Here is a 144,179-nt window from a genome sequence, read left to right as displayed (position 1 = left end):
GATTTCTGGCTGCTGGTTTTCTTTCCCGACCTGCAGACTCTTGCTATGTGTCCTGCTTTTCCACACTGTCTGCACACTTGGTCCTTGAACCAACAATCCTTCTGGTCGTGTCTTGTTCTGCCGCAGCGATAACACTTCACTGCTCCATATGACATTTCATTGGTGCCATATTCTTGCGGTCTCCATTGTATCTCTGCAGCGCCCCGTGCGGCTGCTTCGTGTGATACTGCCATGCTGAAAGCCTTGTCCAGTGTAAGATCCTTTTCTGATAGAAGCCGTTTCTGGGTTCCTTCACTTTGAAGCCCACACACAAACTTGTCCCTTAACGTATCTGCTAGTCCCATTCCAAACTGGCAGTGTTTCGATAGCTTGCGCAGTTCCGTTAAATACTCAGCATTACTTTCGTCTTTATGCTGGTTCCTTTTGTGAAACTTAAATCTTTCTGCTATCAGCAGCGGTGTGGGGTTTAAGTGGTCCTGTAGGATTGCCACTATGCTTTCGAAATCCTTATCCACTGGCTTCTCTGGGGTTACTAGGTTTCACAGTAAGCCATATGCTTTTGCACCCATGGAATTCAACAATACCAGTGCTTTCCTGGCATCTGGCACTTCATTCGCCTTGCAGTACACTTCAATGCGTTCCACATATGTCGCCCAATCTTCGACTTCATTGTCGAACGCTGTGACACTGCCACTCTTCGGCATCCCTGGGTGTGGTTAGACTGGCTAAAATGGCGTCTCCCGCGCTCTCCCTTCTTCTCCGCTGGCTCAAAATGGCGTCTCCCACGCTTCCCTTTCTTCCCGCGCTCGCCCTTCTTCTCCGCTGCAGCTTCAAAAATGGCATCTCCCGCGCTCTCCCTTCTTCTCCGCTGCGGCTCAAATGGCGTCTCCCGCGCTTCCTTTCTTCCCCCGCAGACGCTGCTCAGCCCTTGAGCACTGGCTGCGCTCTGGGCGTTTTCCTGCACGCCTCTCTCTTGGACGCCGCTCGGTCTTGAACCCCAGTTGTGCTTTACCCTCTCTCTCTTTTTGTTTTAAGTCGACGCCGCTCGGTCTTCAACCCCCGGCTGCGCCCTGTGCGCTTTACCCTCTCTCTTACCCCGTCAACACTGCTCGGCCTTTTCTGTGCCGTCGGTCGGCTCCAGCCGCCGCTGTCCGGGAAGGGTCTGCGCCGTACCTGTTGCCAGCCTGTTGCTGGATCGTCGTGACTGGAGAACCAAGCCCAGCTCTCAACAGCCTCCCCTGCGATGCTCACTCTCTGCTGGATGACTGGGCGGTTGCTTGTGGTCGACGCCCATGCTTTTGGCCTCGACTTTCTTCCACTGTCCTCCAGGAGCGATTCCCTGGGAGGAAATGCAGAGTTGCAGGTAGGTTCGAATCGGCCTCGTCGCCACTGTTAAATCCGTGAATCTTAAGGTATGGTGTTCTTCAATAAATAGACGGAGACTGCAGATTAACAATCAACAGGTGTTTACTGGATGAGGGTAGTCTAAAAATAACAGTACAGGTCCCTACTCAGGGTTTATATACAGGTGTGGTCACTGCCGGTACTACAGTATACAGGAGCTGTAAAAGTAGTTCTCTCTTAAAGGTACATACACTACACTAGGATACTTAAGGAAGTGGCCCTAGAAATAGTTGATGCTTTGCTGATCATCTTCCAGCATTCGATGGAATCTGGAACAGTACCCATTGGTTTGGAGGGTAGCTAATGTTACCCCACTATTCAAAAAAGGTGGTAGAGAGAAAACGGGGAATTACAGACCGGTAAGCCTGACATCGGTAGTGGGGAAAATGCTAGAGTCCGTTATAAAAGATGTAATAGCAGAGCACTTGGAAAACAGTGACAGAATCGGACAAAGTCAACATGGATTTACAAAAGGTAAATCGTGCTTGACTAATCTACTGGAATTTTTTGAGGATGTAACTGGTAAAATAGATAAGGGAGAACCAGTGGATGTGGTGTATTTGGACTTTCAGAAGGCTTTCGATAAGGTCCCGCATAAGAGATTAGCGTGTAAAGTTAAGGCACATGGGATTGGGGGCAAGGTATTGACTTGGATAGAGAACTGGTTGGCAGACAGAAAGCAAAGAGTTGGAATAAACGGGTCTTTTTCCGACTGGCAAGCAGTGACTAGTGGGGTACCGCAGGGATCGGTCCTTGGGCCCCAGCTATTCACAATATATATTAATGATGATCTAGACAAGGGAACCAGATGTAATATCTCCAAATTTGCAGACGACACAAAGCTGGGTGGACGTGTGTGCTGTGAGGAGGATGCCGAGAAACTCCAGGATGATTTGGACAGGTTGGGTGATTGGGCAAAAGCATGGCAGATGCAATATAACGTGGATAAATGCGAGGTTATCCACTTTGGTGGCAAAAACAGGAAGGCAGATTATTATCTGAATGGCAATAGATTGGGAGAAGGGGAAGTGCAACGAGACCTGGCTGTCCTTGTGCACCAGTCACTGAAGGTAAGCATGCAGGTGCAGCAGGCGGTTAAGAAGGCAAATGGCATGTTGGCCTTCGTAGCGAGAGGGTTTGAGTACAGGACCAAAGATGTCTTGCTGCAGTTGTACAGGGCCTTGGTGAGACCACATCTTGAGTATTGTGTGCAGTTTTGGTCGCCTTCTCTGAGGAAGGATGTTCTTGCCATGGAAGGAGTTCAGCGAAGATTCACCAGGCTGATACCTGGGATGGCAGGAATGACGTATGAGGAGAGATTGGGTCGATTGGGCTTGTACTCGCTGGAGTTTAGAAGAATGAGAGGCGATCTCATTGAAACTTATAAAATTCTGACAGGACTGGACAGACTAGATGCAGGAAGGATGTGCCCGATGGTCGGGGAGTCCAGAACCAGGGGTCACAGTCTAAGGATAAGGGGTAGGCCATTTAGGACAGAAATGAGGAAGAATTTCTTCACCCAGAGAGTGGTGAACCTGTGGAATTCTCTACCACAGAAGGCAGTAGAGGCCAATACATTAAATATATTCAAGAAGGAGTTGGATATATTTCTTAAGGCTAAAGGGATCAAGGGGTATGGGGAGAAAGCAGGGACCGGGTACTGAATTTGGATGATCAGCCATAATTGCATTGAATGGCGGAGCAGGCTCGAGCGGCCGAATGGCCTACTCCTGCTCCTATCTTCTATGTTTCTATGTTTCTATGAATAAAACAATACATGCCAACAGCCAACAAAAGAAAGAACATGGCCCACGTTTTATACATTTTAAACTGGTTTCAAGGCAATCCGGAACCAGTTAAAGGCCAATTAAAGTTAGATGGGCCATCCCCGACACTCGTTAAAGTTAGATGGGCCATCCCCAAAGCTTGTTAAAGATTTAAAACATATTAAAAATAACAAGCCCGCCAAATTTGACAAAGGAACCAGAGATTTGGCGGTCAGATAAGCCAGGCCTCAAACCAGTATAATTGAGGCCTGCTTGATCTGTTCAGTTCAGTGAGATCAGAGCAAGCGTTCACGTGCAGTTCGGCAGAGATCAGAGCACACAAGTTCAGTACATGAGAGAAAGTACGGTTCAGAAAAAAAGATATCATCGTTACCGTACTTAGTCGGAGAATCGGAGACTTGAAGAAAGAAGAAGGAAGAGGAGATCGCGGTAACCAAAGGCCTCAAGAAACCAACAACTACCAATATTACCACCAACCAGGTACTCACCCGATACATCCAACTACGCAGCTAACCGCATCAGCGGACAAACCCAAACCGAAGACCCAACGCAGGTGCAGTCTTCTACCACGTCCAGGGTACGGCAGGCCCCAACCACCACAACTAAGGAGAACCCCGAAATCGCGAACCTCTACAATCTGTCAAGAAAGTCGTTTGGTGAGCATTTCTTGGTCCTCTGGATTTCAACCTAGTTAGGATAGTGGGGTTGGGAGGGTAAGGGATTTTGTCTATTGTAATTCTCCCTCGCGTATTCCGAGTGTTCCCCACCCTTTTAGAGTATAAGATTTATTGTATTGTATATTTTCCTGTCTCAAAATAAAGATCTCAATTCTTCTGACCAACCCAGGTGTCTGTTGCAATTTCATTACGACCCCCAAATAAGTCCAAAGTCTAGAACCAAAGGAGTGAAAGCGATTTGAACCACTCAGGGAGTCAGAGGTAAAGCTGACCACACACACCACCCCTTAAGGTAATGAATTAATCCTTCTCACTCCAGCAATGGTTGCAAAGCAGGTAGCTTCCCAAGCATTGGTGTGGGGTGCAGCTTGATGATGTAATTGTTGTCAACAACATCAGGAATTTATATAGCATCTTTAACGTGGAAAAAAACACCCCAATGTGCTTTATAGAGGTGCAATCAAAAATGTAATTGTGCTTTCAAAGTATATGCATATAATTCATTTGTAGGAATAAACAATTTAAGGAATTTTGCCAATAATACTACAAATTTGTGTCTCATAGAGTGGGGCATGATGTTTGCCAGTCTGCAGCTATTTTTGGAGACTTGGTGACTGTAAGATTCTGTTTTCAAATAGCAGGGAACAGTGTCACAATCAGCATTCTCTACAAACAAAATACACAGGCACCATGGCAGTAGTTGCACACTGTTGCTTAGCAACTCAACATCTAACAGTAAGCAGTGATAAAATTAAAGTTTTTTTTCAAACCATGGTAGGTGAGAAAAACAGTATTACACTGAGTTGTCTGTTGTGCTGTAATTATATCTGTCTTGATAAAAAGTTGTTTAATTAATTTCAGTTATATAATACTGAGAATGATTCAGATGGTTCTCATAGGAATTAAAAATGTTATGGAAATTTCCATGTACAATGAAGAAAATTCTATACATCTGGAGATTTTTTTTCATGCAATTGTATTATTTTTCCACATGAAATAAAAAATAATCCATGATTAGCTAAGTTATTAAATCAATTATTTCATATTGGAAAATTCCATCCTTTTACTACATAAGACTATTCTTCTGACTCAACTTTTATGCTACAGGCTCATTCCAGGGAGCCACAGGGGATTTTTTGGCAGATCAACCAATTTGCTGTGCTCTCCTTTATAAGGTTAATGCCCTCTCTTGCCAGGGCAGCTCAATTTATACAATTTGATGGTACTCCCACACTGATCACTGACAGGCCCATCAAACTTTTCACAATTGCTGGATTCCCCAGGGTTATTGGCGCTATTGATTGCATAAATGTGGCATTGTGTGCCTCAAATATAAACCCCCTTTATATTTATATGAATGGCATAGGCTTCCATTCCCTAAATCTGTAGCTAATTTCTGTGGACGCGATTTCACAACATTGTGAGAGATTTTGTCAGTCCAGTGTCTCAGCTTAATTTGAACAGCAGAAGCAAAGGGTAGGATGGCTACTGGGTGTAAAGATACCTGCTACTCCCATGATTCATAATGCTTCTGTAGAACCACCAGTGCTGCAGAGGAGCTGTACAATGATGCATACAATCAGGCAAGGATAAGAATTGAGCGGACCATTGGGATCTGGTGTTTGGATAGGTCCTGGGGTGCCTTGCAACATGTGACCAGTGCCATCACATCAATTGCGGTAGCATTTTGTGTGCTTTGCAATCAGGAAAGGGCCGCTGGTCTCAGAGGATGACAGAAAGCCTGATGACGATACTGCTGATGCTATAAACCAACGCACGTAGAACAGGAAGCAGGTGCAGTGGCAATGACTGCTAGACACTTGAAAGACTCATTCAGCACAGTTTCACAGATGAATAGATAGCTAGCTATAACTTGGAAGTCTTAGACCATCAAAGATCTGCTGCCTCTCACCAAACTCTCAATAGTCTATGTAAAATCTTTGCTTCATACAAAAGAACAAAATGCCAAGCAGCTTTAAAGACCTCACTCAGTTAAACGCACTGGTTGTTCTCTTATAAGAGTCAGTTTTGAGTTTTGGGCGACTGACCAGCAGAGTGTGCTGGCTGATCACCCGTACCCTCAACGAAGAGGCGACCGTGGCTTTGATGTACTGGTCTCATTAACATCGGGCCAGTGAGTTGTGGGGTGCCAAATGGATGTCCCAGTGCAGCTTACCGAATTGAGGCCTGTCAATATTGGCCGTCAGCAAGGTCAACAGATGGTCTCAATCTTAATAATAAAGAAGTCCGTGAGCATCTCACACTTGTATGAAGTGCTTATGGATTTCCTTATCACTAAGATTTCTTTATCACTTGTTGTAAAGGGAGGACAGGAAGGCAGTGAAATCAGACAAGAGAATTCAGATAGAGATTGAAATCACAGAGGAAGTGGAGCTTGAAGGAAGTAGGGAGGTCTGGGTGGTGAGGGATCAAGGAATTGGTCAGAGATGGCCTTGTCTGTGATTGAGATGATGGGAATTGTGAGGCCATACGAGATGGCAAGGTCAGGGGGGTAGTCATGAATATGGGTAGGAGAGTTTATATGGCAGGAAAGACAGGAAGGTAGTGAAATCAGAGAAGAGAATTCAGATGGAGATTGAAATCACAGAGAATGGGGTGGGGATGCTAAGGAAGGAAAGGAGGGAGGATAATTCAGTAAGAAGCATGGAGTGGGGGTTGGATGGGCAGTAGACAACTAGGATTTTAAAGGAGAGACGAGATGGCTGAAACACAGTGAGGTGCTTGAAGGAGGAGAGAGTACCAGAGGAGTAGCAGGAGAAACAAAGGTGTGATTTGGTGATAAAGGCCACACCACTGCCACAACAGGTTGGATGGGGCAGATGTGGAAAGTATACCCAAGCAGGGAGGCTTCAGTAAGGAGTGAGGTGTCGTTACCTGTGAGCCAAGTTTCCATCAAAGCCATGATGTCAATGCAACCATCAATAAAAAGGTTGTGGATGGCAAGTGTCTTGTTCACAAGTAAATGGACATTCTGGAGGGGCAGTGATTGTTGATCTGCTTCGGAGTCCGAGGGGGCAGTGGTGGAGATGGTAAGGAGATATGGTGATGCTGAAAGGAGGTGGGGAGGGAAAGATGTGTTTGGTGGTGGGATCACGCTGGAGGTGGCAGAAATGGCGGAGGATGATCTGTTGAATGTGGAGGCTGGTGGGGTGAAAGGTGAGGAGAAGGGGAACCCTATCGTGGTTCTGGGAGGGAAGGGAAGGGGTGAGAGCAGAAGTGTGGGAAATGGAACAGATGTGGTCGAGGGTCATGTCAACCACGATAGAGGGGAATCCTTGGTTGAGGAAAAAGGAAGACATATCGGAAGCACTAGTATGGAAGAACAGATGCAGCGGAGATGAAGAAACTGGGAGAATGGAATAGAGTCCTTACAGGAAGCGGGGTGGGAGGAAGTGTAGTCCAGGTAGCTGTGGGAGTCAGTGGACTTGTAGTGGATGTTTGTCAATAGCCTATTTCCAGAAATGGAGATAGCAAAGTCGAGGAAGGGAAGGGAAGAGTCGCAGATGGACCATGTGAAGGTGAGGGAAGGGTGGAAATTGGAAGCAAGGTGAATGAAATGTTCTAGTTCAGGGCGAAAGCAGGAAATGGCACCAATGCAGTCATCAAGGTACCGGAAAAAGAGGTGAGGGAGGGGACCTGAGTAGGACTGGAACAAAGAATGTTACACATATCCCACGAAAAGGCAGGCATAGCTAGGGCCCATGCAGGTTCCCATAGCAACACCTTTAATTTGGAGGAAGTGAATGGAGTTAAAGGAGAAGTCATTCAATGTGAGAACAAGTTCAGCCAGTCAGAGGAGGGTGGTGGTGGATGGGGATTGGTTGGGCCTCTATTCAAGGAAGAATCGGAGTGCCCTCAGGCCGTCCTGGTGGGGGATGGAGGTGTAGAGGGATTGGACATCATAGTGAAAAGGAGACAGTTGGGGCCAGGAAACTGGAATCTGTTAAAGTGGCAGAGGGCGGTGGAAGAGTCGCAAATGTAGATGGGAAGAGACTGGACAAGGGGAGAAAAAATAGAGTCGAGATAGGAAGAAATCAGTTCAGTCGGGCAAGAACAGGCTGAAATGATGGGTCTACAAGGGCAGTTCTGTTTGTGGATCTTGGGAAGGAGATAGAAGCGGGCTGTGCGGGGTTGGGGGACTATGAGGTTGGCGGCCATGGAGGGAAGATCTCCAGAGGAGATGGGGTCAGTGACAGTCTTGGAAACGATTGCTTGATGTTTGATAGTGGGTTCATGGTCCAGGGGAGATGGAGGAGGTGTCAGAGATTTGGCGTTCAGCCTCCGCACGGTAGAGGTCAGTTCGCCAAACAACAACAGCACCACTCTTATCAGCAAGTTTAATAATAATGTTAGGGTTGGATCGGAGAGAACGGAGTGCTACAAGTTCAGAGGGAGATAGGTTGGAGTGAGTGAGGGGAGCAGAGAAATTGAGATGGCCATTGTCACGCCGGCAGTTAGCAATGAAAAGATCTAGAGAGGATAAGAGACCAGAGGGAGGGGTCCAGGTGATGTGTAGACTGATGCAAAAATATTGCCTATTCTGCAATCCACAATTGAGCTCAGAGGCAGAAACTTTCAGGAAATGCCCAGGTTTACTAGGAATAGGATCAGCTATTAATTAGTTACTGTGACTAACTGGAGTTTTGCAGGTGAATAATTGCCTATAATAGCTTGGGTGGGGGGTTATTAATATATACATAAAGTATAAACCATTATTTTATTTTAATTTCATCATATTTTTATTCCTTATTATTTATTCCCTTAAGTCTCTTCTTGTTTAGGTCTCCTGCCCAACCTTTCAATGAGAAGAATTAAGCAACCTGATCCATGGTATCTCTCAATCTCACTCTATCAACTGATTAGGAGATGCCAGTTGATGCACCTTTGATTTTTCTTCTTACTTTGAAGGGAATTGCTTCACAACTATCCACTGCAACTCACCCAAATGGAGTAGGCTGTGATTGGGAACTTTTCTTCACTACCAATCACCTCCTTAAATTCCTCTCCCCTGCTCTGCCAGTATCATCTCCAACAACAAGTGCAAGGAGCTCATGGACTTCTTTGTCTCTAAGATTGAGATCATCTGTTCAGCTGCCTCTGCTGCTTCCCCTTGCCCACAGGGTCAAATCGCCCCAGGGTCCCCCGTTGACTTAGCCCTGAGCTTGCATCTTTCTCTACTTTCTCTCCTATCTCCCCTCATGATCTCTTTGAGCTCATCTTGTTTATGACACCCACCTCCTGCACCCTTGACCCCATTCCCACTAAACTGCTGACCACCCAACTTCCCCTTCTGGACATCATGTTAACGGACATTGTAAATGGTTCCCTCTCCTTGGGTACAGTGTCCCTCCCATTGAAAACCACCATCATCACTCGCTCCTCAAAAAACCCACCTTTTTCTATCATCCCATCTCCAACCTCGCTTTCCTCTCCAAATCCAAGAACACTGCATTCCTCTAACTCTGGCTTACTGTGCATCTTCCACTCCTTTTATCCCACCATTAGTGGCCGAATAGGCCCCAAGCTCAGGAATTCCCTCCCTAAATCTCTCTGCCTCCCCACCTCCCTCTTCTCCATTAAGACCCACCTTAAAAGCCACCACCTTGACCAAGCTTTTGCGTCACCTCTCCTAATATCTCCTTCTTGGCTCAGTGTTGTTTTTTGTTTAATTATGACTTTGTGAAACACCGTGGGCTGATTTCTATATTAAAGATGCTATATAAATGCAAGTTGTTGTTGTTGGTTCTCAGGAAACAGATAGCATTAAATTAGGAATTAAGTATTAGAGCCAATTTTACCTCAGCCCACTCGGCAGGTGGTGGTGGGCCTAAAATTGCACTAACTGCCCTGTTCCTGCTCCAATCCTGTTGCTGTCATTTTTCCCAAAGCCTTTATAAGTGCGGTGCAGGTACCTGTCTGAATTAGGTAGGAGCCTCATAGCTACATACAAATCAGAGTCCTATGACATACACCAGGACCCTGATGTATGTTCAAGGGATAGTTGTAGTGGGTGGTGAAGCAAAAAAGGTAAGCACAGAATTATTTTTGTCGGGCCAGAAGGAACAGGAATGCTGCTCTGGACTCCATCAGAATACTGTGAGCCGTTGTTAGTCTGGGTTCCCCCCCCCGCCCCCCAGCTCTGCTATTGGTCCCCTCCTCTTACCTGCCTGCTGACTGACCTGGTCTCCGGACCGCCCAATATTACACTGATCTGTGATGGTGAGCTGCAGCAAGATATCCGGGTAATGAGATCTGCCCCTCAAAATGGCTCGGGCCATCCATTCCAGGCCTGGGAGTTAAAATCCACTCCATGGAGTCATCAGTTTCAATTGACTTGCAGGCAGCAAAGGCATAGCTCAGAAAATTAATAATTTCATATTCCACAGCAAAAGAGCATTTGAATACACTATTGTGGAACCACAATTGTTTGTGCTACATTATCTGCATTCTCAATTATCTGTGAATGTTTTCACAGGTAATGGGGGATCTGTCAGAGTTGGCAGCTGATTCAAAGCTTTTCTATGCACTTGCCTGTGACTTCAGTCCCCAGACCCATCACAAAGCCAACTCAGCTGGCCAAAATCTTGTTAAGAATGCCAACCAGTCCCCCCCAGATACTTCCAGCATTCCCATCATCAAAATCTGAAGTACGATCTCAGCGGAACTGCCAACTTTAAAATCAAGACAGAACCTAGCTGTTTTAATACACTCTTCACTGAAAAAAGAGAATGTTTAAATAGGCAAGCTCTGTATTGGCACAGAAATCAGCGCAATGAAGATTGCCAATGAGATTGATGGAAGCCATTGCGTACCAGCCCACTTCGGTAGCTGGGAGCCATGGTTGGCATCGGAGGAGCATTTTTGGCTAGCTGACCATAATAGTCCTGGCAGCTGAAATAATGCACAAGTGTGTGAGGGAGTTTTGTGCTGTAGATCAGTAGATTGATCAGCCTGTTGTAGCACCAGCTGTTCTGCTAGCTGAAAGCTCCCGTATGCACCCGTTTGCTACTCCAGGAATGAGGGAAGTGAATACAACTGATGTATATTAAACATGCACTCTAACCACTGGAACATTAAACTCACCATAAACGTACAGTCACAGTACCTCTAAGTATCTGAGAGCATCCAAAATTTGCTATATGAGGCTTGAAAGTGCCTTTGGGCCATCACTTAGTCTTTAATAGGCAATATTTTGCCTTAATCGATTTTGTTTTAAGAGTTTTTTTTCTCCTGATTAAATGTTAGGAAAAAATTTTGTATATGGCAATAAGTTCTCTATAAAGGGTTTTCTGTTATATGATTTCTTTTGTATATTTAACTTTCATAGTTTACCTTTTTCATTCTGCCTATACCAGTAGTCTTGTCATATTTTTCTATGTGGGGAACTACTGTGAATATTGACACACTCCTGGGATCCCTGCAAATATCAGCATATTCCCAGGGATGCTCTGTAAATACTGACATGCTCACAAGGATTCCCTCTGCTAACTTTCAAAAGACAGTGTCAGCTACCCAAAGCGAACCAGTGTTAATATTGCAGCAAATACTTCTTTTATAGTATAGAGCAACAGAAATAATATGCTAGTAAGTCAGAAAATATGGAGAAATATAGTAATGTGATAAGTTTGTGGAGCCCCTGAGATTCCTATGTGACCCCCCAGTATCCAGCTTCCCCAATTTCAAAACATGACCAAGAGAAAGGCCTAGTAAGTGTAATAATTCTAATGGTTTTATTATGATCCTACAATATGTTTAAAATAAAATGATGTATTCCTTCTGGCCCTTACCTTTATTACTGCTTATGTTACCTTCTTTCAAGATTCCTCCAGTGACTACATTGGTAAATGCACCATCTAGTGTGGAACTGAGCTGTTAGGATGACACAAGTCCTGACTTGTGCTCCTGGACTGTCTTTGATCAGCAGTTTTAAGGATTAGAGGAATAGAGACACACAACCCCTCAACTGATGAATCAGGACTGCTCCATGTTAAGCATCCCTTTTATATATTCATTCATGGGATGTAGGCGTCACTGGGAAGGCCAGCATTTATCGCCCATTCCTAGTTACCCTTGGGTGGTGGTGCGCCGCCTTCTTGAACCACTGCAGTCTGCATGGTGAAGGTACTCCCACAGTGCTGTTAGGTAGGGAGTTCCAGGATTTTGACCCAGCGACCACGAAGGAACGGCGATATATGTCCAAGTCAGGATGATGTATGACTTGGAAGGGAACTTGGAGGTGGTGGTGTTCCCACGCGTCTTGTCCTTCTGTTGAAGAAGCCTTGGCGAGTTACTTCAGTGCATCTTCTAGATGGTACACAGCCATGGTGTGCCATTGGTGGAGGGAGTGAATGCTTAAGGTGGTGGATGGGGTGCCAATCCAGCAAACTGCTTTGTCCTGGATGGTGTCGAGCTTCTTGAATGTTATTGGAGCTTAGAGCAAGCTCTGAGGGAAGCAAGGACACAGAATGTACTCTGGGTGGGGAACTTCAATGTTGACCACCAAGGGTCCCTCAGGAGTACCACCACTGACCAAATTGGCTGAACTATGAAGGACAATGCAGTCAGACTGGACCTGCATCAAGTGGGGAAGGAACCTATATGAAAGACTAAACTACTTGACCTCATTCTCTTCAACCTGTCCATGATGGTATTGGTAGGAGTGACCACTGCACTGTCCTTGTGAAGATAAAGTCTCCTCTAAGGACAGATCTGGCAGACTAAAACTGAGCTTCCATGAGGTGCTGTGGGGCATTAGCAGAAGCAGATTGTACACCACTACAATCTGTAATCTCCTGGGCTGGCACATCCCTCACTTCTCCATCACCGTCAAGCCAGGAGACCAATCCTGGTTCAATGTAATGTAGAAGGGCATGCCAAGAGCAGCACCAAACATATATTAGAATGAAGCGCTAACCTAGTGAAACTACTGCACAGGGCTACCTGCACGCTAAACACTAAAAACAGCAGTCTATAGGTGGACCTAAGTGGTCCCACAACCAACAGTTCAGAGAAAAGCTTGGTAGTCCTACCATAACCAGTTGAGAATGGCGGTGGACAACCGGACGACTAACAGGAAGAGAAGGCTTCATGAACACGCCATCCTCAAACATGGTAAAGCCCACATATAAGGGAAAGAGACAATGCTAACGTGTTTGCAAGTGTGTACAGCCAGAAGCGCCAAGTAAATAATCATACTCGTCAAGTAGATGAGCGGTTGATGGCAAATGCAGCTCAACACCTAGGGTACTTAAGGAAGTGGCCCTAGAAATAATAGATGCATTGCTAGAGTCATAGAGTCATAGAGTTATACAGCACGGATAGAGGCCCTTCGGCCCATCGTGTCCGCGCCGGCCATCAAGCCCTGTCTAATCTAATCCCATATTCCAGCATTTGGTCCGTAGCCTTGTATGCTGTGGCATTTCAAGTGCTCATCCAAATGCTTCTTAAATGTTGTGAGGGTTCCTGCCTCCACAACCCTTTCAGGCAGTGAGTTCCAGACTCCAACCACCCTCTGGGTGAAAAAGTTCTTTCTCAAATCCCCTCTAAACCTCCCGCCCTTTACCTTGAATCTATGTCCCCTAGTTATTGACCCCTCTACTAAGGGAAAAAGCTCCTCAGCATCCATCCTATCTATGCCCCTCATAATTTTGTACACCTCAATCATGTCCCCCCTCAGCCTCCTCTGCTCCAAGGAAAACAAACCCAATCTGCCCAGTCTCTCTTCATAGCTGAAGCGCTCCAGCCCTGGTAACATCCTGGTGAACCTCCTCTGCACCCTCTCCAACGCGATCACATCCTTCCTGTAGTGTGGCGACCAGAACTGCACACAGTATTCCAGCTGTGGCCTAACCAGTGTTTTATACAGCTCCATCATAACCTCCTTGCTCTTATATTCAATGCCTCGGCTAATGAAGGCAAGTATCCCATATGCCTTTTTTACCACCTTATCCACCTGTTCCGCCGCCTTCAGGGATCTGTGTACTTGCACACCCAGATCCCTCTGACCCTCCGTCTTGCCTAGGGTCTTACCATTCATTGTGCATTCCCTTGCCTTGTTAGTCCCCCCAAAGTGCATCACCTCGCACTTTTCCGGGTTAAATTCCATTTGCCACTGTTCCGCCCATCTGACCAACCCATCTATATCGTCCTGCAGACTGAGGCTACCCTCCTCGCTATTTACCACCCTACCAATTTTTGTATCATCCGCGAACTTACTGATCATACCTTTTACATTCATATCCAAGTCATTAATGTAGACCACAAACAGCAAGGGACCCAGCACCGATCCCTGTGGTACCCCACTGGCCACAGGCTTCCAGTCACAAAAACAACCTTCGACCATCACCCTCTGCCGTCTGCCACTAAGCCAGTTTTGTATCCAATGTGCCAAGGCACCCTGGATTCCATGGGCTCTTACCTTCTTGACCAGTCTCCTGTGCGGGACTTTATTGAAGGCCTTACTGAAATCCATGTATACCACATCCACTGCGTTACCCTCATCCACACACCTAGTCACCCCCTCAAAAAATTCAATCAAATTAGTCAGACATGATCTTCCCTTGACAAAGCCATGTTGACTATCCCTGATTAATCCTTGCCTCTCCAAGTGGAGACAAATTTTGTCCCTCAGAATTTTTTCCAATAATTTTCCTACCACTGATGTTAGGCTCACTGGCCTGTAGTTCCCCGGTTTTTCCCTACTTCCCTTCTTGAATAATGGTACTACATTAGCGGTTCTCCAGTCCTCTGGCACATCCCCTGTGGCCAGAGAGGTCCTGAATATATGTGTTAGAGCCCCCGCAATCTCTTCCTTTGCCTCACACAGCAGCCTGGGATACATTTCATCCGGGCCTGGGGATTTATCCATTTTTAGGCCAGCTAAAACCGCCAATACCTCCTCCCTCTCGATGTTAATATGTTCGAGCATATCACAGTCCCCCCGCCCTATTTCTATGTCTACATCGTCCTTCTCCATAGTGAAAACAGATGCAAAAAATTCATTTAGAACCCCTCCTACATCTTCCGGCTCCACACACAGATTGCCACTTTTGTCCCTAATGGGCCCTATTTTTTCCCTAGTTATCCTCTTACCCTTAATATACTTATAAAACATCTTAGGATTTTCCTTTATTTTGCTCGCCAGTGTTATTTCATGGCCCCTCCTTGATCTCCTAATTTCTTTTTTAAGTATCCCCCTGCACTTTTTGTACTCCTCTAGGGCTTCCTCCATCTTTAGACTTTTGTATCTGCCAAAAGCCCTCCTTTCTTTCCTAATCCATTCTCGTATATCCCCTGACATCCAAGGTTCCCTGTGGTTTTTGGAACCACCCTTGACCTTTACGGGAACATGTTGCCATTGTATGATCTCAATCTCCCTTCTGAAAGCCTCCCATTGCTCCGATGCGGATTTTCCTACAAGTAGCTGATCCCAGTCCATTTTGGCCAGATCCTGCCTTATCCTATTAAAATCGGCCTTCCCCCAATTTAGAACCTTTATTTCCGGCCCATCCATGTCCTTTTCCATGACCACCTTAAATCTTACCATATTATGGTCACTGTCACCAAAGTGCTCACCTACTAGCACTTTTTCCACTTGGCCAGCCACATTCCCTAGAATTAGGTCCAGTACCACCCCCTCTCTTGTAGGACTTTCTACATGCTGGCTCAAAAAGCTCTCCTGGATGCACTTTAAGAATTCTACACCCTCTGAGCCTTTCACACTCTGACTATCCCAGTTAATATTGGGGAAGTTGAAATCCCCCATTATTATTACCCTATTATTTGCACATTTCTCTGAGATTTGCCTACATATCTGTTCCTCTATCTCCCCCTGACTGTTTGGAGGCCTATAGTACACTCCCAGCAAAGTGCTTGTCCCCTTTTTGTTTTTAAGCTCCACCCATATGGCCTCATTAGAGGAACCTGCTAATATATCATCCCTCCTTACTGCAGTAATTGACTCCTTAATTAATATTGCGACACCCCCTCCTCTTATACCTCCCCCTCTGTCTCGCCTGAAGATTCTGTACCCCGGAATATTGAGCTGCCAGTCTTGCCCCTCCCTCAACCATGTCTCCGTGATAGCAACAATATCATACTCCCATGTGTTTATCAACACCTTCAGTTCATCCACCTTATTTGCAAGACTCCTTGCATTAAAAAAGATGCCATCCAGCCTTGCCCTTATATATTTGCCCTGTCTACCAAGCTGACTTGTTTTTTTCTCTATAATTGGCAGCACACCCCCCCCTATTTCAGCTCCCCTCTGTATCCCATCCCCCTGCCAAGTTAGTTTAAACCCCCCCCAACAGTGCTAGCAAACCTCCCCGCAAGGATATTTGTCCCGCTCTGGTTCAGGTGCAACCCGTCCGACTTGTACAAGTCCCACCTTTCCCAGAAGCAGGCCCAGTGATCCAGGAAAGTAAAACCCTCCCCCCTACACCAACTCCTTAGCCACGCATTCATCTGCTCTATCCTCCCATTCCTATACTCACTAGCACGTGGCACTGGGAGTAATCCAGAGATTACAACCTTTGAGGTCCTGCTCTTTAATCTGTTACCTAGCTCCCTAAATTCTTGATGCAGGACCTCATCTCCCTTCCTTCCTATGTCGTTGGTCCCAATGTGGACCACGACCTCTGCCTGCTCACCCTCCCCCTTAAGAATGCCCTGCAGCCGCTCAGTGACATCCCTGACTCTGGCCCCAGGGAGGCAACAAACCATCCTGGAGTCACGTTTGCGGCCACAGAAACACCTATCTGTTCCCCTTACGATAGAATCCCCTACCACTATTGCTCTCCCACTCTTTTTCCTCCCTTCCTGAGCAGCAGAAGCTTCCCTGGTGCCAGGAAGCTGGCTGCTGCTGCCTTCCCTTGGTAAGTCATCCCCCTCAACAGTATCCAACTTGGTATACTTGTTTGAAAGGGGGATGTCCGCAGGGGTTCCCTGCACTACCTGCCTGCCTTTGTTGCTCCGCCTGATGGTCACCCCCTGTGCAGCCCTACCCTGAGGCGTGAACAACTCGCTAAACGTGCTATCCACGAACCTCTCAGCATCGCGCATGCTCCAAAATTCATCCACCCGCAGCTCGAGCGCCGTAATACGGTCTACAAGCAGCTGCAGCTGGATGCATTTCCCGCACACATGGTCGTCAGGGACACTGGCAGCGTCCCTGACTTCCCACATGGAGCAAGAGGAGCAGAACACGGGTCTGAACTCTCCTGCCATGACTTACTCCTTTAATTAATTTAAAAATTTGTTCAATACCCCAGTTACAGGTATACTCTAGGGCGCTTTATTTACCAACTGTCCCCACTACACCAGAGACCCTAGAAATTTAACACCACAGAAGTCAAGCTTGTATTGAAAAGAGAGAAATACTCACCAACCAATCACTTACCTGCTCCCTGGTGACATCACACTCTGATTACTTTTTACCTCTCTCCCCGCTGCTGAGTTGGTATGCCTCGCTGCTCTCCGGTTTTTATACCGGGCTCCGACTCACTGCTCCCGCTGGTCCCGACTGGTCTCGGGCCTCGCTGCTCTCCGGTTTTTATACCGGGCTCCGACTCACTGCTCCCGCTGGTCCCGACTGGTCTCGGGCCTCGCTGCTCTCCGGTTTTTATACCGGGCTCCGACTCACTGCTCCCGCTGGTCCCGACTGGTCTCGGGCCTCGCTGCTCTCCGGTTTTTATACCGGGCTCCGACTCACTGCTCCCGCTGGTCCCGACTGGTCTCGGGCCTCGCTGCTCTCCGGTTTTTATACCGGGCTTCGACTCACTGCTCCCGCTGGTCCCGACTGGGCTCGGGCCTCGCTGCTCTCCGGTTTTTATACCGGGCTCCAACTCACTGCTCCCGCTGGTCCCGACTGGGCTCGGGCCTCGCTGCTCTCCGGTTTTTATACCGGGCTCCGACTCACTGCTCCCGCTGGTCCCGACTGGTCTCGGGCCTCGCTGCTCTCCGGTTTTTACACCGGGCTCCGACTCACTGCTCCCGCTGGTCCCGACTGGTCTCGGGCCTCGCTGCTCTCCGGTTTTTACACCGGGCTCTGACTCACTGCTCCCGCTGGTCCTGACTGGTCTCGGGCCTCGCTGCTCTCCGGTTTTTATACCGGGCTCCGACTCACTGCTCCCGCTGGTCCCGACTGGTCTCGGGCCTCGCTGCTCTCCGGTTTTCATACCGGGCTCCGACTCACTGCTCCCGCTGGTCCCGACTGGTCTCGGGCCTCGCTGCTCTCCGGTTTTCATACCGGGCTCCGACTCACTGCTCCCGCTGGTCCCGACTGGTCTCGGGCCTCGCTGCTCTCCGGTTTTTATACCGGGCTCCGACTCACTGCTCCCGCTGGTCCCGACTGGTCATCTTCCAAAATTCTATAGACTCTGGAACAGTTCCCATGGATTGGAGGGTAGCTAATATAACCCCACTATTCAAAAAAGGTGGTAGAGAGAAAACGGGGAATTATACACCAGTAAGCCTGACATCGGTAGTGGGGAAAATGCTAGAGTCCATTATAAAAGATGTAATAGCAGAGCACTTGGAAACAGTGACAGGATTGGACAAAGTCAACATGGATTTACAAAAGGTAAATCGTGCTTGACTAATCCACTGGAATTTTTTGAGGATGTAATTGGTAGAATAGATAAGGGAGAACCAGTGGATGTGGTGTATTTGGACTTTCAGAAGGCTTTTGATAAGGTCCCGCATAAGAGATTAGCGTGTAAAGTTAAAGCACATGGGATTGGGGGTAAGGTACTGACTTGGATAGAGAACTGGTTGGCAGACAGGAAGCAAAGAGTTGGAATAAACTGCTCTTTTTCCGAGTGGCAGGCAGTGACTAGTGCGGTACCGCAGGGATCGGTGCTAGGACCCCAGCTATTCACAATATATATTAATGATCTAGACGAGGGAACTAGATGTAATATCTCCAAGTTTGCAGATGACACAAAGCTGGGTGGGCATGTGTGCTGTGAGGAGGATGTCGAGAAACTCCAGTATGATTTGGACAGGTTGGGTGATTAGGCAGATGCATGGCAGATGCAATATAATGTGGATAAATGCGAGGCTATCCACTTTGGTGGCAAAAACAGGAAGGCAGATTATTATCTGAACGGAAATAGATTGGGAGAAGGGGAAATGCAACGAGACCTGGGTGTCCTTGTGCACCAGTCGCTGAAGGTAAGCATGCAGGTGCAGCAGGCGGTTAAGAAGGCAAATGGTATGTTGGCCTTCATAGCGAGAGGATTTGAGTACAGGAGCAAGGATGTCTTGCTGCAGTTGTACAGGGCCTTGGTGAGACCACACCTTGAGTATTGTGTGCAGTTTTGGTTGCCTTATCTGAGGAAGAATGTTCTTGCCATGCAGGGAGTGCAGCGAAGATTCACCAGACTGATACCTGGGATGGCAGGAATGACGTATGAAGAGAGATTGGGTCGATTAGGCTTATATTCACTGGAGTTTAGAAGAATGAGAGGGGATCTCATTGAAACTTATAAAATTCTAACAGGACTAGACAGACTAGTTGCAGGAAGGATGTTCCCGATGGCAGGGGAGTCCAGAACCAGGGGTCACAGTCTAAAGATAAGGGGTAAGCCATTTAGGATGGAGATGAGGAGGAATTTCTTCACCCAGAGAGTGGTAAACTTGTGGAATTCTCTACCAGAGAAGGCAGTTGAGGCCAATTCTTTAAATATATTCAAGAAGGAGTTGGATATATTTCTTAAGGCTAAAGGCATCAAGGGATATGGGGAGAAAGCAGGGACAGGGTACTGAATTTGGATGATCAGCCATGATCTCATTAAATGACAGAGCAGGCTCGAGGGGCCGAATGGCCTACTCCTGCTCCTATCTTCTATGTTTCTATGTAACACAGCGAAATGTGGAATAGTACATTTTAGGAAAAGTAACTATGAAAGGAAGTATGCACTAAATTAACAGAATAGAGGAGCAAAAAGATATGGGGTGCCGATATATAGATCTTTAAATGTGAGAGCACTAGTAGAAAAGGCAATGTAAAAAGAAAATGGGACATTTAATACCAAAGGAAAAAAATAATGTAGAATTTGGAGAAGACAGGATAAGGTCACATTTGGAAAATCCGGTACAGTTCTGGGCATTCCATTATCTATCTATATATATAAACGAGTCGTTCTGTCTGTCTGTCTATCTGTCTTTCTGTCCTTCTGTCTGTCTGTCCTCGGGTGTGCATCTGTCCGGCTATGCGCTCGAAAGTTATAGAGCCTACCTACGCGCGCGTTACCTCCAAAGAAAGCTTACGGTTCCGGGACGGTCGTAAGTGTATTTACTTTTCGGTCGGATGAAAATTGTTCGTGCCTTATGCAAAAAACCTTCAAAATTAAACTCATTATCTGCTACTTAGCATTGATTGACTGACATCAAGGTTCGACCAATCCTGTGCCGTCACGATTGACCAATCCTACAGTACGGTCCCCTGATGGTTGGCCAATCGGTGTGTGTGTGTGGGCGGGACTAATCGTTTTCATCTCAGGGATGTGGCAGCCATTGTTTCACTGCTTCCAGCTCAAACTACTTTGATCATCCAGCTTTGAAAAAGTTAGTATCTCTTTTAAAAATAACATAAGATTTACCAAAAACGTTTTATAAGTACTTTCACTTTCATCTTTCAAGGTATTAAAAGGTAGAAATGTTGCCCGGCAGCAGATTGAGAGAGGGACACAGACAGGGCCCAAAAGCCTGGGACTTGATTTAAAATGTTGCCCGGCAGCAGATTCACAGAGGGACACAGAGAGGCCCCAAAGCCTGGCACTCGATTTAAACCGCCTGGCCCAAAACAGCCCTGGCAAAGCCGGGCTCCCCCAGCTAGTAAGAAGTATAATAGAGCTATGGAAAGGGTATAGAAATCTTTTTTTTCACTGGAACAGAAAAGGTTAAAGAGGATTTGAAGATTATGAAAGGTTTTGAGAGAGTAAAGCCTAGAAATTCGGTAGCCCAGCTAAAACAGCGCAGGGATCGTGATGTGATAGCAACCCGTACCCATTCGGAGGACTCATTAGAATGATTGTAGCGTTCAGCCCAGTGCTGAACACGCTGCTGAGTGGCTGAACACTCAGCAGGGTGCTCAAGTTTATGCAAAGCTAGCTCTAATTGAAGCTAGTCTGCACTACTTAAAGGCAGTCTGCACCTCTTAAAGGGGATGTGTATTCTGCCTGCAACAGGTAATTGAAGTGGCTGGGAAGACAGTGGACAAGAAAGTTATAATAATGGCTCAACAGGGTAGAGAGTGTGCACCAAGGTTCTCTGATGCAGCACTGGAGGCCTTGGTTCAAGAGGTCAATTCCAGGAGAGATGTTCTCTTTCCACAGGGGGCCAGGAGGCCCTCCAGGCAAAAGACCAGAGTGCAGTTGGAACAGATAGCCACTGTGGTAAATGCCAGCAATGTAGCCTCGAGGATGTGGGCGCAGTACAACAAGGAGTTTAATGACCACACATGAGTGGTCAAGGTCAGTGAATTCATCTTCAAATGGCATATCCCACCATCTGCACCACAAGCCTCACATGATAGCATAGTGGTTATGTTACTGGACTAGTAAACCAGAGGCCTGGACTAATGATCCAGAGACATGAGTTCAGAATCCCACCATGGCAGCTGGGGAATTTAAATTAAGTTAATTAAATAAATCTGGAACTAAAAAAAAGCTAGTATCATCAATGGTTCCCATGAAACTATTGGATTGTTGTAAAAACCCATCTGGTTCACTAATGTCCTTTAGAAAAGGAAATCTGTTGCCCATATCTGGTCTGGCTTATATGTGGCTCTAGATCCACAGCAATGTGGTTGACTATTAACTGCCCTTTGAAATGGCCTAACAAGCCATTCAGTTGTATCAAACCGCTACGAAAAACAATAAGAATAAAACTGGATGGACCACCGACATCGACTTAGGCACCGGATTTGGATATGGCAAAGGTACACCCAGCCCAGTCAACCCTGTAAAGTCCTCCTCACTAACATCTGGGGACTTGTGCTAAAAATTGGGAGAGCTGTCCCACAGACTAATCAAGCAACAGCCTGACATAGTCATACTGACAGAATCATACCTTTCAGCCAATGTCCCAGACTCCTCCATCACTATCCCTGCGTATGTCCTGTCCCACCGGCAGGACAGACCCACTAGAGGTGGAGGCACTATGGTATACAGTCTGGAGGGAGTGGCTCTGGGAATCCTCAACATTGACTCCAGGCTCCATGAAGTCTCATGGCCTCAGGTCAAACATGGGCAAGGAAACCTCCTGCGGATTACCACCTACCCCCTCCCTCTGCTGATGAATCATTACTCCTCCATGCTGAACACCGCTTGGAAGAAGCACTGAGGGTAGCAAGGGCACAGAATGTACTCTGGGTGGTGAACTTCAATGTCCATCACCAAGAGTGGATCGGTAGCACCACTACTGACTGAGTTGGCCAAGTCCTGAAGGACGTAAATGCCAGACTGGGTCTGCGGCAGGTGGTAAGAGAACCAACACGATGGAAAAATCTACTTCACCTCGTCCTCACCAATCTACCTGTCGCAGATGCATGACAGTATTGGTAGGAGTGACCACCATACCGTTCTTGTGGAGATGTAGTCCCGTCTTCATGCTGAGGACACTCTCCAACATGTTGTGTGGCACTACCACCGTGCTAAATGGGATAGATTCAGAACAGAGCTAGCACCTCAAAACTGGGAATCCATGAGGCACTGTGGGCCATCAGCAGCAGCAGAATTGTATACCACCACAATCTGTAACCTCATGGCCCGGCATATCCCACACTCTACCATTAAGCCTGGTTCAATGAGGAGTGCAGAAGAGCATGCCAGGAGCAGCAACAGGTGTACCTAAAAGTGAGGTGCCAAATTGGTGAATCTACAACACAGGACTTCATGCATGCTAAACAGTGGAAGCAGCATACTATAGACAGAACTAAGCAATACCACAACCAACAGATCAGATCAAAGCACTGAAGTCCCGCCACATCCATTCGTGAATGGTAGTGGACAATAAACAACTAGCAGGAGGAGGAGGCTCCATGAACACCCCCATCCTCAATTATAGCAGAGCCCAGCATGTGAGTGCAAAAGACAAGACTGAAGCTTTTGCAACCATCTTCAGCCAGAAGTGCCGAGTGGACGATCCATCATAGAAGCCAATCTTCAGCCAATTCGATTCACTCCACATGATATCAAGAAACGGCTGAGCGCACTGGATACAGCAAAGGCTATGGGCCCTGACAACATCCCAGCTGTCGTGCTGAAGACTTGTGCTCCAGTACAGCTACAACACTGGCATCTAGCCGACAATGTGGAAAACTGCCCAGGTATGTCCTGCTCACAAAAAGCAGGATAAATCCAATCCGGCCAATTACTGCCCCATCAGTCTACTCTCAATCATCAGCAAAGTGAAGGAAGGTGCCATTGACACTGCTATTAAGCGGCACTTGCTCACCAATAACCTGCTCACCGGTGCTCAGTTTGAGTTCCGCCAGGACCACTTGGCTCCAGACCTCATTACAGCCTTGGTCCAAACATGGACAAAAGAGATGAAGTCTAGAGGTGAGGTGAGAGTGACTGCCCTTGACATCAAGGCAGCATTTAACTGAGTGTGGCATCAAGGAGCCCTAGTAAAATTGAAGGCAATGGGAATCGGGGGGAAAACTCTCCACTGGCTGGCGTCATACCTAGCACAAAGGAAGATGGTTGTGGTGATTGAAGGTCAATCATCACAGTCCCAGGACATCGCTGCAGGATTCCTCAGGGCAGTGTCCTAGGCCCAGCTATCTTCAGCTGCTTCATCAATGACCTTCCCTCCAACATAAGGTCAGAAATGGGAGGATGTTCACTGATGACTGTACAGTTTTCAGTGCCATTCACAACTCCTCAGATAATGAAACAGTCCATGCCTGCATGCAACAAGGCCTGGACGACATTCAAGCTTGGGCTGATAAGTGGCAGGTAACATTCGCGCCACAGAAGTGCCAGGTAATGACCATCTCCAACAAGCAAGAGTCTAATCACTGCCCCTTGACATTCAATGGCATTACCATCACCGAATCCCCCACCATCAACATCCTGGGGTCACCATTGACCAGAAACTTAACTGGGCCAGCCACATAAATACTGTGGCAGCAAGAGCAGGTCAGAGGCTAGGTATTCGGCGGCGAGTGTCTCACCTCCTAACTCCAAAAAGCCTTTCCACCATCTACAAGGCACAAGTAAGGAGTGTGATGGAATACTCAACACTTGCCTGGATGAGTGCAGCACCAACAACACTCAAGAAGCTTGACACCATCCAGGACAAAGCAGCCTGCTTAATTGGCACCCCATCCACCACCTTAAAGATTCACTCCCTCCACCACCGGCATACCGTGGCTGCAGTGTGTACCATCTACATGATGCACTGCAGCAACTCACCAAGGCTTCTTCGGCAGCACCTCCCAAACCCACGACCTCTACCACCTAGGAGGACATGGGCAGCAGGCGCATGGGAACAGCACCACCTCCAAGTTCCCCTCCAAGTCACACACCATCTTGACTTGGAAGTATATTGCTGTTCCTTCATCGTCGCTGGGTCAAAATCCTGGAACTCCTTCCCTTACAGTACTGTGGGAACACCCTCACCACATGAACTGCAGCGGTTCAAGAAGGCAACTCACCACCACCTTCTCAAGGGCAACGAGGGATGGGCAATAAATGCTGGCCTTGCCAGCGACGCCCACATCCCATGAATTAAAAAAAAGACTGCTGCCATCATGACTGGGTTTACCAGTAGGTTATCACAGCAGTCCAGCAGTCTGTACTCCAGCAGATTACTAGGATTGTTGAGGCGCTGCCCCGGGGGAGTAGCAATGGATCCATGGAGGCTGAACCTTCTGTCCTCTCTCAGGATGACAGCATTCGTATTTCCACCAGTGCCCTTGCTGTTGCCTGTCAGCCAGCCAGCCCAGACTGTTGCCGTCCATGCCAAGGTGGTGCAGTACGAAGTCGGACCTACTAGGCTCAGAGCTGCTCGAGGTCATCCTGCAAGGTCAAATGCAGTCTCCCCCACTGAAAGTCAGCAGCCTTCCACCAACCATGGCGCAGCACTAGGGTAGCACTGCCTTGGAGCACTAGGACAGCTAAAGGCACACTGAAGACTGGCACTAAGGGAATGCAGAAGGGTGATTAGTTGATTAGTTGATATTGGACGGATAGATGTAGAAAGTTAGTTTGGAATGTTTGCTTTGTGGTGGCTTTTATTTCAGCATTGTGGCCAAGAGGATGCAGTGATGGGCAGTAACAGAGGGAAGGTAAGGTGTGGCAGAAATGTTGAAAGGGGAATTGTGGTTGTGTACACTGGTACCTCAGGCGACTGATTTGATCCCGGACATCACAGCCAGAAAGGGGCTGTCTGGGTTGCCTCCTTCCTTCCGCTTCCTCCTCCTTATCTGCTTCCTCCTCTTCTTCCTCCTCCTCTTCCTCTTCCTGCTTCTGCTCCTGAACTGGTGGCCATATCGCTGGTAGCAAGGGCTGTGCCCTCATGATGGCCAGGTTGTGGAGGGTACAGCAGACCACCACAAATCGGGACACACGCTTAGTTGAGTACTGTAGGGTTCCTCCAGAGCGGTCCCCTGGCTGGAGAGTCTAGAACTAGGGGACATAGTCTCAGGATAAGGGGTCGGCCATTTAAGGCTGAGATGAGGAGGAATTTCTTCACTCAAGAGTGTTGTAAATCTTTGGAATTCTCTACCCCAAAGGACTGTGGGTGCTGAGTTGTTGAGTCGACTCAAGGTTGAGATAGATAGATTTTTGGACTCTAGGGAACTCAAGGGATATGGGGATCGGGCAGGAAAGTGGAGTTGAGGTCAAAGGTCAGCCATGATCTTATTGGAACTGGCTCGAGGGGCCGTATGGCCTACTGCTGCTTCTAATTCTTATGTTCTTTTGTTCTTATGTGAACTCAAGCAGGGATTGTATAGACCTTAGTTAAGCTGTTTTGCATGATTTTTAACTGGGAATGTCAGTGTTGAGAAACAATACTTTAAATTAAGTTTATTTTTTGAAACAGAGTTGTACCTGTTAGGGATTTCTTGGAAGCAGATGCAGACCACTGACATCTGACAAGCGAATACTCAGAGTATGTCTGTTATACATCACTGATTGATGTACTGTAATCATGTTTAGAATCTGACTGGGAACCTTTCAAAGCAGTCCTCACTGTGGTGTCTGGTGGTCTAACTAACACTAGAACAGAGCATCTTCATAAATTGTTGCATCAAGGAGCCTTTTCAAGAGCCTCCTCCTCCTCCTCCCTCTGCGAGCAGCTTGTCCTCTTCTTTGCTGCCTCTGCTCCATTTCCCTGTCATGCTGCAGGCAAAGGGGGATAACATTTAGAGCACCCATGACTGGGAGCAAGTGGTCTGCTCAGAACTCTTGAAGTCAGCACCAAGGCCTTCTCCACTTGCAGCACCACTCCCTGTCACCTCACCAACTTCAAACAACTGTGGAAAGCACCAAAGACTTCTATAAACTTACACAGAGCCAGTAGAAATCAAAAAGCAAGTTATTTGAAAGTTGTTGATGATCACTTTAAATATCGTTGGTGGAGGGTCCTTCCTGCTGCTGGACTCATGTTCAGCTATGCGAGGTTAGGTGATGACGATGAAAATGGCAGCACTGGCATCAAATCAGTGTTGCACGCTGATTGATGTTATGATCTGCCTACTTACCATACTTCCAGCGCACGCTCGTAAAGGCTGTCCTACACCCCACCAATACGGCGTCCGGCACGGCCCGCACCGGAAATATGCGTGCACTGCTCAGACGCCATTTTGGACCCAGTTCGGCACCCGTAATGCCCAAAGATCGGGTGCTATGCAACCAAATTTTGAACCCTATATCTTTCCACAGGCACGCTGGTGCAAATGGCCTCCTTCTGTGCTGTAAGATTCTATGATTAAATACTGAAAAATTATCTACACAGATTGGTGAATCAGTAACAAAGGGGTATAGATTGAATTATCACTTGAAAAGCAAAGAAATTAGAAGATTTTTTTTTAACAAAAGGTGCATTAGAGCATGGAGCATGCTTGTTTTCAAATCCTTCCGTGGCCTTGCCCCTCCCTACCTCTGTAATCTCCTTCTGCCCTACAACCCCTCAAGATATCTGCACTCCTCTAATTCTGCCCTCTTGAGCATCCCTGATTATAATCGCTCAACCATTGGTGGCTGTGTCTTCTGTTGCCTAGGCCCTAAGCTCTGGAATTCTTTGCCTAAACCTCTCCGCCTCGCTACTTCTCTTTCCTCCTTTAAGACGCTCCTTAAAACCTACCTCTTTGATCAAGCTTTTGGTCACCTGCCCTAATTTCTCCTTATGTGGCTTGGTGTCAAATTTTTTGTGAAGTGCTTTGGGACGTTGGACTATGTTAAAGGCGCTATATGAATACAAGTAGTTGTTGTTGTTGTTGGAATGTATTACCACAAGTGGTAATTGAAGCAGAGGCCATAACATAACTTAAAAGGGAATTGGATAAGTGCTTGAAAAGGAAGGATGCAGGGAAATGGGATCAGTTAGAGAAGATAGCTTCAGTTAATTAAGGAGAGCCTACACGGATTTGTAAAAGGCAGATCGTGTTTGACTAATCTAATTGAATTTTTTGACGAAGTAACAGGGAGGATCGATGAAGGGAATGCAATGGATGTTGTCTACATGGATTTTAGGAAGGCGTTTGACAAAGTACCACATAGAAGGCTGGTTAACAAAATTGAGGCTCATGGAATATGTGGGTCAGTGGCAGCTTGGATAAGGAATTGGCTTAAGGACAGAAAACAGCGAGTTGTGTTAAATGGCTGTTTTTCAGACTGGGGGATGGTAGACAGTGGTGTTCCCCAAGGGTCAGTGCTGGGGCCACTGCTTTTTTTGATATATATATAAATGATCTGGATATTGGAATACAGAGTAGAATTTCTAAATTTGCCGATGACACCAAACTTGGGGGTGTGGCAAACTGAGGATGATACCAATCGACTGCAACAGGACATAGAAAGGCTAGCAGAATGGACAGACAAGTGGCAGATGGAATTTAATACAGAGAAGCGTGAGGTGATGCATTTTGGCAGAAGGAACAGGGAGAGGCAATATACACTTAATGGCACAGTTTTAAAGAGTGTGCAGGGACAGAGGGACCTGGGAGTTAATGTGCATAGGTCCCTGAAGGTGGTGGGACATATTGAGAGAGTGGTTAACAAAGCATATGGGATCTTGGGCTTCATAAATAGAGGTATTGAGTACAAAAGTAGAGAAGTTATGCTGAACCTTTATAAAGCGCTGGTTAGGCCACAACTGGAGTATTGCATCCAGTTCTGGTCACCACACTTTAGGAAGGATGTGAAGGCACTTGAGAGGGTGCAGAGGAGATTTACCAGAATGGTTCCGGGGATGGGGGATCTTAGCTACAAGGACAGGTTGGAGAAGCTGGATTTGTTTTCATTATAGCAAAGGTGGTTGCGGGGTGATTTGGTAGAGGTGTACAAGATTATGACGGGATTGTATAGGCTAGACGGGGAAAGGCTGTTCCCACTAGTTGATGGTACAAGGACGAGGGGACACAGATTTAAGGTTTTGGGCAAGAAATACAGGGGGGGGGGATATGAAGAAAAACTTTTTTACGCAGCGAGTGGTGAGGACCTGGAACTCGCTGCCGACGGAAGTGGTGGAAGCGGACACACTCTGGCCTAGAAATTCGGTGGGGTTAGCGCCCAATTAGAGGCGTTAGAGGGCCTTGCGCCGGAATTATAGCCGCGATCGAAATTGCGTTGGGCCCTACCATCGGCGTTAGCCGGTAGCGCTGCGCCGGCACCGATGACGTCATCGGTGTGCGCAGCGTCCCGGTTGCCGTGGTAACGCGGCCGGACGCCCAAATTCAGTTGCGGCCGCCTCGCCCGTGGCAGCCGCAACCAACGATTGTTCAACGGGATGTTGCAGCACGTAGCGCCAGCGCATTAAGGTGGAGCGGCGGCCGGCCGCTTTCCCGGCGGCCGCCTGCCCGCACCTCCCTCCCCGGACTCCTCCACCACCCCCCCGCGGCACTGATGTGTGTGGCCCGCGAGCCCGGCACTTCTCCGAGGTGCCGGGCTCATTTGTCGGGCGAATCGACCGGTCAGCGGTCGGCTGCAGGCAGCTCCTCCTTAACAGAAGGAGGAGGCCTGCAGTACCCCAGCCTGCCGCACCGCATCGGGTGCTGCAGTGGGGGATTAGCGCCGCAAACCTGCATTCAGCGCCCATAGCGAGGGGCTGAAACCCTCCATTAGCGCCCGCAGCCGTCTGGGCGCGGGGCAGCTGAATTTTTGGCGGGCGCAGCGGCAATTATCGCGGGCGCAAAATTTCGGGCGCAAAAGCCCTGGCGGAGGCGAACCTAATTTCTAGGCCTCAATGTTTTCAAGGGGAGACTGGATAAGCACTTGAGGGAAATAAACTTGCAGGGCTACGGGGATAGAGTGGGGGAATGGGACTGACTGGATTGCTCTACAGAGAACTAGCATGGACTAGATAGGCTGAATGGCCTCCATCTGTGCCGTGACTCTATGACAGTTAAGGAATGGTGTGATGAGCCAAATGACCACTTTTTTTGTGTTGTAATTTCTAGTATTCACAGAATCACAGAAACCCCACAGTGCAGATAGAGGCCATTTCGGCCCATCGAGCCTGCACCGACACATATCCCACCCGATCCCCGTAACCCCTGCACCAACACATATCCCACCCTATCCCCGTAACCCCACGTATTTAATCCCCCTAACACTAAGGGTCAATTTATCATAGCCAATCAACCTAACTCGCACATCTTTGGACTGTGGGAGGAAACCGGAGCACCCGGAGGAAACCCACGCAAACACGGGGAGAATGTGCAAACTCCACACAGACAGTCGCCCAAGGCCGGATTCGAACCCGGGTCCCTGGCGCTGTGAGGCAACAGTGCTAACCACTATGCCACCATGTTTTCTTATTTCATATATATAGAATTGTATGTCAATTTAGTTGAATCACTTGCCCTTGAATTAGGGATCCAACTAACCATTTAACGTAACTCATGTAATTTTCACGAGCAAAGACCGTACACAAATAAAACTTACTTGAAGCTTTTTTGTGTGTTGCTGCAACACTGAACTACAAAGAAAATGGCAGTGTTTAAGGGGTAATTTTACAAAATTGAACATAGTGCAGGGCCTTGCCTACTGAGAGCACACATTGGGAATATGGAGGAGGGGGGTGGGGGTGGTGTTGCGATCATGGAGGGTCCCGGGGCAACAGAGGCCCAGATTATTTTTGTGGGCCCCAGGGAGCACTGCTGCTCCTATGCGGGCCATAAAAATAATTCAACACTTACGTTTGGCGGGCCTCTTCAGCTCCATCGCCTGTGGAACTGGACCAGAAATGGCAATCAGGGTCCTATTTATGTCATAGGTTCCCGATTTCCATATTAAAAGGGGCTTATCACCTGAAGCAGGCAGGCGGTTAGGACACCCAGCAGTAGGCCCCGTTCAAAATGGAGCCAGCTGCATCGCTAGTTTTAACGGGGTGGTATGGCTACCGATGCCATTATGAGGCTGTTCCCGCCCCGTTAACGCAAGGCAGTGAAAATCGACCCCAACATTTTTAATATATAATCGCTATATTAGGGACCTCCTGTGATGTTGCTCCTGGTTACTTAGAGGAGATATTATGCTATATTATTATGATCGCAGTATCATTACACACAATATATAATGTAGTATAGTTGATTTCCCATGACATTCCACATAAATGAAAAAAAAGGAATGCCAATTTTCGTGGGTATAACATCTCATGAATGCTTGAGAGACGCAACCAACTGGAAATACTGGTGGAGACCTGGAATGCCAGGTCTTTGCTCCTGGTGGACTGACCACAAACTTTCTGAAGGAGGCGTTTATGGCATCAGAATGAGCTGCAACCCAGCTGTCCCAGTGTCAGTTGCAGGTCATGTGTTCATTGCCCACATAAGGAGGCGTTAACAAAAAAACAAAAGAGCTTTTTTTGAGTGCTGTGAAGTCTGAGCCAGCAAGAATTCTGAGGTACACGGACTTTAGTTGCTGATAAAACTTCTTTGTTGCCATTGTAGAACCTTTAAAGGGCTAGCGTATCCCAAAAGTTTAGGCTGCAGCGAGGACAACTGTAAAAGCTGCATGATGGAGGTCCCGTTTTGAATCCCTCTGTAATTGTGCTATCTGAAGTAGAAGGAGGATGAGCAGGAAACTCTTTTGGATGCAAGAGCAGTAAGGCAACACCAGAGGGGGATAGCATCAACTTAGAGGTACCCTGCTGAATGGGTTCATAAACTCCGACTCCCATTCCAGACCTTAGTAAGGATCAATGCCCCCGGAGGCTCTGGTTTAGTAGGGAGTTCTGTCACCTGCTGGGAGAGCAGCTGAACCTTCAACTACTCATCTGCGAGGATGTGAGGCCTTGGAAAGCTGGCTGGCAACAGAAGTACTCTGGGAAGCAGGGATAGAGAGCATGGCTACTCAAGGAGAAAGTCTCAAGATCCAAAGGACTCAGGAGGTTGTGAGCGGTCAAGAATAGGCACTGGGGGCGCTGAATACTGGATCCTGTGCTCTGGAATCAGTAAGGTTGGCTTTGGCATGGGAAGAGTGGGGAGGATTGTGACATGGAAGTACTAGGAAGAGATTCATTGGAGGGCAGACTGGATTGTGGCTGCACTAAGCGGGTGAGAAAGCACTGAGGAAGTTGAAAGGGTGTTGGGAGGTACTGGGATGTGGGACTGGAAATAATTCAAGACACAGGCCTGGAGCCTTGATAACCCAGGTCCTGATCTGAAGCTGAGGTCCAGGCATGGAGAAACTCAGGAATGGAGCACAGATGCATCAGAGTTTGTGGCAGTTGTAAATGAGCAAGAAAGAGAAGTGTCAGGCAGCAGACAACAGGCACTACAGAAAAGTCACATTTGAAGAGGCTGTAAACCAGCATTCTGGTGGGGTGGGACTTCTGCCCACAGCTATGGCCACACCATTACCCCAACCCAAGTATGCAGGGTGGGCTCCCGGCAGGATTGCCACCACCAAGAGGGCTCCCCCCACCCACCAATTAGGGCACTATCATGGAGTAGAATCTGGCCCATTATGTCATTTCAGGGAGTGTAGATCCTCCCCTTTATTGCGAAGCATATTAGTGTGTCAATAGGCATCCCTCTGACATCAAACTCAGTTGTAAATGAAAGAAAAATAAAGAATGGTACAATTTTTATTACCGCGTTGGATGCTTTCATTCTTACCATTGTTGTATGAGGTACATTATTGTATATCCTTCCCCGTGACTGTACATTGTACTTGCACCAATGGGGTGAAATTGGTGTTCGGTGATAGCTCAAAATGGGTAATAGCGAATCGGCAGCCTGTTTTATAACTTGCCCGATTTTCTTTTCCATTGACTAGACCAATTTAATCCCTAAATGTTTTAACAGCATCCACAACTTATAAAATTTTGAAACTAAATCATTATTTATATATGCAGATTCACTCAATATAATATAACACATTTATCACCATCTTAAAAGGTCTCAGATAAGCTGAATGAAAGCTGCAAACACATTGGCGTAATAACACACTTACCCCAGTCTCAATAGTACTGCACTGCCATATGGTAATGAATGGGCATCTCATGACAAACTCAGAGCTTAGTACATTCCTCTCCATTACAAAGCAAAATTAGGCTAAGAATTGACCACGCTAATATGTGAACTTTGACCTTTCAATTTATTCTCCCAACCTCTGCCTGTACCTAGTCTATGAGTTACAGTGATTCTACCTTTCCTTATATGACTAATATGGTCATAATTTTTATAATTATAATGTTCATTATTGTACTAAAACTTATTTTTTTATTATTGCGATTGTTTTGTTGAGTTCCTATTACTGCAATTCCTCTGTTGAACACTAGTTTACGGTCAAAACTTCCTTAATATCCTAACTAGTAGGAAAGAGGGCAATATCCTAATGCTATGTCAATAACTCGCTTATGTTATTTGCAAATTTCTGTAACAGTTGGTTCAGTGTTCCTTTTCTGCTTTTAGATTCAAAACTAAGTAAGGCAAGTAATCTTTGGACAGCAGAAGTTAAATACAGTAGATTTTTAAAATCATTGGACAGAGACAAACGGTGCATGAGCTGCTAAATTTAGCTGGCACTAGTCCTAGTAAATAACAATATCAGTTTCATTGCTCTATTAAAGACAGTAGTGCTAGGAAGATACTGGATACTTAGTAACTGATAGAACATTTAGTACTGAAGTATTTTCATGTCTTTCATGTTGTGTATTTTGCATTATTTTCTATTTTAACCTGCTTTGTCTTTTAACATTTTACTGAGTTGCTCTCTAAGGCATCTTTAGCTATTATAAATAGTTTAAGGCAGGTCATATAAACTTTTGATTTATTGTCAATAAAAGTCAGTACTTTCCTTGAAGATTCTGCATTTCAACCCGCTTTTCTTGATACTGACTTACATTCCATATGGTTTTTAAAAACTGGGAAGTGTCATTACAATATTTCAGATTATTAGACGGACAGGGTAGTTCCTCAGATGAATCAGAAATCATCTATAATAAATGAAAAATGTTACAATACTTTCCATGTATTGTGTTAGAAGTCACACAAAATATAAAAATAGTCTCATAACAATCTTACAGGTTATAGATTGACTGAAAATTCTTTTCTTTTATATAGTATTCTTTAGATAAAATTCAAGAAAGCCTTGCATTTTAAACTATGAATTTGTTGGCTGTATAAGTACAGGAGTTTACATTGAAGGGTGTGGTATATATTATAGAGAAGCACGCAACATTTTTTGTAGAGCTGTATGCAAATGTTACGGCGAATTCCATTTTCATCTACTTTTGTATGATCACATTGCTTCCTCCAGCTATAACTGTTACTTGATTGCCCTGAAATATGACAGAGATACATATTAATATCATGCACTGTGGTAAAGTTATCTATACAGGAAATCACAAGGCAATATTTACCCATTTCCCACCTCCTGGGTCATAAAACATTCCCCAGCCAACAGAATGAGATGTTAGCCTCAATCTACTCTCAACTAGCCATTAACTGGTAAGAGCAGCCCAAGGTAACTGATTTGTTTTTCCTCGCTTTAGGGAAGTGCTGGGTTTTGAGTCAGCTCCCACCCCCATACCACCTGTGAGATTGGGATCTCAATGGTTGAGAAACCGCAGGCACAAATTCACATCTTACCAGTCTGTGGTATATAATGTTGGTGCTTCAACATATGGGAGTCAATGTTCAGTCTATCGAGCGTCCAGCCCGTCCGGGACTGCAGTGTGGATACCCAGCCAATTCTAAAGGCCAGATCTCATTAAAAACAGCTGGGAAGTCTGCAGGAAAAGGCTGCTCTGCCATTAAAATAGGGCGGCATGGTCCCCGGCACTACAGTAAGTCTTCAGGTGGGGTGGGAGGGAGGGGGGGGGGGGAAGGGAGCGGGGGGGGGGGTGGTCCGACAATGATCCTAGTCAGGGGGAAGAGAAGGCCAGGGCAGAGGAGGCCCAAGGTTTCCTGGTGAGGCCTAGCGGAAGTGGGGCTTGAACCTTCTGACTCAGAGACGAGAGTGCTATCACTGAGGCAACCCAGACACCTACCGAGGCGGTTCCAGACAAGCCGGGGTTGGTGGTGGGGTGCAACCCCTACTGGCTCCAGCCCACTCTGTGAAAAGATTTTATGCTGATTGGGCTTGATAAGACCGCCCTGCACGTTTCCCGGCCAACTGAAGGAAGCAGGTCTGATGACATCATTTGAAGACGCGTCATCAGCCGGTTTCCTTAAAGGGACCTTGCGCAAATTAATCTTGACAGTTTGGCTGTCAGTGTTCTACAGCATTGAGGTGCTGCAAACACTGACAAGCACTGCACAGAGGTGCACGGCTGCTCCCAGGCTCTCCCATGCCTCCTTGCTTATGGAGGGAGTCACAGCACGCAGGGAGGTCCTCTTCCCTTCCCATGGGCGGAAGAGACCTCCCCAGGATATCAATGCAGCCTGGTTGCACATTGCACAGGAGGACACAAGCAGGAATGTTGTTAGGAGGACCAGGCTGCAGTGGCGCAAACCTTTTAATGATCCCAGTAGATCACGAAACGTTACTGCAAAGCCACTCAGCCTCATTCTGCTGTGCCTCTCATCACATCCCCATCACTCTGCCTTCCCTACCCTACTCCTGCACATCCTTACTCACACCAACTTACTTGCACCTCCACCCATCCTCTCTATCTACATTATCACTTCCCCATCTCACAAGCCACCCCTCACACTCACCCTTATCCTAGTCCAATCATACCAACTAACAACACACAAGGGTAGGCACTTGAGTGTTTTACCCAATGTTCATGTGAAGTTTCTATTATTGTGCTGTCAAACATTGAAATCTTTATTTTCAACACTTTGCATTCTTGGACAGATTTGTGTGCACCTTTGGAAGTGGCTTAGTGAGTTGCAGTGAATGGTGAGACATAATGGTACACCCCACAATGGCGATGAGTGTGAAAGGAATGACTTGGGCATTGTAGGGATGCTTTATAATGTTGGTGTGGGGTGGTGCCAACCTGGTGCATCATGTGGCAGCCAGGGTGTACAGCGTCAAGTGAAGTAAATCTGGCTATGGTGAGGCCATCCCTGGCATCCCGGGCAGCAATGTGGTCGGGTACTGATGCCCTGTGTCCTGTGCAGCACCAGTTGATTGCGGAGAAGGTTGGTGTTGTTGTTGATGCTTCTGGTGTGCCTGGTTCTGCTGGTGTTGAGGCTGATCATGGTGGGATTCTGAGGACCAAGGTGAGAGAGTGTAAACTGTACCCATTCTGTAATAGATGGCAGGTGAAGGTGAGATGACAGAGCAAATCTGTCAATGCTGAGAGAGGTTGTTCCAATGAGGTGGCACTGGATAGAGAGTTGGCTCCCAACACTTGCAAGCTGCATAAAGCTCAATCTGTCTTCCAAATGTGGTAAGCAACAGTTTCTGAGCTTGGAAAGTGATCAGCCGTGAGATGGGAGCTTTTATACAACTTTTGCAGCTGTCAGGTAATTCAATGCTGAATCCACTCACGACATGCTGAGCTGACGTGATCCCCGAGCAGCAGGGAAGCCGTGGGGGAACACGTAAAATTGAAAGGTAAGCTTAAAATACTATTTAAGTGCCTCTTAACAATCTCTCCAATGATCTAAATTGCCTCTTTGCCGCTTGGTGTCGGGTCTGTTCCGCGATGACAGACCCGACATCTGGGAGATTAGCATGGAGGCGGGTTAGAACATAAGAACATAAGAAATAGGAGCAGCAGTAGGCCAATCGGCCCCTCGAGCCTGCTCCGCCATTCAATAAGATCATGGCTGATCTGATCCTAACCGCCAATCTACTATCACAGAACCATCTCCTGAATCTAACAGAATTAGACACACGAAATAGGAGCAGGATCAGGCTACACGGCCCCTGGGCCCGCTCCGCTACCCACAGGGCCATGACTGATCCGAACCTAGACTCATGTCCAAATTCCTGCCCGCTCCCCGTAACCCTTAATTCCCTTTACTTCTAGGAAACTGTCTATTTCTGTTTTAAATTTATGTAATGATGTAGCTTCTACAGCTTTTTGGGGCAGCATATTCCATGGACCTACCACTCTCTGAGTGAAGTAGTTCCTCCTCATCTCAGTTTTGAAAGAGCAGCCCCTTATTCTAAGACTATGCCCCCTAGTTCTAGTTTCACCCATCATCGGGAACATCCTCCCCGCATCCACCCGATCCAACCCCTTCACAATCTTATATGTTTCAATAAGATCGCCTCTCATTCTTCTGAACTCCAATGAGTAGAGTCCCAATCTACTCAACCTCTCCTCATATGTCCATCCCCTCATCCCCGGGATTAACCGAGTGAACCTTCTTTGTACTGACTCGAGAGCAAGTATGTCCTTTCTTAAGTATGGACACCAAAACTGTACGCAGTATTCCAGGTGCGGTCTCACCAATACCTTGTACAACTGAAGCAATACCTCCCTATTTTTATATTCTATCCCCCTAGCAATGAAAGCCAACATTCCATTGGCCTTCTTAATCACTTGCTGCACCTGCATACTAACCTTTTGAGTTTCGTGCACCAGGACCCCCAGATCCCTTTGTACTTCAGTACTTTCCAGTTTCTTGCCATTAAGATAATAACTTGCTCTACGATTTTTCCTGCCAAAGTGCATAACCTCACACTTTCCAGTATTGTATTCCATCTGCCAAATCTCTGCCCACTTACTTAGCCTGTCTATGTCTCCTTGCAGGTTTTTTATGTCCTCCTCACTCACTACTTTCCCTCCCATCTTAGTATCATCTGCAAACTTTGATATGTTACACTCGGTCCCTTCCTCCAAAACGTTAATATAGATTGTAAAGAGTTGGGGACCCAGCACTGACCCCTGCGGAACACCACTAGTTACTGATTGCCAGTCTGAGAATGAACCATTTATCCCAACTCTCTGCCTTCTGTTAGATAGCCAATCCTCTATCCATGCCAGAATATAACCCCCAATCCCGTGATTTTTTATCTTAAGCAATAATCTTTTGTGTGGCACCTTGTCAAATGCCTTTTGGAAGTCTAAATACACTACGTCCACTGCTTCCCCTTTATCCACCCTATATGTTACTTCCTCAAAGAACTCCAGCAAATTTGTCAAACATGACTTCCCCTTCATAAAACCATGCTGACTTTGGCCTATTAAATTATGATTATCCAAATGTCCTGTTACTGTCTCCTTAATAATGGACTCCAAAATTTTACCTACCACAGATGTTAGGCTAACCGGTCTATAGTTTCCAGCCTTCTGTCTACTGCCCTTTTTAAATAAGGGTGTTACATTAGCAGTTTTCCAGTCTGCCGGGACCTTTGCTGAGTCCAGGGAGTTTTGGAAAATTATTACCAATGCATCCACAATCCCTACCGCCACTTCCCTCAAGACCCTAGGATGTAAGCCATCAGGTCCAGGTGATTTATTCGCCTTGAGTCCCATTATTTTACCGAGTACCACTTCCTTAGTGATTTTGATCATGTTTAGCTCCTCCCTCCCTTTAGCCCCCTGTTTGTCCAGTGTTGGGATATTCTTAGTGTCTTCTACTGTAAAGACTGATATAAAATATTCATTCAGTGTTTTTGCCATCTCCATATTTCCCACCATTAATTTCCCGGTCTCATCCTCTAAGGGACCAACATTTACTTTAGCCACCCTTTTTCTTTTATATAACTATAAAAACTCTTACTATCTGTTTTTATATTTTTTGCTAATTTACTTTCATAATCTATCTTCCCTTTCTTAATCAATCTTTTTGTTATTTTTGCTGTCTTTTAAAGTTTTCCCAATCCTCTATCCTCCCACTAGATTTGGCTACCTTATATGCCCTTGTTTTTATTCGAATACTATCCTTAATTTCTTTACTTAGCCACGGATGGCTGTCTTTTCTTTTACACCCTTTTCTTCTCAGTGGAATATATTTTTTGGGAAGTTGTAAAATAACTCCTTAAATGTACACCACTGATCATGTATCGTCTTACCCTTTAATCTATTTTCCCAATCCACTCTACTCAATTCCGCTCTCATTCCTTCATAGTCTCCTTTATTCAAGCTTAGCACGCTTGTTTGAGATCCAACCTTCTCACCCTCTAATTGAATATGGAATTCAACCATGTTATGGTCACTCATTCCAAGGGGATCCTTTACTAGGACATTTTTAATTAATCCTGTCTCGTTACACAGGACCAGATCTAAGGTTGCTTGCCCCCTGGTCGGTTCAGTTACATACTGCTCAAGAAACTCATCCCTAATACACTCAATGAACTCATCCTCAAGGCAGCGGGTTCCCTACCCAGTGTCAAAAAAAAAATTCCCACCCAACCCGCCACCAAATGTGCCCGCTGACCCTCTGAAAAATTCCCCCCCTTAAGTTTGGTTTCACATTTACCCATCCAATCATAGTCAGAGCATTACCAGTAATGGTGTCTCTTCCGGGCCCCTCACAGATACCTCTGGAGTCCCCCAAGGATCTTTCCTTGGCTCCCCTCCCCTCCCCCATCTACATGCTGCACCTTTGGCGACATCACCTGCAGGCATGTGGCCAGCTCCCACATGTACATTGATGAACTCTGTATCCTTGCTATTGAGTTCATTCCCCTCCTCAGCCATTGACTCAAGCTCACACTGTTCACAACCTTGGTGTCCTATTTGACCCCAACTCCATTTTCTCTTCATCACAAATGCTGCCTATTTCCAACTCCATAACATTGTCCATCTCTGTCCCTACATCAGCCAATCCGCTACTGAAGCCATCATCCATGCATTTGTCACCTGCAGACATGGCTATTCCATTGCATGTGCTGGCTGTCCTCTCATCCTCCATGCTCTGTGAACCTCAGCTCATCTAAAACTCTGGTGTCCATATTCTATCCTACACCAAGTACCATTCACCGATCACTGACCTACATTGGCTTCTGGTCCACCAATGCCTTCAATTTAAAATTCTCATCCTCATGTTTAAATCCCTTCATGGCCTCGATCCTCCCCATCTCTGTAACCTCCTCCAGCCCTACAACCAGCACCCTCCCTCCCCACCCCCCACCCCGAACTCTCCATTCCTCCTTTCATTCTGGCCTCTTTTACATACCTCCTCCATTCACCCCACCACTGTTGACCGTGCCTTCAGACAGTTAGGCACTCAAATTCCCTCCCTAAACCCTCTGCCTCATCATCACCCTCTCCTCCATTAAGACTCTCCTTAAACTACACCTCTTTGACCAAGCATTTGGTTACCCCTTCTAATATCTGCTTCTTTGGCTCAGTTTCCATTCCTGTCTCTGTAAAGCACCTTGAGACATTTTTCTAAGTTGAGGGTACTATATAAGTGGAAGTTGTTTTTGTTGTGGTTGAGTTCAGTCACAAAGCAGTAACCAAAGAGATAGCCATGGCCAAACCAGTCCACCTTTCAGTCTGAAGCAGGACAGCGTAGAAGGCTCTGAAGATAAAAACTGATTTTTTTTTAATGTACACTGCTTTGAAATTTAAATTATTTTTTTGAAACATAGGACTCAAATCAGGAAGTGTTTGATGAGTAACAATAGATATTAAAATGAAATGCAACTTTTTATACCTTATCTCTTGGTTTTGGGTTAATTGCATGCTGTACAACTTTCGCCAAGACAAGAGTTGCAACTTCTTTGGTGAGGCTCTTTGAAGGCTGTTTGATGATGGTTGTAGTTGGATAACCACTGGTTATATGATTTACTGTAGCAGCCATGCCAGACTGCATCAGAACCACCGGTGTTGCAGGATGCTTCTGGTTGACAACATATGTTGAAGTAGGTTGGTGCTGTTCGCCAAAGTAAGGCGGAATTGGAGGAGAAGCTGCCACATAAGCAACTTGCTGGGTATAAACAATGGATGAAGTAGCCTTCTGGTAGCCAGCATATTGTGGAGGAACATATGGTTGTTGTGCTGCTGTTGCGTATGTTGGATATTGTGGACATGACATAGATGGTGGACCTGGTGGGTATGTTGGATATTGTGGATATGACATAGATGGTGGACCTGGTGGCTTTGTTGGATATTGTGGATATGGCATAGATGGTGGACCTGGTGGGCATGATGGATAGTTGGATTGATATCCAGTAGGATCATGTGTTCCATCTCTCTGGAGTACAGAGGAGTAAGGGGGAGAAGCCTACAAAATTAAATCACAGAGAAAGGTTAACAATTTTCTGTTGCTGGAAACTATTTGCTGTATCATATTGGGTGGTTGCCATGCATAGAAAAAAAATTGTTAACTTCAGTATCAAGACAAGGGGAATGATGCAGCAAGCTTAACTAATATATCTCAACTGATGTTGAACACAGTTAAAGTTTATTGGGCTGGATTTTGTCAATGGGGAGCTTTTGGAGGCGGGACTCCCACTTGTTGGGTTTTAGTCCCGCCTCCATCGACTTGTGGCCAACCCACACTATTTTCCAGCGGGTTTAGCAGGCCAATTAAGGGAAAGCCAGTTACAGGTGACGTCAGCGAGTGCCGTTCCATCTGCCAAGAGCCTTTGTGAAGCTGTCAAACACTGACAATCTGTCTTCTAAGTTGTGTCTTTACTCAAGACTCAATTAGAAAGCCTTCCTGACCAGAAAGCAGAAGGCTGCAGCATTTGACAGTTCAGCGGCCATTCTGCTTTCTGTGCCGATGAGCTGAGGGACTCCTGAGACCTGAAGGGAGGAAGTCTGCAGGAAGAAGTAAAGGTAAGTAAAACTTATTAAAACACTTTACACACACCTCACACACTTACCTCTGCACACATGCACCCATTACTCACCTGCACACCGGACATCTCGGCCCCTCCAACCCCCCGCAGACCGACGGCCCGCCTCGCTGACCCTGGCGTGGTTCAGAGCCGTCGGGAAGCCCACACTTCTGGGCTCAAAATAGGGATTGCCAGAAAACTGCCTGTTAACTACCTGATTTCAGGTAGCCTTGGTATGAATGTCGGCTAAAGCTGGAGATTGAAATCCAGGAGTTCCAGGTGCAACGTGCTAATCTTTTGCAACACCAGGTCATTATGGAGCCTTAACTTGGTCATTTTTTTGCGTTTGGTGACAATGTTGGATTTTTTGTCTCTGCTTCAGGAATTGATTCTTAGGGCTGGATTTTGCCAGCCCTGGGGAGGCGGGTTTGGAGGCGGGACTGCCGGGAAAATGGCAGAATTTGGGGGCGGGTGCCCAACCCGCCCCCAACCCGCCTCCATGCCATCTTGCCAGGAGGCAAGATTTCATAGATGAAGCATCATCAGCCTACAGCTAATGCAGGCATGGGACCAGATCTGTCCCTTGGAGAAGCCCAAAATTCTGGGGCAATGTAAAGGGTGCCATTTGATGCATCTAGACCATGCATCCATATAAAACTACTGTCCCTCCATCACAGGATCTTACTGCTCCTTGATTGATTACATAAGAACATAAGAACTAGGAGCAGGAGTAGGCCATTCAGCCCTTCGAGCCTGCTCCGCCATTCAATAAGATCATGGCTGATCTGATCTTGGCCTCAACTCCACTTTTCTACCTGTTCCCTATAACCCTTGACTCCCCTGTAGTTCAAAAATCTGTCTATCGCAGCCTTGAATATATTCAATGACTTAGCCTCCACAGCTCTCTGAGGTAGAGAACTGAGTTTTTGCTTCCAGAATCCCACTGAGTGAGCCAGAGGGGACTGGGCTGTAGGAATGTAGAGTTGTGGCTCTTGCTGCCCTGGAGAAGGGAAGGGGAAAATGGGTATTTAAGAAGGTTCCATGGAGATAAAGAGATGGAAGGTAAAGCTCTGTAGCCATAGCTGACTTAGATCATTCTTATCGATTATTATTAGAAAAACTCTGGGGCCTAAATTCCTTAGCACCCAAAACCGCATGCAATTCCGGTGGCACATAGGAAGAGAGAGGCCTAAGGACCGAAGTAAATTCGTCTCGAGTCTCATCAGAATAAATCAAGCAAGCTGCATCAGGGACTTATTCATTTTACCCACGCCAAGGCCCAGAGGCAAGTTCATGGAAGGGGGGCGGGGGGGATGGTGATCAGGAGGGGGAAAGAGATCAGGTCGGCCGGGCCAGTAGTTGTTTTATGGAGCTAGGAAGATCACTGATGCTTCTTCAAACTCCACAAATACAAAAAATGTTCAAAGTTAGGCTGCTAAAGACCCGGAAATCCCCGTCGGAGTTTCCACATCACAAAACCAATTTACCAGTCCAAGTCTGAAATGTTGAAATAAAGCCCGCACTCATTTCACAGCTGCCTAAAAAAAGGCCCTGACCAATTTATCAGTGGCCTGAATGTCCGTGTGGATCGTGGGGGACCTCTACATTGCTAAATTAGTTATCGTTATGTCCGGAACAGGCGCAATTATATTAAATTTAGATCCCTCTTTGCTCTACATACATAACTATGTTTAGAAGAATGTCTGGGGGAAGTTGGAGACTGCATTCTACTGTCCTTATATGACTCTAGCGCACCTAAAAAAAATTCTAAATACTTTGCATGAACACCTTGTTCTTCTAACTTAAAATAATTCACACACATAAAATTCAAAGAATACAAAGAATTCACCGCACAATTATATATTTTAAACATTAGGAGAAGTTGAATGGTGAACCCTGAGATAATTGCTTCCTGAGTTAATCAATGGGATTAGGTTATGAAAATGTGCATCTTTGTTTTTATGAAATTAAACGTTTAATATATTTTAGTTGCTGTCTGGCATTGTCTTGACAATAAAATGTTGAGAGATTCTGAGTATATAAATTGTGTTGCAAGAACCCATAACCTAGTTTTCCTTACTGCCTGCCTTAATATATAATAAAACTGAAAGAGGAGAAATAGATTTTTGATGCAGTACCTCAAAGTAAGGTGGTGGGTTCAAACCATATGGGGATGGTTGAGGAGAGTTTCCATAAAGTCCAGCACCTGCTGCAGTGTAACCACCTAAACAGTCGATCCAAAACATTAAAATAAATGTAAATACATAGCATTCCATTTAAAAATACATGAATTATTGCTCCTAATAATACATGGTTATTTTATACGAGTGTATTCATTGTGTAGGAAGTGTTCCACAAGGAGCAAAAAGGGAAGGGTGGGGGAGGGGGAGGTTGTGTGTGGGGGAAGGCAATGCAACAAATTTTATACCATGGAATAATAGGTTGAGAATTCACCCCACAGTTCCAGTAAAGGGTATTGCCAGTCTCATTGACAGTATCTGAAGAAAGTGTCAATTAGAGGCAAATCACTTTGATACAGGGAGGAAAGGCTAAGGTGAAAATAACCAGAGCTCAAGTTTGCCGGTGAAATTATTGTGTACCTAAAGTTGACTAGTCACAGAGCAGAATTAGTGGCGTCTGAGGAGCAGGCTACCTGTCTGCCTTGTTAGAGATTAATAGCTGACTTCTCGTGGCACCAGACTCGGGAGTCAAGATCAAGAGCAGTATTCAAGTCAAGTAAGCGTAGAGGGTGGGGAATAATTGGACTTAGGCAGGGGAGAGGGGAATGGGACAGGCGATGGTATGGGAAGGCGAATGGGGAAGGCAGACAAGAACAAGGATTAGGAGTGGAGAGGGAACAGGGAGAAGCACGGGTAGGAGAGAAGGGAATGTGGATTAGGAAAGCAAAGACAGGGAAACTACTGTAACAGTTTGCATCTCTATGCTGAGAGGAAGACTTTTGGTGCTTTATGATCAATGGGCCAGTAATTCCTGTCCCAACGCGTGAGTACGGTCGGGGTACTCACGCGTCTGGCCGGAGGAAATGCCGGTTTTCAGCATGCACAGCGCATGCGGGGAAAACCAGCATTTCCTGCCCTCTAAACGAAGGGGTTCAGAGGCAGAACGCGCGCGACTGCACAGGCAGTGCGTGCGCAGTAAAATTCCTTTTTTTTTTCAAAGTTGCACGCGTGTAAAGGCCTCCGGTCTTTACGCATGGAAAAACAAGACGCAAGTGTTTAGTTTTTCAGGTAAGTGGGCTTTTAGTGCAATGTAGAAATTTTTTTTCCACAGGTTTGTTATTTTTAAAGAATTTACAGGATGGTAAGTTTAGTTTTAGACCCTATTTTTAAAAAATTTATTTTTTTCAAAAAATTGATTAATTGTTTAAAACATTTTAAAAAACTTATTTATAGTTATTATATTCAGTGGGATGTTTTTTTAAATTTTATTTAAAGTTAAAGTAGTGTTTTGGCAGCCCATACTTTTCATGAGTTTGACAGCTCTTACTGCCAAACTCATGAATGAATTTCCCCTCCCCTGATTGGCTGCACAGTGCTCACCTGATCCCAGCCGGCACATCGCACTAACTACGCCGCTGGATCAGGTTAGCACAGCGCGCCGACAGCTGAACCGGGCCTGTGAAAGGAAATGCAAGCAGGCCCGGGCTTCAGATGTCGGCGCGCAGGGTGAGTGCAGATCGGGGGCTTGCACGCGCGGCAAGCCCCCGATCCTAATTTCAGGGCCAATATATATTGTTCCTTCTTTGATAGCTGTGTGGTTGCTTTTGTGTAGAAGTGTGTTGCAGTTTATATATGGAATATTCCTTTCAAATACACGGAAAAGATAATCCTTCAAAAATGATAGGCAATGGGCAATATCTGAAAGGATGTACACAGTAGTAAATTATTTGCTAATGTTCTTTAAAATTCAAGTACTACAGAGATACTAAAATCACCCTCAGGAATATCTGTTGTGATCACACTAACCAAAGAAGCCTTGTAACTCAAAGCATTATGTACTGTACGACAATCTTGTGCATTTGAAATGTAAAAGACTTGCATTTATATAGCGCCTTTCACGACCACCAGACGTCTCAAAGCGCTTTACAGCCAATGAAGTACTTTTGAAGTGGAGTCACTGTTGTAATGTGGGAAACAGCGCAGCCAATTTGTGCACAGCAAGCTCCCACAAACAGCAATGTGATAATGACCAAATAATCTGTTTTTGTTATGTTGGTTGAGGGATAAATATTGGCCAGGACAGCAGGGATAACTCCCCTGCTCTTCTTCGAAATAGTGCCATGGGATCTTTTACGTCCACCTGAAAGAGCAGACGGGGCCTCGGTTTAATGTCTCATCCGAAAGACGGCACCTCCGACAGTGCAGCGCTCCCTCAGCACTGCACTGGAGTGTCAGCCTAGCTATATGTGCTCAAGTCCCTAGAGTGGGACTGTGAACCCACAACCTTCTAGAGTCAGAGGCGAGTGTGCTACCCACTGAGCCACAGCTGACACAACTATTTACATTTGTTTAACGTGATTTTTGTGCTTATTTAGTGCCAGCAAGGGGCACTCCAAATCAGGCATGGCATGTTAAATGCAGGGTAATGCTCTTTAGTAACAAGCAGTCCATCCTCCACCAATGTAACATTTTATACTTCCTGTGCCAGGCATCCTATAGCATTGGAGTGAGATTCCTAATTTAATGCCAATCAGTAGTAAATGGGGGAATTTTATACTATGGATTGTGACTGCCCAAACTCATTTCACATAGGACCCTTATAGCCATTAGACAAAGTAAACTTTGATCTGGGCTCGATTTTAACTCGGATCTCAGTGTCTATCTGCACTGGATCTACAGTCCCCACCACTTACAACATGTCAGGACTGCTCCTGCTCCGCATGTATGGGAGCGGCCGATACCTTTAGGTGTTTAGAAATCGTCCTGATCCAAAATCACAGTAGAGTCTGTGCAACAGGAAGAATCCTGGAATCAGAGGGGACCCGCTAAAGGGCACTTACTGAACACAGAGAAAAGAAAACAAACATACAACTCATAGTAAGCGGAGAAACGCCTATTTGCTCAACAGAGACCCAAGCAACACTGCAAGGCAAACCGCTCAATAAACTAAACTTGGCGCCTCTCTGCAGACAGTAACCGGCCCTTTCACTGATAGTAGGTGTTTTTAAAAAGAGACTTTGGTTATCAGATTAATTCTTGGCTGCTTTACATGCTCTTGGTGCTCCCAGCTGGTTTTCCTCAGCAGCACAGCTTGGATGTTGGGCAGTGTAATATATGTGGGTAGAACAAATGAAGGACAGAGACACGAGTTGCTAATTCATGAGCTTGCTTTACTAGGCCAGAGTGAACTGAGCATGCTCATACTAAACCATGTGATAATATGTTACACTGCTTTTCCCTTAAAAAAAAGTAGGTATTGTAATGATGTCAGCAAATAGAGATGATATTTGCCTGTTCGTTTATGATGCCTTAATAGCATGATTGCATGTATTGATTGCTTGTGCCTGACCAGCAGAGGTCATGTGACCGAGACAAGCAGGAGAGTATCAGTTTCACTTTAGCTGGAGCTGAAGCAAGGTCTCCTGTAAAAAGCTGTATAAAGTCTTGAACAAACCTTAGATTAAAAGTCATTCTCTTTTATAAATGTCTCATCATTGAACCCACAAAGAAATCAATACATGGTGTCAGAAGTGGATGAAAGAGAATCGAAAAAAAAAGAAAAAAAAAAAAAAAAATCGAAAAAAAAAAAATCGATAAAAAAAATCGTAAGTTGAATCAGCTCTCCACAGATTAGCAAGCCAAAAGAGAAAATCGTTACTTACCTTGGAGAATAGCTAACAAAGTGAAAAAATGGAAGGATTACACCCACCAGCGACGCTTCAGTTGTCAGGTAATGTGGCTGAAAATTGGAGAAAGTTCAAACAGCGTTTGGGGTTGTATTTAGCGGCAATCGGAGCTGACGAGAAAAGTGATAAACAGAAATCGTCCGTGTTCTTACATGTCGTGGGTGATGAAGCGATCGAGGTGTATAATAACTTCACATTTGATGTTGATGGAGACAAAATGAAGCTAGATAAAATAATGGAACAGTTTGAGGCCTACTGCATACCTAAACGCAACGTGACCTTTGAGAGGTACAAATTTTTCACGTGTACAGAAAACGGGCGAGACTATTGATCAGTATGTGACTGAACTGAGAAACCGAAGCAAATCGTGTGAATTTGGGGGACTGACAGACTCGCTGATAAAAGACAGACTGGTGTGTGGTATTCCAGATAATGGTCTAAGGGAAAGACTGCTAAGAGAGCAAGATCTAGACCTGGGAAAAGCCATAGCACTGTGTAGGGCTACAGAGACTGTGAAGTTGCAGGCAAAGGAGCTGTTCAGTGACAGTAGCTGCAACGTGGATGCAGTGAGAAAGAACGGATACAAACCGTTTAACAAAGAGAGCGCCAATGTGAAAAAAGAGGCGTGGCCAGCAAACGAAAATGAAAGGGACAATCGGAAGTCATGTAGTCGATGCGGTACACAGCATACACCAAGAAAGTGTCCAGCATATGGTAAAACATGCAATAGATGCAACAAAAACAACCATTATGCCCGTTGCTGTAAGAACCAAGCGCAACAAAGCAAGGTCCATACAGTAGATGAAAGCGAGATAGAGGAATTCTATGTAGATGTTGTGTCTGAAAACAAAAAAGAAGAAAGAGACTGGATGTTGACACTAAAAGTGAATGACATACACATTCCATTTAAATTGGATACTGGAGCACAAGTTAATGTGATATCAGAGACGGATTTTAAGAGAATTAGACCCAGACCAAAGTTACATGGAATACAAGTGAAAGTGACCGGATACTCAGGTACTGATATACCAGTGAAAGGAAAATGCATTGTCAAAGTGGCACACAAGGACAGAGAGCACACGCTAGCATTAATCGTGGTGCCAAAGGATGTGCAAGCCATACTAGGTTTAAAAGCCTGTGAGAGACTGAACCTGGTAAAGAGAGTCCTCGTTGTGGAAAGCGAAGGAGAGACAGCCTATGATGAACTCATGAAAGAGTACAAAGACCTATTTAAGGGTCTAGGCTGCATTCCAGGAGAACACACGATCAGAGTAGATAAAAGTATGGCACCGGTCATACATCCATGCAGAAAAGTTCCGTTTGCTCTTCAAAAGCAACTGAAGGCAGAGTTGGACAGGATGGAAAGCCTGAATGTGATTCAGAAGATAGATGAGCCAACTGAGTGGGTGAGTTCCCTCGTCCTAGTGGACAAAAAGAATGGAAAGCTCAGAATTTGCCTGGATCCAAGAGATCTAAACAGAGCAATAAAGAGAGAGCACTTCAAGCTTCCTACAAGTGAGGAAATCATGGCACAGTTTGCAAATGCAAAATATTTCAGCAAGTTAGATGCTTCATCAGGATTTTGGCAGATGAAGCTGGACGAAGCAAGTTCAAGACTGTGCACGTTCAACACTCCATTTGGCAGATACAGATTCCTAAGGTTACCATTTGGCATTGCCTCAGCTCCTGAAGTGTATCACAAGACTATCCATATGATCTATGAGCACCTGGAGGGAGTTGATACATCAATGGATGACATCATAGTATGGGGAACCACGAGAACTGAGCATGACGAGAGACTGAAAAAAGTGCTGGAAGCAACAAGGAAAACAAACCTGAAGCTGAATAGAGAGAAATGCCAGCTCGGGGTGACAGAACTGACATTCATGGGAGATATCCTTAGCAGTGAGGGCATCAGACCAGATCCCAGAAAGGTGTCCGCCATTGAGAATATGCCAAGGCCACAATGCAAAAAGGACATGCAGAGGTTTAATGGAATGATCAACTACATGGGTAAATTCATATCCAACCTCTCAGAAAAGATGGCGCCACTGAGAAGACTAACTGAAAAGAACATAGAATGGGAATGGAATCATGAGCATGAGAAGTCATGGAGCGATCTAAAGAAACTGCTCACAGAGGAACCAGTTCTGAGGTTTTATGACCCAGCGAGACCCATCAAGATATCATCAGATGCATCACAGAGTGGGCTCGGTGCCGTTCTTCTGCAACAATATGACTACTGGCAACCTATTGCATATGCATCGCGCTCAATGACCGACGCGGAGACGCGATATGCTCAAATAGAAAAGGAGCTGCTCAGCATCACATACGCCTGTGAAAGATTTCACCAGTTTGTGGCAGGACAAGCAATCAGTGTAGAGACTGACCATAAGCCCTTGATTGCATTGTTCCAAAAGCCACTAAATAGCTGTCCGCTTAGAATACAAAGGATGATGATCAGGCTGCAACGCTATACACTGAATGTTGCGTACACACCGGGTAAGCTGATGTATACAGCAGACACGTTGTCCAGAGCTGTAGACCCAAGTGAGCCCGCAAACACCACAATGGATGAAAAAGTGAACGCCTACGTGGACATGATCACAAGTGCACTGCCCATAGCAGATGCAAAAATGGAGCTCATAAAGACTGAGACAAACAAAGATGAAAAAATGAGACGACTGAGGAAAAGCATCTTGGATGGATGGCCCAACATGAAGCAAGACTGCTCACCTGATATGGCAGAGTACTGGAACTGCAGGGCGGAACTATCAGTGGTCGAAGACATCATCTACAAAGGAAGTAAAATAGTTATCCCAAAGAGTCTGAGAAAAGAGATGCAAAAAAGATCCATGGAGGACATCTGGGAATCGAAAAGTGTAAGAAAAGAGCACGAGAGGTGATGTACTGGCCACGAATCAACCAAGATGTGACAAATGAGGTGTCAAACTGCACAATATGCCTGAAATATCGAGCAAGCAATCCGGTAGAACCACTAAAGCCACACCCAGCACCAGACAGACCTTACCAGAAGGTAGGCGCTGACCTCTTCGTATGTCAAGGGAAGGACTATCTTGTCATCACAGACTATTACTCCCTGTATCCAGAGGTTTGTAGACTGTACACCACCACTGCAGAAGCTGTGATAAGAAGTATGAAAGCCATATTCTCCAGACATGGCGTGGCAAGCGAGGTCTTCACAGACAACGGACCCCAGTTTAACAATGCAAATTTCCGACACTTTGCCAAAGAGTGGGACTTTGTCCACACAACGTCAAGTCCTCACTATCCACACTCCAATGGACTAGTGGAAAAATCGGTCCAGACAGTGAAAAGACTGATGTACAAGGCAAAAGACAGTGGAACTGACTTCTACCAAAGCATGCTTGTATACCGCACAACGCCGCTCGAGTGTGGTATGTCACCAGCCCAACTCCTGATGGAACGTCGGCTAAGGTCAAACCTACCCATCCCGGAGAACCTCCTGAAAACAAAAGAGGGGGAGAAAGTGAGGAAGTTCAAAGAACAACAGAAAGAAAAGCAAAGGTACTATTATGACAGAGGAACACAAAACCTACCTGAACTCCACACTGGTGACCAAGTAAGGTTCAAAGACAAAACAAACACATGGACGGAGAAAGGAACTGTCCTGAGTGAAGTTCAACCAAGATCATACACCATTCAGACAGATGAGGGTGCTGTTCTGAGAAGAAATCATCGAGATCTTCTCATGGGACCAGCCACAGCAGGTCAAGAGACTGATACTGTTGAACAACCTGATCACACAGCTGAGAACACATCATCTGAGGCAACAACTCAGATTCAAGGACAATCAATCAGAAAATCCTCAAGACACGTGAAGCCTCCTGAGAGACTCATTGAGCAAATTTAAGGACTATTGTTAAAGAAGGAAGTAATGTTATCTTATTCTTTCTTCAAGTTCTAGTGTATTGACATATTTCATGTGAACACACAAAGCAAGGTTAAAAAACCTTGATCATGATAATGATAATGTAAGTTCATTAAGTGTTACAGTTAAAATGCAGATTAATACAAAGAAAACATGTTGTTAGTTAAAAGTAAAATACTTTTGTTTTAAGAAAAGGAGATGTAATGATATCAGCAAATAGAGATGGTATTTGCCTGTTCGTTTATGATGCCTTAATAGCATGATTGCATGTATTGATTGCTTGTGCCTGACCAGCAGAGGTCATGTGACCGAGACAAGCAGGAGAGTATCAGTTTCACTTTAGCTGGAGCTGAAGCAAGGTCTCCTGTAAAAAGCTGTATAAAGTCTTGAACAAACCTTAGATTAAAAGTCATTCTCTTTTATAAATGTCTCATCATTGAACCCACAAAGAAATCAATACAGGTATTCCCCTCTCAAATACAACCTTGCTCACAAGACAATTCAGTACAGCGGTTATGGAACGGTTTCAACTCTGTGTCCAGACACTGATCAGTCCATCCATTCAAGGTGTTTTCATACACTCTTTTCAGTACTGAGTCTTTCTGAGTCTCATCTGCAATCTCAGTTGCATTCACGGGAAAGTCTTTGTCAACTGCATCTAGTGTGAAAATAACACATTCACTCCCAGCACATGAGGGCAACCTGGACAAGGCATCTGCGATTGTGTTCTGCTTTGAAGTGCGATACTCAATCGTGTAGTCATTTTGTGACAACAACACTGCCCAATGTTGCATTCTTGATGCGGCCATTGCAGGGATGGCAGATTTGGGTCCCAATGCTGCTAGGAGCAGTTTGTGATCGGTTATCAGGGTAAACTTTCTGCCAATCAGGAACCTGTTGGAATTTCTTGATTCCAAACACTAAGGTGAGTGCTTCCTTTTCAATTTGCACGTAGTTTCTTTCGCTGCTTGTGAGGGTTCGCGATGCGAATGCGATTGGTTTCTTTTAGCCATCATATATTACATGGCTTATGACAGCTTCCACACCATAACTAGAAGCATCACATGCTAACTTAAGCTCACGCTCTGTGTCATAGTGCACAAGCAGAGCATCGCTAGAGAGACTTCTCTTACAAGTGTCGTAAGCTTCCTGTTGCGCTTTTATCCACTTCCACTGGACATCCTTCTTGAGGAGCTTGTGCAATGGAGCTAACATGGTCGCTAACTCAGGTAAGAAATGTGCGTAGTATTGGACCATTCCAAGGAAAGATCTTGGGGGAAAAATTGGATTGCTTTGCGCCTCCTGTTAGCACCCCCCCAAGGGGGTGCTAACGGGGTCGCAAAACTCCTAGCACCCGGGCGCGGTGCCGCTGACGCCTCCTGCGAAATTCAGCGGGAGGTTAGCGGCGGCAGTAGCCGGTAGCGCCCCATGGAGCTGTGCCTTTGGCGATGATGTCATCACCATGCACAGCGCCCCACTCGCGCCCCGGCCACAATCTTCAATTGCGCCCCCTGACCTATCGCCAGACGATATGTCCGACAGGGTCAGGGTGGCGTTTGTGCAGCTGTGGCAGCGTAAGTTAAAGGGTAGGTGTCGGGCAGCGATTTTTTTTTGGGCTGCCTGCCAGCACCTGCCCCCTTTCCCTTTTTTATTCAGGGTACCAGCCGCGATCGCTCAGCCTGGCTCTCCTCTTGAGTACCGGGCTGCTTTCCCGGCACTCCGTTCCCCAGTGGTCCAGCAGGGCTCCGGTACACGCAATGCTAGGCCCCTCCCCTTTAATCAGGGGAGGGAGGCCTGTACTACCGCTGTGCTATGTGCCGACGTGCGTGGCGCTGATCCACGTAACGTCACAATATTCACTTGTAGAGCCCCAGGGAGGAGGGTGAGTGCTACCAGCCGTGCCTCCTGCTTGGGACGATACCACTGAATTTATGGCATGGGTGGTGCTAACTTTTTCAGGGCGCTAAAAGTAGAGCCCCGGCAAAGTTAGCACCCCAAAGGGGGCGCCACTGAATTTTTCCCCCTTAACTCAGACACATTCTGTGGCTTTGGAGCATCGATGACAGCATCAACCTTTTCCTTAACTGGTTGCAAGGTATTTGGAGCAACTTTCAGACCAAGGTACACAACCTTGGGCTGCACAAAAGCACATTTGCTCCTTTTCAATTTGACATTGTGGGAATTCAACCTTTGAAGCACTAAATCTAGCACTTCTACATTTTCTTCCTCGCTGCTTGTTGCAATCAACACATCTTGATTCTATAAGCAATTTGGAACTCCTTGCAAAATCTTATCCCTCGTAGCCTGGAAGATTGTGGGGGAGGACTTTACACCATATGGCAGCTTGGTGTATGAGTACTGTCCCTAGTGTGTGTTGATTGTGAGATACTGATGACTCTCTTTGTCAACATTCAGTTGAGCGTAAGCGTGCGACAGGTCAAGCTTGGAGAAAACCTTTGACCCAGAGAGTGCTGCATACAAATCTTGCGATGTAGGTAACGGGTACTGCTCATCATCAACTGCTTGGTTGATAGTAACTTTGCAGTCACCACACAAGCGTACAGTTTTGTCTGCTTTGGGCACTACCACAATCAGGGTAGCCCATTCACTTTTGTCAGTTTTTGCTAGCACTCCATTCTCTTTCAGTTCCTCTAGCTCTTCCTCCACCTGACTTTTCAACGCATAGGGGACCGGTCTTGCCTTACAATAAACAGGCTTTGCATTGGACTTGATGCAGATATGCACGTCATACCCAATGATGTCCTCATAACTGTCTGTGAATATGCTTTCATACTTTTTCAGCATTGTGTCGAGTTGCTTCTTTGAAGTATCTACACTGAAGATGTTTTTCCAGTCTAGTTTTAACTTTCTCAACCAGTCTTTGCCCATGAGGGTTGGCCTGTTGTTGTAGCTCGCTACAATAATAGGCAGCTTTACTGACTGGCCATTGTGTTGAACTGTACGTTCCATTTGTCCACATGTCTCTAGGATTTCTCCGGAGTAGGTTTTTAACTCTATGGTACTGTTTGTAAGTGGTATTTGATTAAACTTACTCTCATATGTGTCCTTACTCATGATAGAGCAGTCCACCACCATGTCAATACACATACAGGAAACTTTGTTATATCCGGCACCGACGGGACTGAGCTGTTGCCGATCTATCAAAACTGCCGGACATACAAAGTTAATGTTGAAGCATACGGAGGTTTTCATCTCCGTATCTGACAACAAACACTGTTGCTTAGCAACAGCTTGTAAACAGTTGGCCCGTACCTTGGAAGCGTCTCTGTAGCTTAGCAACAGCTTCAGGGAGACTTTCCAGAGCCCGACTGTTGAAAGCAAAGCCACGAGAAGAAAAAAAACCTAACAAAACGGCTCCTGATTTCTGCCGGTAGATCGAGGTTTCCGGACATACAACCTCCGGATAAACCAAAGTTTCCTGTATCAATATATTGATCATTGATCAAAAGTTTTGTATGGAAGTCTTTCTCATGACTGCTGGTGTTGCCGCTAGTGGCATAGATACTGTACATGCCTAGTTCTTCAACATCAGGTATGTTTACTTCAATATTTTGAACACCTCCCTGCTGCTTTGCATTGCCACTAGAATGGTTCTTACTTCCTGCTTTCGATCTAGCTCTGCAAGCTGTTGAAATATGGCCTTGCTTCTGGCAGTGAAAACACTTCGCATTTCTGTATTGGCAGGAATGTGGTGAGTGATTTCCATTGCAGCAATAACAATTCACTGAACTGCTCTCACTGACATGCTTTTGACTTGGTCTTACAGCTTTAGGTTTGGCGGTGGCTTTGTGACTGTAGACCTCAGTTGCACTAGTCACTTGAGTTGGACGGAGCTCCCTAGCATTCTTAGATGCCAACTCCATAGATAGGGCAATTTTGCATGCTATGTCAAATGTTAGGTTTGGAGTGTTCAGTAACTTGGACTGTGTGCGCTCATCCCCCAGTCCACACACAAATTATCTCGCAATACATGATCCAAAAATGTGCCAAAGTTACAATGCAAAGACAAGTACTTAAGAGCTACAATGTACTCACTGATGGTTTCACTTTGTTTTTGGTTTCTGGTTCCAAACTTATAGCTCTCTGCTATTTCGAATGGCTTAGGGTCAAAATGGCCCTTGAGTTTCTCGACAATGTCTTTAAATGATGCATCCTTCACTTTCCCTGGTGCAAGTAGGTTTGTCAACATTCCGTAGATATCTGGTCTGATCTTCATTAGAAAAATTGCTTTTTTCCGTTCACAAATTACTTGATTTTGAGCTTGAACATTCTCATCTGCGTCTTCGGCCTAAATAATGTTATTGGCCTTAAAATAAATTCTCCATCTGCTCAATGTAAGAACTGAATAGTTCGCGAGCTCGGTCATACATGCCGAGGTTTCCGATGAATCCCGTAGGCGCAGCCATGATTGTCCTGATCCCGTTGAACAGTGACTCAGCATGCTACCTGTGCACCTTAAACTTGTCCACTCGAAGGTTGAACACGGTGTCCTTCCATGATCCCTAAAATGGCTTTACCATCTCATCCTCATTGCCAAAAATGTAATATATGTAGGTACAACCAATGAAGGACAGAGACATGAGTTGCTAGTTCATAAGAACATAAGTGTATTGATTTCTTTGTGGGTTCAATGATGAGATATTTATGAAAGAGAATGTCTTTTAATCCAAAGTCTGTTCAACTCTTTATACAGCATTTACAGGAGACATCATGCTAGTGATGCATCTAGAACGAAACTGAAACTAAACTAAACTGCCTTGCTTGTCTCGGTCACATGCCCTCTGCTGGTCAGGCACAAGCAATCAATACATGCAAACATGCTGGTAAGGCATCATAATCAAACAGGCAAATACCATCTCTATTTGCTGATATCATTACATCTCCTTTTCTTAAAACAAAAGTATTTTACTTTTAACTAACAACATGTTTTCTTTGTATTAATCTGCATTTTAACTGTAACACTTAATGAACTTACATTATCATTATCATGATCAAGGTTTTTTAACCTTGCTTTGTGTGTTCACATGAAATATGTCAATACACTAGAACTTGAAGAAAGAATAAGATAACATTACTTCCTTCTTTAACAATAGTCCTTAAATTTACTCAATGAGTCTCTCAGGAGGCTTCACGTGTCTTGAGGATTTTCTGATTGATTGTCCTTGAATCTGAGTTGTTGCCTCAGATGATTGGTTCTCAGCTGTGTGATCAGGTTGTTCAACAGTATCAGTCTCTTGACCTGCTGTGGCTGGTCCCATGAGAAGATCTCGACGATTTCTTCTCAGAACAGCACCCTCATCTGTCTGAATGGTGTATGATCTTGGTTGAACTTCACTCAGGACAGTTCCCTTCTGAGTCCATGTGTTTGCTTTGTCTTTGAACCTTACTTGGTCACCAATGTGGAGTTCAGGTAGGTTTTGTGTTCCTCTGTCATAGTAGTACTTTTGCTTTTCTTTCTGTTGCTCTTTGAACTTCCTCACTTTCTCCCCCTCTTTTGTTTTCAGGAGGTTCTCCGGGATGGGTAGGTTTGACCTTAGCCGACGTCCCATAAGGAGTTGGGCTGGTGACTTACCACACTCGAGCGGCGTTGTGCGGTATACAAGCATGCTCTGGTAGAAGTCAGTTCCACTGTCTTTTGCCTTGTACATCAGTCTTTTCACTGTCTGGACCGATTTTTCCACTAGACCATTGGACTGTGGAAAGGGAGGACTTGACGTTGTGTGGACAAAGTCCCACTCTTTGGCAAAGTGTCGGAAACTTGCATTGTAAAACTGAGGTCCGTTGTCTGTGAAGACCTCGCTTGCCACGCCATGTCTGGAGAATATGGCTTTCATACATGTTATCACAGCATCTGCAGTGGTGGTGTGCAGTCTACAAACCTCTGGATACAGGGAGTAATAGTCTGTGACTACAAGATAGTCCTTCCCTTGACATACGAAGAGGTCAGCGCCTACCTTCTGGTAAAGTCTGTCTGGTGCTGGGTGTGGCTTTAGTGGTTCTACCAGATTGCTTGCTCGATATTTCAGGCATATTGTGCAGTTTGACACCTCATTTGTCACATCTTGGTTGATTCGTGGCCAGTACATCACCTCTCGTGCTCTTTTCTTACACTTTTCGATTCCCAGATGTCCTCCATGGATCCTTTTTAGCATCTCTTTTCTCAGACTCTTTGGGATAACTATTTTACTTCCTTTGTAGATGATGTCATCGACCTCTGATAGTTCCGCCCTGCAGTTCCAGTACTCTGCTATGTCAGGTGAGCAGTCTTTCGTCATGTTGGGCCATCCATCCAAGATGCTTTTCCTCAGTCGTCTCATTGTTTCATCTTTGTTTGTCTCAGTCTTTATGAGCTCCATTTTTGTATCTGCTATGGGCAGTGCACTTGTGATCATGTCCACGTAGGCGTTCACTTTTTCATCCATTGTGGTGTTTGCGGGCTCACTTGGGTCTACAGCTCTGGACAACGTGTCTGCTGTATACATCAGCTTACCCGGTGTGTACGCAACATTCAGTGTATAGCGTTGCAGCCTGATCATCATTCTTTGTATTCTAAGCGGACAGCTATTTAGTGGCTTTTGGAACAATGCAATCAAGGGCTTATGGTCAGTCTCTACACTGATTGCTTGTCCTGCCACAAACTGGTGAAATCTTTCACAGGCGTATGTGATGCTGAGCAGCTCCTTTTCTATTTGAGCATATCGCGTCTCCGCGTCTGTCATTGAGCGCGATGCATATGCAATAGGTTGCCAGTAGTCATATTTTTGCAGAAGAACGGTACCGAGCCCACTCTGTGATGCATCTGATGATATCTTGATGGGTCTCGCTGGGTCATAAAACCTCAGAACTGGTTCCTCTGTGAGCAGTTTCTTTAGATCGCTCCATGACTTCTCATGCTCATGATTCCATTCCCATTCTATGTTCTTTTCAGTTAGTCTTTTCAGTGGCGCCATCTTTTCTGAGAGGTTGGATATGAATTTACCCATGTAGTTGATCATTCCATTAAACCTCTGCATGTCCTTTTTGCATTGTGGCCTTGGCATATTCTCAATGGCGGACACCTTTCTGGGATCTGGTCTGATGCCCTCACCGCTAAGGATATCTCCCACGAATGTCAGTTCTGTCACCCCGAGCTGGCATTTCTCTCTATTCAGCTTCAGGTTTGTTTTCCTTGTTGCTTCCAGCACTTTTTTCAGTCTCTCGTCATGCTCAGTTCTCGTGGTTCCCCATACTATGATGTCATCCATTGATGTATCAACTCCCTCCAGGTGCTCATAGATCATATGGATAGTCTTGCGATACACTTCAGGAGCTGAGGCAATGCCAAATGGTAACCTTAGGAATCTGTATCTGCCAAATGGACTGTTGAACGTGCACAGTCTTGAACTTGCTTCGACCAGCTTCATCTGCCAAAATCCTGATGATGCATCTAACTTGCTGAAGTATTTTGCATTTGCAAACTGTGCCATGATTTCCTCACGTGTAGGAAGCTTGAAGTGCTCTCTCTTTATTGCTCTGTTTAGATCTCTTGGATCCAGGCAAATTCTGAGCTTTCCATTCTTTTTGTCCACTACGACGAGGGAACTCACCCACTCAGTTGGCTCATCTATCTTCTGAATCACGTTCAGGCTTTCCATCCTGTCCAACTCTGCCTTCAGTTGTTTTTGAAGAGCAAACAGAACTTTTCTGCATGGATGTATGACCGGCGTCATACTTTTATCTACTCTGATCATGTGTTCTCCTGGAATGCAGCCTAGACCCTTAAATAGGTCTTTGTACTCTTTCATGAGTTCATCATAGACTGTCTCTCCTTCGCTTTCCACAACGAGGACTCTCTTTACCAGGTTCAGTCTCTCACAGGTTTTTAAACCTAGTATGGCTTGCACCTCCTTTGGCACCACGATTAATGCTAACGTGTGCTCTCTGTCCTTGTGTGTCACTTTGACAATGCATCTTCCTTTCACTGGTATTTCCGTACCTGAGTATCCTGTCACTTTCACTTTGATTCCATGTATCTTTGGTCTGGGTCTAATTTTCTTAAAATCAGTCTCTGATATCACATTAACTTGTGCTCCAGTATCCAATTTAAATGGAATGTGTATGTCATTCACTTTTAGTGTCAACATCCAGTCTCTTTCTTCTTTTTTGTTTTCAGACACAACATCTACATAGAACTCCTCTATGTCGCTTTCATCTACTGCATGGACCTTGCTTTGTTGCACTTGGTTCTTGCAGCAACGGGCGTAATGGTTGTTTTTGTTGCAACTATTGCATTTTTTACCATATGCTGGACACTTTTTTGGTGGATGCTGTGTACCGCATCGACTACATTACTTTCGATTGTCCCTTTCATTTTTGTTCGCTGGCCACGCCTCTTTTTTCACATTGGCGCTTTTTGTTAAACGGTTTGTATCCGTTCTTTCTCACTGCATCCACGTTGTAGCTACTGTCACTGAACAGCTCCTTTGCCTGTGACTTCACAGTTTCTGTAGCCCTACACAGTGCTATGGCTTTTCCCAGGTCTAGATCTTGCTCTCTTAGCAGTCTTTCCCTTAGACCATTATCTGGAATACCACACACCAGTCTGTCTTTTATCAGCGAGTCTGTCAGTCCCCCAAATTCACACGATTTGCTTCTGTTTCTCAGTTCAGTCACATACTGATCAATAGTCTCACCCGTTTTCTGTACACATGTGAAAAATCTGTGCCTCTCAAACGTCACGTTACTTTTAGGTATGCAGTAGGCCTCAAACTGTTCCATTATTTTATCTAGCTTCATTTTGTCTCCATCAGCAGCGAATGTGAAGTTATTATACACCTCCCGCACTTCATCACCCACGACATGTAAGAACAGTGACGATTTCCTTTTATTACTTTTCTCGTCAGCTCCGATTGCTGATAAATACAACCCCACACGTTGTTTGAACCTTCTCCAATTTTCAGCCACATTACCTGTCAACTGAAGCTTCACCGGTGGGAGTAAACCTTCCATTTTTCACTTCGCTAGCTATTCACCAATGGTAAGTAACGATGTTCTCTTTTGGCTTGCTAATATGTGGAGAGCTGATTTTGCTTACTTGCCACTATCTCGTCGAGTTGCTAACTTCAGATTTTTCCTCTTCATCTCTTTCAATCACTTCTGACACCATGTATTGATTTCTTTGTGGGTTCAATGATGAGACATTTATGAAAGAGAATGTCTTTTAATCTAAAGTCTGTTCAACTCTTTATACAGCATTTACAGGAGACATCATGCTAGTGATACATCTAGAACGAAACTGAAACTAAACTAAACTGCCTTGCTTGTCTCGGTCACATGCCCTCTGCTGGTCAGGCACAAGCAATCAATACATGCAAACATGCTGGTAAGGCATCATAATCAAACAGGCAAATACCATCTCTATTTGCTGATATCATTATAATAAGAACATAAGAACATGTGCTTGCTTTACTAGGCCAGAATGAACTGAGCATGCTCATACTAAGCCATGTGATAATACATTACAGGCAGGACCCCACCCTGAGCTATAGTGACCCCACCCCCACCCCCCCCACCAATAGCTTGTTCAGCTCCTCATCATTGATTACTTAAATAACACGTTATATTGGCCATCGCATATAGTGGTGGGGACTGGACTCCATCACCCAGTTCTCCAGTATTATTTTTAATTAGGTATTGAGTTAGCTGACCTCTGTTGGGGCAACGTTACAGTTGCTCTGTGTTTCCAAGCTAAGGATAAGTAAAAAATCACAGGCAGGGCTGTCACTACTGATGCCTAACTGGCTTTTCTACAAATTCTGGGTATCTCCCTCCCTCTGAGGCCTGACCAATAAATCTGCTCTCACACCTGCCACTAGGAGGTGTGAGTGTGGCATAGTTTGATATGTCTTTCGATTTTCATAACCTACATATCTGGATTCATATCTATTCTGCCTTCCTTCTGTTAGTCAAATTGAAATTAAGAACCAATCATGCTGTTGTTACTGGACCACTTTAAGAAACTAAGGGGGACAAATTCATGAGTTTAGCGCCACACATTAGCACCATGAGATGACGCTAAAATGCCGTCAGAACTCTACCGCCAGCTGATGGCTCTTCCAGCGCCGCACGGCATATCCGCCTTGCCGGTACCGCTGCTGGTAAATTCAATCACCACGGACATCGCAATCATGAAGATCATGTCAGTGAGTGTGCAGTGCTTACTTGATGCCCGATCTCCCAATTTTGTTTTGGCCATTGAACTTACCAGCTAGAGAAAACAACAACAGGTTGAGGTGGCATGCGGCAGCAGGAATCCGACTGCAGTGATGCTATTTAAAGAGATCATCACCAATCACTCACACCTGGCAGGGTTTTGAAGTTTGAGTGGCTGTGTGTCATTTCCTGCTACTGCAAGAATTTTCTTTAGTCATTTCAAGGTTATTTGGTATCAGGGAGTGTTCTGGCAAGTACAAAACTTCCTCATTGTTTTTGAAATGCTTCAAACTACAACACTTGCTAAAAGCCATGGGGGCTGTACTGGCAGTCGACCCTGTTCTCCAGGATCTACAGCGGAGGGAGCGGAGGCAGTGAGAAAGACGGGAATATGTGTTCAGAGGGAGGAGGAGGGCCATCAGGGCTCTCAACAGGAGGCCTTACCCTCCAAGGGTCTTCCGACATCACTTTTCCTACCTTCAATTAAGCGAGGAGCAGTGTATTAGGAGGCTTCGCTTCTCCAAGGAGGTGGTCACAGAACTCTGCCAGCTCCTGCAACCAGACCTCCAGTCTCAGACCAGGGGGACCACAGCTCTCTCAGTGGCAGTCAAGGTCACTGTGGCTCTCAATTTCTTCACCAGCGGATCCTTCCAGTCTGCAGCAGGAGACATAGCTAACATCACCCAGTTCGCCGTCCATCGCTGCATGCGGGAGGTCACTGAGACTCTCTACAGCAGGAGAAGGGACTACACTGGCTTCCCGATCATCAGAGAGAAAAAGGACGAGCATGCAGGTGGCTTTGCCAGGATAGCAGCCTTCCCCATGGTGCAGGGCGCCATCAACTGCACCCACATGGCTTTGCGGGCACCGCATAACAATCCTGAGATCTTCCATAACCGCAATGTGCAGTTGGTGTGCAGCCACAGACAGCGAATCCTCAATGTCAATGCCAGCTATCCTGGCAGCAGGCATGATGCCTTTATCCTGCGCCAGACCGGTGTGCCAGCACTCTTCCAGCCACCACGTCAAGCTTGAGGGTGGCTGCTCGGAGGCAAGGGCTATCCGCTCTCCACCTGGCTCATGACTCCCCTTCACAACCCCAACACTCCTCCCTAGCACTCATATAATGAGAGCCAAGCTGCCACCAGGAACATCATCAAGTCGACCATCGGCTTATTGAAGCAACGGTTCCGCGGCCTTGACCGCGCGGGAGGAGCCCTCCAGTACTTGTCAGAGCTGGTATCACATTTCGTGGTGGTCTGCTGCATGCTCCACAACTTGGCCATCATGCGAGTGCAACCCTTGCCACCAGGAGGAGGACGAGGGAGAGGAGGATGAAGTGGAGGAGGAGGAGGAGGACAAGGAGGGAGAGGAATGGGAGGGAGGGAGGAGGCAGCCAGACAATTGGCCTTCCGGACGAGCGGTCCGTGGCCTGAAAGAGAAAGGAAAGTGTGTGAGTGTGGTGCAATGTGTTTGGGTGATGTGCCTGCCATAGTTGAATAACTGTCATTGTATGCAAGGTGTGAGATGTGTGTGTGAGTGTTACTAAGTAGAGATTGTTGGTGGGTGAGTACTGGGGGTGTGGTGCATTGAGCAGTGTGTTAATCTTGTGGTACAGATGGTGGTATGTAGCATTTGTTGAAGCCTTCACTCACCCTGACCACCCGTGTGATAAAATCATACCGGTGATAATTCTCATGGTAGAATTCAGCTGGACATCAATGGATTTGACATGTGGGCTTGATAGCCATGCTGGAGAGCAGTATTCTGCTGTAGAGTACACCAAATCACAGATGACAGCATGAGACCATGGCAACGTGCTCTTTATGGAGTGGAAGGGTAAGGCACCATTGCCCCTAGGGTGAAATCGTCAGGGGAGGCTATTAGCCTCCTGATTGATAGCCTCCCCAGATGATTTCACCCTATGGGCAATGATGGCTTACCTTCCACTCCATAAAGAGCACGTTCCCATGGTCTCATGCTGCCTACTGTGATCTGGAGATTTTCGTGGATTAAACTACTTTATACTTTCGGCGCGCTCCTTTCATTTCTCTCAGAAATTTTGCACCTTGCAGTTGCAATGCCCCAGAGTGCACTATTTTCATACTAGTGTGAGACTTCCCTTTAATTGCTCCGTAAAACCATGAAACCTGACAATAGCACCTTTAACGTAGTAAAACGTCCCAAGGCGCTTTTAAGACAAAAAATTTGACATCACAGAAGAAGATCATTCAGCCCATTGTGTGTGTGCTGGCTCCTGGTTAATGCAATCCATAACTAACCCCACTGCCCTGCTCTCCCCGAGTACACCTGTATTTTCCTCAACCAACACCCACTGAAATTACGTCAGAATTGTGCTTCCAGGAATGCAATTTATGGGCTACCAACTTTATAAACAGACTGTAATTGTTATGCTTCTATGAATTTTTTGCAAATTTCCCAACCCCGAGTTAAATTCGACCCCGGTAATTTTTCAAATGAGCGAGTGACACCATATGCTTGATGAGTTTCAGTGATTCTTAGTCGAGCCACTAAAGAGAAATCCTCGACAAAGTGATTTGTTTTGTCTTGCAGATCAAATAGACATTGGCTGTCTCTTCCCACAGCAAGTATGATGTTACTGGCAGAGACGGAAGTGGCAGAATCAGAATTGGAGGAAATGTCATGGCGCCAAAGTGAGATCAAACAACAACAACAATTTGTATTTATATAGCACCTTTAATGTAGTAAAACCTCCCAAGGTGCTTCACAGGAGCGTTACCAAACAAAATTTGACACAAAGCCACATAAGGAGATATTAGGGCAGATCTTGGTCAAAGACGTAGGTTTTAAGGAGCGTCTTAAAGGAGGAAAGAGAGGTAGAGAGGCGGAGAGGTTTAGGGAAGAAATTCGAGAGCTTAGGGTCTCGGCAGCTGAAGGCATGGCTGCCAATGTTGGAGCGTTTAAAATCGGGGATGTGTAAGAGGCCAGAATTTGAGTAGCACAGACATCTCAGAGGGTTGTAGGCAATGTTCCCTGTAAGCTGTGCTTTGTTCTGTGCGGCCTGTTTCTTTTAATGTGTGGTTCCTTTAAATTTCTGTGCATGCGCGGTATTTACAATATAAAAGCTTGTGTGCGGCCTGCATGGGACCTTGCAGATATCTGTGCGGCCGTGCGCGCAGCTTAGCGGGAACATTGGTTGTGGGGCTGTAGGAGGTTACAGAGATAGGGAGGGGTGAGGTCATAGAGGGATTTGAAAACAAGGATGAGAATTTTGAAATCGAGGCGTTGCTTAACCGCAAGGCAATGTAGGTCAGCGAGCACAGGGGTGATGGGTGAATGGGATTTGGTGCGAGTTAGGACACGAGCAGCAGAGTTTTGAAAGAGCTGAAGTTTATGGAGGGTGGAAGATGGGAGGCCGGCCAGGAGTGCGTTGGAATAGTCAAGTCGAGAGGCAACAAAGGCATAGATGAGGGTTTCAGCAGCAGATGAGCTGAGGTGGGGCGGAGTCGGACAAAGTTACGGAGGTGGAAGTAGGCAGTCTTAGTGATGGCGCGGATATGAGGTCGGAAGCTCATCTCGGCGTCAAATACGACACCAAGATCGCAAACAGTCTGGTTCAGCCTCAGTTGCAAGAGAGAGCGATGGAGTCGATGGCTGGGGAACGGAGTTTTTGGCGGGGGATCAAAGACAATGGCTTCGATCAGAAAGGAATGGAGTGGAACTTGATTCAGAACAGTGAGGAATGCAGTGGGTGCAGGGCCAAACCACAAGGAATGGACTGGAATCAGAGTCACACCGGCAAGCAACAAGGGGGGGAAAATTCAGTTGGTTGCGCCACCCGTTAGTGCCTTAAGAGGGCGCTAAGTGGGTTGCAAACCAACTAGCGCCCGGGCGCGGCACTACCCACACCTCCCGCAAAATTCAGTGAGAGGTTAGTGGTGGCGCTAACCGGTAGCACTGCGCCGCTGGCGATGATGTCATTGGTCTGCACAGTGCCCCGCTCACGCCCCGGCCGCGATCTTCGGGAGCGCCCCCTGATTTACTGCCGGACGCTATGTCCGACAGGGTCAGGGTGGCGTACCTGCGGCAGGGGAGGCACAATTTAAAGGCGAGGTGCGGGGCGGCCATTTTTGTTGCTGGCCGCCTGCCAGCACCTGCCTACGCTCCCGTCCCTGGCCTCCTGACCCCCCCCCGTGGAGTGCCGGCTGCGCTCCAAGAGCCCGGCACTTCTCTTGAGTGCCAGGCTCTTTTGCCTGCACTCCCAATCCCCGGGGGCCCAGCTGGACCCCAGATCGCGCTGCACAAGGCCCCTCCCCTTTAAGAAGGGGAGGAAGGCCTGCAATACCGCGGCGCGACGTGCCGCAGCGTGTGGCGCCGCGGCACGTAGCGCCACGATATTCACTCACTGCGCCCCAAGAGGGATGCGCTTCCCTCTTGGGGCGCAACCACTCAATTTCCGGCGCGGGGGCGCTAATTTTTCCTGGGGCGCTACTTTTAGCGCCCCAGCGAAGTTAGCGCCTCAATTGGGGCGCTACTCAAATTTTAGCCCAAGGTGTTACATTGGCAAGGCATTGTCAGAAGGTCCCAAGAAGTGCTTGCCACAAGTAGTTGAAGAAAATAAATCAAGCAACAATGATGAGTGGGAAAAATAGGAGGAAGATGCCACACCGCAGATATCACACTTGGTTATAGATAGAAAACATTCTTGAAATTATGCATGCTTCTCAGCTGGAGCCTGAAACTGACAAACAACCATTCAACTCTGAATCACCTGCAGCTCTATTTAAAATTAGACTATGGCTTTTAAAGAGATACCACTCTACCTTAGCAGTTAAATAATATGTTCTGCCTTACATTGTTTTATACTTCTGTCCTTATAACCATGTGACTTGCAATAGGTGTATATTAAATGTCTTGTTCGTACGCACACTTCCTGTAAATGTTATATATTTGCTGTCACACTTTGTTGATGGGCTCAAAGTAAAACAGCAGGAAATCAGAACGGAAATAGGGAACATATGAATTAAAAGTAAACTAGAAGGTGAATTTACGTAGGGCTTCGCCCACATATCTACTGCAAATTTGGCTGAAGAGCTGCGGAAATGCTGGAAAAATTGCGTAAATGATGCTGAAGCTATTTTTTTCCAGGGTTTCCGCTGGTGTTCTGCTGAAGTTATAGATGAACCCTGTAGAAATTCATCTGCTAAGGATTTGTGAAAACAACCAATCCTGAATGACCACCAGGAGAATGTGCCAGTAAAAGAAAGGTGAATTGAATCACTAAAATATTGTGTGAAAAAATTTAATCAATTTTTTTCCCACATTTCTACTCCACATTCCCTACCCCACTGCCAGATCAGAGAGTTGCCTGTCTGTGCTCCAAGGCCTGGCCTGGAAAATTGGTCGAGCCTCTCACTAGTCATATTGGACGGGCGGCAGGCAAGCTCCACCCATTGTCTGCCTGAGGTTTGTTGAAAATTGGCCCAAACTCACTTAATGCCTTGTAGAACATATCACATCCGTAGAACTGATCCACCTCTTCTGCTGGTTGGCAGAAAGCATAAAACACAGAGCTCTCTGGTTGTAAAACTGAAACTGACTGCCTCTCGAACGAAACCTTTGAAGCCCATTATAATCCTGTAATTGGAAACCCTTGTCGATCAAGCACTAACTGCAGCCAAATCAACAGCAGCGTAAAGGTCTCAGACATAGCTGTCAATTAAACCTCACTACCCGAGGCTGGGCCTGATTCTTTGATCTGTTGCAAGTTGGCTTGAAACCATCTCTGTAAACATGACGAGTAATTTTCAACTTCAACGCCCCTTCAAATTACTCCCATGTTTACCCACAGAAATATGAACTCAACCCCTTTGAGGTTGTTTTGAAAGAGAAGACAGCATTTCTCTTACCAGTGTTAAACGGATCACCAACCTTTGACAATGGCACGGCTGTGTGATCTCTGCCACCACAAGGGAGCGGTCAACTGCCTGGGATGGAAAAGGTCCGAACACCCACTGCAGCAGCAAAATGAGGAGGAGGTGTCTTAAAGAAGTAGAAGAGCTGGAAAGACATTTTCTTTTAAATTAGACATGAGCCGTGGGATTGCTAAATAGTGGCAAGGGGGCCTAAAGAGAGGGAGAGAAGCCCTCCCGTCAACATTCTCCTGAATGGGATAACTGCTGTTGCCCCAGAGTTTACCCCCACCTCTCTCCTGGGGGTCACCGGTGGCAGCAGCGGTAGAGAGGGAAATCGGATTGGTACCTGGGACCCACTTCTCCGCCCTCATGCAGCAGGATGATCTGGGTTCAGGCAGGGGAAGGAGGGAAATCCAAGCTGGTGATGGGGATGTGGCCAGCCCAATTTTCTTTCATCTTCTGCTGCCACACTGCCTGATTTGGGGTGATATAGCGGAGGAAGGTCCAGCCAAATGTCTCGGCACTCAGCCTGCATTAACATACAAGGACACCGTTGTTTTACAGAGACCACTATCCCCATGCATATTAATTGACCTCCATCTGCCACAACACATTATGTATTTACTGTGCTTTGCAGACCCCAGCTCACACAAAACCACAATGATGCTATGTGGATTTTTTTTATAGTAGTCAGACTATACAAGTTAAACATTCAGCATAGAGAAAATGTACACTTTGTCACAGCACACAGTGACTAATAAATCAAATTCTTGGATTTTTGCTAGTGCATTGATAATTTTATTTATATAGCGCTTTTCATGACATCAGGATGTCCCAAATCATTTACAGACAATGAAGTACCTTTGAACGGTTGTAATGGAGGGAAACATGGCAGCCAATTTAAACATAGCAAAGTCCCACAAATGGCAATGAAATAATGACCAGATCGTCTCTTTTTCTTTAGTGATGTTATTTGTGGGATAAATATTGGCCAGGACACCAGGAGTCAGAAGGTTATGGATTCAAGTCCCACTCCAGAGACTAGAGCACAAAAATCTAGGTTGACACTCCAGTGCAGTACTGAGTGAGTGCTGCACTGTCAGAGGTACTGTCTTTCAGATGAGACGTTAAACTGAGGCCCCATCTGCTCTCCCAGGTGGATGTAAAAGATCCCATGGTACTATTCGAAGAAGAGCAGGGGAGTTACTCCCGTGTCCTGGCCAATATTTATCCCTCAATCAACATCACTAAAACAGATTATCTGGTCATTATCACACTGCTGTTTGTGGGAGCTGGCTGTGTGCAAATTGGCTGCCGCGTTTCCTACATTCCAAAAGTACTTCATTGGCTGTAAAGCTCTTTGAGATGTCCGGTGGTGTTGAAAGCTGCTATATATAATTGCAAGTCTTTCTTTTTTTCCAATTACTGCCACGGGATCTTTTATTTCCATCTGAGAAGGTAGATTAATATCTCATCCTACTCATAGGTTAACATTTTTGAGTTGCACGCAATCAGATAAAATACAGGTCACATGACAGGTACTAGGGTGTCATTCTCATGTAAATTGCAGCTTGCTAGGTAATGCTGCTACCCATGATATGACATTAAATAGCTTTGGCACTATAATGCCCAGCATGTTACAGTATATACCATAGAGTGGAACATAGAATAATGGTTGATGCTTGTGATTCCCCACACAGTGAGTAGCTGATCTCAGCTGTACCCTTAGGGAAGATGTTGTGGGGGGTTAGCTGAAACCTCACAGGGATGGAGTAAAATTCAAGGAGAGTCATGTGGGCTATTCTTGCACTCTATCCGGGCACAATCTGCCTACAGATATCATACCACCATTGGTTACTTTAGTGTTCAAGTACAGTTTTAGCAAAGAATTTCTAATGAACCCAACAGGATTTTCTGGTTCAGGTTTGTATCAGAGTCAGGTGCAACTGACAGACATAAAGCAGATTCAGGTGATATGTGGAGGCAGATTGGCCTAGAAATTTGATAGGGTCCATTTTTGGGCGCCTTACACGCAGAGTGCTAGCAAATGGGGAGGTCCGAAGAGTCCGTGATTTTGGGCCTCATTATCATGTAGGTGACACAGCGGCAGGACCCCGGACAGGTTTGTGCTCCAATTTTTAGGTAAGTAATTTGGTAAGATCGCGGGGGTCTGGAGGAGGAACGGCTGTGCCTTGGAATTCGATCAGATTGCTGGCGGGGGTCAGGGAGTAAGATCCCAGGGCCTAGAAATTCAGTATAGCCACTTTTGGGGCGGTAAAGTCGGGCGGCCGCTAAAGTTTGCGCCCGCCGGAAAGTGGAGGCCACTTCGCCGATATTCAGTAGCTTTGGCCAAGGAGTTTGCTCGAGCGCTAAAACTGGCGTTGCACGCCTATCTTTAGGCGCTAAGCCGGCGGTGCAGACTGATACCGCCGAGGCCGGGCGCAGCGCAGGTGCGGTCATGTTTTGATTGACAGCAGACACCCTGGCGCCAGCCAGCTCTTAAAGGGGGAAGGGTCGACTTGGTCTGCTGCCACGCCCTGGATACTGCAGCCCTCCAGCTAGGCCTAAACACTGCTGCTGGAGAGAAATAGCGCCAGCAAGGATGCAGAGGGCCCGTGAGCGAGCGCAGCGCTTCTCTGCCCATGATTTAAAGGTGCTGGTTAGGGCTTTGGAGAAGAGAAGCCATATCTTGTTCCCGGACAGTGGCAAGAAGCCTCCCAAGAGGGTGTACAGGAGAGCCTGGAGGGAAATCGCCCAGAGGGTCACAGCCAACAGCGATGTCCCCAGGACTGGTGACCAATGCCGGAAAAAGTTTAACGACCTCACTCGGTTGGTCAGGGTGAGTACCCTTTCCAGTGTCCTCCTCATCCTTGCATGTGCACCTCACATTATGGGCAAAGGGACCTCAAAGGCCTAATGGCCAACCCTCATCCAGCAGCTATGGCACTGGCATGAACATCAATTGCACTTTCTGCACTTTACACACTGGCCAAGCTATTCGACCATGGGAGGCAGTGCACACAACAACAGGGCACCACACTGGCCAAGCTATTCGACCATGGGAGGCAGCGCACACAACAACAGGGCACCACACTGTACTTAGAGGCCGTCCTTTCTCTTGCAGGCCAAGCTGGCCCAGAATCTGAAGAGTCGGACTGTCACCGGGGGAGGCCGTGCCCAGTTCCAGCAGCTCAGTGGCCTGGAGGAGCGCGTGGGTCGACTCATGGGTGCCTGGGAGATTGGCCCCGTTGCAATTGGAGATGCCGACCCTGTGCTGGGCCCCAATGGTAAGGACATGACCGTTTGGACCTCTCTCGTTCCCCTTGCGCTTCAGATCTACATCCTTTGCCACTGTCCGACCAATGCGCAGAATGCCACCACTCATGCCTCCCTCGCTGACGCCCTGTCCTCACTCTAAAGCTACTCTTGTGCCTTCCTGCTTTCAGCTGGTGAGGAGGAGGTCCCTGAAGCTGCGAGTGTCAGTCCCTCGGAAGAGGAGGACGAGGAGGAGCAAGAGGAAGGCAGCACATCGGGGGAACCCTCATCCGCGCCAGGGGATGGCAATGGAGGGGACACGTCTTGCCTGGAGGAGAGCCAGGGGGAAGTGTTGCAGGGGGGTGTAGCTCCTGTGCCCAGTGGCGTCCAGCCACGCGGGAAGGGTCGGGCAGCACGGCTGCCTTCTCCCCAGAGGGGGGAAGTGTTGCAGGGGAGTGTAGCTCCTGTGCCCAGTGGCATCCTGCCATGCGGGAAGGGACGGCCAGCTCGGCGGCCTTCTCCCCAGAGGGGGGAAGTGTTGCAGGGGAGTGCAGTTGCTGGGCCCAGTGGCGTCCAGCCACGCGGGAAGGGTCGGGCAGCTCGGCGGCCTTCTCCGCAGAGGGAGAGTCCGGCCTCCAGTCCGGAGACGGTCCTCGCCCAGGAGGTGCGCCTCCTTGATCAAATGTCCGCGGACTCGGATCATCGGCACACCGAGTTTATGGGGGTTGTGGCACGGTTGCCTGAGGCCATTGAGTCCCTGGCTCATAGTGTGTCCGATTTCGGGGCCTCACAGGCCAGGGGTTTCGAACAACTCGCGGCAGCACAGGCCAGGGGTCTCGAACAATTCGGGGCATCACAGGACGCGAGTCGGGCACAATTCGGGGCATCACAGGACGCGAGTCGGGCTGAATTCAGGGCAACACAGGACGCGAGTCGGACCGAATTCAGGGCAGCACAGGACGCGAGTCGGGACGACTTCAGGGCAGCACAGGCAGCGAGTGGAGAGTTGATCAGTGGTGCCGTGCAGTCACTGGTTGGTCTGATGCGGGCACAGACCAGGGCAGTACGGGCACTCACTGCTGCCACACTCGCTGTGTCACGCACGCATCGCCAGGGCACCCGCCGCGCTGCAGCAGCACAGCGGTCTGGCCTTCACCAGATTGCTGCGCTTGCTGCAGTGCCAGCCCGGCCGAGTGCCAGTGTCTCTGGCGACCAGCGAGCGCCTGGCATCAGCCAGCTTGCCCCCATTGCTGCAGCCGCCACTGCCACTCCCCCAGCAAAGCTGCGACGAGCTGCTGGAGAGACTGATGCTGCCCAGCCACAGCTGCAGCAGTCAGCAGCCGGCCCCTCGAGGGCCGGAGCTCGTCTAGGCCGACCCCCAAGGGCATCTGCCGTCACGCAATGTGCCCCTCAGGAGCCTTCCCCCAGCCTTGCAAGACCCACAGGGCCCAGGTTGAGGTGGAGCAGCAGGTTGGCCAGGGGCCGGAAAAGCCTGGACAAGGACTCGCCCTCTCGGCACACAAAGTAGAGTGTGTTGCCAAATGTTTTTTTATATGGGGGTGTTTGTGTTCTCTATGGGGGGGTTTATCTTGGTAAGGCCGAGGATGAAGGCCATTGTTTTTTTATATGGGGGTGGTTGTGTTCTCTATGGGGGGGGTTCTTTTGGTAAGGCCGAGGATGAAGGCCATTTGGATGGACAAGTTTTGTTATTCCTCCCCAGGTTGTGGGAGTGAGATATGTTTTTTGGGGGTGTTGTCTGTTTTTGGGTTTCATGTGGGAAGGGCCCTGAGTTTGTTCAATAAAGCTTTTTATTAATTCAGCTTGTCCATGTGTGATGTTTCAAGTGGTTGTTGCGTTAACCGGCTGAGGGCTTGCGGAGCGGCTGCATTCATGTGCCTTCATTGCCACAAGCCATTCCCTGACAGGGGGCCTAGAAGTGTCGTTCAATAAGCCGCCGACGGACGGCCCTTGGACCTTGTGGCTCCCTCCTGGGCTGGTACTCCTCCTCCTCCTCCTCCTCATGGTCCTCCTGCTCATCCTCCTGAGGTGGTGGTCCAACGTGAGGTGGCAGTGCCTGAGTCCTGCGGATAGCCAGGTTGTGCAGCATGCAGCAAACGACGACGAACTGGGAGACTCTATCCGGCGAATACTGGAGAGATCCCCCGGAGCGATCCAGGCAGCGGAACCGTTGCTTGAGGATGCCAATCGTTTGCTCTATGATGTTCCTTGTGGCTTGATGGCTTTCGTTGTATGCCTCCTCAGCAGGGGTCCTGGGCGCGCGGAGCGGGGTCATGAGCCATGTACACAAAGGATAGCCTTTGTCCCCGATAAGCCATCCTCTTGGGGGAGGCTGTGCCTGGAACATGTCAGCCACAGTAGTCTGGTGCAGGATAAATGCATCGTGGCTGCTGCCTGGAAAGCGGGCATTGACAGCTAGGATGCGCTGCCTGTGGTCACACACCAGCTGTACATTGAGGGAATGGTAGCCCTTCCGGTTGCGGTAATCCTCGGCATTGTCGATAGGTGCCCGCATAGCCACATGCGTGCAGTCAATGGCGCCCTGCACCATGGGGAAGTCGGCGATCCTCGCAAATCTGACTGCACGCTGCTCCTGCCTCTCTAGGGTCATGGGGAAGGAGATGAATTGGTGTCTCCTTGTGAAAAGGGCATCGGTGACCTGCCGGATGCAGCGATGCATGGCGAACTGGGAGATGTTAGCAATGTCCCCAGCAGCGGCTTGGAAGGAGCCGCTTGCATAAAAGTTCAGAGCCACCGTGACCTTCACTTCCACCGACAGAGACGTCCTGCACATCAGCTGTGGACGCAGATCTCTGTGAAGCAGCTGGCAGATCTCTGCAACCACCTCCCTTCTGAAGCGCAGCCTCTTAACACAATGCGTGGCAGTCATGGTGAGATAGGACACCTGCTGGCGGTATTCCCTGAGTGGGTAAGGCCTACGTTGCCGACGCCTGATGGCCCCTCTGCGTCTAGGCATGGCTGCCCCTCTCACACAGCGTCTGCGAGCCCTTCGCACATAATGCTGGAACTGAGGGTTGGAACCCCATGCAGCCCCCATAATATACTTGCAAACAGTGAAATCACAATGAGTCAAATTTCCAAGCTCTGGCCAGAAGCCAAAAATACCTCTCCTATGTTGGCCCAAATCAGTAAGGTCTCTTCCTTGGTCTCTGTCCAGAAATCCGTAGCACTAAAGTCATTGCAGCAAAATGGCTGGCCTTTATAGTTCAGTCTAAGTGCCCTTTAATTAGCGCTCCCCGAGGCCCGCAGGGCCTCTGCTGCGTTCCACTTCACAGTTCTTAACAGCGCCACGCCCACATTGGGCGGGCGCCACTGAAGTTCCGGTTTGGGGCGCACAAACGGCGTTGCACGACGAAATGACGTCATAAGTTGCGCGCGCAGCTGAGCGCGTGCAAACACTTTGCGCCGGCGCTAAATGTCAACTGAAGTTGGGCGTAGGCGCAGATCGTTCTGCGCCCGGCCGCTAAGTGCCTAGCGCTCGAGATCTACTCCTCTTATGGCGCTAACGGCTGGCGAACGCAACTGAATTTCTAGGCCCAGGAGTCTGGAGCAATGTTCCCCCTAATTATTTTGAGGGGTGCATGGCCCCTGTAAGGGGCTACACAGCCCATTCACAGTTTTGCGCATGCAGGAAATTTAACATTGGAAAAGCCAGTCCCAGACTGCATGAGGGAACATTGGTCTGGAGTATTGTTAGAGGGGTCAGGAGTGCTGTCGGGGCTAGGAGGTCGGGCCGTGGCTGGGGCCGGGGGTGAGATCGGGGGGACCTGGAGGTCAGAGTCGGGAGTGCGGTCGGAGATCGCGGGACCAGGACAGGCGCAAGGCCCCTTACTTGCATATGTTAATGGCCTAATGCCTGCTTCAGACATGGGTAAAGGACACCTCTTGTTTGGCCTTTACCAAGATGCCGTCCAGTGCAACCCACACCAGAATTGTCTGCGAACGGCACAGACACCATTTTGGACACAAAAATGTCACCCATAGCGCCGAAAAACCGGGCACTACGGAGCCGAATTTCTAGCCCAATATTGTACCAGGATAGTGTGCAAGATCACCCCACATGACTCTCATTAAATTTTCACTCCGTCCCTGCTGCCCTATACAAAGTGGAAGTTGACTGACTATATATATATTTTAAATTAGTTCCTGTTGCAAGAACAATGTACCATGAATGCAGGGGCACAGCAGAAAACTCAGTCTGGATTAGCCTAAATTGCATTTTCATAGCTTCTACTGCTGCTGGTGAGGTCACAAAAGCCTATTGGTTAAACTTCACCTTTTAAAGTCACAACACTGAGAGTCTGTAGCCATCAGCTTAATCAGAATAAGGACAGGTAGCCTACACATAAAAGTCTTGGACGTGATTCCATGATTTGATAGTTAAAAATTTGCATTTCTGAAAGAAAATTGCACGTACCCCAAAAGGCTAGCTCGGTAACTGCACTGTCTGGTGTAGTACTGAGTCACACAGCTAAGTAATTGCAGGTTTAAGCATCAGTCTGGGAAGTAGTATGCGTATATAATTGTCCTCTACTCCCATAGTTAGAAACCAGCCAAGACTCTTACTCCTGATCGCCATCCAGTTTCCTTGCTGGATAGTGTGCGTGTGGCTATCAGGTTATGATTGCGATGGTTGTGATTGCCTCCAAGGTTGATTACAATCCTAACATTCACTATTTGATATGTGAGGAATAGCCACTTAGGTGACAAATGACAGCCAACCCCAGCAATATGTAGGATCTTAAGGATGAGGGGTAGAGGGGTAAAAATGGAAGAAATTTGAAAATTAGACCAAAGAAAAATAATTCGTTTACTCCTTCCCCCACTCCAGCATACAGGAAATGCTTTATATTCAAGCTAGTTGTGATAACTAGAGCTTTAATTCGCTATTTAGGAAGGACAGGCAAAAAGGAAAAGGAGATGGGGTGGCGTTGTTAGTAAAGGATGAAATCAGAGCAATAGTGAGAAAAGGCTCAGAAAATCGAGATGTAGAATCGGTCTGGATGGAGCTAAGAAGCACCAAGGGGCAGAAAACATTGGTGGGAGTTGTCTATAGGCCTCCAAACAGTAGTGGTAATGTAGGGGATGGCATCAAACAGGAAATTAGAGATGCATGTAACAAGGGTACTACAGTAATCATGGGTGACTTTAATCTACATATAGACTGGCCAAACCAAATTAGCAATAATACTGTAGAGGATGAATCCTGGAGTGTGTACGAGATGGATTTTTAGGCCAGTACATTAAGGAGCCAAATAGGGAACAGGCTATCCTAGATTGGGTATTGTGCAATGAGAAGGGGTTAATTAATAATCTTGTTGTGCGGGGTCCTTTAGGGAAGAGTGACCATAACATGATAGAATTCTTCATTAAGATGGAAAGTGAAGTAGTACAATCCGAAACTAGGGTCCTAAATCTATACAAAGGAAACTACGAAGGTATGAGGAGTGAGTTGGCTATGATAGATTGGGGAGCTTCATTAAAAAGGCATGATGGTGGATAGGCAATGGCTAACATTTAAGGAACGAATGCATGAATTGCAACAGTTATACATTCCTTTCTGGCGCAAAAACACAAAAGGAAAAGCGGCCCAACCATGGCTAACAAAAGAAATTAAGGATAGTATTAGATCCAAAGAGGAGTCATATGAAGTTACCAGAAAAAGTAGCAAGCCTGAGGATTGGGAACAGTTTAGAATTCAGCAAAAAAGGACCAAGTGATTGATTAAGAGGGGAAAAATAGAGTATGAGAGTAAACTTGCAAGGAACATAAAAGCGGTATGTAAAAGTTTCTACAAGTATGTAAAAAGAAAAATATTAGAAAACAAATGTAGGTCCCTTACAGTCAGAAACAGGAGAATTGATAATAGAGAACAAGGAAATGGCAGAGCAATTAAACAAATACTTTGGTTCTGTCTTCATGGAAGAGGATGCAAATAACTTCCCAGAAATGCTAGGGAACCAAGGGTCTAGCGAGAAGGAGGAATGAAAGGAAATTAGTATTAGTAAAAAAATTGTGCTGGAGAAATTAATGAGACTGAAAGCCGATAAATCCCCAGGGCCTGATAATCTACATCCCAGAGTACTAAAAGAGGTAGCCATGGAAATAGTGGATGCATTGGTTGTCATTTTCTAAAATTCTATAGATTATGGAAAAGTTCCGGCAGATTGGAGGGTGGCAAATGTAACCCCACTATTTAAAAAAGGAGAGAGAAAACAGGGAACTACAGACCAGTTAGCCTAACATCAGTAGTAGGGAAAATGCTAGAGTCTATTATAAAGGATGTGATAACAGGACACTTAGAAAATATCAACGGGATTAGACAAAGTCAACATGGATTTATGAAAGGGAAATCGTGTTTGACAAACCTACTGGAGTTTTTTGAGGATGTAACTGGTAGAATAGATAAGGGAGAACCAGTGGATATGGTGTATTTGGATTTTTAGAAGGCCTTTGATAAAGTCCCACATAAGAGGTTAGTGTGCAAAATTAAAGCACATGGGATTGGGGGTAATATACTGGCATGGATTGAAAATTAGTTAATAGACAGGAAACAGAGAGTAGGAATAAATGGATCTTTTTCGGGGTGGCAGGCGGTGACGAGTGGGTTACCGCAGGGATCAGTGCTTGGGCCCCAGCTATTCACAATATATATCAATGATTTGGATGAGGGAACCAAATGTAATATTTCCAAGTTTGCTGACGACACGAAACCAGTGGGATTGTGAGTTGTGAGGAGGATGCAAAGAGGCTTCAAGGCGATTTAGACAAGTTGAGTGAATGGGCAAATACATGGCAGATGCAGTATAATATGGATAAATGTGAAATTATCCACTTCGGTACGAAAAACAGAAAGGCAGAGTATTATTTAAATGGTGATAGATTGGGAAATGTTGATGTACAAAGGAATCTGATTGTCCTTGTCACTGAAAGCAAACATGCAGATGCAGCAAGCAGTTAGGAAGGCAAATGGTATGTTGGCCTTCATTGCAAGAGGATTTGAGTACAGGAGCAAGGATGTCTTACTACAGTTGTACAGGACCTTGGTGAGACCACACCTGGAGTACTGTGTGCAGTTTTGGTCTCCTTACCTAAGAAAGGATATACTTGCCTAAGAGAGAGTGCAGCAAAGGTTCACCAGACCGATTCCTGGGATGACAGGACTGTCGTATGAGGAGAGATTGGGTCAACTAGGCCTGTATTCACTAGAGTTTAGAAGAATGAGAGGGGATCTCATTGAAACGTATACAATTCTGACAGGGCTAGACAGACTGGATGCAGGGAGGATGTTTCCCCTGGCTGGGGCGTCTAGAACGAGGGGTCATAGTCTCAGGATACGGGGTAGGACATTTAGGACTGAGATGAGGAGAACCTGTGGAATTCTCTACCACAGAAGGCTGTGGAGGCCAAGTCACTGCTTATATTTAAGAAGGAGATAGAAGATTTTTAGACACAAAAGGCATCACGGGGTATGGGGAGAGAGTGGGAATATGGTATTGAGATAGAGGATCAGCCATGATCGTGTTGAATGGCGGAGCAGGCTCGAAGGGCCAAATGGCCTACACCTGCTCCTATTTTTCTATGTTTCTATGTTTCTAATGAGGCATCACTGGTTGGGGAATTTTTCAGATAGAATAATTTCCTGGAACAGCCTTAACCACAATCTGTTCTATATCGGTCACTGGGGAAATTCATGTTCAGCAGATGCTCCACCTGTCGCAGCACATCCTTTTGTGATTTTGCTCATTTTTAAAATTCTTAAAATTTAGTAGAATGCATTCAACTGGTGATGCAAGAACATGATCACATTATTGATTACATCAATGCATTCTACACACTTAACAGCATGTTAACTAGATTTGGAGAATATCCCTTTAATTCACGGGAGTTGCAAATGTATGGGTAGACATGCAGTGGAGTTTCCCCTCAACTGAAATGATCATTTTCTGACCTCAGTGTATATTTTAATCTTTGATCCAGGCATTTATATGCTTGAAATAAGGACCATTGCGATGTGCAAGGGAAAAAGCAATATCTGGCCCAGCTGGTAGTTGCAGGCCAGATGCAACCTTAAAAAAGAAAAAAAAATACTGCAAGCATCCCTGACTCTACAGCAGCACTTGTTTAATAGTAATGCAAAATGGCCACAAATGATAACCAATTGCCACTTATATGGATGTCCAGAGAAAAACAGTGTGCCAGGTCAGGGAACAGCATCTTTTACCATTTTCATATCACAGAATTGCTACCAATGGAAGTGGTGCTCTGATATAGGCCAGATGTCTTGTTGCCAAACCTGCCCATTTATACTGCAGGGCAGATTGAGAAATAATGGATAGCTGTGCATGCTCCAAAGTTGTAAAAGTGGCTGTAAAGCAAGTCCACGTATGCAAGATGCGGCTGGTTTACACCTACAGGTGTGTTTGTGGAAAGACTCAGTCAGACTGTTGTTGTTTAGTTAAACTGGTTTATTTTGAATGGTGAGAGTACATCAGAACCCTCACCCCACTCCTCTCAGAAAATTGGGCGCAGAGTCCCGAGCTCTGCAATGTTTGTAATGTAGGGAAAGGCGGAAGTCAATTTATACACTGCCAGTTCCCACAAACAACAATGAAATAAGTCACCAGATCATCTTTATTTTTATAGTATTGGTTGAGGGATAAATATTGGGCAGCACACCAGGGAGCATTCACCTGCTCTTCCTCAAATAGTGCCATGGAATCTTTTATGTCGACCTGAGAGGGCAGACGGGACCTCGGTTTAACGTCTCACCCATAAGATGGCGCCGCCGATAGTGCAGCTCTCCCTCAGCACTGTACTGCAAGTGCAGCCCAATGCGGGTGGCCAGCATGAAGGCAGTTGGGGGTCACAAGGCTCTTTAGGCCTCTACAAATATTTGTAACAGTCGTTAAAGTCGAAACCTGCATTAAAATAAAATCCTGGCAACCCTGTCCAGTTTCCTCTTGCTCCTGTGCCACCTTTGCCCCACACCCCTCCCCCTAGAAATTCCAGGCTTGGTGCTCATAGCACATCACATGCCCAGAGTGCAGGGAATCATTCAAATAAGCTGACCCTGTGTTATCAGGCATGGTCAGTTCTTTCCTGCACAGGCACAAGTAGCACCTGAACAGTGCCAGTGCTGTTGTTGCTGCACTGGTGCCGTATTATTGACTCTTGTCTCATCCTTGCTACACAAACACTTCTGCTTCCTGAGTTAACAGGCAGGCGATATCTGTTCGTAAAATGGCAGCTGGCATTACATATCAAACCCAGGAAAAACTGCAAGACTGGCTCAAGAAGTTTGACGACCTACTGCAGACCAGTTTGTGCCCAAGGGTGGGGCCAGTGGGGTATCAGGGTAGGGGCTTCATTTTGCATGCAGCCAAGAAGCATTGCGGGAGATTTTCAGGTTGGGCACCGAATGGATGCAATATTGGTGATTGGCCTGTGGTGCCCGACCAATGTGGCAGTCGGGAGGTCTGAACCACTTTCAGGTTTGAGCCTCATTAACGCTTTTTTAACGAGCTGCAGATGCAAACGGGAACTGCACTGCAACTCACCGTTCACTGTTCAGGAGCTACTCACAGAGCAGCCGGTAGGCAAGGCCTGTTGGGGTGGGTGGGGGAGAAACTGATTCTGGCGGCCTAAGGCCCTCGCCTATATTTTTGCATCTCAGGATCAAGTCGGCCAAATCTGGATGTCGACCGCCACCCCACCGCACCCCCCCCCCCCGGCAACCCCCCAACCAATCTCTTGACCTTAGCTCCACCCCTGTTTGTGACCCCCTACCCCCAGGGCTGCAGATCAAACACGGAAGAAATGTCCTGTTATTCAGGTGGTGATGGGAGGTGGATTGGAGCATTCCTTTTCTGGAAAATTCACATAGTTACATGTAAAATGGTGTGATCTGATACATTTTCAGGCATAGTTATGGACTATGCCTACTATCATTTAACTACAAGATTGTTAAGTAAAACTATTGCAGCATTTTCTAATCAGAAAGTGTTTCAGGTTCAGAAAATCAACAACTCCATTTAGTGATTCTGTGAATTTTTGTAAAATTAAGAGAATTATGAGCAGGATTATATATTTTTTAAGGCTAAAGGGATCAAGGGATGTGGGGAGAAGGCAGGGACAGGGTACTGAGTTTGGATGATCAGCCATGATCTCATTAAATGGCGGAGCAGGCTCGAGGGGCCAAATGGCCTACTCCTGCTCCTATCTTCTATGATTCTATGAGGATGAAGTAACTACTCAGATAAAACCAGCGATGAATATGCCGACAATACACTATTTCCGTCCAACTTTTTAACCTTTTACTGAAAAATTCACTACCCACGAATCAAGGATTTCTGCCAATATTTTCCTCTGTGAATTAGTTTTAGTAAGTTCATAAACAGGTTTACAAACAACACATTTATGAATTAATTAAAACTAGTGGACAGAGGAAAACACTGATTATTATAAATTGAAGTGTTTGTGTGTATGGTTTGAAGTTCTTACTATTTCTTTACTTCAGGCACATATTTCAGAATATCTGCCTTATCCTGAAAGACAAAGTTCTTCCCTTCAAGAGCAATGAGCAGAGCAGTTGTTAATCAATTTATTCATGTTTTATTTCCCAAGGGTAAAATTTAACATACAAGGCAGGGGTTCCTCAGCCCTGGCTTTTATGAGGCCAATAAAAGCTACTCTTTCCTTACATCTCTGTTACTCTCACCTTGGTGCTGAAGTTCCTATTTCTGTTAATTTCAGTAAAAAAAACGGTAACATTTCCCCCATGAATATAGGAAACTTCAGTCCCACTCATGTCTCTCTTCCTTTATCTGCATATTTGCCGGGTACTGTCTTCCTATCTGTTTCTTTCCCTCTTTCTTACTCTCTCTGGATGTCTCTGCTACTTTCCTGCTTTTTGTGTTTCTCTGTTACTCTCTTCCTGTGTTTATGTTACTCTACACTTCCTCTGTTTTTGCTCTGACTACATTTGGCGCTTGTTCTATTACTTCAGGGATCTCTCTCTGATTCTCCTGATTATACAAAAATTCAGAGAATCACTAATTGGAGTTGTGGAGTTGTTCCTCCAATGATCTTGTTCCTTCAATGATCTCCAACTGCTGCAGTTTTGTCCAGTGATCTCTCCCAACTCCATTCTCCTGAACGGTTGATAAAAGCACACGTGGCATAAATTTTCCAAGTCTATATCAGTGGAGAGGAAAGCTTAGGCTATACTGTATGCTTAATAAAAAACTATCTCCAACAAGAGAGAGTCTAACCACGGCCCCTTGACATTCAACGGCATTACCATCGCCGAATCCCCCACCATCAACATCCTGGGGGTCACCATTGACCAGAAACTGAACTGGACCAGCTACATAAATACTGTGGCCACAAGAGCAGGTCAGAGGCTGGGTATTCTGCGGCGAGTGTCTCACCTCCTGACTCCCCAAAGCCTTTCCACCATCTACCAGGCACAAGTAAGGAGTGTGATGGAATAATCTCCACTTGCCTAGATGAGTGCAGCTCCAACAACACTCAAGAAGCTCGACACCATCCAGGACAAAGCAGCCCGCTTGATCGACATCCCATCCACCACATTAAACATTCACTCCCTCCACCAATGGAGCACCATGGCTGCAGTGTGTACCGTCTACAAGATGCACTGCAGCAACTCACCAAGGCTTCTTCGACAGCACCTGCCAAACCCACGACCTCTACCACCTAGAAGGACAAGGGCAGCAGGTGCATGGGAACACCATCACCTGCAAATTCCCCTCCAAGTTACACACCATCCTGACTTGGAAATATATTGCTGTTCCTTCATCGTTGCTGGGTCAAAATCCTGGAACTCACTCCCTAACAGCACTGTGGGAGTACCTTCACCACACGGATTGCAGCGGTTCAAGAAAGCGGCTCACCTCCACCTTCTCAAGGGCAATTAGGGATGGACAATAAATGCTCGCCTTCCAAGCGACACCCACATCCCAGGAACTAATATTTAAAAAAAGCTATTGGTCCAAGTCAGGATGACATCCAGTTCTGGATGTAGGGGTACAAGTGCTCAAGTGAGTGTGTGTGAGCCCCACTAGCAGCAACTCAAATTATGCAGCTGCTTGGCATGATTAAGATAATAAATTAAAGCTGCAGAAGGCTTATGAGTCTCAGTATCAAGGAGCTATCTTAAATCAACCTGTGACCACAGAATTCACAGGTGCTTTTAGCTAGCACAGGGAAAGTTCTCCTTGCCTCAGATCTTATCTGTCACCCAATCTAACAGTTTGAAGAGATTGAACATTCGAACATCTGAAAAGGGCGAGAAGTGACATTCAGATCAAACAAGCCCGCCCCACCAGTGCAACCTTGCACACCGTCTACCCACTGCCTAGAATGTAGCAAAGTACTTAGATTTTAAATACACAATACATATTCTTCCACAATACATATTTTTGTTAAACTACTTCATATGATGGAATCCAAATGACCTTTACCCCTCCATGAAATTTTTTAAAACTTGCATTTACATAGCGCCTTTCACAACCTCAAGATGTCCCAAAGTACTTTACAGCCAATGAGGTACTTTTGAGGTGTAGCAACTATGCACACAGCAAGCTCCCACAAACAGCAATGTGATAATGATCAGTGTTATGGGATCTTTTACATCCAGCTGAGAGAGCCGACAGGCCTCGGTTTAACACTTCATCCGAAAGACAGCACCTCTGACAATGCAGCACTCCCTCAGTACTGCACTAGCCTGTCAGCCTAGATTGTGTGCTCAAGTCTGGGCAGTTGAACCCACAACCTTCGGACTCAGAGGCAAGAGTGCTACCAACTGGCTGACTTCTCCTCTTGGAGGCTGTAACATGTGATGGCTACCCTCCTGTACCTCAATCAAGTGGGCATCTTCTTCCAGAATCCACACTCCAGCAGTGCTCACTGGAGCTGATTTGGGATCACTTTTGTTTCCCCCTCTCTACTTAGGAGCACCGAAGCTGACTGTAATGTCCACACTGCCATCCGGTCCAAGAACTGCTAACTCACAGAAATAAATAATAAAACGTACAGATTTTCTAAACAATTTAAGTCAATAGCGAAACTATTCATTTTTAAAAAAATCATAATTTTAGTTTTAAACATCGAATGGCAACATTTAGGTTTCAGAACTCAGATACCCCACTCCCTCCGACAAGTTTAAGAAGCATTTCATACCATCGACTTTGTTCAAATGCGTTAAGGAAGTTCAAACCTATTTTGTTTGAACCATATTCATATTCACACGAAATGGTCAGAAACGGTTCACACTCTTCCCCACAGTCACTCCCATACCTCCAGTTTGCTGAAACTCTGCCATTGCGGCTGGACTGACCGCGGTCCAAATCCTGCTGCCGGGCTGGATAACCGCACCGTGGACTGTCTTCCGCACTTGGAGTGGTTCAAACCAGGAGAGCGGCATCTCGGCATGAGAAAGTGGGAGGGATAGAGGATCGTCCAAAAAAAAACACATTGCAATATTATTCTGGGCGTACTCTGTTCCTGCATCTACCAGGATGCCCTGCTTCGCAAAACAGGGAACCTTTGTCCTGACTGCACGCCAGCAGCATGAAAGGGTGATATAACATGGGATCAGGGAGCCGTAGATGAGACCCACATTGCCCCATCACAAGCACCATCTGTAAAGGTCTTAAATTTCTTTGAGAAAGCACATCAGTGTCCAGCTGGTATGTGACCAGTAACAATGAATCCACTTTGTTTCAGGGATGGGCAATAAGTGCTGGCCTTGCCAGCAACATCCACATCCCAGGAACGAATTAAAAAAGATACTAAACTCGGAAAAGTAGTAAACAGTGAGGAGGATCTTTTGGGTGAAGACATGCAGGTGACCAAGTGGCTCTGAGGCTACCCCGTGCTTCCCTGGCTGCGAGTGACTGCTGCTGCAGCAGAACTTCGGTATTAACAGAAACATGCAGCTACCTGAATGGTCACAGAGAGGACAACCAGGGTACTGAAAAGTGGCTTCAGGAGCCTGGATCAGTCTGGAGGTGCATTGCAGTACACTCCCGAGCAGGTTTCACATATTGTGGTGGTTTGCTGTGCACTGCACAACTTCGCTTTCCAAACAAGACTGGAACTAGGGGCCCCGGGGAAGGAAAGCGAGGTTTGGCAGAAGGACACCAAGTTCAGCAGAAACAAGAATTGGAATCAGAGGAGCCAGCAGCTCCAGCTGCCAGAGAAATAGGTAAACAGATCATCAGGGAGACCTTCTCCAGACATCTTACCTACATTGTCCTCACTACATCTTCTGAATTTCCCAGTGCTTGTGCCGCAGATCCAGCCCTTGGTGTGCAACTTTCAGAATTAAAACCAAGAACACAAAAAGCCACTTCACACTACCAGTGCCACAATAATCAATGAACATCGATGAACACCACAACCAGTTTACATCCCAGAGCAGCATCACATGAGCAGACTCCTGCTCATCTTCCTCCTCCTCTGCTTCCCCTTACCATGATTGATTCGCAGAAGAAAAGGACAAAAGGTTAGAATAGGTGGTGCACAGCCAGAGTAAGGCAACATTTCAGAAGAAGGAATAACAAGAATTGATGTGCTGGAAGGTAGCCTTAGCTCTTGCAGCAGGTGATGGAAAAGTAAGACACTGAAACACGCACCTACAGCTGGCACAGGCCCACCAACATCTTCGTCCCTGATTGGCAACACAGAGTGCCTTCCTGGAAGATCCACTGCTTTCTCCTCAGAGGGAGGCAAGTGTCTGTTGTCATCCCAATGGCCTGCCTCTCCCAAGCATTGTGTGCCATCTTCTCATGCAAAAAGAGTGTAGACAGTATGAAAGGGCTGTGCTTCTCAAAGGCATTCAATGCATTCCTGGTGACAATAGGCTGGGAATATGTTACAGGGTGGACAAGGGCTGGAAAGCTACATGGGCATGTTAGTTCAGAGTTAGAAGGGGCTGCATGCATGAGGCTTATGAGGGGGGGGGGGTCCATGCACACGTACCAGCTGGAACAGTAAGAGTGCCAGAGAACAACAGTGCACACTGCATGACTCCATTGCAGTCCATTAAAACTGGGAGGGTGAAGAATGGATGTAGAAAGTCTCAGTCAGACTATGGTGATCTATGGTACTAGAGGGACTTGGGGAAGGAAGTCTCCAAGTCACTGTAATGCTTTTACCTTGCCTGTCCTCATTAAATCATTAAACTTCTTCCAGCACTGCACAGCCATTCTAGGGATTCACTGAGGTGGCACTCACAGCCACTGCCACTTCCTACCACATGGTTTACACCATTGCCTACTGTCTTCCTGCTGTATATCCCCAGCAAGCCCTCCATGCACAGCATCATCTCTTCTAACAGGACCTCTGAACAATTGGAGGCACGGTGCAGGGTGTTGTTCCTACCATTCTCTTTTGTTTGGACTGCTAGGATTCTTGGCGATGAGGCTGCCTTAACTGGTGGAACTCAGACAGCTGCTGCTGATTCACTTTGTAGTGCCCGAAACAGAAACAAGAGGTAAGTATCCAGAACTGACTCGTACAATTTTGTTTATATCTAACTTCAGCTGTTGACCAGTTAGTTTCCTTGTCAATGCCTGACTCAGTTTATTATGACAAAAGACACAGGGGTATAACTTCACCTTGAGCGGTAGCGCAAAACGGGTAACAGCAAATCAGCAGCCCGTTTTGCACCCAGCCCGATTTTCTTTTCCATTGAGCGTGGAGTGCAAAACGGGCTGCCATTTCACTATTGCCTGTTTGCGCTACCGTCCAAGAAAATTTATACCTCATAATAATAATCTAGAATCTTAAGGCAGTTTCCTGGAACAAGGAAAGTGGGCCTAGAAATTCAGTTGGGCGCGCCAGCCGTTAGCGCCTTAGGAGGAGTAGATCTCGAGCGCTAGGCGCTTAGCGCCCGGGCGCAGCGCAATCTGCGCCTCGCCCCAACTTCAATACACATTTAGCGCCAGCGCAAAGTCTTAGCGCGCCCTGCTGCGCGCGCAGATCATGATGTCATTTCCTAGTGCAACGCCCTTTGTGCGCCCCGAACCGGAACTTCACTCACGCCGGCCCATTGTGCGCCGGGCGGCCCTAACGACTGTGAAGTGGAACGGTACACAGCCGAGGTGGGCCGCGGGGAGCGCTAATTAAAGGGCACTTACCCTGCACTATAAAGGCCAGCCATTTTGCAGCATTCACTCATGTGCAACGGTTTTTTGGAGAGAGACCAAGGAGGAGAGCTTACTGGTTTGGACCAACACTAGGACAGGTATTTTTGGCTCAGGCCAGAGCTTAGCAATTATCTTTGCCTTCATTGAGAGCTCAGTGTTTGCCAGCATATAATGGGGGCTGCATTGGGTGCCAACGCTGACTTTCAGCCTTATGCCAGAAGGGCTTACAGACGCCGTGAGAGAGCGGCAGCCCTGGCTAGATGCAGAGGGGGCAACAGGCGTTGCCAACTGAGGCCTTACCCACCCAGGGTATACCGCCAGCAGTCCGCCTATCTGACCATGTCTGCCGCGAAGTGTGTTAGGAGGCTGCGATTCAGAAGGGAGGTGGTTGCAGACATCTGCCAGCTGCTTCACAGAGATCTGCAGCCACAGCTGATGCGCAGGACGTCTCTGTCGGTGGCAGTGAAGGTGACGGTGGCTCTCAACTTCTATGCCACCGGCTCCTTCCAATCCGCTGCTGGGGACATCGCTAACATCTCCCAGTTCGCCGTGCATTGCTGCATCCGCCAGGTGACCGATGCCCTTTTCAGAAGGAGACATCAATTCATCTCCTTCCCCATGACCCTGGACAAGCAGCAGCAGCGTGCAGTGGGATTTGCAAGAATAGCGGGCTTCCCCATGGTGCAGGGCGCCATTGACTGCACGCATGTGGCTTTGCGGGCACCTCTGGAGCATGCCGAGGATTACCACAACCGGAAGGGCTACCATTCCCTCAACGTACAGCTGGTGTGTGACCACAGGCAGCGCATCCTAGCTGTCAATGCCCGCTTTCCAGGCAGCAGCCACGATGCCTTTATCCTGCGACAGACAACTGTGGCTGACATGTTCCAGGCACAGCCTCACCCAAGAGGATGGCTTATCGGAGACAAAGGCTATCCTTTGTGTACCTGGCTCATGACCCCGCTCCGCGCGCCCACGACCCCTGCTGAAGAGGCATACAACGAGAGCCATCAAGCGACTAGGAACATCATAGAACAAACAATCGGCGTCCTCAAGCAATGGTTCCGCTGTCCCGATCGCTCCGGGGGAGCCCTCCAGTATTCGCAGGAGCGAGTCTCCCAATTCATCGTCGTTTGCTGCATGCTGCACAACCTGGCTATTCGCAGGACTCAGGCACTGCCACCTCACGTTGGACCACCACCTCAGGAGGAGGAGCAGGAGGAGCATGAGGAGGAGGAGGACGAGGAGTACCAGCCCAGGAGGGAGGCAGAAGGTCCAAGGGCCGTCCGTCGGTGGCTTATTGAACGTCACTTCTAGGCCCCCTGTCAGGGAATGGCTTGTGCCAATGAAAGAACATGATTGCAGCCGCTCCGCAAGCCCTCAGCCGGTTAAGGCAACAAACACTTCAAAGATCAAACATGGACAATGTTAATAAATAAAATGCTTTATTGTACAAACTCAGGGCCCTTCCCACATGAAAACCAAAAACAGACGAAACCCCCAAAAAACACTCAAACACATTACTCGCTCCCACAACCTGGAGAGGATTAACAAAACAGTGCAACTAAAATGGCCGTCATCCTCGGCCTTCGTAAAAAACAAACATCACATCCTCGGCCTTCAAAAAACAAACATCCAATTCTCGGCCTTCAAAAAACAAACATCCAATTCTCGGCCTCAAAAAACAAACATCCAATTCTCGGCCTCAAAAAACAAACATCCAATTCTCAGCCTCAAAAAACAAACACAACTGGCCACACATTCGACTTTTTGGCCCGCTAGGGCGATGCCTTGGCCATCTTTGTGTGGCCCCTGCCCGCCCTGCTGCTCCTCCTCAAAGTAAGGCCATTGGCTGCTGCAAGGCTGGGGGCAGGCTCCTGAGGGGCACATGTTGTGACGGCAGGTGCCCTTGGGGGTCGGCCTAGTCGAGGTCTGGCCATCGAGCGGGCGGCTGTTGAATGCTGCAGCTGTGGCTGGCCAGCATCAGTCGCTGCAGCAGCTCCTGGCAGCTCCACTGGGGGAGTGGCAGTGGCGGCTGGAGGAATGGGGGCAAGCTGGCGGATGGCAGGCGCTCGCTGGTTGCCTGAGACACTGGCACTCGCCCGGGCCAGCACTGCAGCATGCGCACCAATCTGCTGAGGGACAGACCGCTGTGCTGCTGCAGCACGCCGGGTGCCCTGGTGATGCCTGGCTGACACAGCGAGTGTGGCAGCAGTGAGTGCCCGTGTTGCCCTGTTCAGTGACCTCATCAGAGCACCCAGTGACTGCACGGCACCACTGATCAGCTGCCCACTCGCTGCCTGAGCTGCCCCGAATGCCGCCCGACTCGCTGCCTGATCTGCCCCGAATGCCGCCCAACTCGCTGCCTGCTCTGCCCCGAATTCCGCCAAACTGATGGCCTGTGAGGCCCCGACGTCGGTCACACTCCGAAAGAGGGACTCGATGGCCTCAGGCAACCATGCCACTACCCCCATGAGCTCCGTGTGCCGGCGCTCCGAGTCCGTGGACAAGTCCTCGAGGCGTTCCATCTCCTCGGCAAAGACCATCTCCGGACTGGAGGCCGGGCTCTCCCTCTGGGGAGAAGGCCGCCGAGCTGGCCGACCCTTCCTGCATTGCTGGACGCCGCTGGGCCCAGCAATTGGACTCCCCTCCGACCCTTCCCCCCTCTGGGGAGAAGGCCGCCGAGCTGGCCGACCCTTCCTGCGTTGCTGGACGCCGCTGGGCCCAGCAATTGGACTCCCCTCCGACCCTTCCCCCCTCTGGGGAGAAGGCCGCTGATCTTCCACCCCCCTCCCACGTTTCTGCAGGCCGCAGGTCCCATGAGCTCCCCTCCCCTCCGACACTTCCGCCACGCTCCCCTCCAGGGAAGACGTGTCCCCTACATTCGCATGGGTTGCCGCGGCTGAGGGTTCCCCTGATGGGCCGCCTTCCTCTTGCTCCTCCTCCTCCTCCTCTTCTGAGGGGCTGTCACTGGCAAGTTCAGGGACCTCCTCCTCACCATCTGAAAGCAGGAAGGCACAAGAGTAGCTTTAGAGTGAGGAGAGGGCGTCAGCGAGGGATGCATGAGTGGTGGCATTCAGCGCATTGGTCAGGCAGTGGCAAAGGATGTAGATCTGATGCGCAAGTGGGACGAGAGAGGTCCAAAAGGTGATGTCCTTACCATTGGTGCCCAGAACAGGGTCGGCATCTCCACATGCAACGGGGCCAATCACCCGGCCACCCATGATGCGCTCCACGCGATGTTGCAGCTCGGTGAGCGGCTGGATCTGGGGTCGGCCTCCCCCGGTCGCAGTCCGGCTCTTCTTATTATTGGCCAGCTTGGCCTGCAAGAGAAAGGACGGCCTCTAAGTACAGTGTGTAGCCCTGATCTTGTGTGCACTGCCTCCCATGGTGGAATAGCCTGGCCAGTGTGTAGCCCTGATCTTGTGTGCACTGCCTCCCATGGTGGAATAGCCTGGCCAGTGTGTTGCCCTGATCCTGTGTGCACTGCCTCCCATGGTGGAATAGCCTGGCCAGTGTGTTAAGTGCAGAATGTGCAATTGATGTTCATGCCTGTCCCATAGCTGCTGCATGAGGGCTGGCCATTAGGGCTTTCAGGTCCCTTTGCCCATAATGTGAGGTGCACATGCAAGGATGAGGAGGTCACTGGAAAGGGTACTCACCCTGACAATCCGAGTGAGGTCATTAAACTTTTTGCGGCATTGGACACCGCTCCTGGGGACCTCGCTGTTGGCTGACACCTTGCTGGCGACATGCCTCCAGGCTCTCCGGTAGACGCGGCCCGGCGCCTTCCTGCCATTGTCCGGGTACAAAATATGGCGTCTCTTCTCCACAGCACCAACCAGCACACTCAGATCAAGCTCTGAGAAGCGCTGCGCTCGTTCACGGGCCTTCTGCATGGCTTCAGGCGCTATTTGGGTCCAGCAGCAGTGTTCAGGCCTAGCTGGAGGGCTCCACTATCCAGGGCGTGGCAGCAGACCAAGTCGACCCTTCCCCCTTAAGAGCTGGCCAGTGCCAGGGTGTCTGCTGTCAATCACGAGATGGCCGCACCTGCGCTGCGCCCGGCCTCGGCGCTCTCGCTCAGCACCTCCGGCTTAGCGCCTAAAGAGAGGCGTGCAGCGCCAGTTTTAGCGCTCGAGCAAACTCTTAGGGCGAAGCTAATGAATATCGGAGAAGTGGCCTCGATTTTGCGCCGGGCGCAAACTTTAGCGGCCGCCCGACTTTGCCGCCCCAAAAGTGGCTACAATGAATTTCTAGGCCGTGGTGTTTTAAACCATGCTGATTCCTGGCCAAACCCAAAGAGTATTGCTAAGAATTCAGCACTTCTAGAACAAAGAAAACTTACAGCTAGCAGCTGGCTTCAATTAATAAAAGACATATATGGGGGAAAAATTCGGTAGATTTGCGCTTCCCGTTAGCGCCCTAAGAGGGCATTAACAGGGTACAAAACAATTAGCGCCCGGGCGCGGCATCGCTAATGCCTCCCTTAGCAGGAGGTTAGCGGCGGTGGTAACCGTTAGCGCCCCACAACTCTGCGCCTCCGGCGATGTTGTCATCGTTGCGCACAGCGCCCCGGCTGCGATCTTTGGTAGTGCCCCCTGACTTACCGCCGGACACTATGTCCGACAGGGTCAGGGGGGTCTACCTGCAGCCGGGGCAGTGCAAATTAAAGGGGAGGTGCCGGGCGGCCATTTTTGTTGCTGGCCGCCTGCCAGTACCTGCCACCGTTGCTGTACCCGGCCTCCTGTGAAGCCGCCCCCCCGCGGGGTGCCGGCTGCCCTCCGTGAGTGCCGGGCTCTTTTGCCGGCACTCTGATCCCTGGTGGGCCAGCTGGGCCCTGTGTCACGCTGTACAAGGCCCCTCCCCTTTAATAAGGGGAGGGAGGCCTGCAGTGCCGCAATATTCACTCGTAGCGCCCCAAACGGGAGGCGGGGCATAGCACGCCGCCTCCCTCTTGGGGCGCTACCAGTGAATTTCGGGCGTGGGGCGCTAACATTAGTGCCCCAAAGGGGGCGCAAAGTTAGTGCCCCAAAGGGGGTGCAACCCAAATTTGCCCCCTATGCTATTTTTTTGCCAATATCTGTAATGGAAAAAAAGTTATTGTTAAATGAGAGAATCCACTTGGATCTGGGAATGTTGTACTGGTAGCTAGAGGGTCTTAGGTGAATCCACAGGGCTAGTCAAAAGGAACTATTTTGGAGAATGTACATACTGGATTTGAGTTGAAAGAATTGGGTTTGGCATGAAGTGAACAAAGGACATAGTAGTCAAGATATACATAGAATCACATAGGGGTAATTTTAAACCCAAAATCGGGTGGGTTTGGGTCAGATGGAATGTTAAGATTTAAAAAATCTCAAACCCAAACTCAACCCACCTCAAACCCACCCACTTCTGGTTTTAACAGAGGCGATACAGGGTGGGGAGGTGGGGAAGGCAACCAACCCACTCCCAGGAGGCGGCTGTCTCATTTAAATATTTTGATGAGGCTGCATGCCTCAGATTATATCTCTCTTCCAGCTTTAATGCTGGCCGGACAGGTAATGCTGGCCAGCCACTAAAGGCACGCGAGGACTGCCGCGTGGAATGGGTAAGTACTTTTCCAGTACTGTTTATGGGCCAGGAGAAGCAGGAGTGCTTCCCCCTGGCCCACCAAACTAACCTGCTACCCCCCTATTATAAAGGATGCATTAACTGGGCACTTAGAAACTAATAGTAAGATTGGGCAGAATCAACATGGATTAATGAAAGGGAAACCCTATTGGAGTTCTTTGAGGATGTAACTAGTGGAGTAGACGAAGGGGAACCAGTAGATGTGGTGTATTTGGAGTTTCAGAAGGCCTTCGATAAGGTCCCACACAAGAGGTTGGTGAACAAAATGAGGGCACATGGAATTCGGGGTAATACACTAGCATGGATTGAGAATTGGTTAACAGGCAGAAAACAAAGAGTAGGGATAAATGGGTCTTTTTCAGGATGGCAGGCTGTGACTAGTGGGGTACCACAAGGATTGGTGCTTGGGCCCCGGCTATTCACAATCTATATCAATGATTTGGATAAGGGGACTAAATGTAACATTTCCAAATTTGCTGATGACACAAAGCTAGGTGGCAGTGTTAGTTGCGAAGTAGATGTGAAGAGGCTTCAAGGGGATCTCGACAGGCTCAGTGAGTGGGCGAGAACATGGCAGATGGATTATAATGTGGATAAATGTGAATTTATCCACTTTGGTAGAAGAAACAGAAAGGCAGAGTATTTCCTAAATGGTGAAAGATTGGGGAATGCAGATGCTCAAAGGGACCTGGGTGTCCTTGTACATAATTCACTGAAAGTGAATGTGCAGGTGTAGCGAGCCATTAGGAAGGCAAATGGTATGCTGGCCTTCAATACAAGAGGATTTGAGTACAGGAGTAAAGAAGTCTTACTCCAATTATATAGGGCCTTGGTGAGACCACACCTGGAGTACTGTGTACAATTTTGGTCTCCTTACCTAAGGAAGGATATACTTGCCATAGAGGGAGTGCAGTGAAGATTCACGAGATTGTTTCCTGGGAAGGCAGGACTGTCGTATAAGAAGAGATTGAGTAAACTAGGCCTGTATTCTCTTGAATTCAGAAGAATGAGAGGGGATCTCATTGAAGCATACAAAATTATTACAGGGCTTGATAGGATAGATGCTGGGAGAATGTTTTCCTTAGCTGTGGAGTCTAGAACCAGGGGCCACAGTCTCAAGATAAAGGGTAGGCCATTCAGGACTGAGATGAGAAGAAATTTCTTCACACAGAGGGTGGTGAATCTTTGGAATTCTCTACCCCAGAGGGCTGTGGAGGCTCAGTCATTGGGTATATTCAAAACAGAAGTCGATAGATTTCTGACTAATAAGGGCATCAAGGGATATGGCGATAGGGCCGGTGAATGGAGTTGAGGCAGAAGATCAGCCATGATCTCATTGAATGGCGGAGCAGGCTTGAATGGCCGAATGGCCTACTCCTGCTCCTATTTCTTATGTTCTTATGTTCCCCCCTACAGTGATCAGAGCCCCCCCAATCAGACCCGCCCTATCCGTGATCGGATCCCCTGTGATCGGATCCCCCCTGCAATCACCGACCACACCCCATGATCACGGATCCTTGCGGCCCCCCATCTCTGACCCCGATCTCTCTCCGATCTCCCGTAATCTCCTCCGACCCTCCAAGCCACACTTAACCCAACCCCCATCCCCTCCTTGCGATCTCTACCCCAACAGCACGAAACCTGCCTGCTCCTGGGCTGTGGCCTCTTCTGCAGTGTTCCCCGCCTAACAAAAAAACATGCACATCATGGAATCAAAAGTCCACAACGTTCAGGGAAACCCGGTTACCCAACCAGAACTCCCGCCGCCTGCTTGTAAACCCCACCCCAGGAAAGATTGGGGGATAGAATTTTGGAGCACAAAAGGAGGCCGTTCAGCCCATTGTGCCTGTGTCGGTTCTTTAAATAGTTATCCAATTGGTCCTAATCCTCTGCTCTTTTCCCATAGCCCTGCAATTTTTTCCCCCTTCAAGTATTTATCCAATTCCCTTTTGAAAGTTAAAATTGAATCTGCTTCCTCTACCCTTCCTGGTAGTGCATTCCAGATCATAATAACTCGCTCCGTAAAACAAATTCTCCTCATCTCACATCTGTCTCTTTTGCAATTTACCTTAAATCTGTGTCCTCTTGTTACTGACCCTTCTATCACTGGAAACAGTTTCTCCTTATTTACTCTATCTGCAAATTTTGAAATCATGCCCTGTATACCAAAGTCCAGAGGTCATGAATATATATCAAAAGGAGCAGTGGTCCTAATACCTATTCCTGGGAAACACCACTGTATACCTCCCTCAAGCCTGAAAAAACAACTGTTCACCACCACTACTCTTTGCTTTCTGTCCCTTAACCAATTTCGTGTCCACGCTGCCACTGCCCCTTTAATCCCATGGGCTTCAATTGTGGTAACAGGTCTATTACATGGTACGCAATCAAATGCCTTTTGAAAGCCCATGCATACAACATCAACCACACTACCCTCATCCACCCTCTCCACTATTTCATCAAAGAACTCAATCATGTTAGTCAAACACGATTTGCCTTGAACAAATCTTTGCTGGCTGTCTTTGATTAACCCATGTTTTTCTAATCTAAGCTTGAATGTTGACATAGTTTCTGCCTCATCCAGTAACTCTGGAAGTGAACTCCACAGCCTCACAACTCACGGTGTGAAGAAGTTTCTCATGCCCTCTGTTCCTCTTTCAGATAAGACGTTAAATCGAGGCCCCATCTACCCTCTCAGGTGGACATAAAAGATCCCATAGCACTATTCGAAGAAGAGCAGAGGAGCTTTCCCGATGTCTTAGCTCTGAACCAACATCACTAAAACAGATTATCTGGTCATTATCTCATTGCTGTTTGTGTGACAATATCCCCCAAGTTCTTCTGCTCTTCCACAGCACTTACAACCACTCTGAAAAACTGCCCTTAACTCATACTCTCTATTTTCTCCCTTCTAACCAATTTTTAATCCAGTTTGCTATCCTCCCAGTAATCTCATACCCCTTAATCATCCCATGTGGTACCTTGTCAAAGGAGACAACTTGAAGAAAGAAAGATTTGCATTTATATAGCGCCTTTCACGACCACCAGACATCGCAAAGCACTTTACGGTCAATGAAGTACATTTGAAATGGAGTCACTGTTGTAATGTGGGAAACGTGGCAGCCAATTTGCACACGGCAAGGTCCCACAAACAGCAATGTGATAATGACCAGATCATCTGTTTGTTTTGTTAGTTGAGGGATAAATATTGGCCAGGACACCAGGGGTAACTCCCCTGCTCTTCTTCGAAATAGTGCCATGGGATCTTTTACATCCACCTGAGAGAGCAGACAGGGCCTCAGTTTAACGTCTCATCCGAAAGACAACACCATCTGACAATGCAGCACTCCCTCAGTACTGGAGTGTCAGCCTAGCTTTATGTGCTCAAATCCCTGGAGTGGGACTTAAACCCACAACCTTCTGACTCAGGTGAGAGTGCTACCAACTGAGCCACAGCTGATACTTAGTGGCATGATATTTGGTTACTTACTGTTATCCAGAATGACCGTCAGGAAGAGCAATGTATGATGACTACATGTCTGCTTGCACAACTAGATGGTATAGAGGGGGTAATTTTACAATATTGTGCTCTCAGTAGGTTCCCCACTAGGGGTGTAAAGTCAGAAAATTACCCCTATTGTACAATGGGTGAGGGCTTAGAAATCACAGGGTCTTGCCTGTCTTGGATCCTTATGGGACAAAAGATCATTGAGGAAGTAGGGAAAATGAAGCAGCAAGCTTCATCAAAGCTCAGGGCTAATGCTATCTTGCTCTTACACACTTCTTACTCACTCCCACACAAGTATATAAACAACTACACAAACATTAAGCACAGTATCTTATAATTCAAGCTCTGTTTAAAGGTGTGTCCTAGAGGCAACTTTTTAACGTTTGTTCCTTTTCCATCATTGTAAGCCTGGAAGAGCAGCCTGCTAGTAGCCCAGAACAAGACAGCATCTGAAAGCACGGTGAGACTTTGTCACTAACATTTTCAAACACCAGGCAGCTGCACACATCCCACTCAACGTCTGGTACCCATGGACAGATATGGACGATACATGCTCCACTCATTAGTACCTCAAAATTGCATTGGTGTCCTATATATGTCATGTGAAGGCCCCAACAAAAATGTGGTGGGCAGATTGGGAGCGGAAATGGATTGATATGTGTTTCACTACAATTTTCATGGCACTACTGCCTTGTTCCTGCCAGGCAGAGGGTCTCAAAATTGTTGCCACCATATTATAACACAATGGAATAAATGAAGCTCTCACACATTTTGTATGCGAGCCAACCTAAAAGGCCATCTGTAAGATCATGCGATCTGGGTGGGACCAGCTGATATTTGACCCACGCTCATCTGTTCCTTGCTGGCACCACCGGCCATGCAGAACATAAAATTTTCCTTTATAATTTTTAGAAATAGGAAAAGGCCATTTATTAGGCTTAAGAAGCCCATTCCTTTAGATTAGACTCACCCCCCTTAGTCGCCTTCTTACCATACTTTCCCTCTCCAGAAGGGCACTTAATACATATTTAATTCCAGTTTGCAGTTTTTCCTATTTATTGAGCTCAATTATACTTCCCACTTCAGTGGTTCTTCCTGAGTTATTCCACAATTCTATTAACTATTGCATAAATAATTCCCCCGATTTCCTGTCTTACTCTTAGCTTTCTAATTTTTTATTGTGTCTTTTGGTGTTTGAACCTTGCACCAAAATGAACAGGTCGCTTGGATAATTCAAACTCTTGAAAACTTCAATTCGGTCACCTCAAAGTTTCCTCTTTTCCAAAGAAAGCAGGCAGTATTTCCATACCCTTTCCTTATAACTTATATTTCTGGAATCATTGCCTGTCTTTCAAGCATAATAATAATCTTTGACAATTAAATAACACAGTATTTCATCAATTTATACAGCAACCTCTTCCCATTTGTAAGTGGGAGCACCATCACCACAAGGACTGTAGCGGTTCAAGGAGAAAGCCCACTATCACCTTTTCAGGGCAACTAGGGTTGGGCAATAAATGCGACCTTGCCTGTAACACCCGCATCCCATGTTGTAGCCTGTCTCCAACTGATGCTCTCTTTGAGCACAGTTCTCTACTGGGAGCATGGGATCAATGAATTTATCCATTAGTCTATCTCTTTGCTAATGCAACCCAATGCCTTATTTGCCTTTTAATTCCAGCCAGGCACTGGGCTAATGTTTTCATAGATTTATAATGTTGTATACATAGGATCGGGGAATGTACAAGAAAGCTTGTGAAATGTTGCTATACTGGTGCATCAGGCTTAGCAATACAACAACGGTCGCAGGCATTCAGTGCTTTTAAACTGGTAATGCTGGAGTTTGGCAGTATCAGTTGTCATGTGGCTGGAAGCCAGGCTAGCAAGAAGCCAGAACTGAAAACGTGCCTGGAAAAAGGAAACAAAAACCTCGGAAAAGATTGCCCAATGAATTAAAATAAAACCAAGATGAATGGCTGCGTAGAAAAATTACCCATTTATTGTCTCAACCCAGAAGCGTCAAAGTCATTACCTGTTAATTTGAATGAGAATTTGGGTTGATGTGAGGAGACAATATTAAGCAGAAGAATTAACAGAAAAAAATCAATGCGCATAGATCATACCTCAACTAATATCCTAACCTGATCTGGCCTATATGTGACTCCAGACACACAGCAATGTGGTTGACTCTTAACTGCCCTCTGAAATGGCCGAGCAAGCCACTCAGTTGTAACAAAACCGCTATGAGAAACAATAATAAGAATAAAACCGGACGGACCACCTGGCATCGACCTCGGCACTAGCTTTGGACACGACAATGACACACCCAGCCCAGTCGACCCTGTAAAGTCCTCCTCACTAACATTTGGGGACTTGTGCCAAAATTGGGAGCGCTGTCCCACAGACTAGTTAAGCAACAGCCTGACATAGTCATACTCACAAAATCACACCTTTCAGCCAATGTCCTAGACTCCCCCATCACCATCCCTAGGTATGTCCTGTCCCACTAGCAGGACAGACCCACCAGGGGTGGTGGCACAGTGGTGTACAATTGAAAGGAAGTGGCCCTGGGAGTCCTCAACTCCGGACCCCATGAAGTCTCTTGGCTTCAGGTCAAGCATGGGCAAGGAAACCTCCTGCTAATTACCATCTACTGCCCTCCCTCAGCTGATGAATCAGTACTCCTCCATGTTGAACACCACTTGGAAGAAGCACTGAGGGTAGCAAGGGCACAGAATGTACTCTGGATGGGGGACTTCAATGTCCATCACCAAGAGTGGCTCGATAGCATCACTACTGACCGAGCTGGCCGAGTCCTGAAGGACATAACTGCCAGACTGGGCCTGCGGCATTGGTGAGAGAACCAACACAAGGGAAAAACCTACTCGACCTCGTCCTCACCAATCCACCTGTCGCAGATGCATCTGTCCATGACAGCATTGGTAGCAGCAACCACCGCACAGTCCTTTTGGAGACAAAGTCCTGTCTTCACACTGAGGACACCCTCCATTGTGTTGTGTGGCACTACCATCGTGCTAAATGGGATAGATTCAGAACAGATCTAGTAGCTCAAAACTGGGCATCCAATGGGCGATGTGGGCCATCAGCAGCAGCGGAATTGTATTCCACCACAATCTGTAAACTCATGGCCTGGCATATCCCTCACTCTACCATTACCATCAAGCCAAGAGACCAACCCTGGTTCAATGAGGAGTGTAGAAGAGCATGCCAGGAGCAGCACCAGGCAAACCTAAAATTGAGGTGTCAAACTGGAGAAGCTGCAACACAGGACTACATGCATGCTAAACAATAGCAGCATGCTATAGACAGAGCTAAGCGATCCCACAATCAACAGATCAGATCAAAGCTCTGCAGTCCTGCCACATCCAGTCGTGAATGGTGGTGGACAATTAAACAACTAATGGGAGGAGGAGGCTGTGTGAGTATCCCCATCCTCAATGCACATGAGTGCAAACACAAGGCTGAAGCGTTTGCAATCATTTTCAGCCAGAAGTGTCGAGTGGATGATCCATATTGGCCTTCTCCTGAGGTCCCCACCATCACAGAAGCCAGACTTCAGCCGATTCGATTCACTCCACGTGATATCAAGAAACAGCTGAGTGCACTGGATACAGTAAAGGCTATGGGCCCCGACAACATCCCGGCTGTTGTGCTGAAGACTTGTGCTCCAGAACTAGCCGCGCCTCTAGCCAAGCTGTTCCAGTACAGCTACAACACTGGTATCTACCCGACAATGTAGAAAACTGCCCAGGTATGTCCTGTCCACAAAAAGCAAGACAAATCCAATCCGGCCAATTACTGCCCCATCAGTCTACTCTCAATCATCACCAAAGTGATGGAAGGTGCCATCGACAATGCTATCAAGTGGCACTTGCTCACCAATAACCAGCTCACCAATGCTCAGTTTGGGTTCTGCCAGGACCACTCGGCTCCAGACCTCTTCACAGCCTTGGTCTAAACATGGACAAAAGAGCAGAGGTAAGGTGAGAGTGACTGCCCTTGACATCAAGGCAGCATTGACTGAGTGTGGCATCTAGGAGCTCTAGTAAAACTGAAGTCAATGGGCATTAGGGGGAAAATTCTCCACTGGCTAGAGTCATACCTAGCACAGAGGAAGACAGTTCTGGTTGTTGGAGGTCAATCATCTCAGCCCCAGGACATCGCTGCAGGAGTTCCTCAGGGCAGTGTCCTAGGCCCAACCATCTTCAGCTGCTTCATCAATGATCTTCCCTCCATCATAAGGTCAGAAGTGGGGATGTTCGCTGATGATTGCACAGCATTCATTTCCATTCGCAACTCCTCAGATAATAAAACAGTCCATGCCTGCATGCAGCAAGACCTGGATGACATTCAGGCTTGGGCTGATAAGTGGCAATTAACATTCACGCCACATAAGTGCCAGGCAGTGTCTATCTCCAACAAACGAGAGTCTAACCACTGCCCCTTGACATTCAACGGCATTACCATCACTGAATTCCATCAACATTCTGGGGGTTACCATTGACCAGAAACTTAACTGGACCAGCCACATAAATACTGTGGCTACAAGAGCAGGTCAGAGGCTGGGTATTCTGTGGCAAGTATCTCACCTCCTGACTCCCCAAAGTCTTTCCACCATCTACAAGGGACAAGTCAGGAATGTGATGGAAAACTCTCCACTTGCCTGGATGAGTACAGCTCCAACAACACTCAAGAAGCTTGACACCATTCAGGACAAAGCAGCCTGCTTGATTGGCACCCCATCCACCACCTTAAACATTCACTCCCTCCACCACCGGCGCATCGTGGCTGCAGTGTGCACCATCTACAAGATGCACTGCAGCAACTCGCCAAAGCTTCTTCAGCAGCACCTCCCAAACCCGCAACCTCTACCACCTAGAAGGACAAGGGCAGCAGGCATGTGGGAACACCATCACCTCCAAGTTCCCCTCCAAGTTACACACTGTTATAAATCTCATCATTCATCAAGAAACTACTCGTGAAATAACACTGGATGGCCAGCTGGTGGCGCCATCCAAGGAGTATAAATACTCGGGCGTCGGCCCCAACTTTTCAGGGACATTTTGTAAGACAAGGAACTAGTGAAGTACAACTAGACCTGCATGTTCTGAAACTAGTTGATTAAAGCCTTGCTTTATGCTCAAACCAAGTGCGTAGTGAGTTTTATTACGTCAATTTAATCAACTTGATATCAACTCCACGCTTTGGGTGATTTGGGAACAGCCAGCTACGACTCGAACCGTAGAAGGGAACTCAGTCAAGTAATCGATCCATCATGGAGAAACTACTCAGACCCGCCCGTCTTGACCTGGACCCGAATTCACTTACAGCCGCTAAGGTATGGAAACACTGGTATCATACCTTTAGGAACTTCCTTGAGGAGTGTGGTGAGAATGTTCCTAACAAGTTATGAATGCTTACTAATTATGTATCCCCTCATGTGTTTGATTATATCAAAGACTGTGTAGACTATGACGCCGCTATCCAAATACTACAGCAGCTTTATGTCAAGTCCCCAAATGAAATTTTTGCTCGGCATCTACTGGCCACAACTCAACAACAACCCGGGGAATCACTTGACGAATTCCTTCAGAAACTTCACAGGCTCAGCAAGGATTGTAATAAGAACATAAGAAATAGGAGCAGGAGTAGGCCAATCGGCCCCTCGAGCCTGCTCCGCCATTCAATAAGATCATGGCTGATCTGATCCTAACCGCCAATCCACTATCATAGAACCATCTCCTGAATCTAACAGAATTAGACACACGAAATAGGAGCAGGATCAGGCTACACGGCCCCTGGGCCCGCTCCGCTACCCACAGGGCCATGACCGATCCGAACCTAGACTCATGTCCAAATTCCTGCCCGCTCCCCGTAACCCTTAATTCCCTTTACTTCTAGGAAACTGTCTATTTCTGCTTTAAATTTATGTAATGATGTAGCTTCTACAGCTTTTTGGGGCAGCATATTCCATGGACCTACCACCCTCTGAGTGAAGTAGTTCCTCCTCATCTCAGTTTTGAAAGAGCAGCCCCTTATTCTAAGACTATGCCCCCTAGTTCTAGTTTCACCCATCATCGGGAACATCCTCCCCGCATCCACCCGATCCAACCCCTTCACAATCTTATATGTTTCAATAAGATTGCCTCTCATTCTTCTGAACTCCAATGAGTAGAGTCCCAATCTACTCAACCTCTCCTCATATGTCCATCCCCTCATCCCCGGGATTAACCGAGTGAACCTTCTTTGTACTGACTCGAGAGCAAGTATGTCCTTTCTTAAGTATGGACACCAAAACTGTACGCAGTATTCCAGGTGCGGTCTCACCAATACCTTGTACAACTGAAGCAATACCTCCCTATTTTTATATTCTATCCCCCTAGCAATGAAAGCCAACATTCCATTGGCCTTCTTGATCACTTGCTGCACCTGCATACTAACCTTTTGAGTTTCGTGCACCAGGACCCCCAGATCCCTTTGTACTTCAGTACTTTCCAGTTTCTTGCCATTAAGATAATAACTTGCTCTACGATTTTTCCTGCCAAAGTGCATAACCTCACACTTTCCAGTATTGTATTCCATCTGCCAAATCTCTGCCCACTTACTTAGCCTGTCTATGTCCCCTTGCAGGTTTTTTACGTCCTCCTCACTCACTACTTTCCCTCCCATCTTAGTATCATCTGCAAACTTTGATGTGTTACACTCGGTCCCCTCCTTCAAATCGTTAATATAGATTGTAAAGAGTTGGGGACCCAGCACTGACCCCTGCGGAACACCACTAGTTACTGATTGCCAGTCTGAGAATGAACCATTTATCCCAACTCTCTGCCTTCTGTTAGATAGCCAATCCTCTATCCATGCCAGAATATTACCCCCAATCCCGTGATTTTTTATCTTAAGCAATAATCTTTTGTGTGGCACCTTGTCAAATGCCTTTTGGAAGTCTAAATACACTACGTCCACTGGTTCCCCTTTATCCACCCTATATGTTACTTCCTCAAAGAACTCCAGCAAATTTGTCAAACATGACTTCCCCTTCATAAAACCATGCTGACTTTGTCCTATTAAATTATGATTATCCAAATGTCCTGTTACTATCTCCTTAATAATGGACTCCAAAATTTTACCTACCACAGATGTTAGGCTAACCGGTCTATAGTTTCCAGCCTTCTGTCTACTGCCCTTTTTAAATAAGGGTGTTACATTAGCAGTTTTCCAGTCTGCCGGGACCATTGCCGAGTCCAGGGAGTTTTGCAGTACCAGGAGGAGTTAATTCGTGATTCCTTTATTAATGGGATTGTGTCTCCTTCATGTCAAGCGAACTCAAAAGTTATCTCTCCCAACGGGGAATCGCCACAAGTAAAACGACACCATACCATCCCATCGGTAACGGTCAGGTTGAGAGATACAACGCTATAATTTGGAATGCTGTTCATCTTGCGCTGAGGTCACGCAACCTACCAGACCAGCAGTGGGAAACTATGCTCCCTGACGTGTTGCATTCCATCAGGTCTCTCCTTTCTACGTCTACCAATGTCACACATCACGAGCCATTCTTCAGCTTCCAGTGTCGCTCCACCCATGGGACATCTCTATCATCATGGCTGGCAGCTCTCGGCCCTGTGCTGCTCCGAAGATTCGTCCGATCATCTAAAACCGATCCTCTCGTCGACGAGGTAGAACTCACGGACGTCAACCGTATGCGCACGTGCGGTACCCGGATGGCAGGGAGTCCACCGTTTTGCTCCGGGACCTGGCTCCCTGTCCGGCCAGTTCCACGGACCCAACTGATAGAGGGACCCACAGGGATGATGCCGACACTCTGCGCTTCCCCGAAGATGACGCCCTACTTGGGGCATCGCGAGATCTGCCAGCTGCCCCACCGGATCCACTCGGGGAGCTGAGTGCTCCTCGTGGGATGGCCACCCGAGGCCAGGATGCCGGTCAATCCCCGGCTATCCAACAGGATGAAGCTAGTTCTGCGCCTGTGGGGACTCGCACCCGGAGTCACGATCTCCCCAGCCTCCCTCGGGTCGATCAGAGCAACACGGGCCCTGTCAATCCACCGGTACGGATCAAGCAGCCCAGGGACCAAGACACGGTCCGGGGAGATGTGCCTTCTAGCCATAAACAAAAACCTAAAAGACTGCGGCTATTCGTGGTCCACCTGATCCGCTAAGAGGAAGTCGTCGGACTTCCAAATCTTTTAGGCAGGAAGAATGTTATAAATCTCATCATTCATCAAGAAACTACTCGTGAAATAATGCTGGATGGCCAGCTGGTGGCGCCGTCCAAGGAGTATAAATACTCGGGTGTCGGCCCCAGCTTGTCAGGGACATTTTGTAAGACAAGGAACTAGTGAAGTACAACTAGACCTGCATGTTCTGAAACTAGTTGATTAAAGCCTTGCTTTATGCTCAAACCAAGTGCGTAGTGAGTTTTATTACGTCACACACCATCCTGATTTGAAAATATATCGCCGTTCCTTCATTGTCGCTGGGTCAAAATCCTGGAACTCCCTTCCTAACAGCACTGTGGGAGCACCTTCACCACAAGGACTGCAGTGGTTCAAGAAGGAGGCTCACCACCACCTTCTCAAGGGCAATTAGGGATGGGCAATAAATGCTGGCCTTCCCAGTGATGCCCACACCCCAGGAACGAATGTCAACGCATTCGACAAGGTGCCACATGAAAGGTTACTGCATAAGATAAGAGCTCACGGAGTTAGGGGTAATATATTAGCATGGATATAGAATTGGCTAACTAACGGAAAGCAGTGAGTCGGGATAAATGAGTCATTTTCCGGTTGGCAAATGGTAACTAGTGGGGTGCTACAGGGATCGGTGTTGGGGCCTCAACTATTTACAATCTACATTAATGACTTGGATGAAGGGACCGAGTGTAATATAGCCAAGTTTGCGGGTGTTACAAAGATTGGCGGGAAAGCAAGTTGTGCAGAGGACTCAAAGAACCTGCAAAGGGATATAGACAGGCTAAGTGAGTGGGCAGATGGTGTATAATGTGGGAAAGTGTGAGGTTATCCACTTTGGCAGGAAAAATAAAAATGCTAATTATTATTTAAATGGTGAGAGATTACAAAATGCTACAGTTCAAAGGGACCTGGGGGTCCTTGTGCATGAAACACAAAAAGTTAACATGCAGGTACAGCAAGTAATCAAAAAGGCAAATGGAATGTTGGCCTTTATTTCAAGGGGGTTGGACTATAAAAGCAGGGAAGTCCTGCTACAACTGTACAGGGTATTGGTGAGACCACACCTTGAGTACTGCATACAGTTTTGGTCTCCTTATTTACGGAAGGATATACTTGCATTGGAGGCAGTTCAGAGACGATTCACTCAGTAGATTCCTGAGATGAGGGCGTTGACTTATGAAGAAAGGTTGAGCAGGTTGAGCCTATACTCATTGGAATTTAGAAGAATGAGAGGTGATCTTATTGAAACATATAAGATACTGAAGGGGCTCGACAAGGTAGATGCAGAGAGGATATTTCCCCTCATGGGGACATCTAGAACTCGGGGGCATAGTTTCAGAATAAAAGGTCGCCCTTTTAGAACTGAGATGAAGAGGAATTTCTTCTCTCAGAGGGTCGTAAATCTGTGGAATTTTCTGCCCCAAAGAGCCGTGGGAGGTTGGATCATTCAATACATTTAAGGTGGAGATAGACAGATTTTTGCAAGATAAGGGAGTGAAGGGTTATGGCGAGTGGGCAGGGAAGTGGCTTTGAGCCCAAGATCAGCCATGATCTTATTGAATGGCGGAGCAGGCTCGAGGGGCCAAGTGGCCTATTCCTGCTTCTATTTCTTATGTTCTTATGTACTGATTAATAAATAAAACAGATTTTCAGAACAACAGATCTGCATAGTGGCCTGGATATGCCAAACAGAATTAGATTTGCAACAGAAGCAAAATCTGAAAATCAAATGTTGTATAAGAATAAATAAAACTACAACAACTTCAAAATTGTTTGACACAAAGAAAAAAAATCTGCAGAAAAATATATGGATGTATGTGCCACAACTATAATATTTGTTTCTAGATAAAAACAATTACATAAATAAAACCTGATGTTGTACCCACAGTTTATAGTAAATTGGCCATTTATCAAAGAATAGAAATAAAATCATAATAAAATAACTCAATCATTAAAGTAATCTGTTCTGATAATGCACACCCAAAAATGTCCTGACGTGACTTTTCTTTTCACAGAAGCTGCTTGACCTGCTGTGCATTTTCAGCTTTTATTATAAATTTCTAGTGTTCAATTTTGTTTTTTTTTAATAAAAGTGTCTAGTTTTATTATATTTATTACAACTTGTTTCCTTTTCTAAACTCTGTTTATTCATGAGCTCAGTCAACTTGTGGTAGAACGCTCGCCTTTTCGTCAGAAGGCCATGGGTTCAAGTCCCACTCCAGAGACTGTAGCACATAATCCAGGCTGACACTACATTGCAGTGCTGAACAAGTGCTGCGTTGTTGGATGTGCTGTCTTTTGGATGAGACCTTAAATCGAGTCACTATCTGCGCTCTCAAGTTTTTATTTTATTTGTTCATGGGATGTAGGCGTCACTGGCAAGGCCAGCATTTATTGCCCATCCCTAGTTGCCCTTGAGAAGGTGGTGGTGAGCCGCCTTCTTGAACCGCTTCAGGCAATGAAGTGAAGGTACTCCCACAGTGCTGTTAGGGAGGGAGTTCCAGGATTTTGACCCAGCGACAATGAAGGAACGGTGATATACTTCCAAGTCAGGATGGTGTGTGACCTGGAGGGGAAAAGTGGATGTAAAAGATTCCACGCCACTCTTCAAAGAAGATCAGGGGAATTCTCCCAGTGTCTTGGCCAATAATTATCTCTCAACCAACAACACTAAAACAGCTTATCTGTTTATTTATCTCATTGTTCTTTGTGGAACTTGCTGTGTGCATATTGGCTACTGTATTTCCTACATTACACCAGTGACTACACTTCAAAAGTACTTAATTGGCTGTAAAGTGCTTTGGGATGTTCTGAGGTCGTGAAAGGCACGATATAAATATAAGTCCTTTCCTTTCCTTTAAGTTACCATACAAAGCTTCATTCACTGCATTAGATGCAAAACTATAAAGATAAGGAAAAATATGCTTTAAAACTAAATGTGGCAATCTAAGGCAAAACGTTTCAGAGTCTGTGCCCTCAAAAATCTGCATGCTGTAATCCCAGTGTAGCCACCGGTGCCCTGCAGTGCTGCCCCTGTCAGAGTTTGCAGGGTCAGCGGAAGGGCACTGCACTTGCGTGGGGGCAGTGGGTGCCTGCGACATGACAGGCACATCTTTGGTACCTGCCTGTCCCATGTGATCAGAAAATCCTTTGCCTGACCACCATTGGGGAGTGGGTTCCCAACCGCTTCAAGAGCTCAACCATTTCTCTTCACCACCTCCCTCTGTCTAAGGGGGCTGACATCGATTTTTAAAAAATATTTCCGTTCTTCAGGGGTCCAGGCCATTTCTTTCACCTGGAATCCCCAGTGGGGTCCAATTGCACACATCTGGTGTCTGGTACACGTCATCTCTCTTGACGTACTGGCCTCCATGTAATATTCTTGAAAGTCAGGTTTCTTGTGAACTGGGAAAGTGGGAACCCTCATTGTGGAGATTCTGGCCCTTACAAGGTTGACCTGGAACTTTGAGTTAGCGGAGATCCTGCTAAGTTACAACGGAATCAGTGACACCCTGACCATTGATTCCCTCTCCCTGCCGGCACCGGGACCACCAATGCCCGCTCCGGGACCACCAATGCCCGCTCCGGGACCACCGATGCCTGTTCCTTCTCTGCCTATTAAGAACATGAGAACATAAGAAATAGGAGCAGGAGCAGACCATTCAGCCCTTTGAGCCTGCTCTGCCATTCAATGAGATCATGGCTGATCTTCTGCCTCAACTGCATTCACCGGCCCTATCGCCATATACCTTGATGCCCTTACTAGTCAGAAATCTATTGACTTCTGTTTTGAATATACCCAATGACTGAGCCTCCACAGCTCTCTGGGGTAGGGAATTCCAAAGATTCACTACCCTCTGTGAAAAGAAATTTCTTCTCATCTCAGTCCTGAATATGGCCTATGCTTTATCCTGAGGCTGTGGCCCCTGGTTCTAGATTCTCCAGCCAAGGGAAACATTCTCCCAGAATTCACCCTATCAAGCCCTGTAATAATTTTGTATGCTTCAATGAGATCCCCTCTCATTCTTCTGAATTCAAGAGAATACAGGCCTAGTTTACTCAACCTCTTCTCATACGACAGTCCCGCCATCCCAAGAATCAATCTCGTGAACCTTCGTTACACTCCCTCTATGGCAAGTATATCCTTCCTTAGGTAAGGAGACCAAAATTGTACAGGTGTGGTCTCACCAAGGCCCTATATAATTGGAGTAAGACTTCTTTACTCCTGTACTCAAATCCTCTTGTAATGAAGACCAGCATACCATTTGCCTTCCTAATAGCTTGCTACACGTGCACATTCACTTTCAGTGACTCATGTACAAGGACACCCAGGTCCCTTTGAGCATCTGCATTCCCCAATCTTTTGCCATTTAGGAAATACTCTGCCCTTCTGTTTTTTCTACCAAAGTGGATAACTTCACACTTATCCACATTATATTCCATCTGCCATGTTCTTGCCCACTCACTGAGCCTGTCAAGATCCCCTTGAAGCCTCTTCACACCCTCTTCACAACTGAAACTGCCACCTGGCTTTGTATCATCAGCAAATTTGGAAATGTTACATTTAGTCCCCTTATCCAAATCATTGATATAGATTGTGAATAGCTGGGGCCCAAGCACCGATCCTTGCGGTACCCCACTAGTCACAGCCTGCCATCCTGAAAAAGACCCATTTATCCCTGCTCTTTGTTTTCTGTCTGTTAACCAATTCTCAATCCATGCTAGTATATTACCCCCAATTCCATGTGCCCTAATTTTGTTCACGAACCTCTTGTGTGGGACCTTATCGAAGGCCTTCTGAAAATCCAAATAGACCACATCTACCGGTTCCCCTTTGTCTACCCCACTAGTTACATCTTCAAAGAACTCCAATAGGTTTGTCAAACAGGATTTCCCTTTCATAAATCCATGTTGACTCTGCCCAATCTTATTATTAGTTTCTAAGCGCCCGGTTATTGCATCCTTTATAATAGATTCCAGCATTTTCCCAACTACTGATGTGAGGCTAACAGGTCTGTCATTCCCCGTTTTCTCTCTCCCTCCTTTCTTAAATAGCGGGGTTACATTTGCTATCCTCCAATCTGCAGGAACCGTTCCAGAATCTATAGAATTTTGGAAGATGACAACCAATGCGTCCACTATCCCAATGGCCACCTCTTTCAAAACCCTAGGATGTAGGTCATCCGGTCCTTGGGATTGATCGACTTTTAGTCCCATTAATTTTGCTAGTACTGTTTTTTTACTAATAATAATTTCTTTAAGTCCCTCATTCTCGCCACACCCTTGGTTTTTTTGTATTTCTGGGAGTTTTTTTATGTCTTCCTCTGTGAAGACAGAAACAAAGTATTTATTTAATTTCTCTGCCATTTCCTCATTCCCCATTTGTTAGCCATGGTTGGATCACTTTTCCTTTTGGGTTTTTATGCCCTAGAAGAATATATGTTTGTTGCAAATTATGCATTATTTCCTTGAATGTTAGCCATTGTATGTTCACTTTCATACCTTTTAGCGTAGTCTCCCAATCTACCATGGCCAACTTGTCCCTCATACCCTTGTAGTTTCCTCTGTTTAGATTGAAGACCTTAGTTTCAGATTGGACTACATCACTCTCAAACTTAATGTAAAATTCAATCATATTATGGACACTTGTCCCTAAAGGCCCCTTTACCACAAGATTATTGATTAGCCCTTTCTCATTACACAGTACCAGATCCAGAAGAGTGCAAAAGGGGGGGGGGGGGGGGCGGGGGCGAAAGTGGACGAGCCCAGGTCTTACTGGATTTTCTGTCTTCTCATCCACTTCCTGGGGCCACTATGGGGAAAGTGGCAGTAGGCCACGGGAGACAGAGTTACTGTTCTGCAGAGGGACAGGGCCTCGTGGTTGCCTCCGCTTCCTCTATTCTGTCCCAATAACGTAACTGTTGAAGGCCCTGGTTCTTCACTAAGGCCTTCATTGGGACTTTGTTTCAAAGCTTCTGCCTGAATCTCCTGGTGTTGTACCTGTGTCCCCGCTGCAGCACTGCCATTGTTTTCTCTTTTGTGCTGCTGGGCTCCCTCTTGATAGCAGGAATTCAGTCTGGAGCCTGCTGTGCATACTTAATGAGCCCCAACCCAAGAAAATGGGTCACAGCTGGGGTGGATACAGAGAGATGCAAGTCCTGACCTGCCCTGCTAGAGCCCCACATAATGATCAAAGGGATCTCAGTACAGGGAGAATGGGGGTCCATTAACAAACATGGGTGTTATATTGACTATTCACTGAAAGTATTTATATGTTATTGTCAGCAAGGCCCACCAAATACTGAGATGCACCTCAAGAACATCTGCAAGTGAAAACACGTTACTCTAGCCCCACGCACAAGTTGAACATTAATGTGGAGCAGTTTGTGGAGCTTTTGGCAACACAGTTTTTGACTGCTTCCATTGGTTCTTAGACTCCTCCATTGTATAAACTGAAATAACAAACTGGTCCAGGATAAGTTATGCTAAGCCTGTTAATGCCTTGTTTTGTGCAAAATTCCACGGCTTGGATGTCCCACATAAATTACATGTCAAATGCAACACATAAGTTGGCACTAGAGCAGTGGACGGAACTGGCAGAGTTACACCAGGATATAGAACCACCACAGAACTGTTGACACTATTCTTTCTGTGCGCACAACAGCATAGATGCCACATCTCCTGCTCCAACAGCAAATAGCATGGAAGGGGAGGAACACAAAGAACAGGAGAGGATGGTGTAGGAGGTCAAATGACATAGGAGGTGGATCATAGGCTGTGCCCACAATGACAATTTGCAGCAGTACCCTAACAGGAAAGGCCATTACTCCACGATATGTGACCACTACCAGAAAACCATACACATGAATGCACACTTCCCAGGCACAATGCTTTCATTCTCATGACTATTGATGTAAGAAAACTACTAGGCACTTGGTCTGAGCATTAAACAAGGCTTTAATCAACTGTTTTTCAACATGGAGATCTAGTTGTGTCCTTCACTAGTTCCTGTTAAAGAATGTCCTGAGCAAGCTGGGCCCATGCCCGAGTATTTATACTCTCCCTAGACAGCGCCACCAGCAGGCCGCCCAGTATTATTTCGTAAGTAATTTCCACATGAATGACAAGATTCATGTCAACTATTATCAGTACCCCAACGACACCTCGACTCAGCCTCTATACTCTGCAGAACACAGCTACAAGAAGAGACATATATGTACTGGGGACTCAGAATAAATAAAAACAGAAAATGTTGGAAACACTCTACAGGTCAGGCAGCATCTGTGGGGAAAAAAAGTTAACGTTTCAGGTCGATGATCTTTCATCAGAACTGGAAGATGTTAGAGATGAATGTTTTTTAAGCAAGTACAGAGGCAGGGAAAAGGGAAAAGGGGAGGAAAAACTCTGTGATAGGGTGGAGGGTAGCAGTGATTAAATGACAAAAGGGATGATGGTACAAGGAAAAGGGGGTGGTAATGTGAGAATAAAAAAACAAAAATAAAGCGAGAAAATGCTGGAAACATTCATCAGATCAGGCAGCATCTGTGGAGAGAGAGTTAACAGCCATGATATTAGCTCAGAGGTTGTGAGAGAGCGGGGGAGGGGGACTGTTTTCAGATCGGGAAAGTTGCAAGAAAGGGTCTCCCTCAGGTCCTGCCTATTTCAATTGCAGGACCCGATTAACATTTTTTGTCTCCGTTTTCCGGCCACAGCCAGCCAGATTGAGAGGCTGGCTGGCTGTCGGGCGGGTAGGCCTTTGGCACCAGGCTGTAGCTGGGGAGTGGAGATGAGGAAGGGAGGGATTGGAGGCTTCGGGGGGGTGGGGAGATCAGAAGAGTCAGTGGTGATTTGTCGCCAGCCTGCTCCTTTAACAACAGACCACAGAAACTGTTTCAGCATTTGGAAATGATGTGACTGGCACCCCATTCAGTAGGCTAGATTCCACCTGTTGTGAAAGAATGATTACCAAGTACGCAAGTAGTTAGTGACTTAGTGACAAAATATGCACAGTATGTGAGGCAGAGCAAGCCGTTCCCTTTAACACCCTCCAAATTGAAGCTGCAGCTTTAAATACATGGTAGTTAGTGGGAATTGTAAGAATAGTTAAACCTGTTAGACTAGCTAGCAGTATGTAGTGGTTAGGTTATAGTAACAGTAAGGGTTAAATGGAATTGAAGCAACCTCCAGACACAGAGAGGCACAGATACAGGACACAACAGTTAGCTGTAGGATGGTGGGAATGAATGCTAATTGATAGACTGGTGCCAGGATGACTAGAAACCAGGAGGGGAGTGTGAAAGAAGAATAAGATTCCCTGTAATACATAGCTAAGAGAGATAAGGAAGTGAAGGCTATCAAAGATAGATGCATTCACTCATGGATGGAGAATGTCTAGATAGTAACTCTAATGAGCATGCACGTATGGTGGAAAGAGTTCATGTGCCTACTGATGTGTTGACGTATTAGCTATGTATACTTATGCACCAATAGCACATAGTAACAATACACTTACATATTAACCTCATGCTTGTCTTACGTGATTAACCATGTAAAGGTACTACACACCAACTGGCACACTTTTGGAACTCTACCTAGTCTTGTATAGGGCTACAGTGAGCAGCCTGGAGGGCGCAGCATCCAAATCCCGATGAGTACTCTGTTCGTGAGTATTCTTGATAAAGATCTCATGAGCACTGTATGTAATGGGTTGTATTAGTGTATTAATCAGATGTCTCTCTCTCTCTTGAGCCCACATGCCTGTATCATAAGGGAAAGATAGCAAGTATCCTGAACCTAATAAGTATCAGTAGTGAGGGTTGAAGCCAATGCTTTTCCAGCTGCATTGCTGATGTGGCGCCATAATGTGAGCCAGGCTGTTAGTGGATGTATAGCACAGGCCAAGCCTTCCTTTTCTGCAGGCCCTCTTTAGTTAACCGTACCATGGCACTCTCGCTCAGTCCAGAGAACCCTCATTTGTTCCCAGCGCTTATGGATGTGGCAGATTGCGTTAACTCTGTTGGCTACCTCCTGCCAAGCTTGCTGGATGTTGGCTCCCTTTGGATTATAGCCACCTTTCATGTTCTCCAGCAGCATCCACAGGCGTTCTTTTGTGAAGAGGGCAGTCCTGAAAATTCCCGCACACACATTGTCAAGTGCAGCAGTTAGAGGACAGCAGCCTCCTTATTCCCATCCACCAGCTGTAAGATCTCTCCCTGTGCATGAGGAAAAATCACAGGGAGTTTATTTAAATTATATTTATGATGAAGTGACCCTGTCAAATCCAGCGATAGCGGGAGGCCACTCTCCTTATGCAGAAGCACAGCAATTGTGACTGATATTTCCCTGCAACTGGGGAATCAGTCCAGTAATCTTACATTGTTCACCAATAATGAATTGACTGATGTTTGCTCCATTTTAGTTATGGTTAATATATAGTTTGTAAAATCACTATAATACCAGACAATACATAATAGATGAAAAGATCATTTATGAAATGTGATTAAGAAATAAATGTCAATCAGATGGAATCATGATTGTTACAGATTAATTGTAATCAGTTATGTAATTCACAAATGATATATGAAACACACACACTAAAGGACAGGCTAGCCCTTAAGCAAAGAGATTTTTTAAAATTTAAAACATTATTATCAATTGGTTACTCTTCCAAATTAGTGTTCAAGAAATCCTGTGAGGGCAGACTCAGCTGCTTGTGTGCGAGGCTCCTCTCAGGCCTGAAATGAGGAGGAATTTCTTCACCCAGAGAGTGGTGAACCTGTGGAATTCTCTACCACAGAAGGCAGTTGAGGCCAATTCATTAAATATATTCAAGAAGGAGTTAGATATATTTCTTAAGGCTAAAGGGATCAAGGGATATGGGGAGAAAGCAGGGACAGGGTACTGAATTTGGATGATCAGCCATGATCTCATTAAATGGCGGAACAGGCTTGAGGGGCCAAATGGCCTACTCCTGCTCCTATCTTCTATGTTTCTATGAAACTCTTTAGTTACCTACAGTCGTTGTTGATATTTATCCATGGCTATGGAATAATTATGGTCCACTTTCTGGTACATCATTTATATTTTTCTTCACTCCAACTATTTAAAACATTTTTACATTACTTTCCAAATGTTGACTTCTGGAGCTAAAGCAGGATTTAGTTTTTTATGATCCTGCAGCACCACCAAGTGTTTAGAGTCATACATGCCAACCTAGAACATCAGCAAAAACTGAACAACAGTCTCCAAAAGGTTGACAGCTCAAGAACAGCCCTCAGTATAAGCCTATGTAGTTACACAAATTGCAATGCTCCATCTCACTCTCAGTAAGCTCCCCACTGGAGTGGAGCTAATTTACAGAAGAAACGGGAAACTGTTCAACCTCCGTCGTCTCCAGTCCCGATCCAAGGTCGTCCCATCCTCTGTCATCGAATTATAGTATGCAGATGATGCTTGCGTCTGCGCTCTCTCGGAGGTCGAACTCCAAACTATCGTAAACACCTTCACCGAAGCATACGAGAGCATGGGCCTTACACTAAACATCCGTAAGACAAAGGTCCTCTACCAACCTGCCCCCGCCACACAGTGCTGCCCCCCGATTATCAAAATCCACGACAAGGCCTTGGACAACGTGGCCCACTTTCCATACCTCGGGAGCCTACTGTCAACAAGGGCAAACGTCGACGACGAAGTCCAACACCACCATCAGTGTGCCAGTGCAGCCTTCGGTCGCCTGAGGAAGAGAGTGTTTGAAGACCAGGACCTTAAACCCGGCACTAAGCTCATGGTCTACAGGGCAGCAGTGATACCTGCCCTGCTGTATGCCTCAGAGACATGGACCATGTACAGCAGGCACCTCAAAGCACTGGAGAGGTACCACCAACGTTGTCTCCGCAAGATCCTGCAAATCCATTGGCAGGATAGGCGCACCAACATCAGTGTTCTTGCTCAGGCCAACATCCCCAGCATCGAAGCTCTGACCACGCTCAATCAGCTCCGATGGACGGGTCACATTGTCTGCATGCCCGAGACGAGACTCCCAAAACAAGCGCTCTACTCGGAGCTCCGGCACGGCAAGAGAGCCCCAGGTGGGCAGAGGAAACGCTTCAAGGACACCCTCAAAGCCTCCTTGAAAAAGTGCAACATCCCCACCGACACCTGGGAATCCCTGGCCCAAGACCGCACAAAGTGGAGGAGAAGCATCCGGGAAGGCGCCGAACACCTCGAGTCTTTTCGCTGGGAGCAAGCGGAAGCCAAGCGCAGGCAGCGCAAGGAGCGCGCGTCAACCCAAGCACCCCACCCACCCACCCCTTCAACCACCATCTGCCCCACCTGTGACAGAGACTGTAGGTCCCGCATTGGACTAATCAGCCACCTGCGAGCTCATTTTTAATGTGGAAGCAAGTCATCCTCAGTTCCGAGGGACTGCCTAAGAAGAAGAAGATGACATATGAAAAGAGGTAGTTACACAAGCTTCCTAACTTAAACTGTAGAAACATACAAGTTCCCTTCACTTGTATTGGAGGGGAGAACAAAGCATAAGTACATGTTTAAGCAATGGTTAAATGAAGGTCACATGGTAAAGCAAAACCATTATGGTTGACAAGGAATGTGCAGAGGCAAATGCAATTGAAACAGAAGACATTCTACACACTTAAGGCATTTAACTCACAGGAGAACAGAGAAAAGCATCGCATGCAATTGAGGGAGACAACACTGCCATAAGAGTAGCCAGGAGATCTCTGGAAAAGAAGATGGTGCATAATTGAGGCAATAATAGTAAAAGCTTTTTCAGCTATGTCAGAAGTCAGAAAACCATTAAGGACAGTATAGGGCCACTAAAGGATACTGTAGGGTAGATTCAACTGACTCAGGTTACGGCAGAGCTGCTAAATGACTATTTTGCATCAGTCTATAATCTTGTAGATGATGCTTATGTTAAGATTTGGGCGATGGTGTTCTGTGTTGAATAAAATTATTAATATTAAAATAGATAGTAATGTCATCTTGGCTAGATTAAGAAAGCTCAAAATTGATAATATCCATCCAAAGGTGATTAAAGAGACAGGACATGTGCTCTGTGAGCCCATTGCCCATTTCTTCAATACTTCAATAGAGCCTGGGATAGTTCCCTTAGACTGGAAACTAGCTCATTTAGTTCCTATTTTAAAAAAAAAGGGGACAAATCAGAGCCAGGGAACTACAGGCCTATCAGCCTGACATCCATTATTAGAATTAAGCTAGATGGAATTGTAAGAGGTGCCTTTTACAATCACTGGAACAGGGAAGGGACTATTAGAAATTCATATTCTGGCCTTAGTGGCCTTGGAAAAGGTCTAGAGGAGAGCTACAAGAATGATGCCTAGCTTAAAGAACCTCAGCTACTCAGATAGGCTCAAGCACCTTTGTTTATTTACTTTAGACTGCGTAGACTTAGAGGTGACCTAATAGAGGTCTATAAAATAATTAAAGGGCTGGCTAGTGTGTTTATTGATAGATTATTTTAGTTTAACAGATGGGGAGGACCGGGGTCATGAGTTAAAATTATGTAAGAGTAGGAATAGGCTGGATGTTAGGTGGTTCTTCTTTTCCCAGAGAGCAGTGAGCCTCTGAAATGGCTGATGTGATGGGTGCTGACTCTTTCTATGCCTTCAAGAGGGAGCTGGACCAGCTCTTGACTGGGGAAGAGATTGCATCATTTTGTCGGTAAAACGTTATAGACAACACCTGGCCCATGTGATCTCCTGGACTGATTATGATCGCCTGAGGGGGTCAGAGAGGATTTTTCCAGAGTATTTTTTCCCCTATTGGCCCCGGGTTTTTTCTCTGTTTTTATTTGGCTCTTCCAGGACTTTATATGGCTGCAGGGCTGGGTGGGGGGGGTGGGGGGTGGTGGGGGGGGAGTCGGGGGGAGGGGATGGGGGGGAGAATTGAAGACATTTTTAGTCATGATGTTCCAGCCATCGTTATATAGGGATGGACCAGCTGGTCTTTTCCTGCCCATCAATGTTGGTGTGTGTTGGTAGGGGTGGGGGGGGTGGGGGGGGCGGTGCGGGGAGCGGGGGCAGTACATGGGCATTTTGCCCTCTAAGCTTTTTAATTTTCATGTTAAAAAAGATGCATTCTAGTTCATTTTAAGTACTTTTATATTTCATAAGGTACAGTATAACTTTTTATTCTAAAAAAGAAATAAGGCCTTGAAATTCAGTATAGCCACGTTTGGGGCGCTACAGCCGGGCATTCGCTAAATTTTGCACCCGGCGCAACTTAGTGCCACCTTCGCCGATATTCAGTTGCATCGCCCCAAGAGGTTGCTGCTGCGCTAAAGCAGGCGATGCACGACTATCATAAGGCGCTAAGCCGGCGTGCCGAGGCGCTAACACCGAGGGCGGGCGCAGCGCAGGTGCGGCGAGTTTCTGAATGAAGGCAGACACGCTGGCGCCGGTCAGCTCTTAAAGGGGAAGGGTCGACTTGTTTGGCTGCCATGCCCTGCACACTGCAGCCCTGAAGCAAGGCCTGACCATTGCTGGTTCGTCAGTTCTACGCCCTGGACCATGGGGAAGCCCGCTATTCTTCCAAATCCCATTGCACGCTCTTGCTGCTTGTCCACGGTCATGGGGAAGGAGATGTACTGACGTCTCCTTCTGAAAAGGGCATTGTTCACCTGGCGGATGCAACAATGTACCGCGAACTGGGAGATGTTGGCAATGTCCCCAGTAGCGGATTGGAAGGAGCCGGTGGCATAGAAGTTGAGAGTCACCGTCACCTTCACTGCCACCAACAGAGACGTCCTGCTCCTCAGCTGTGGCTGCAGATCTCTGCAAAGCAGGTGGCAGATCTCAGTGACCACCTCCCTTCTGAATCGCAGCCTCCGAACACACTGCTCCTCAGACATGTTCAGGTATGAGAACTGCTGGCGGTATACCATGGGTGGGTAAGGCCTCCTGTGCCGACGCCTGTTGGCCCTTCTTGGTCTGGCCATGACTGGCACTCTCTCACGGCGTCAATGATCCCTTTGAATGCAATGCAGAAATCCAACGTTTCCACCCATTGCAGCCCCCATTATATGTGGCGACTCAAGGCTATGGCACTGAAAGTGAAATCCAAGTGCAAAGCTCTGGCCTGAAGCCAGAAGTACCTGTTGTAAAGTCCGCGCCTCAATAATACACGGACTCCGGGAGAACAGTTTAACAGGTACTTTACTGAACAAGAGGCAGCTTGAAACTGAAACTACAGAAGCCTGCTAGGGCCTTTTATACAGGGGTGGTCACTGCCGGTACTGCAGTCTAAGACCAGTTATTCCCTTAAAGGTACATACACAACAATTCCTCCCCTTTTAGATAAACAGTACATGGCATTCATTTAACAACTAAATACTAACTCATTACAATTACAATTTTCTCAGTAATATATACATCAACGGAAATAGTCATTTATAAGTTCAGTCTTTGAGGAGGCTTCCTGATCTGGACTGGATAGCGCCTTTCTCAAGTATCCTGTTCTGGCGGTGGAGTCAATTCTGGCTCATTGTCATTGGTTGATTCGTCAGCTTCCAATACCCCTGCTTCTGAGGTAAACGCAATCTGTACTTCGGGTTCATTACCAGGTGCACATGTTTGTGGTACAGGTTTGGCTTGTTCCTGTGACTCTAGAATCTGATCAGCATGGCATCTCACGATGCTCTCTCCAACGTCCACTGTGTACATTAGTGGTCCCTGCTGTGTGCATATCGTTCCTGGCTGCCATTTTTCTGTTCGGTAGTCGCGGGCCAAGACTGGTTGCCCTATCTTGAAGCTCCTGGTTGGCTTCTCATTTATGTGCTGGAACTGCTTATCCTCAACATCTCGTCTTATGTTTGGTTTGAGCAAATCCAAGCGACATCTTAGTCTCCGGTTGAAAAACAGTACGGCTGGAGTTTGGTTTGTTACTGCATGTGTCGCATTCCGGTAAGCAAACAGAAAGTTGTCCACCTAGTGTTGCAGTGGTATGTCATCATTATACATTGCCTTTATGGCCTTTTTAAAGGTCTGAACAAACCTCTCAGCCAATCCATTTGTGGCTGGATGATATGGGGCAGATGTGTAATGTTTCACCCCATTATTCTTCAGGAACATCTGGAAATCCTCAGACACAAACTGTGGGCCATTGTCGGAACAGATCTGTTCTGGCAACCCATTCCTGGCGAAGATGGTCCTTAGGACTGCAATAGTTTTCTCCGTGGTGGTGGAGGACATTTTAATGACCTCTGGCCATTTCGAATGGGCGTCCACAGCGATTAGAAACATTGAGTCCATAAATGGACCAGTGAAATCAATATGTACCCGTTGCCATGGAGATGAGGGCCACTCCCCTGGATGTAGCGGGGCCTGTGGTGGAGCGTTTTGGACCTTCTGGCATCCTGTGCATCTCTTGGTCATATCCTCGATTTCTTTATCGATTCCCGGCCAGCACACAAACGCCCTGGCTAGGCTCTTCATTTTTACCCCTCCCAGATGACCCTCGTGAAGCTCATTAAGTACTCTATCTCTCAACTTGGGTGGAATTACCACTCGGAATCCACACATCAAGGTTCCCCGGCACACTGACAGCTGTTCCCTCCTTGGCGAGAATGCTGGCAACAGTGAGTCGCCATATGCTGGCCATCCCTTCACCGTCAAATCATAGACCCGAGAGAGTGTCGGGTCATTTCGGGTTTCCTTCTCAATACTTGCGTTTGTAACAGGCAAACATTCGACTATGGTCGCATGGAATATCTCCACAGGGTCCACTGCAGGTGCTTCTTCCATCGTAGGCAACGGTAGGTGCGACAGCCCATCAGCGTTTCCATGTTGTTTTGTACCTTTGTACTCTATGTCATACTGATGTGCCCCTAGAAAAAGTGACCACCTTTGCAGCCGTTGCGCCGTCATCACCGGAACGCCCTTCTTTGGGTTAAAGATTGAGACCAGGGGTTGATGATCAGTCAGTAGGGTGAATTTCTGGCCGTGCAGATAGTGATTGAACTTCTTCACCCCCCACACCAGGCTGAGGGCCTCCCTGTCAATCTGGGCGTAGTTACACTCGGCTGAGGTTAGCGAGCGCGATGCAAAGGCTATTGGCCTCTCTGAACCGTCACGGAATTTGTGTGACAGCACCGCTCCAATGCCGTAAGGTGACGCATCACATGCCAACCGAATCGATAGTGTTGGGTTGTAGTGGGCTAATACTTCTTTTGAAGTGATTTGGCATTTACATTCCTGAAAGGCACGCTTACACTCATCACTCCATTTCCATGTTACACCAGTTTGAAGGAGGGCGTTCAGTGGGTGCAGAATTGTAGATAAATTCGGCAAGAACTTATGGTAATAGTTCACCAACCCGAGGAACGACCTCAATTGCGACACATTTTCTGGTGCTGGAGCCTTGACTACAGCCTCAACCTTGTCCGGCGACTTATGCAACCCTTCCTCATCAATCATGTGGCCACAATAGATTTGTCTCCTGAAGAACTCGCATTTGGGACGGTTGGCTCGTAGCCCATATTCCTGCAATCGCGTGAGCACCTGTTCCAGGTTGGCAAGGTGTTCATTGTCATTTTCGCCTGTAACAAGGATGTCGTCCAAATAACACTGGGTCCCCGGGATCCCTTGCAGGACTTGTTCCATTGCCCTCTGCCACATAGCCGGGGCCGATGCTACCCCAAATACCAGTCGGTTGTACTGGTAAAGGCCTTTGTGAGTGTTTATCGTGAGGTATTTCCTAGATGCTTCTTCCACCTCCATTTGTAGATACGCTTGAGCCAGGTCAATCTTTGTAAAACGTTTCCCTCCAGATAGTGAGGCGAAAATATCTTCTATCCGCGGAAGCGGATACTGTACTTTGTGCAGGACTGGGTTCACAGTCACCTTGAAGTCCCCACAGATGCGAACCTTCCTTGGCTCCCCAGGCGTGCTGCTCAATGCTTTCTTCATTACAGGAATGATGGGTGTGGCCCACTCGCTCCAGTCCACCTTAGACAGCACCCCCGAACGCTCCAGACTCTCCAGTTCAGCTTCCACAGCTGGGCATATCGTGTATGGCACCGGTCTGGCCTTGAAAAATTTTGGGGTTGCGTTATCCTCAATCTTTATGGTTGCCTTTACTCCTTTTAGAGTCCCAAGTCCTTGTTGGAACACCTCTTCCGCGTCAGATAGAATTTGTGACAGACGTCCAGGTGCGACATCATCATCTTTTTTGTCAGTCACAGTTAGTGCCAGAATGGAATGCCAATCCAATTGTAATCTTCGGATCCATTCACGTCCCAATAATGGTGGTCCTCCATCTCGTAGTATATACATGTATAGTTTCTGTGTTTCCTTTCCGCTATATTCAACTGGCACCCTTATTTTTCCTCTGGGGTAGACCTTTTGCCCCATGTATGTCTTCAATACAATGGACGTGTCCTTTAAGGGTATGTGTGAGAATAGCCGCTCATAGTCTCATCGATTCACGACAGTTAGGGCTGATCCTGTGTCCAATTCCATCTTCACTGGGGACCCTGCTATCATGAGGGTGACCCAAATGGTTCGGTGATCTTCTTTTGCGATCACGTGTGTAACTTTAAACAACTTAGTCGCCTGCTCCCGGAGTCCCTATCACTCTCCTGATCTTCTGAACTACTATCTGTCAGTTTATTTACTTTCCTGTACTGTTCCTTAGTAGTTCTTGTCATGTTGGTCTTCTTTCCCGACCTGCAGACTCTTGCTATATGTCCCATTTTCCCGCATTGCCTGCATATTTTGTCTTTAAACCAGCAGTCCTTCTGCTCATGGGTTGTTCTGCCGCAGCGATAGCACTTTTCAGCTCCATACGCCATTTCGTTAGCGCTGTATTCTTGTGGTTTCTGTTGTATTTCCGCAGCTCCCCGTGCTGCTGCTTCGTAGGATACTGCCACGCTGAAAGCCTGTTCTAGCGTCAGGTCCTTTTTTGAAAGTAGTCATTTCTGGGTTCCTTCACTCTGGAGCCCGCAGACAAACTTATCCCGTAAGGTGTCTGCCAGTCCTGCTCCGAACTGGCAGTGCTTCGATAACTTGCGTAGTTCCGTAAGATAGTCAGCATTGCTCTCATCTTTGTGCTGGTTTCTTTTATGGAACTTGAATCTTTCTGCTATCAGCAGTGGTGTAGGGCTTAGGTGTTCCTGTAAGATATGAACAATCTCCTCAAAACTTTTCTCCATTGGTTTAGCTGGGGTAATTAAATTCCGCAATAGGCCGTACGTATTCGCACCCAACAGATTTATTAATACCGACGCCCTCTTTCCATCGGCCACCTCATTTGCCTTGCAGTACACTTCGATTCTTTCTACATACGTGGTCCAGTCTTCTACCTCGTTGTCGAAAGCAGTGATACTGCCACTTTTTGGCATCTTGGGCGATTTAAAATGGCGCCTCCCGTGCTTTTGCTTCATCCCCAATGGAATAAAATGGCTCCTCCCGCGCTTTTGCTTCTTCCCCAACGGGATAAAATGGCGCCTCCCACGCTTTTGCTTCTTCCCCTTACTGCCACGCTGCTCCTAGCATTCTACGGGGTAATGGCGGCGACCCGCAGCTTCGGCGCGCCTCACTTTCCTTCCCCCCTGTTTAGTTGCTCTCCGCTGTCCTGTTCTCGAGCACCGACCGTGCCCTGTGCGCTTCACCCTCTCTCTCTTGTTTTCTTTTCCCGGCGACGCTGCGCGGCCCGATTTGTAGAGCCGCTCGATCGAGCTTGAGCCCGCCGCAGTCTGGAAGGGTCAGCGCGCTACCTGCTACCAGCACGATTCGCTGGAACCACAGTCTCTCCCGCAATTCTCCAAACACCGATGGATTCTTTGGGCGGTTGCCCTCGGTCGACGCCCGTTGCTCAGACTACGACCTTCCAGGACCTTCCTTTCAGGCGAGATCCCCATGAGATGATGCCACACTGCAGGTGAGTTCGAACTTACTCGTCGCCACTGTAAAGTCCGCGCCTCAATAATACACGGACTTCGGGAGAACAGTTTAACAGGTACTTTACTGAACAAGAGGCAGCTTGAAACTGAAACTACAGAAGCCTGCTAGGGCCTTTTATACAGGGGTGGTCACTGCCGGTACTGCAGTCTAAGACCAGTTATTCCCTTAAAGGTACATACACAACACCTGTGCGAGCGCTGAGTCAAACCAGAAAGCTCTCTCCCTTTGTCTCTCTCCAAATATCCATCTCTCACAAAGAAGGAGTGGAACAAAATGGCTGCCACTTATACTGCAGGAGGAGTCCCCTTTAATTAGCGCCCCCCGCGCCCCGCAGCGACTGGGAACCGTTCCCCTCTACCAGTCGCTGGGGGCGCACATAAGGGCAGCGCCACTGAAGTTCCGGTTCGGGGCGCACCAAGGGCGTTGCACCATGAAATGACGTCAGGATCTGCGTGCGCAGCTGAGCGGGCGCTACGGTTTTGCGCCACCGCTAAATCTTAAGTGAAGTTCGCGAGAGGCGCAGATCGCGCCGTGCCCGGGCGCTAGCCGCTTAGCGCCCCACTTCTCCTCCTCCTAAGGCGCTAGCGGCTGACGCTAACAACTGAATTTCTAGGCCGTAGACTTTTAACAGTCCAAGCATCATATCACTTTTCCAAAAGTTACTACTAGTGTCAACATTCAACATCCAGCCCTGCCCAGCTTATAGAGGCATTTTATCTCCTCAGTACCCAGTTAACTGCACCCCATCAAACTCCCTATCCTTTTACAGAGATACTCTTTCCTGCACCTAATCAACACTATGGGGATCATTTTAACTTTGAACAATAGTGTAAACAGAAGATATTGGATCGGCCGCACATTATACATTTCTCTCAATTTTCCTGTCCATTAACTTTAACCATGTCAGGTCAAGCTGGCATTCTACTCTCCCTTCAGTTAATGCTGGCACTCTCTTCCTCCCTCCCTTGCCCTTAATGGTGGCACTCTCATTCCACCCTCATCCCAAAATACCACTTCCAGCTTCTTCCCCCTTCCCTCTCATCCTTCATTGCCCTGTTGTCATTCCCTTTCATTGTCACCAATTGAACCCTACCTTCTCATCCTAATTGCTAACCAATTCCTTCTCTTCCCAAGTCCCACTCCTATCTCGGTCCAACTCCTAATCGACCAAACTAGGTCCTTTTCCCTCAAGGCCACTCCTGTTGCTAATAGCAGTGATTCTCTTGTCATGAGAATTTCTGCCTCGAGTAAACAGAGGCTCAAATAACTTCCAATAGCATTAAGAGTGATGCTGAAGGGAGAGAGGGCCAATCCAATCTATTAACAGCCAGACTTGGGTAGGACTGGGACTAATGGGAGAAGGCCCGATTGGCACTGACTTTTGTCAGGAAATGCTGACATGATTACAGGGCCCCTGAAATACTGATGGCTGACATGTATGCCTGTATTTTCCTTTCAAATGGATTTAGTCAACAGCAAATTGATCGTAGATTGATATCACTAATCTAAGAGTGGCTGTACTAGAGTGGCTTGACCTGGGCTCTGCACTGTTATAGCTGCTAAACTGACTCGTTAACTTGGACTCTGCAGTGCAAAAGAAATGGTCCTGCTGTAAGGGGTTTTCCTCGAGAGGTTTCCCTAAGGTTTCTCTCTCCAGAGGCCTCTCTCTCTCTTGCACAGTAAAACTTTGAGTGGTTCGACCCACTCACCCCTTAGATTCTATAATCTGGACTTAGGTGCAGGAACTGCAATGCAGAGAAGACTCTTGTAGACCAAGTTTGATGAATAAAAATGAAATTTTATTGCAAATGGAAAAATATCAAATCAAATGCAACAAAGACAAGAGTACGGTACATGGGAGGGAAAAACAAATACAAACAAATCATAACGACATTATACTAACTAAGGCAAATATAGGCATCTTATACTCTACAAAGATCATCATGAAATAAAGAAACACATGGAACATTGAGGGACAACAACTCATGTTAATTGTACCCTTAAATTCACCCCCTTATTAAACCTAACTAGATCTGATTGTGAAGGGCCAGAAACATGCTCACCAAATCCCACTAGGAAGTGCAAGGTTTTGAAAACGAGGCTGCTGGGGCTGCAACGACTGTCCGATTTTAAACTGTCCTTTTTCTCCGCTCTCTTTGTGACTGTCCGAGCTTGTTGATTCAAGCTTCCTCCAGCGTCTTCTCCCAAGCTGTGTCTTCCTCCTCAAGCTGCGTTCCGGGGTGCTGCGTCCTGGTCCTGTGTCTCAACTCGTCCAAGCTGTCCCTGGGGTCGTTGCCCCTGTCGAGTTGTGTCCCACTGCCGTGTCCTCCAAGCTGCTTGTTCAGCTTGCCTCGAGTGTCGCTTCCAACCCGGTGCTTCTGCTTGTCCCAACTGCTGAAAAGTCTCTTCAGTTATACCTTTCTTCCTGAGGCTTCACTTCCCGCCCAAAATCAGGTGAGTCTTTGTTTTAACTTTTGGTGGGCTTTGAGCACAGCGGGGCAGTTATTATATTTAAAATCATTTTAAGCGGCTGGTAACAGGCCCATCTCTGGTTTGAAATGGCTCTCGTTGTTAATTTCGTGCTGATCCTGTTACCGAGCCCTTGGTGTTGTCCTCATGAATATGTTATTGTCTCTTTCGTCTGGGTCAATATTTAGATGGCCTCTGTCTCCAAGCATCTAATCCATATGCATGCCTGTGGGTCTGGATTTTTTTTTCTCTCAGAAAACAGCTTCCAGAACTTGCTATGGGTTCAATCCACATAGTTGTCTGAGGTTGTGCAGGAACCATTTTAAAGTGTCCCAATAAGCTGGTCACATGATACGGCAGCCATTTTGTATGCCCCCCCCTTTTCTGGGCTTCTTTTAAAACAGTCTTTAAAATCATGGCCTCTTCTGCCCATTGATCCTTATTAATATGAAATCCAATTTTGCGAATCCTACACTGTCTCATTGAATTTCGGTTCTGTAGCAGCACGAGTGTCGAAAAACGTGACATGCCTGGGTCTCCACCTAGACTTTGACATTACACTCTGCTCAATGTTGGACTGGGTCACTATGCTGAAGGGCCTCTGCCAGCAGAAGTGTAAGTACTGTCTCCTGCCTCAAAGCATGATAATTGCACAGAACCAAGTGCCACATTATTGCATTACATAATATTACATAGCATTTACAGCACAGCAACAGGCTATTCGGCCCCAAAGGTCCATGCCAGTGTTTATACTCCACACGGAATATACTCTAGGGGAATATAGGCCTAGTCTACTCAATCTCTCATAGGACAATCCCTTCATCCCAGGAATCAGTCTAGTCACCTTAGCTACTCCTTGTGGTAACAAGCTCCACATTCTAACCACTCTCTGGGTAAAGAAGTTTCTCCTGAATTCCCTATTGGATTTATTAGTGACTGTCTTATATTTATGGCCCCTAGTTCTGGTTTCCCCCACAAGTGGGACCATCTTCTCTATGTTTACCCTATCAAACCCTTTCATAGTCTTAAAGAGTTCTATCAGGTCATCCCTCAGTCTTCTCTTTTCTTGCCTGTTCAATCATTCCTGATAGGCATAATCTCTCAGATCTAGTATCAGTCTCGTAAATCTTTTAATGAAATTATGGGCTGGATTTTCCTGGAGACTTGTACTATTGTAAAGCGCATCTATATAAAAGAACCCGATTTACAGAACAAAAATTAGAGGAAATTATGGCATAAGCGAACAGTTAATTAACATAGCCAATGGCAAAATCAATGGCAATCGCCATTTTTCTGAATGAACACTTTAAGGTGTTTGGATTCCTCGTCCTTACAAGGGTTCTTTGACTCTAGGTTTTGCAGAAACAAATGGTAGATGACACAAAGGTTTAGGTTCAACCCAAAACTGTTAGTTTATTAAAACCAACAAAACACAGACAAAAACCTGTTGAGGTTTGGCTGAAACTTACAATCACCCATGCGGCCGGTCGTTACCGTTGTGGATTGTCGGCCTGGATCGGAGATGACCTGTCCCTGTCCTCCTTTATCTGACTGCAGCTGCCTACACAGCGTAAATCCCCTTGTAGAGTCAACTGATACTTACAATCACCCATCAGGCTGGTCGTGGCCGACGTTGATTGCAGGCTGGGAGCTGGAGATGACCGTCTTCCCTTCCTTCTTGCACCTGGCAGTTGCTGTAGTCAGAGCTAGCTTCTGAGAGAGAGAGTTTCCCAGAGAGAGCTTCCAAGCGAAAGAGAGAGCTGTGGTGTGGTTCCTTCTTATAGTTCTTTTAGTCACCTGGCCCCATGCTGGGCCTCCCCTAACCAGTTTCGGTTGTCGGTTTGCTGAACATTCATACCTCGTCAACCTATAATTCAATCACCAGAGGTGTACAGAGTTGTGAGATCGAAGATAACACTTTATCTCCTCTCCCGTTTTCTGTAACACATATTCAATGTGATTTCTATTACTGTTAATGGGCGGTTGGCTGATTGTCTGCTCGGGACTTGTGTATCTTCCATTCATGTCAGAAAATCGATCGTGATCCCCATTGTTTCAGTTAAACTCAGAGCATTGTCCAGATGTTAATTTTTCCCATCAAAACCAATCATGATTCAAGGCCTCACAGTTCAATGTCAATGTCCTTTTCAGAGTTAATCACGAGTCAAAGCTTTCATTGTCCAGTATCAATGTGTTCTCCAAGAACTGCAGACTTCAATGACTGGCACCTTTTCTGTGTCTCGAAGTTTAACCATTTCATGCCCTTACCACTGGGCCAAACAGGCTTTCAGCATTTTGACAGGGTTTTCTTTGAAATCTACAACGCTAGTTTGATCGCCGCTGCCACTTAGGCTGTTGAAGATTGGCACTGGTGGGCCATTGTCTGCAATAGGTGCTGTAAAAGCAATGGTGATAGCTGTGGCAAAACAATTCCACATTCATTAAATCATCTATATTTTGGCACACACAAATGAGAACTGCAATAACATAGCATCTAATTATGTCTCATTAAAACTATCAGAAATCAAAACAGCAGCATGGTTTGTATTCATCGATAATGTCTTTTTACTGAACTTTGCCGATTTATTAAATTTATGCAAAAATAATTGGCTTTCAGATATACTAGCTGGCTGGAAAGTTTCCTGTTAAATGGAATTGAATTTTTGAAAGCCTTTTAATGTTTGTATTGATTCACTGATCTCCAGTACCTTAACAGTGTCAATTGCTAATTTTAACAGAGAACATTGATCCAAATACGTGTTTCTTTTGGAATTCATATTGATAAGTACATTCTATTCCACATCAATGGGATACTGGAATTTACTACGTCAGTAAATATTTTGTTGGGAAAATAACTGAAATTGGTCTATTTAAAGAGTTTGGACAACTATTAGAGCCTATAAGATGCTGCAGCTGCTCTGAATTTAAAGGCAGCAATACCAGAAAAATAATTGATTAAATAATTACTTCCTACAGATCCTGCATTGAGTTTTTACTATATTTCCCCCGCAAAACACAGGATCCGTGTTTTGAAATGAATTTGCCCAACAACATCTGAAAATGATTACAATTTAAGGGGGCTAAATTCGGTTGATTTGCGCCTCCCGTTAACGCCCTAAGAGGGCGCTAATGGGGCGCAAACCAACTAGCGCCTGGGCGCGGTGCCGCTAACGCCTCCTGCAAAATTCAGCGGGAGGTTAGCATAGGCGCTAACGGTTAGCACCGCCGGTGATGACGTCATTGCCGTGCGCAGCGCCCCGCTCGTGCCCTGGCTGTAATATTGGGTGGCGCCCCCCCGACTTACTGCTGGATGCTATGTCCACCGGGGTCAGGGGGGCCTACCTGCGGCTGGGGCTGCGCTAGTTAAAGGGGAGGTGGCGGGCGCCCATTTTTGTTGCTGGCCGCCTGCTAGCACCTGCCCCCGTTGCTGTCCCCGGCCCCGTGAAGCCCCCCCCCCCGGGTGCCGACTGCTCTCCGTGAGCCCGGCACTCCTCTTGAGTGCCGGGCTCGTTTACCGGCACTCCCGATCCCTGGTGGCCCAGCTGGGCGCCGGGACGCGCTGCGCCAGGCCCCTCCCCTTTAATAAGGGGAGGAAGGCTTGCAGTACCGCGGAACGTAACACTGCGATATTGGCTCTACGTCCCTCTCGGAGTACTACCTGGGAAAATTGGCTGCGGGGGCACTAACATTTTTGGGGCATTAAAATTAGCGCCCCAGCGTACCCAATTTTTACCCCTAAAAGCCTTCAATTAGCTCAGATATCTGCAGCCACACGTGCTGCCCATATTATACCCAGGAACTACGGCCCAAAAATTGCTGTCAAAATATTGGTGAGGCTTCTGGCGCTCGCTGTTATTTAAGTGCAAATGCCACAGCAACTTCAGGTGAGGGGCAGATGCACGGTTAAACATGGAAATGGAGAAGTTGCTGTCGGAGATGTGTTGCTCCATCGTTAGCTTCGGGAAAATGACACCAAGTAAATTCGCCACAGAAAATTAAGTCAAGTCATTTCAAATCTAAGTACCCTTTTAATGACGTGGTAAGTGTTAATTACTGCCAGTCAACCTCTCTGGCACTGAAAATTAACTAGTACAAGTGTGGACTCTCATTCCTTCAAGTTTTCATTGTAGATTTTTAAAAAATGAAACCTTTTTTGAACTTTTTCTTTCTGTCTCTTTCTTCTCTCTCTTTCAATCCAATTTTTCTTCCCCTCTCTTTGTCTCTGTTTCTGTACCTGATTTGATATTGAATTCACTCACTCTAATTTACACTTCATTGTTCAGATCTTGCGCTTTCACAATCCTTCAACCTGATTGATTAAGGAGATACACAGTTGCTTGGTCTGTTCACTCAGATCCCAGATGCCCTTTAGAGGGTGGTGCATCATTTCCATCTCACACTTCCGGCAACTTGCCACGCAAAATATCATGGAGATTAAACAGGCAAGGGTAAGTCTAACTAACAGCAGGTGCCGTTTGATGAACAGTTACAGGAACTTTTGAGTCATCATTTCCACAACTTTAGAAAGCAAAATCAATAACCTGACTGACATATTTGTGGTACCTTCGTGAAACGGGACTCCCAGGTCAAACACACGCTTTTATAAGCCAGAATAAAAAGTGGATGAATCATGCTATACTGTTCAAGTGATCGAAATTGATAGCAAACATTTGTCAATGGACATTGGTAGCGCCGCTTCTGATTCGCTGCTGCGGTGTATTCTAATTAGAAAGGCAGGAAAGTATCAGTTATCAATTTGGCATGCCAGATGGCAACATTTACGATCTATGTCACCCATCTCGCAGCTGCAGGAAATTCTGGGCCGATTCTATCAAAGCCCTTACAAACCAGTGCACCTGATCTAGAATACAGTAGAATGGAACCTAGGGACAAAGAACCAGGCTTCAGCAACAGTAACGCTTGTGCTGGTGGTTTTCAAAAGCAAAGCTCCAGTTGTAAAAAGTCACACCCTACAGCCTGTACTAACCACCCATGGATTTCCATGCATTGTGTTTCATTTTTACATAAAGATTCTTTACATTTAATTTTTGAAAAGTCCCTTTTAAAGAAAGAACTTGTATTTATATAGCATCTTTCACATTCTCGGGCATTCTAAAACACTTCACAACCAATTAATTACTTTTGAAGTGTAGTCACTGTTGTTATTTAGGGAAATGCAGCAGCAGCAAATGAAATGGATGACCAATTAATCTGTTTTGGAGACTCCTGCTCCTCCTGGCCCCACAAGGAAAGTAAAAAAGGTAAAAGAAATGTGCTTGCCTTGGCCTCTTCTGACCCTGTATTCTCGTCCTGCTATCTTCACCTGGTGGGAAAGACGTGGCTTCCCCACTTAGGCCACCGGTTAAAATCTGGACCCAATGACACCATCAAACTCTGAGCTACATAGTTAAAGAAGGACCACGCCGGCTTCAGACGGGTATCCTTGCCATCTGCTCAGAAGAGCAGATTAAAATAGACAGTGAGAATGGTGCGGGACATTGGTGGGTATGGCTCCTTGTTTCCGCCAGGCGGGTAGGGTTAAAATTGCTCCGAGTATTACTTGCAGCAACCGCTTGCCAGCAATTTTAAAACATTGTGGGTAATTTTGTGGTCCAATGCTGCCATAAGGAATGATCCATCCCAGAAAATGTCAATCGGCAGCCCATAATTTTAATGGATGTACAATCATGTGATCCCACAATTTCATGTGATGCGCTTCCTGCTTCCCACCTAGATTGTGGAATCACCTCTATAAAATACAGTTGACAAGGGTGATTGACGAACTCATTTTCTAATTTGTCTCTCTTAGAGTCATAGGGCTGGATTTTCATTGAGAAGTCAGGTAGGAGGCGGGACTACAACTTTCGGGGTTGTAGTCCCGTCTCCATCGAGTTCTAGCCAACCCACGCGATTTTGACTTGATTGACCTTGTTGAGCTCACCCAGCGGGCTCAGCAGGCCAATTAAGGGCCACCCGGCAACAGGTGGTTAGCACTGTTGCCTCACAGCGCCAGGGACCCGGGTTCAAATCCGGCCTCGGGTGACTGTGTGGAGTTTGCACATTCTCTCCGTGTTTGCGTGGGTTTCCTCCGGGTGCTCCGGTTTCCTCCCACAGTCCAAAGATGTGCGGGTTAGGTTGATTGGCCATGATAAAAATTGGCCCTTAGTGTTAAGGGGGATTAAATACGTGGGGTTATGGGGTTATGGGGATAGGGCTTGGGTGGGATGGCTGTCGGTGTAGGGACTGGGTGCTAGGGTTTGGATGATCAGCCATGATCTCGTTGAATGGCGGAGCAGGCTCGAAGGGCCGAATGGCCTGCTCCTGCTCCTATCTTCTATGTTTCTATGTAAGACCTTTTGACAGATGGAATATCAGTGTTTCACAGCTGTTTGAAGCTGTCAAACACTGACAATCTGTACTCTAAGTTAATTACATCCTCTCAGGATGATTTAGAGATTTCCCGGAACAGAAAGCTGAATGCTGCAATTTTTGACAGCTCGCAGCCATTCTGCTTTCTGTGCCGGTGAGATGAGGGACTCCCGAGACCGGAAGGAAGGAAGGCTGTAAAGGTAAGTACATGTAAGTAAAACTTCTTTAAACACTTTACACACACCAAACACACTTACCTTTGCACTCATGCACCCATCACTCACCTGAACACCGGACATCTCGACCCCTCCAAGCCCTTCATCCCGACAGTCCGCCTCCTCTAAATTGGCATGGTTTGGAGCCATCGGGAATCCCACACTTCAGCATTAAAAATAGGGATTAGGCTAAAAACTGCCTGTTAACTACCTGTTAACAGGCAGTTAATTGGCACTAATTCCCTTCCTGCCTCGTGGAGGCGGGTCCCAGTGCGGGGCGGGTACCCGCCTCCTTTGAAACTGGTATGGAGGCAGGTTGGGGGCGGGATGGGGTCGGGAACCCCGATTTTGGGATTTTAACCCCCCGCACGCCTCCAATCCCGCCTCCACGGCCCAATGAAAATCCTGCCCATAGAGTCATCGGGGGAAAAATTCAGTTGGTTGCGCCTCCCATTAGCGCCTTAAGAGGGTGCTAACGAGACGCAAAGCAACTAGCGTCCGGGCGCGGCACTGCCCATGCCTCCTGCAAAATTCAGCGGGAGGTTAATGGTGGTGCTAACCGGTAGCGCCCTGTGGTGCTGCGCCACTGGTGATGATGTCATTGGCATGCGAAGCACCCTTGCTCATGCCCCGACCACGATTTTCGGGAGCGCCCCTTGACTTACCGCCGGATGCTATGTCCGACGGGGTCAGGGGGGCGTATCTGCGGCCGGGGAGGCACAATTTAAAGGTGAGGTGCGGCGCGGCCATTTTTGTTGCTGGCCGCCTGCCTCCTGAAATGCCCCCCCACCCCCGCGGAGTGCTGGCTGCGCTCCAAGAGCCCGGCACTTCTCTTGAGTGCCGGGCTCTTTTGCCTGCACTCCCGATTCCCGGGGGCCCAGCTGGGCCACAGGTCGCGCTGCACAAGGCCCCTTTCCCTTTAAGAAGGGGAGGAAGGCCTGCAATACAGCGGCGCGACATGCCACAGCGTGTGGCGCAGTGGCACATAACGTTGCAATATTGACTCACAGCACCCCAAGAGGGATGCGGGGTGCTTCCAGTAGCGCCCCGCTTTCTTCTTGGGGCACAACCGCTCAATTTCCAGCGCGGGGAAGCTAATTTTTCCAGGGCGCTACTTTTAGCGCCCTGGCGAAGTTAGCACCCCAATTGGGGCGCTGCTCAATTTTTAGCCCATAGAGTTATACAGCACAGAAAGAGGCCCTTCGGCCCATGGTGTCTGTGCCGGCCATCAAGCCCTATCTATTCTAATCCCATTTTCCAGCACTTGGTCCGTAGCCTTGTATGCTATGGCGTTTCAGGTGCTCATCTAAATGCTTCTTGAATGTTGTGAGGGTTCCTGCCTCTACCACCATCTCAGGCAGTGAGTTCCAGATTCCAACCACCCTCTGGGTGAAAAAGTTTTTCCTCAAATCCCCTTTAAACCTCCTGCCCCTTACCTTGAAACTATGCCCCCTGGTTATTGACCCCTCTACTAAGGGGAAAAGTTCCTTTCTATCTACCCTATCTATGCCCCTCATAATTTTGTATACCTCAATCAGGTCCCCCCTCAGCCTTCTCTACTCTAAGGAAAAGAACCTCAGCCTGTCCAGTCTCTCTTCATAGCGGAAACGCTCCAGCCCAGGTAACATCCTGGTGAAGCTCCTCTGCACCCTCTCCAATGCAATCACATCCTTCCTATAGTGTGGCGACCAGAACTGCACACAGTATTCCAGCTGTGGCCTAACTAGCGTTTTGTACAGCTCCTTCATAACCTCCCTGCTCTTATATTCTATGCCTCGGCTAATGAAGGCAAGTATCCCATATGCCTTTTTAACCACCTTATCTACCTGCCCTGCTGCCTTCAGGGATCTATGTACATGCACACCAAGGCCTCTCTGATCTTCCTAGGGTCCTACCTTTCATTGTGTATTCCTTTGCCTTGTTTGTCCTCCCAAAATGCATCACCTCACACTTTTCAGGGTTAAATTCCATTTGCCACTGTTCTGCCCATCTGACCAACTCGTCTATATCATCCTGTAGCCTGAGGCTTCCCTCCTCGCTATTTACCACTCCACCAATTTTCGTGTCACCTGCGAACTTACTGATCATACCTCCTACATTCATATCTAAATTATTAATGTACACTACAAACAGCAAGGGACCCAGCACGGATCCTTGCGGTACACCACGCTGTTGCAATTGATGTCTTCTTAATCTTTTGCCTCATTGAATGAGAAGCATAGGGTAAGTTCCACAGGTACTGAAAACCTTCCATACAAAATGGATATTTTAATACACTGCCATAACATGAAAATAAGAGATTACATGCTCAGTTTGCTCAAATTGGATATCTTGCTGAACATGGCTCAATGGTTTTCTGCTAATGATATTCTGGACAATTATTTCACTTTCATTCAATTTTCTCCATCATGAAAGCCATATTGTTTGACTATAATTTAGAAGTGATGACCCTGCAACAGTTTTGAACAGCATACAATTGAATTACTAACTTCAATTATTGTTGGCATGCCTTTCGTTTTATTGAAGCCACAATTTATACAGATAAAAATTAGTAGAGAATGAGCAAAAGGCTGAGTCCATACATGAATCAAGCTTCAGTTATTAGTTACCATCTGAACTACTAGCTTATGTTAGAGCCTTACTCTTCATTCTCAATCATTCTGAATTCTGCCTATAATTGCAATGTTGGAATAATAATCTTTCTGTAAACAATGTGAAAAGTATACTGATCACCCCTGAAAGCTCGTAGGAAGGCACTCAGGTCTTGTGTGGGAGATGGCAAGCTTATTGTCTGTTAGTGACTGAAACATAGAAACATAGAAACATAGAAGATAGGAGCAGGAGTAGGCCATTCGGCCCCTCGAGCCTGCTCCGCCATTCAATGAGATCATGGCTGATCATTCAAATTCAGTACCCTGTCCCTGCCTTCTCCCCATATCCCTTGATCCCTTTAGCCTCAAGAAACATATCCAACTCTTGAATATATTTAATGAACTGGCCTCCACCGCCCTCTGTGGCAGAGAATTCCACAGGTTCACCACTCTCTGGGTGAAGAAATTCCTCCTCATTTCTGTCCTAAATGGCTTACCCCTTATCCTTTGACTATGACCCCTGGTTCTGGACTCCCCGGCCATCGGGAACATCCTTTCTGCATCTAGTCAGTCCAGACCTGACAGAATTTTATATGTTTCGATGAGATCCCCTCTCAATCTTCTAAACTCCAGTGCGTATAAGCCCAATCGACACAATCTCTCCTCGTACGTCATTCCTGCCATCCCAGGTATCAGCCTGGTGAATCTTCGCTGCACTCCCTCCATGGCAAGAACGTCTTTCCTCAGGTAAGGTGACCAAAACTGCACACAATACTCAAGGTGTGGTCTCACCAAGGCCCTGTACAACTGCAGCAAGACAGTCTTGTTCTTGTACTCGAACCCTCTAGCTACGAAGGCCAACATACCTGCACTGTCGCCCCAGCATCACTGTGAAGTTCCCACAGGCATAAGTTTGCACCCCTTTGCTGTCTCTCTTTAATCCCAAGTCGGTAATGCTCACACACTCTTTGGTTGGAATTTTCCCTACCTGGGCGGGTCTGTGTACAGATAACTGTAGCTGTAGTAAAGTCAGCTGCTTGATGGTAGCTGTAGTAAAGACAGCTGCTTGATGGCAGTCGGATAAATAGGAAGCCATCTTGGCCACGCAGCAGTACTACATGAGCTGGCACTGACTCAAGACCTAATAAAGAGTACTCAACGATATCTACTTGTAAGCCTCTTAATACTACGATATAAGATAACATTACATGGTACCAGGATTTATAGGACGCATGATACGGGCATACCACAACAATGGAAGGGATAAAACCACCGACTAGCCTGCAACTTGAAGGAAATCTGGATGAAAATTGGCGCGAATTCAAACAACGCTTTCTTCTCTACCTCACAGCGATCGACGCCACGACTAGCTCTGGAACACGTAAGGTAGCTTTGTTGCTAACAGTGGCTGGCTCACAGGCAATCGAGCTGTATAATACATTTACGTTCGCAGCTGAAGGTGACAAAAATGATCTGGACAAGGTGATAGCTTTGTTCGATAAATACTGCACACCTAAAAAGAATGAAACGTTCGAGAGATTTGTTTTTCGCTCCCGCGGGCAAAAGCAAGGAGAATCCTTTGATGTTTTTCTGACGGACTTAAAAACAAAAGCACAAACAAGTAACTTTGGAGACTTGAAGGAATCGATGATACGCGATCAGGTTGTTTTCGGAATACTTGACAAAAAGGTGCGGGAGAGAATGCTTAGGGAAAATGACTTAACTTTGGATGCTGCAGTAAAAATATGTCATGCTAGTGAACTCTCAGCCATGCACATGCAAAAATTCGATGGGAGAACTACAGCAACGGGTGTGAGAGCACTGGGACTGGACAACCTACCAGTGGATGTAGTACACAGAAGGGACACAAGAGGGCGCACAGAGCTCAGGACTATGACGCCATACGATTGCAGACGGTGCGGCAATAGACACGTGGCAAGACAGTGTCCGGCTTATGGGAAGAACTGCGCAAAATGTAAAGGCAGGAATCACTTTGCTAAAATGTGCTTTTGGGAAGAGAAAACCGAAGCTAAAAAGACAGTGCATGCTATTGAGACTGAAGACACAGAGTCGGAGACTTTGTATGTTGGAATGGTGCAAAATGACTTAAAACAGGGTAAAGATATGGAAAAGGAAGTACATTCCGTAGGACTAAAGACTGAAGTTTGGATAGCCCCCTTGCTGGTAAATGGCACCATTGTTCCCTTCAAGCTAGATACAGGTGCTAAGGCAAACCTCATAAGCTGGAGTGATGCACAGAATCTCAAAGTGAGACCAAAAATACTGAACAAGACAGTGGCTTTGAAGGCGTACAATGGACAAAGTATTGAAACAAAAGGAACGTGTAGGCTGAATGTTAAGGTAAAAAATGGCATTCACCCATTGACGTTTGTTATAGTGCCTGAAGGACATGAGTCACTGTTGGGGGATAAGGCATGTGTGGATTTGGGCTTGGTAAAACAAGTCTATACTGTTAATGAACTGAACTGTGTGCAGAGTGCCCCCCAAGACAGTACAAATATAAAGCATGATGCTATAACACACAAGTACGCGGATGTATTTCAGGGTTTTGGAGCACTGCCCTTTACATACTCCATCAAACTGAGAGATGACGCACAATCTGTGATTCACGCACCCAGGAGAGTTCCGGTGGCCCTCCGTGAGAAACTGCGGAAAGAGCTAGACCGCATGGAGGGACTAGGTGTCATAAAGAAGACTGAGGAACCGACTGACTGGGTAAATTCAATGGTTTGCATCAATTCAAAAAAGACTGATAAATTGCGTGTCTGCATGGATCCCAAGGACCTTAACGCTAATATAAAAAGAGAGCACTATCAAATCCCAAAGAGAGAGGAAATAATCAGCGAAATGACAGGATCAAAATTCTTCTCCAAGATGGACGCCTCGCATGGATTCTGGCAGCTGAAACTTGATGAAGAGAGTACTAAGCTGTGCACCTTTAACACCCCGTTTGGTCGATACTCTTACCAGCGCCTGCCCTTTGGCATTAGCTCCGCCCCAGAAATCTTCCACAGAGCAATGGAGCAAATCATCGAGGGCCTGGATGGTGTGCGGGTGTACGTGGACGATCTGGTAGTATGGGGCTCCACTCAGGGAGAGCACGACACCAGACTGGAAAAAACACTTCAGAGGATACGGCAGTATGGACTCAAACTAAATAAAGACAAATGTCAGTTCAGCGTCAATGAAATCACATTCCTCGGGGACAAGATTTCTGCAGGAGGGATTCAGCCAGACAAGTCAAATGTAAAGGCCATACATGACATGGAAAAACTGAAGGGCAAGAAAGGGGTTCAGCGGGCCCTTGGCATGGTTAATTACCTAGGGAAATTCATTGCAAATCTGGCAGTGAAAACCGCTCACTTGTGAAAACTGCTGCACCAAGAAATAGTGTTCCAATGGGGAAATGAACATGAGAATGAATGGAAGGGGCTGCTACACATTCTAGCAAGTGAACCCCTACTGAAGTTCTTCTGCCCTGAAAAGAGGACGAAAGTGTCCACAGTGTGAAAGTACAGTTTCTCACTTAGACACAAAATGGCTTCTTGGGCATAGAATAAAAACTTAAATGGCCGACAGCATGATTCACTAACCAGTCTCTAGGGAATAAGACAATTTAGGAATGCCACATACGTATTCCTTGTCTGTGTTAAGCTTAACAAGGAGCCTCAGTTACCAAACAAACAGCCAAGGACATGATAAGGTAAACATCGGCCCACGGGCCCAGTTGGTACAGTGAGAGAACAGAAGGAACAGAGAGATCCCATAATAAAGGATTAATTAATCTTATCCCAAAGGTATTTCTGTTCGTTATTCTAACGCAGCCCGGAATACGTTGTTTCAGTAATTCGCAAGGTCTGTGCCTTTGTAATCAGTTATGATTCAATACTATGTCATGTGGCATAGAAAGCCTGTTTTGCTTTTTACTGTATAAATATGTTACAAATTCTGTATTACTTTGAAGAGGTCTGATGTAGCCCTTGACTACACAACTCTTCCCTTGCAAGCAAATAAAGCCTGTCTTTAACGATACTTTGTGTTTAAAGAGTCTTACTCGGGAGTCGAGACTTCGACAACAGATGCCTCTAAGGATGGATTAGGGGCTGTCCTTCTACAGGAAGATGAAGGAGAATGGTGACCAGTGGCATATGCGTCACGCTCCATGACGGCTACAGAGTGCCGGTATGCGCAAATAGAGAAGGAGTGCCTGGGCTTGGCATTTGGGTGTGAAAAATTTCATACCTACATCTATGGACTTCCCAAGGTTATCCTAGAAACTGACCAAAAGCCACTGCTAGGGATCACAAAAAAGAATCTGTGTGACATGTCATCACGGATACAGCGCCTAATGATGAGACTACAATGTTATGATTTTGAGCTCACATATGTGCCAGGGACACACATGTTCATTGCAGATACACTATCCAGGGCTGCGCCTCGTGCCACACAAAACAGTGAAACAGAAGAGGATGTGGACCTTCATGTGGATATGGTCTATGCAGCATTGCCCACCTCACAGGAATAACTATCAAAGATAGCCACAGAGACATCAAAGGACCCTGTTCTGAGGAAAGTGATGAGAAATCTTCAAGAGGGTTGGAAGAAAGGGTGATGTAAACAATATCATCATATTCAGTCTGAGCTTTCTGTGGCCAATGGACTACTGCTTAAGTGTAACAGGATTGCCGTGCCCATCTCTTTGCGACGAGAAATGCTTAACAGGATACATGAAGGGCACCTGGGTGTGGAAAAGTCAAAAAGGAGAGCACGTGAGGCACTCTACTGGCCAAACATGAACTCTGATATTGACCAGATGATCAGTGAGTGTGCTACATGTCAGGAGTATCACTACAAGCAAACAAAAGAGCCCCTCATTACCACAGAGCTCCCATCACAACCTTGGGAAAAGGTAGGAACTGATATTTTTCACTACGAAGGAAAAGACTATTTGTTAGTTATTGATTATTATTCCAATTATCCAGAGATGGCTCTCTTGCCCAGTACCTCATCAAGAGCTGTGATAACTCACCTGAAGTCAATCTTTGCCAGGCAGGGCATCCCTCTAACCCTGGTCTCTGATAATGGCCCTCCCTATGCCAGTCATGAGTTTCAGTCATTTGCTTCAGAGTATGAGTTTAAGCATGTAACCTCCAGCCCGCTCTACCCTCAAGCTAATGGAAAAGTGGAGAAGGGGGTGCAGATTGTGAAAAGACTATTAAAGAAAGCAGCACACAGCAACACTGACCCATATCTGGCCATGATGTCGTACAGGGCGGCCCTGCTGGAAAGTGGCAAGTCTCCAGCTGAGCTCTTACTGGGTCGCAAATTCCGTACTCGACTTCCCAGGCATGTCACACCTGATCACAGAGATGAGGTATGGGCAGACAAGGCCTGGAAACTTAAGCGGAAACAAAAAATGCTCCATGACCGCACAGCCACTGCACTAGTGCCTCTACAGGAGAAGGATGTAGTTCGCATTGAAGGGCCTGGGTCATGGAATCAAAGAGCCACCGTTCTACAACAGGTTGCCCCCAGGTCATACAGTGTCATGACAGAAAATGGCAATGTGTATTGCAGAAACAGGAGGCACCTACTGAAAACCACCGAGACCTATCAGCCGCAGGACAGAGAGGATGAGCTGATGATGGAAATCCGACAGAGTGACGAGGAGACGAGGGCAATGCCACAAAGTGATGAAGTACACAGGGGTGACAATGAGACAAGGGATCCGTGTGGTACAGACATGAACTTAATGGACACAACTGGGTTGGCCCAGCAAATACCCGCTCAGCTACGCAGGTCACAGCGCACCAGAAAGCCTGTCGTTAGACTCAACCTGTAGACAAGGGAAAGACTGTAAACAGCTAATGGACTTCTGGGTGTGGGTAGTGTTTATATGTACCGGCAGTTATTGCAAGGTATAGTTACACTGACAGTTTTTACATGTTGTTAATAGTAATTAATAGTAGTTGCACTGACTGTTTTTATATGTTGTTAATATGTGTTCTATGTGTTATGTTATGTTATGGTGTTTACCGTTTATGTCATCGTTGAGGGGGAAAGATGTACAGATAACTGTAGCTGTAGTAAAGACAGCTGCTTGATGGTAGCTGTAGTAAAGACAGCTGCTTGACGGCAGTCGGATAAATAGGAAGCCATCTTGGCCATGCGGCAGTACTACACGAGCTGGCACTGACTCAAGACCTAATAAAGAGTACGCAACGATATCTATTTGTAAGCCTCTTAATACTACGATATAAGATAACATTACAGTCTGGTGTGGGTGGCTGCCATGGTGGATCGCGAGCCCATTGCTAGTTCCATCCCACTCCACAAAACTAATTTACGTTAATAGGGCCTGTTAAGCCCACCCTGCGCATTACCCGGCCCAATTAAATGGTGCGGGTCTGGTGAAGTAATAGATGATGCGTTTTCAGCCGGGATATTTAAAGAAGCCGTGGTCACATTGCATTTGAAGGTTCATCTAGGATAGTGCAGTCAGTGCACCGCACAATGCAACTGCTGCCCAGACCAGCAAAGATGAAATCACAGAGGCAGAGGGCTGCACCCAGGTTCTCCGATGACTCCCTCCATATGCTTGTGGAGGGAGTCAGAGCACGCAGGGAGGTCCTCTTCCCTGCTGATGGACGGAAGAGTCCTCCCCAGCAGACCAAGACAACATGGCTCCAAATTGCAGAGGTCAATAGCAGGGATGTCGTCAGGGGGACCTGGGTGCAGTGCCGCAAACTTTTCAATGATCTTGTTAGATCAGGAAAGGTGAGTACAAAGCCACCTTCATCCTGCTGTGCCTTTCATCACATCCCCAGCACTCTGCCTTCCCAACCCTACTCTTGCACGTCCTTACTCACACCAACATACCTTGTACGTCCACCCATCCCTCTCTCTCTATCTACATTATCACATCCCCATCTCACTAGCCACCCCTCACACTCAGCCTCATCCTAACGCAATCATACCAACTAACAACACACAAGGAGGCCACTTGGCATTGCCACCCCAATCCATCATAGTCTCCCTCTAGAGATGTAACCCATCCATTCCTTACACTCATTCCATCACTCTCATTCAATCTTCTCTTCTTTCCCTCCTTGCAGGAGAAGAGAGCGCACACTAAGAGGGAAAGGGAGAGAACTGGAGGTGGCCCTCCATCATTTCCGACCCTCACAACAGCGAGGAGGCTGCGTTGGAAGTCTCGGAAGTGGACATCTCAGCAACCTGGTGACAGAATTAAATGTCTTACAGCTACATGGCATACATCAGTCGCTCATATGGGGACTGATGTCAGAAGCCATTGAATGGTCGTCATGTACATAATGGTATGTATACCCATTCTTCATGTGGCATATCTAACTCATCTCTTTACTCTCCCATAGGTCCATCAAGAGTCCCCCACCCCCCCCACTGTCCAGGAGAAAGAGGAAGATGACTCGTCAGAGGAGCCTCCAGCCTCTGAGGGCGCACCACCACCAGACAGAAGCGCACCCAGCACCAGCGCAGAGACGCGCACCTTGGTGGGTCCCTTGCGAGACAGAGGAGTGTTGTCACTGGGTCCGCCACAAGTCACAAGTGAGCAAGAGCAGATGGTGGCGACAGGGACAGCAGTGGAGACTCCTCGTCAGAGGACGCAGGACTCTCCCAGATCTGCTCAGCTCCATGCAGAAGCAGAGCCTAGGGGGCCATCCATAAAGAGGGTGATCCTGGAGCTGCAGGAACAAGTGCAGGAGGCTCTGACAGGTTTTGCAAGTGCGGTGTTTGCAAATGTTCAGAGAATGGAGGAGCCCATCTCCAATATGAGCACCACCAAGTCACAGGCGATGGCGACTGTAGGCTCCTCCATGGATAGGATAGCCACCTACATGGAGCAGCTAACGCATCACTCACATGAACACATGGTCTCTATGGAGCATAGATGGCTATCTATGGAGATCGATGTCTATCTATGGAGAATAGATGGCAGAGGCTCATAGACCTCCTCTCTAGGAGGGATGTCAGTGTAGACATGGGTCCTCATGACCTCACTGTTGTGCAGCAGGGTGGTCTCCAGCTCCTTGCTAGCAGGGAAGTGTGGGTGGCCCATGAGAGGGATGATGGTGAGAGGGGACATGGAAGTGACAGCTCCTCTCAAAGCGCTTCTCCCCCGTTGCCACCCCTTCTGCCAGAGCCCCAGGTGTTTCCTCGGACTGCAATGGCCGAGTCTTCCCCTGCACAGTTGCAGGAGGAACAGTCTTTGGCAGGGCCATCACAGGCTCTAAAACCCAGAGGACGACCGCCAAAAGTGTCTAAGCAGTCGCAGCAGGGAAGTGAGCAGCCTGCCTCTACCTCTGCTGAAGCCACAGGGGTAGCACCTCGTAGAATCATGCATGAGAGAAAGATGACACACAAGTAGATTCACAAGGGTAGCCACTTGGGTGTTTTATTCAATGTTAATGTGAAGTTTCAGTTAATGTCATGTGAACCATAAATTTATTTATTTTCAAAACTTTCCAGTCTTGGACAAATTTGTGTACACCTTTGGAAGCGGCTTCGTTAGTTGGAGTGAAGGGTCAGAAATAACGTTACTTCCAGCAATGGTGGTGACTGTGAAAGGAATGGATTGGTCATTGTAGGGATGCTTTATGGTGTTGTCGTGGGGTGGGGGAGGAGGGGTGTGACCTGGCACAGTATATGGCTGCCATATGGGTGTAATGTGGTAAACCACTGTTACCGTTCACAACCGTTCACTATTGTTACACTGTTGTTATCACTGTTTACACTGTTGTTATCACTACACAAGGTTACCTCTTGCCACGCACGCTGTTATACCTAGGCATACCTCAGCTGACTCCGCCCATGGCTCCGCCTGCTTGCCCAGGTATAAAGGTGACCGCTTGGCTAGTATTCTTCCTTGTTGGAACCGATCACCCACGAGGGTGGGCTCTGTTATTTAGCCAATAAAAACCTATAGTTACTATCTTAACTCGTCGCTTTTCATGGAATGAATTGATATGTATATCATGTAATGCATGAAGTTAAGTAAATCTGGCCATGATGAGGCCATTCCTGGCCTCCCGGGCAGCATTGTGTTCGAGTGCTAGTGCCTTCTGCACTGCAGATTCCTCCAGCTCCTGCTCCTCCTTGTCTTCCAGCTGATGCTCCTCCTCCTCCTCCTGTTCCTCCTCCTTTGAAGAGGCTGTGCGCTCAGTGCCTTACTCCTCATGCAGTGCTAATCCTCACTGCCGCACTATGTTGTGCAGGGCGCTGCAGACCACGATGATTCTGCAGACCCTGGCTGGTGCCGACTGAGGGGCTCCTCCAGATCTGTCAAGTCATCGGAAGGGCATTTTGAGCATGCCTATTGTCTGCTCTATGACACATCTGGTGGAAATGTGGCTTTCATTGTGTCTCTCCTGGGCCTCAGTACTTGGCCTCCTCAAGGGCGTCATGAGCCACGTCTTCAGTGGATAACCCTTGTCTCCAAGCAGCCAGCTGGAATGTCTGTTTTGAGGTGCGAAAGGCTGAGGGAGGGTAGACTGGCGAACCACGAACGAGTCATGGCAGCTGCCAGGGAATTTGGCACATACATGCATGATGAACTTCCTATGGTTGGAGATGAGCTGCACATTGAGGGAGTGGAAGTTCTTG

The 144,179-nt window shown here is 46.9% G+C and overlaps 1 protein-coding gene across 2 annotated transcripts; it reads right to left on the bottom strand.

Annotated features, from left to right (window-relative positions):
* Nucleotides 1-32,145: 32,145 nt before the first annotated feature.
* Nucleotides 32,146-83,957, bottom strand: LOC147117259 (uncharacterized). 2 transcript variants are annotated; one of them, XM_085988074.1, is made up of 5 exons: nt 83,720-83,957; nt 43,356-43,441; nt 40,089-40,658; nt 33,755-33,856; nt 32,146-33,511 (listed from the first exon to the last, which is right to left on the bottom strand). In XM_085988074.1, exons 1-4 carry the CDS (start codon nt 83,895-83,897, stop codon nt 33,803-33,805), a joined length of 888 nt encoding a protein of 295 aa, XP_085844200.1. In that variant the 5' UTR covers nt 83,898-83,957; the 3' UTR covers nt 32,146-33,511; nt 33,755-33,802. The 2 variants fall into 2 exon arrangements, with proteins under 2 accessions (XP_085844200.1, XP_085844199.1); XM_085988073.1 differs by having other exon boundaries at nt 32,146-33,856.
* Between the last annotated feature and the right edge of the window lie 60,222 nt (nt 83,958-144,179).

The sequence above is a fragment of the Somniosus microcephalus genome, chromosome 5 (assembly GCF_052327205.1).
Source record: "Somniosus microcephalus isolate GS21.2 chromosome 5, FLI_Smic_1.0, whole genome shotgun sequence".
Lineage (NCBI taxonomy): Eukaryota > Metazoa > Chordata > Chondrichthyes > Squaliformes > Somniosidae > Somniosus > Somniosus microcephalus.
This window is presented reverse-complemented; position numbering and strand designations above follow the sequence as displayed.

Bases quoted from the DNA above. Each gene is read 5' to 3' on its own strand.
- LOC147117259 (XM_085988073.1), bottom strand. From the start codon at position 83,897: ATGTGTTTTTTTTTGGACGATCCTCTATCCCTCCCACTTTCTCATGCC. The intron at 43,442-83,719 runs GTATGGGAGTGA...TCGACTGTTTAG, and splicing joins AGAGTTTCAGCAAACTGGAG to GTGGTTACACTGCAGCAGGT. The intron at 33,857-40,088 runs GTATAAAAAGTT...GTCATATTTCAG, and splicing joins ACCCAAAACCAAGAGATAAG to GGCAATCAAGTAACAGTTAT.